The 112,794-nt window shown below is 53.4% G+C and overlaps 1 protein-coding gene and 1 long non-coding RNA gene across 2 annotated transcripts; one reads left to right on the top strand and one right to left on the bottom strand.

Annotated features, from left to right (window-relative positions):
- Nucleotides 1-33,547: 33,547 nt before the first annotated feature.
- On the bottom strand, nt 33,548-93,511 carry LOC101436443 (uncharacterized). Its single transcript, XR_011647513.1, has 8 exons — nt 93,432-93,511; nt 54,208-56,387; nt 40,912-41,136; nt 40,081-40,194; nt 37,663-37,777; nt 37,146-37,344; nt 36,777-36,970; nt 33,548-34,631 (listed from the first exon to the last, which is right to left on the bottom strand). It is a non-coding gene; the product is annotated as an uncharacterized lncRNA (long non-coding RNA).
- Nucleotides 93,512-95,592: 2,081 nt separating this feature from the next.
- On the top strand, nt 95,593-96,566 carry TMEM158 (transmembrane protein 158). Its single transcript, XM_004457618.3, has one exon. It carries the CDS (start codon nt 95,661-95,663, stop codon nt 96,489-96,491), a length of 831 nt encoding a protein of 276 aa, XP_004457675.2. The 5' UTR covers nt 95,593-95,660; the 3' UTR covers nt 96,492-96,566.
- Nucleotides 96,567-112,794: the final 16,228 nt, after the last annotated feature.

The raw sequence follows: 112,794 nt of genomic DNA, 5'->3' as shown, positions 1-112,794 counted from the left end.
GGGGTGTTCTTCCCCGTTGGAGTATTTTTCTTAAACGCAGCCTTGTTTGTTCTTACAGACAAGAAGCTTCCATTGAAAACATCATTTCAGGAAAGCAGCTGTGGCTCACCCGAGAGAGCGTCCGCCTACCACCTGGGAGGTCCAGGGTTCTATCCCGGGGCCTCCTGACCCCCGTGATGAGCTGGCCCACGCGCAGTGCTGATGCGCGCAAGGAGTGCCGTGCCACACAGGGGTGTCCCCCGCGTAGGGGAGCCCCACGCGCAAGGAGTGCGCCCCATAAGGAGAGCCGCCCAGCGTGGAAAAAGTGCAGCCTGCCCAGGAGAGGCACCACACACGGAGAGCTGACACAGTGAGATGATGCCACAAAAAAAGCTGTGCTGCTGACAAGAATGCAAGTGGACACAGAAGAACACACAGAGAAGAGACACAGAGCAGACAACAGGGGGGAATAAATAAAATAAATCTTTAAAAAAAAACACCTCATTTCCGTTTGGAAGTCAGTGTCAGGAACAGAACTGAGCGGGGAGACGCCCCAGCGGACACCACGAGGAGGCCTCTGCTCAGGCGCCCATTGTCCTCCTGGAGCAGCGGGGCCTGGGTGCGGGGGCGAGGACCAGGCCCTGGGAAGGCACGCTGCTCCGCGGGGGTCCAGGAGTCGAGTCAAATGGCCAGAGCGTTGCTAAGGAGACCCGTTCTCTCCAGCCCGTCAGATTCTGAGCCCCACGTGGGGCAGTTTTCATCACTGTGACCACTCTAATTTTGGCATTTTCTTCCACTTAAAAAGTCTCTATAAATACCAAAACATGTAAACACCCCAGGAGCCCTTGAGGCCCTTCCTTGGGGAAAGCTCCTCAGCCCCGTGGGGTCTCCCCTTCCCAGCTGGTCTCCGAGGGCAGGGGGTGGGAAGGGAGGGCCCTGGGGGAGGCAGCCGCGGGGCTGTGGCAACACCTTCAGGCAGGGAGGCCAGAGGAGAACGGGGTCCACAGGAGATCCCTCAGGAGCAGGGGGGCGGGCGGGGCGGGGTGGGTGCCCCTTCCGGCTGAATGAGGGCTTAGGGCCCCCCACCTCACAGCTGCTCTCTGGTGGGTGGGGCTCAGCTTCAGAAACGGAGCGAAGCCCTTGTTTTGCCCACTTCTATGCGCGTACCTTGACTTAGGGACACGAATGAACTGCAAGTGTCACCAGAAAAGCTGTGAAACGGTTGTGCCGCTTAGTTTTGGAAAGTGAGTGCAGTACGTGCTTCACTGATTTCTATGCACGTGTCTCGAATACTTTAAGAGCCAGGAACACATCTGAGGCTGTCAATGCCAGTCAAAGCAGGGAGGCAAAAAAAGAGAGAGAAAGAAAAAGAGGAGAAGAGAGAAGAGGGCAACAGAGGGAAGGGGAGGGAAAAGAAAAATGCAGGGAGGCGGAGATCTGGAAAGTTCAAGCCCCAATCCCAGCGCTGCCTGCATGTTTTAAGCATGACTTCTGGGGCCCCCAGCTGGGTCGCTTGCCTACCGTGTATTGATTGATGAAATGTCCCCAAGGCCCCTTGGTATTCCAGGAAGCCAGATGCCAGGCTTGGGGTGGCACGCTGGCACCTCTGAGCTTCCCTCCACACTCCCAGGGGTCAGTCAGGTCAACCAGAAGGTGAAATATCCACAGAACGGAGTCCCCAGACGAGTACTTTATCATCAGCATCATTACTGCTCTGAAAGTACTTCTGACCCCTGACCCTCCCTCCTCCGCAGTCGATCTATGTCTCAAAGCGTGTAAACTACGTGACCTTGGGCACACTGCCAAACTCCAATTTCCCTATGTGTATAATGGAGAGAGTACTTATTTCCCAGAACTATTGTGAACAAATGAAATAATTCTTGTAAAGCACCTGACTCCATTCCTGGCTTCTCGTGAGTGTAAGTAAGGAAAGTGATGATGATGATGATGAAAAAGAAAAAGGAGCAGATGATGAGCACGCTGAAGAGAATGCTGGGGCAGTTGAAAAGCTGGCATTTGAGGCCCCAGTCTCGGGCAGGTGGGCAGCATTTGCTTCCTCCATCTCTGGCTGGCTCTAGGGTTCCATTGTCCAGCTTTATCATGTGGCAGATTTCAGAGGAACGGGCAAGGACGATGGGCCAAGTGGATCAGAGGTTGACCAAGGCTTGGGTTAGACAACAGAGAATGCGTGTCATAGAGTCTGACCTCATTTTTGATGTTTCACTGCCGATAGCTTTTAAGCCTCACCCTTCCCTCGTTCTTCTACCCCACACCTGGGCAAGCTAAGAAAGCTCCAGGACTCTCTCCTTTGGCACCAGAGGGGAGTTCAAACCAGGCAAGCCCGTGTCCTGGCTTGAGTACACTTACCCCAGCCCAATCCTCTAACTACCATAAAGTCCCCCAGCCAGAGTCCTTTCGTGGCTCTCTCAAGTCAATTTGAACCTTCTTGGGAGATGCTCTGCTCTCCCTAGAAAGCCACATTATGTGAGTAAGAAGTCTATTCATACCCACTTGGTATGTGTGTGTCATCATCAGTCTCCACATCTGAAATAATTTTGGGTGGGGGTCCACCCTGCCTTCAGGGGAACCACAATACTCTATCTGCGAAAATACACAAACTCCACAATGATTACTGAGCTACTGAGTTAATTCACCTGACAAAAACTGTTGGTAGTTTCTTCTCCTCAGCCTCCACTCATTTATGTCAAGAGGGGAACTTTAGCTGGACAGTGGACTCAGTTTCCAGCAAAGGTCATGTCAAAGCTCATTTACTAAATCAAAGACGATTGCAAAGGCTCGTCTGCCCACACCGGGGAAGGAGATCCAACGCCTTGCCTCAATGCAGGCACATCAGCAAAAAAATCAGCCTGTCCCCCAGGAGAGAAAAGCCATTTTCTGGTGAAGCAATCAATGACTCTATGCCAAATGGGTTAGATTCAGATGGGTTTTGTCTCTGCAACTGCTCTTCTTCCTAGGATGCCAGGCAAAACAGTAGCCACTCCTCCACAAAGGAAGGAGAGCTGTCTTTCCAAACCTCCAGCTGACGCTTAACCAGATCCTCAATAGCAAATTTTGAACTCATTAGCCGGCATCTGAAATCCTTCACTATTTGGATCTAGCCCACCTTGCATCTTCATCTCCTTCCGTCTACCTAATAAAATCATATAGAGATAAAGCCCTGGGGACCCCTCGGAGCCAAAAAATAAAATAAAATAAAAAATACCATGTGTTACTTCGTCTTTGAACTCCCTCTTGAGTTTCCTCTTGATATCTTTTGAAATTTGAAATCCCCACCAAGACAGCCAACCCGGATAGCCAATTAAGCCTGTAGTTATTACATTTGATCCCCTACAAAATAAGGCCCACCAGCCCTAAACCCATCCTCATAAGACAGACAAACCCTCATCTAATCAATAGGCATCAAGCTAACTTCCTTTTTATGTCTATAAAAGTCGTTTGCCATCCCTAGAAGCCCACAGCTGCTTCCATTTTGGCATGTTGATGTGGCTTCTTTGCAGCAGCAAAATTTTTGTCTCCTGAATAAAATGCTGTAACCTGCAAACTCGACCCCAGTCTGTCTTTTGATATACCCATCAACCCATCCATCAACCCATCCACCATCCATCCATCCTTATTCATTCATCTGTCAACTATTCATCATCCCTTTCTCCCTTCCTTCATTCATTATGCATCCATCCCTCCCCCATCAACCATCGTTCATCCATCGACCATCCATATATTCATTCTTCATCCATCCATCAGTTCATCCATATGTTATCTATTATCTATCAATCATCCATCCTCGTGTCGACAGTATCCACCTATCATCCCATTTGCTGTGTGCTGGTCTTAGATGACTAAGTGCCCGCCTTTGAGAAGCCCTGCGTCTAGTTATTGGGAGAAGGGAGACAAGATGACAAACCTTTGCCCTGATGACCCTGATGTGTCATTGACTCACAGCCACTCACTGTTCCCTGTGCTTACAAATCTCCATGTCTGCATGCTCAGCTCCTACTCATCCTTTAAAACCCAGCTTATGACATCTGCTTTGTACAGCCTTCCTTCTAGATGCTTTGTTCCCTCATACTCCCAGCACTTCTCTTTTTTTTTGGGGGGGGGGGCGGATTTCGTTGGACCTAAGGTGCCTTAAATCGAATTAATCATAATCCTTGGTTAGTTTTACATTATCATTATTGATCCATGCATGACTCTAGTTTATTTTTTTATTTATGTACTTATTTGTAATATAATAAACTCCTGTAAATCCACCACCCCACCCAAAATTATGTTCCCAGTAACTCCTCCTGATCTCATCCCCCATCTCTCCCTGAGAGGGAACCGTTTGAGTTTATCATTCCTTTGTGTTCTTAAAAAATAGTTGTATCAAATATGTATGCATGTATAGCTGTTTCTGCAAACCTCTGCTCAGCACTTGCGGTATTTGAAAGCCCGTGCCTGTCCTCACTAGCTAGACCACAAGCCCCTTGAGGGCAGGGGCAGGAGTCAGCTCTTTCTCGATTTTGAATGCCCCCTGTCCCACCCGAAGTTCAAGAGTAGGGGGTCAATTCCTGTGGGAGGATGAGAAAGAGAGAAGATGGGGGGAGAAGGGGGGAGGGCCGCCAAAGTGGAAGTGACTGCAGTCTACCTCCCCTCCAGCTCCTCGCCAGCACCCCTTCTGGATGCTTCTTCTGGCTGCCAAAACCACGACCCCTTCAGGGCCATTGACAGTGACCATCAGAGCCTGCAGACCAGGTGACAGCTGCAAGGCCGGCGTCACGTCAGCTTCACAGCACAGGCAACGCTTACCGCGTGCCAGGCTCCGTTCTCTTTCTCTGCAAGGATGTTATCGAATCCTCAACAAAAGCAGCCCAGTTTCTCAGTGGCTGTTATTTTTACAGGTGAGGCACTAATGCCCAGAGAGGTTAAGTAACCTGCCCAAGGTCACAGAATGTGTTAATGGTGGAACAAGGATTTAAACTCAGACAAGGTCTGCTCTGGATCCTGCAGCTTAAACACTGCTCAGAGCTGCCCCTCAGGTGGGAGAGAATAACCTGGAAGAGGATGCCACAAGACGAGACCCAAAGGGAGAGGACAGGGCCCAGGATGGGAGAGACGCCCGGTCTCTGGTCCACACGTGCCTGGGAGCACACACAAGCACACCCAAGCTCAGTGGTGCAGGTCAGGTCTAAGCGTCAGCCCCCGGGGTGGGGCAGGCGGGCGCCGTCTGTAAGCCGTCTCCCTTTTCCAGGGCGTACATTTACTCCCACGAAACCATTCCAGGAAGCAGTGGTTTAACATCGGTTTGAAAATCCCTGGGTGTCTAACCACTGGCTCTTTTCATTTTTTTAAGATTTATGTTATTTATTTCTCTCGGCTTGAAAATCCCTGGGTGTCTAACCACTGGCTCTTTTCATTTTTTTAAGATTTATGTTATTTATTTCTCTCCCCTTCCCCCCGCCGTCTGCTGTCTGTGTCCATTCGCTGTGTGTTCTTCTGCGTCCACTTGCATTATCCGGCAGCACTGGGAAACTGCATCTCTTTTTTGCTGCGTCTGCTCTCCGTGTGTGTGGTGCCACTCCTGGGTGGGCCGTGCTTTTTTCACATGGGGCGGCTCTCCCTGCGGAGCGCACTCCTTGCACGTGGGGCTCCCCTATGTGGGGGATGCCCCTGCATGGCACGGCATTCCTTGCACGAGGCAGCACTGCGCGTGGGCCAGCTCCACACGGGTCAGGAGGCCCTGGGGATTGAACCCTGGACCCTCCATGTGGTAGGCGGACGCCCTATCAGTCGAGCCACGTCCACTTTCCTCTTTGGCTCTTGAGAACCAGCACGAGCAGCTCAGCAGGAGTCGAGCCTGCGGCACTGACCCGGCCCTGCGGTGCCCAGCAGTGTCCTAGGTGCTGACTATCACTCACCCCTGGGACTCCCCCAAGGCCGGCTATTATCATGCCCAGTGCACAGGTGGAGACGCTGAGATTCAGATCAGAGAGGAGTTTTCCTAGGCTCACAAAGCTGGAGGCAAACAGAGCCGAGACTCAGATGTCAGTCTCTAACCTGCACTGTCCAACACAGCAGACAGGAGCCCAGGGGCTACTCAGGAACGGAGATGTGCTGGACGTATAAAATATGCTAGCAGGTTCTGAAGACACAGCACAGGAAAAAATGTAAATAGCTCAGTTATGTATTTTTAGACTGATTATATGTTGAATTGATATTATGGATATACTGGGCTAAAATAAAATAGAACTAATTTCCTGTGCTTCATTTTACTCTCGTTAACACAGCTACTGGAAAATCTAAAGTTCAAGCTTAGCTCACGTTCTAGCTCTGTTGAGCAGCGCTGCGTGGGACTCCTGGCCCAGCGCCCCCTCCCCTGTCTCTGCACACTCACCACTCACCCCACAGAGCCCATCAGGGAAACAGGCACCCCAGACCTGCCCGCAAAGGCCCCTCCTGGGGACCTTCCACCTCTCCACTGCTGGAGGGAAAGCGCAGCTCTGGGTGCCCGCCGCGGGTGCCTCCCTGCCGGGGCAGCGGCCAGGGGGCACCTTGCCACCAGCATAAGGCTCTCGGAGGAGCTCCTCTCAGACGGCTGTCGCCTTGGTGCTGGGACTTCCCTGCCTGTGAATTTGGGCTGAAGGTAAGAGCACTTGCTGGCAACAGCAACCGCTTTTCCCAAGCTGACTTCTTCCTGGATTTTATGGCCAGGATTTTTCCTGACAGCAGTCCCCTGTGACAAGGGGTGCTATGTCCGAGCCCCCACCCCTGCCTGCTACTTACCAAATCTGCACACCTTTGTGCCTGTTTGTGGGTGCGGTACGGGTGGTGGGTGGGGAGTGGCAAACCTTCTTCCAGGTTCCACTCACGTGGTTGACAGGCCACTGGCCTAGAAGAGGGAACGGGGCCCCTGGGGTGACGCCCGCTTCCCAATGCTCAGAAGTCACACTCACTCCCAGCTCCCAGGCATTTGGCCTCTCGAAAGGGTTTTGTTTTTCTGACCAGGTCACCTTACCCTGCCCATCGCACAGGGTCGTTATTCAGATTCTGTGAACAGACACGGCCACAGCCCCCACTGGGCCACCAGGACCCTGCTCCCCGAGGCCAGCAGGCCCAGCCTCCACCACGGCAACCAGCGAGGGGCTGCAAAGGCTCACGGTGAGGCGCGGGTGGGCTCAGCCCTCCTGCTGGTAATTGCTAAATTAGACGGAATAGCGCCTGCTGGATCCAAATTAGGGTTGCTTCTGTAGACACTCTCACTAAGAAGAATTGGGGCTCATGGTAGGGATATGGGTTGGGGGTGGTTAATGACCTGGAAGATTCTAGAACCCATGGTGTGACAGGATGAGGCTTGTGTTGGGAGAAGGGAGGGAGTTAGCTGTGTGACCTGGATACATGGTCATCTCAGTCTCAGCTCCTTCCTCAGTAAAATTTTAAGCCAGGGAGCAGATGTGGCTCGATCATTTGAGCGCCCACCTCCCACATGGGAGGTCCTGGGTTTGGTTCCCGATGCTGCGTGAAAAAATAAAAACAAACAACAAGCAAAACAAATGGAAAAACCAACTCAGGGACCCTGATGTGGTTCAGTGGTTGAGCGCTGGCTTCCCACATACAAGGTCCCGGGTTCAGTCCCCAGCCCCGGTACCTCAAAAAAATTTTTTAAGTCAGTCAAAGCAGGACCTGCAATCTCAGAGCTGCAAGTGGCTGGAAGCACCAATTCAAACCTGTTTGTCATTTGTTACTTCACAGAGCAAGGGACAGAAGAGGCCGTGTCTCAGGCAAGGTACAGTCAGCAGCTTGGTGTCACCAGAGGTCCTGGTTCCTTTCCTGCTGGCTGTTTTGGTTAGTGGCACCTCATGGTCACGAGGTGGCTGCAGCTATCCCAGCTGTCACATCCCACTATTCCTAGCAGATTTGATACTGTTCCTACGTGGAGACTGCCCGTCTCTCCTGCACCATCCTCGAGAGGAGAAAACCTTCCCCAGAGGCTCTTCCCAGTGACTTGGGGGCCACCTCCCCTCACCGCTCATTGGGGGTACTGGGTGACTTGCCCACTCTTGGGCCAGTCACTGGCAAGGGGCACGGGACTGCCCTGATCTGCTTACAACTAATCTGGATTTAACTCTGTTTCACCCTCCCGCAAGTCAGGTGGGGGAAGACGGCAACCTACAAACGAGAGAGCCTGCTGATGGGGAGGATGGGGGTAGATGCGGGGCAGGTGGCCCACGGCGTCTGCTACGGATCTGCTTCCGTTTAAACAAGAAGCAGGACAGGTCTGGCCTGTCCCCACTCTGACCCGTTTCTCTCTTCCTCCTCTGTACCTTGTGCTAAAGGTCCTAGTGACGACTGCAGGGGACATAAGCCAAACCAAACCGGCGCAAGAAATTCTACAAAAGGAATCTGGGGGGCGTGTCACTGGAACTGTGAGGGGGAGATTTGACCCAGCCTCATCCAGGGGTTTAAATGGTGTCATCGAGGAGAGCGGGGTCCCCTGCCCCTGCTGCGCTGGCAGCCTGTGGGCCGGGTTATTTCTCAGGCCAGCCCCGGCTTCCGCTCCACCCGCCAGCAGCGGTGGTCTTTGGCAGCTCGTGGCTTGCCTGACCTCAGAAGCCAGGCTCTGGGAAGATTGTGCTCTAGTTATCCACTGCTGCGTAACAAAACGCCCTAAAGCACGGCAGCAAAAACAGCTCCCCTGGTTGCGCTTATGGGTTCTACGGTCAAGATTGAGGCAGAGCATGGCGGGGGGCTGGCTTCTGGGGTAGGAAGACGTAGTGGCGGGGGCTGGAGCTGTCTGAGTATTTCTTCACCCCACGGCCGGACAAGGGCCCTTCATGCTCTGCCCCACACACCCCTCTCCCCCCTCTGGGTGCCCTGTCCAACACGGTGGCTCAGGGCGCCAAGGCAAGTGTTCCAGGACAAGGCAGAGCTGCGGGACCTCTCAGGCTGGAGCCCCAGGCACCCAACGGCTCTGGGTACGTCCCAGTGAAAGAACTTTTCATTCATTCATCCAACAAACCTTGCAACGACACCTACTACCGGCCAGGAGTAGTAAGCCCTGCTCAGCTGAGGGAAGGCTGGCCGGCCTCTCCGATGGGATGACCTTGGAGCAGTGCTCTGGAAAATTCCCCAGCACGCAAGGCTCGTGGGTATCTGAGAGGTAGAATGAGCAGCGTCTTACTCCTGGTGCAACATGCCCTCCGTGCTGCTCTGCTTTGTTAGCTGTCCTTGGGGCCTTTTCTTTTGTTTTTGGCTCAAATGAACTATCATGAGGAAGAGCTTGGAGTGCAAGGGCAGCCTAGAAATGTAAGAAAGGCACAACGAGGTGTTTGAGATTAGAGCCCCTCAACTTGAGAGTAAGATAGTTAAGCCCCATCATCGTCTGAGGGCTCACCACAGGCAAACTTCTTTTCTTCCCCATTTTTTTCCTAAAGAAGTTGTAGTCTTGCAGAAAAAATCCTGCAGAAAACAGTGAGCTCCCATGTACTTCCTTATTATTTATTAAGATATTTTTATTATTATTACTTCTCTCCCCTTCCCTCCCCCCCTTGCCCGCTCTGTGTGTCCAATTTTTTTTAAATTTCTCTCCCCTTCCCCCGCCCCCCCCACCCCAGTTGTCTGTTCTCTGTGTCCATTCGCTGTGTGTTCTTCTTTGTCCGCTTCTGTTGTTGTCAGCGGCACGGGAATCTGTGTTCCTTTTCGTTGCATCATCTTGCTGCGTCAGCTCTCCGTGTGTGCGGCGCCATTCCTGGGCAGGCTGCACTTTCTTTCGCGCTGGGCGGCTCTCCTTATGGGACGCACTCCTTGTGCGTGGGGGGCTCCCCTACGTGGGGACACCCCTTCATGGCATGGCACTCCTTGCGCACATCAGCACTGCGCATGGGCCAGCTGCACACGGGTCAAGGAGGCCCGGGGTTTGAACCGCAGACCTCCCATGTGGTAGACGGACGCCCTAACCACTGGGCCAAGTCCGCTTCTCTCTGTGTGTCCATTTGCTGTGTGTTCTTAGATGTCTGCTTGCATTATCTGACGGCACTGGGAAACTGTGTCTCTTTTGTTGTTGTTGTTCTTGTTGTGTCATCTTGCTGTGTCAGCTCTCTGTGTGTGCGGTGCCACTCCTGGGCAGGCTGCACTTTTTTCACGTGGGGGCCACTCCTTGTGTGGGGGGCACCCCTACGTGGGATGCCCCTGCATGGCACGGCACTCCTTGTGCACAGGCCAGCTCACCACACAGGTCAGGAGGCCCTGGGGATTGAACCCTGGACCCTCCGTATGGTAGACGGACGCTCTGTCCGTTGAGCCACGTCCGCTTCCCTCTACTACCTTATTATTCCCACCGTGCATTAGTGTGGAGCGCTTGCTGCACTTTATGAAAGGGCATCTTTAAAACTGTACTATCATCTGTGGTCCACGGTCCCTGATTGGAGCTGCTTGCCCCACTCTGGCCTCCCTGAAAGCAAAGGATGTGATCTGGAAGCTGCTGGACAGCAGGGGACTCCCAGCCCCTCTGGAAAGCCCACCCCCTCCCAAATTCTGCAGCCCGCTCCCTTCCCAGATGACCTGGCAAGCACACCCGAGACACCCCAACCCCCACGTCCTGGAGGGGGAGACCAACCATGCTTGAAGGCTCGAGGCTGGGGGACCGTCATCTTACTTGTCTCTGTTAAAGAAAGAAACCCCTTCCCTTTCTAATGGGATCCAGCTGTTTATGGGAAAAACCTATTGCACTTCCCTCCCGTTGGTCTTTTGGTAAGAGGGGTTTGGGTTTTGAGGATATCAAAGCGAGAGGTCTGCCTTGTTGTGGAACATCAGAGACAGAGGGTTTCCGCTTTCTCTCCTTTTTTAAACGCTAAGGAGGACTGACTTCAAGAGAGCCCGGGACCGGCCTCCACGGCCCACGCCGGCTCTCTTGCATGCCCGTGTTGGCGCAGGGAACCCAGCAGGACTGCCCGTCCCCACGCTGGGCTTCGGCCGCCATATTGCACAGCTCCAGGAGCTGCCGTTCCCAGCGTGGCCCGCGATGGGGCAGGACTTTACCTGGCAGGGAGGGGAGGCCCCGTGCTCCACGGGGAGCTTGACACTCCGAAGGCCTGTGCTGCTCAGGAGAAGGAGCTAGTACTGATCCCGCCTCTTAATTGCTTGTGACCTTGACGAGGTCACGGAACCTCTCAGATGTTTCTCAGCTGTCAAACACAGGTTGGACCAGATCGGCCTCTTGTTACGGCACAGGCCAGCGCTGATTGCTTTTTTCTTCAGAGTGACGCGGGCACAGTGAACGGCCACGATGCAAGGGTCCCATGTTGACCAAACGTGACTGGCCCCATAACAAAACACCAAGAACATGTTTCCCTTACAAGCCCAGAGAAGCACGAAGCTTTTCTTCTCCTGGGCAGTAGCCACAGGTGCGCCCATCGCGTTGTCAATAGAGTGGAGTTAGAGCGTGAAAGAGAGTTCTAGAGGAGGACGAAAGATACATTTACAAACGTAGAGGAGGTGACCGGTGTGCTTGCTGGCATCCATTCCCCTTTCTCCAGAGCCAGCTGGGGGTCCTCCTTTGGGGGGTGCTCCCTGGACATGCCCTGGCAGGACAGGCACTCAACACTCCCTGCCTTCAGGAACAAAGGGCCCGGAAGCGCTGGGCGAGGCGCAGCTAACCCTGCTTCCCAGGAAGATGCATCTTGAGCCCAGTGTCACGCACGAGAGCCTGCTAGAAGGCCTCCGCTCCACACTCTCGCCCTAAAACCCTGGTTGCCCCAAAGAGACCCTCCACCCATCCCTCCCGTTTAGACCCGAGCTGCCCTGCCCCGCCCGCCCCGCCGCCAAGATGTTCGGTTTTATCTTCCACTCTGTGAGCTACCTGATGTCCTGCCACCGAGCTGTTACTTTCATTTAAATTAGTCAGTGTCAGATTCTGTTGCTTGCAACCAAAGACTTCTAACTCTTGGGCATTTTTTTCCTCCTCTCCTTCTCTTCCAAACTTCTATCAAAAAGCAAGTGAAGGAAGGAAGGGAGGCAGGGAGGGAGGGAGGGACAGACAGGAGGAATGGACAACATTAGCATTTATTCATTTGTTTTAGGCACAGAGCCCTTTTTCCGTAATTACGTCTGACGTGGACACTCAAAGCAGATGGGCGCTCTGGTCTGATGGAACTGACCGGGCCCCTCTGCCTGAACCCTTCTCCAGCCTGTAGCCCGCTGCTGGCCACGAGCTTCTGACCCGAGAAGTGTGCCCAGGTGTGGAGAGGGTATTTCTGGTGCTGGCATCACACGGGGGGCCCAGCTCCTGCCTCCAGGGAGCTGCTGTCTCGGAAAAATGAACCCTGGCTGCAGCCCCTTCCGCCCAGCCCCGTGCTGCCTGCCCTGGAGGGCGGCCGCCGCGCCGGGCCCGGGCTGCTTCCCGGCTCTGCCCCTGCCTGACTGTGAGTGTGAGGAGGGGCTTCGGGCGTGCTGGGAAGAGCCCCAAGCCAATGCTTCAGTCCTGCTCGGAGCAGGCCGAGCCCGTCCACCAGCCCCGGGCCACTGTATGAGTCAGTCAAAGGGGTGCTGAAGCAAAATATCAGAAATCGGTTGGGTTTATAAAGGGTGTTTTCTCTGGGGTAGGAACTTACAGGTACCAGGCCATAAAGCATAAGTTACTTCCCTCGCCAAAGTCTATTTCCACGTGTTGGGGCAAGATGGCTGCGAGGGCTCAGGCCTCCTGGGTTCCTCCTTCCCAGGCTTGCTTCTTGCTGGGCTCAGGGTTCCTCCCTTCCCGGGGCTGGTTTCTCTTTCCTGTGAGCTCACTACCCGGGGCTCCAGCTTAAGGCTTTAGCATCAGACTCCAACATCAAAACTCCAATATTAAAAACCCCCAGCTTTGTCCTTTGCCATGTCTTTTATTGTTGAGTCCCCACCCACCAAGGGACGGGGACTGAACAATCTACTGACGTGGCCCAATCAAAGCCCTCATCATGACTTAATCACACCCAGGTACAGACCAGTTTACAAACATAACCCAGTATCTATTTTTGGAATTCATAACTATGCCAAACTGCTACCGTCACCTCTTGTCCTTGTCCCGGTGGCTGTGCCATCCCTTAAAGGTAATTGATTCCTAAGACAGAGCCCTTTTCTGGCCTGTTGCCAAGGTATTTGGGCGGGTGACCCTAGATGAGAGGACACAGAAAGAAGGGGGCCTGTAATTCCCGCCAATTCTGTAAATGTTTGCTTGCTGGGAAGATAACAGCAAGGACCCCGGGGTCCCAGAGGTACCCACTTCTGTGGCCTTGGACTGAGAAGCACCCTGAATTCAGGGCTGGCGTCAGGCAGCTCCACAAGCCTGGAGAACACCCGGGAGCCTCCGAACCCCCAGACCACCTTCCTTGGAATCCAGAAAGCTCTGCTGTCAACGCCTCCGTCACACAGAGGAAGTGCAGCTTCCTGGGGAGCCGGGGCTGAGGGCAGAGTGGAGTAAGCGCGGCACTGGCAGGACATCTCCTGGGCTCCAGGCTCAGCGCGGAGCTGGTTCATGCAGCAACCCCGCAAGGGGGCTCCGTGATGAGCTTCGTTTCGCAGACGAGGAAGCTAAGGTTGAGCGAAAAGCCACTGGCTGGATGGCACACCGAAAAGTGGTAGAGCTGAGATTCGAACCCAGGTCTCCCGGGGCCGAACACTGGGATGCACAGCACTCTCCCACCCTGCATGTGCACCCCACCAGCACACCTCACCCCAAACCCTTCTGCTCCCATCAACACAGGCCTTCCCGAAAGCACGGAATAAAAGAACAAGGAGTATGCAAAGGAGAACAGCGTAAAAGTTAAGAATGCCAGCCTGAGACAGCCTGGGCAAACCCCAGCTCCCCAGCTCCCCAGCTGTGCGACCTTGGGCAACTCTCACACCCTCTCTGTGCCTCACTTTCCTCACCTAGAAATAGGAGACAATAATCCCTACCGTGGCAGGCAGGGGGGTGGTCTCCCCCAAATCTCTATGCCCTCACCCCTGATCCCTGGAACCTGTGAATGTGTTATGTCACCTGGCACAGGGGGATTATGTTTGCTAATTAGCTGACCTGAAGGGGGATAATGCTGGATTAAGGAGGTGGGCCCGAAGTAATACCAGGGCCATTCAGAGGGCAAGTGGGGGGCAGAAGGGACAGATTCGGGGGATATGACATGAAAAAGCCTCGCCCGCCTTTGCTGCCCTTGAAGTCTGAGGACGGTGTTGGGGAGCTGAGCCGCCCCCAGTCGCTGAACACGGCAAGCAAAGGGATTTCCCCCAAGGCCCCGGAGGGAGCGCAGAGTCGACCACACCCCGCACAGCCAGCGGGGGCCCACGCAGACTCCTCTGGATCGTAAGATCCTCAGACTTGGAGTTGTCCTGGGTGGTGCTGCAGGGACAGTTGCTGGACACTGTGTGTCCTGCCATGGCCCGCTGGGTGGACTGGGGGAGAGAGTAAACAATGTAAACCACTGTCCATGCAGTGCAGCAGGGCTCCAGGATGTAGTCACCAAATGCAATGAGTGTGCCACGACGATGAAAGAGGGTGTGGATGTGGGAGGAGGGGGGTGAGGGGGGTGGGGGTATATGGGGGCCTCTCATATTTTTTGAATGTAATATTTAAAAAAAAATAAAGAGAGAAAAAAATGAAAACTTAGAAAAAAATTGGCGCTGTGTTGCACCACTGCATTTGTGGTACATCGTTCAGGGCCCTAGAAAACAAATCCGCAGGCCTCGGTGGGTGGTTGTGAGGCTTCCTGGGGTGGTGCCGGACACGGTGCTGGGGTGCTGGCGAGCCCGCCCCCCGCCGCCCACACCCCCGTCACACGCCTTCATGACCTGTCACTGCCTCCTCCCGGTCTCTGTCTCGGCAAGTCTACATTGCACTTGAAGGAGCTCGTACCACGTGAGCGCTCGGATTAGCTCCCTTCGGAGCTCCTAAATGGGGCTAATCAGGGCGGAGGCGAGATCCTGCCCTGGGGGGGCCGGGCAGCGGGGGTGGGGGCTTGAGGGGGGCCTCCACCGCAATTTTCTAATAAGACTTCAGGAGCCTCGAGGGGGCCGGCTCCCAGCGCCCTGCGGCCTCCCAGCCCCTCCAGGACGCCCCGCTTCTCCCCGCAGCGCCCTCAGCACCCCCGCCCCCTGCTCTCTCCTCCTCGGAGATGATCGTTTGTGCTGAGAGGAGGACAGTGCTGACGAGCCAGCCGTGGTCGCACGGCCAGCCCGAGAGCCAGGTCAGCGCACTTCAGGGCGCGGAAGTCCAAGGTCCACGCCGCGGCGCCGGGGAGCTCCGCGGAGTTCTGGCTGGCCTGGGGAAGGTTTACAGGAAAGTGACGAAGCGGCAACTCTAGGGCCACTTGAGGGGGCCCCTGGCAAGGTGTACGCATGGCCACAGGCTCTCGTAACATTTGCCAAGGGTTGATATTTTTGCGTTCTTTTCCTTGAAGGGGATTTTCCAAACCTTGTGGCCCTGAGGTGCCAGGAGGCTTGGTCTGCCTCCAGCCGGCTCCCTGGGCCTAGCCCCAAGGCACTGACCCAGCCGGAGGCGCGGGCCTTTGTTTTCTGCAAAAAGACCTCCAGGGCTTCCTGTGAAGTGGACTTCTCTACAGCGTGTGCAGGCCGTGGAGGTGTCAGGACAGGGAAGGCGGCGCAGCGCTGGCCACCAGGCGTCCTCATCCCGGAACGGCCCTTTGGCCACCAGCCCATCGCGAGGACCTCCACCCCAGGCTCCCACCTCCACTGACTCCCTGGCTTCTTTCCCGGCTCCTTTGCCTCCTTTCTCTTTCCTTCTGCCTCAGGAACACAGCAAACCCCTCCTGCTCCTTCCTCTCGCCCCTTGTCCTTGGGTTCTCATTTTGCCCCCGAGAAGCTTGAGTTCCCCCAGGCCGGCTCTCGTGGGTCTCCGGTACCCGCTGGGAGGAGAGACCACTTCCTCATCAGGACCTGGCACTGTCGGAGAGCACTGGGCTTGTCTTTCCAGGGTTGGGGCAGGCGGTCGCCAAGCGCTGGGGGATTAGAACGCAGTACAGGGGAAGCGGACTTGGCCCAGTGGTTAGGGCGTCCGTCTACCACATGGGAGGTCCACGGTTCAAACCCCGGGCCTCCTTGACCCATGTGCAGCTGGCCCACGTGCAGTGCTGATGCGCGCAAGGAGTGCCCTGCCACGCAGGGGTGTCCCCCGCGTAGGGGAGCCCCACGCGCAAGGAGTGCGCCCCATAAGGAGAGCCGCCCAGTGTGAAAGAAAGTGCAGCCTGCCCGGGAGTGGCGCCGCACACACGGAGAGCTGACGTGGCAAGATGACGCAACAAAAAGAAACACAGTTTCCAGGTGCCGCACAACAAGAATGCAAGGACAGGGAAGAACAGGAAGCAAAAGGACACAGAGATCAGACAACGGGGACAGGGGAGGGGGGGAAGGGAGAGAAATAAATATAGAATAAATAAATCTTAAAAAAATAAAAGAACCCAGTACAGGGGGTCCCTGGGGAGGCCGAGGGGGCTGGGAGAGCAGGGTGGGGGGAAGGTGGAGAACTTTGGAAAAAGAGTGTGTGCTGAGCAGAGGTCCTAGGCCATTTTTCCAGCCCCTGGACTTAGAGCCCGCCGGCTAATGCCAGGGGAGGCACGGGCCCTCCGTGCCCAGCTGGGCCCTCGCAGCCCCCCGCGGCGGTGCCCGTGTTCTTCACTGCGTGTTTTTGTCTGTGCGTCTGTCCCCGCCTCCGTGATCCTGACGTGCTCGACGCTTTTTTCTGCTCCTCCCCCCTTTAGCAGAGCCTGGTCCAAGAAGCATGTCTTGAAATGTTACTTGGGCGATGGTGGTCACACGAGCAGCGCGGAATGAGGTCGTGGTCAAAGTGCCCAGCACGGAGCCCAGCACCGGCTAATGTCCGTGAATGGGTGAATGGACGAATGAATGAAGCAGCCGCTCGGGGATGCGGCGCCTCCCACCCGCCGGAGGAATCTACGCATCACCCCGCTGCTGCTTTCTCTGCTTCTCCAGGACTCTTTTTTTTTTTTTTTAAAGATTTATTTATTTAATTCCCCCCTCCCCCAGTTGTCTGTTCTCTGTGTCTATTTGCTGCGTCTTGTTTCTTTGTCCGCTCCTGTTGTCGTCAGCGGCACGGGAAGTGTGGGCGGCGCCATTCCTGGGCAGGCTGCACTTTCTTTTTCAGGCTGGGCCGCTTTCCTCACGGGCGCACTCCTTGCGTGTGGGGCTCACCCACGCGGGGGACACCCCTGCGTGGCACAGCACTCCTTGCGCGCATCAGCACTGCGCATGGCCAGCTCCACACGGGTCAAGGAGACCCGGGGTTTGAACCGCGGACCTCCCATGTGGTAGACGGACGCCCTAACCACTGGGCCAAAGTCCGTTTCCTCCAGAACTCTTAACAGTTGCGTGACCTAAACTCTCTCTTATTTAATCCTCACCAGAAGTAGATCCTACTTGGAGGTGATGTGGAGAGAGAAGAGAACGTATGCCCAGAGAGGGAAAGGAGACTGTGAGGAGGAGCCCCCCGGGGTGGGGGGACAGCCAGGGTGCCTGGGAAGAGAGAGCTCCTAGGACGGGGGGAGGGGTGGAGCTGAGGGCTCCGAGGAAAAGGAAGACCCGGTGCGGGGAGGGGCGGAGCTCGGACCTGCGGGGTCCTGGGTGACTTGAGGAGAGCCTCGAGGAGGATGTGACACAGGAGCGGGGGCCTCTCGGGAAGCTCGAACGCGACCCGTGGCAGGGCGCGGGGCTGGCTTGGCGGAGGGGCCGGGAGGGCAGGAGCAGGGCGCAAGGAGCTGCGGGGGTGGGGGCGCGCGGAGGGCCTAGCAGGCACAGAGAGGGGGAAGGGGGCGGGGACCACTCCCACCCCCCAAGGCCTCGAGGGCTGAGGAGAGCCTGAGGTGCCGCGTCGCCAACGAGGAGAGGAAGGGGAGCCCACGAACCAGGAAGGAGAACCGAGGAGAGGAAGGAGAGCCGAGGAGAGGAAGGGGAGCCCACGAACCAGGAAGGAGAGCCGCAGGGCAGAGCCACCTGTGGGGGCTCTGGGGGGGTCACCTGGGAATGTTTAGGGCAGAGAAGGAGGAGCCAGTGAAAAGGAAGAACCCGAAGGCGGGACGTGGGGGGCTGAGAGCAGAGCAGCGAGAGGAGAGGAACGAAGGGTCGGGCAGGACGGGGACCCAGCGCGCGCCCCTGCAGGTCTTCTTGCCAGCCGTTCCTCAGCTCCTCGCACCTCCCAGCCTCGCTTGGAATAAGGCCGTGTGGCCTCTGGTCTTTCTCTCTCCTTCCTCCTTCTCCCCTCTCTCCTTTTTCTTCACTCCCCACCCCCCTACCTCCCCCTGGCCCACCCCCCATTCTCCATCTCCTTCCCGCCTCCCTCTCTACTCTGGTCTTCATTATGTAGGTGTGGGAGAAAATTAGGCGCTTACTGAGACACAGAGACTGATTGACCACAGGCAGAAAATGTATTTATCAAGAAGCTCTCCCAACGGAGGGGATCGAAGAACAGACTTCAGCCCCCCACCAGCACGGTCCGGTTCTGAAGAGAGACTTGGGAGGGGGGAACTTCAATTTACACAGAACTTTCCTAGGCGGGGGAATGAGAGTCGGTGGGAGGGGGCTGAGGGTCCACGTGAGGGGCAGGGGCCGACAGGAAGCCCTGGAGGTGAGAACTCTCCCTGATGCTGACTAGAAGACAGTGGGTCCGGGAGTTATGGTTTCCTGGAATGCTGCAGGAGCAGATGCTTCTCTGTTCTGTAGGACTTTTATCTCCCTCTGATTTGTAGGTAGGGAAGGTCTCCATTTCCCTTTACTGCTCTCTCTGAGGTTTCTTTATTTAACCTGTGGGAAAGCGCCAGGGCAGGGAGGCTTATGGGGGATGGGGCTAGCCTTTCCCCAGTGCATATCAGGGGAAACTGAGCTACAGCTTGTTAATTATTGCAAACCTCTAACAGGTCACCTGGGGCCCTCTGACTTGCTTGGTTTTAGACATTTGTTCACTTATCCATCCACATCGAATTCTTAGTCTTTCATGTTTATCTTTTTCCTAGATTCTATAAAACATGGGGACCCCCACGCCCACCCCTGGGGGCTGACCCAGCAACCCCAAATCCTCCCTCCTTAGGAGGGACGGGACTGCAAGCTCTTACAGTTCAATATCCTTAAAAAGGAAAAGCCCTGTCAGAGGAGAAGGGAAACGCGGAGGAAAGGACGGGAGCCCTGTGAAGGAGCCGCGGGGAGAAGATGGAGCCTGAGCTAAAGAGGCTGCGTCCCGCCGAGGCGGAGGGCGGCGGGGAAAGAGGGAGACTGAGCCACAGCTGGGCCCGGCAGAGCGCGGGGCATGGGACCCCGGAGCCCCCTGGGGCAGGAGCAAAGCCAGAGAGACCCCTGAGCCCCCCTGCCCGCCACGAGGCCCCACGCGGAACTCTTCCTGGGGTCAAAGGGCGGCCTGGATACCTCCAAACAGGCCTCCCCATTGGCCCCAGACAAAAGGCCTCATCATTGGCCCCCTGGAGAACAGACAGGTGGGACAGCCAATCAGAATAGCACACAGCTGGCCCTGCCCCCAACATTAGGGGAGGGGCCGTGGGGTAAAGGCTTAATAGAGCAGCCTCTGCCCCACGTGCCCTCTGCCCGGAGGGGCTCGCAGGTGGGGTGTTCTTCGGGTCCTTTCTCCCAGTGAACTCTCTCTATTGGCCTGACCGAACTGGCTTGTTCTTAAATTCTTCCAGGTGACAGCCAAGACCTGGAGGGGACCCCACCCCGTCTGGTCCGGGGACGTCCCCGCAGGCCGCGCTTGCTACCGGCTTTGTGGCCCGGCCTGTGCCCACCGGGCCTTGCTCTTGGGAGGAAAAGCAGATGGTAGGTGATTTTCAGAGGCAAAACGCCTCCAGCTGCCAACGGAAGTGATCCACGACCAGAAAAGCCGCCTACAGCTCGGGAAAGTAACAAAATCCAGGCTGGCGGGAGCCTTGTTAAACTTTGTTCTTGGACTTTGTAATCGGTTGCAAATTCTGCTCAATCAAAAGGTCTTGAGTGGGAGAAAAAAAAGAGTTAGAAAATATGTGAATTTTTAAGGAATATTTTAAATTAAGTGGGCTCTGTATTTAGTCAGTTGACAATGAGTCCCTTTGAATTTTAAGCCTCTCTGATTATTTAGAATTTACTGGGACTTGAAGACCTAATTACAAAAGATCTGTTTCGAAGAGGGTTACATAATAGTGTTCTCAGCTTACATTCCAGTACCTGGTTTGCCTGGAAAATGATTTCGAGTTCCATTTATGCCAAAATGATATAGGTCGTTTCAGAAAATACTGCCTTGCCTGTGTCAGTGCTAGAGCTGGAAATGACTCCTTCGGTCTTACAGTCCATCTCTCCGCCTCTGGAAGAGCTCCAGCATCTGAAGCCAGCGATGGTTTCATTCTCAAGAGCCCGAATTTTGCAGTCTCTGGGTTTAGTGCCTAATTACTACTCCTACCAGGGCATTCTTTCCCAAGAACTTGATTTTCTTCAGCTGCAAATTAAGCATAGGTCTCTCAAAGGGAATAATGAATAACCAGTATGGGTGTTTTGTTTTGTCGAGGTATGGGGGCTGGAGATTGAACCCGGGACCTCCTACTTGGGAAACCAGCACACAACCACTGAGCTACATTGGCTTTCCTGAGTTGGGTTTTTTGTTTTGTTGTTTATTTTTTTGTTTTTTTTTCAGGGGGCACCGGAAGCTGAAACCAGGACCTCCCGTGTGGGAAGCAGGAGCTCAACTGCTTGAGCCACATCCACTCCCAACCAGTTGGTGTTTTAGGTTTCTTTTAAATTTTATTCTTTAGTTCTCTCCCCTTCTCTCCCCCACTTCCCATTGTCTGCTCTCTGTGTCCTTTCGCCGTGTGTTCTTCTGTGTCTGCTTGTATTCTCAGCAGCACTGGGAATCTGTCTCTTTGTAGTGTCATCTTGCTGTGTCAGCTCTCCATGTGTGTGGCACCATTACTGGGTGGGCTGTGCTTTTTTTTTTTTCATGCAGGCTGACTCAATGCGGGGTGCACTCCTTGTGCATGGGGCTCTGCTACGCAGGGGACACCCCTGCATGACATGGCACTCCTTGCGCACAGCACTGCTGCACGTGGGCCAGCTCACTACATGGGTCAGGAGGCCCTGGGTTTGAACCCTGGACCTCCTGTATGGTAGGCAGATGCTCTGTCAGTTGAGCCATGTTTGCTTCCCCCAGTTGGTTTTAAGTCCACATTTCCCCCAAGATCTAAGTCATCTCCGGGTGAGTAGGACATTCACTGCTGCAGCCACAGCCCCCAAAGACCAGCTCCTCTGAAGCTGGCCCCTGCCCACATCCCTCTTGGAGCTTAGCCCAGCTCCCCTCTCCTACCCTGCACACACCTCCTTCCGGGGCTCTCCAAGTATGAAACAACGGAATAAAAACAAGCAGCCAACACGGGCCCCAGGAGCAGCACCAGGCAGCCTGCATTCCAGGCCCTTTGCAACCTCTGTTACAAGCGATCTGCAACAGCCCCTTCTCTCCCTGGGCCTCAGTTTCCCCGCCTGTAGAGATGCCCCACCCGCCTCGCAGGCATTATCAGCGCACTTTGAAATTCGTGTTCTATGTAGTGTCAACTGTGGAGCCACCTGGTCCCTTTCCTCTGACACCCGACATCCAAGTTGCCAGGAAATCTTGTCGGCTTGACCTCCAAAATGTAGCTAGAACACAACCACTAATTTCCCTGACCCACTCTTGGCCCCCAACCCCAGCCTGTTCTCCGTGTATCAGCCAGAGTGGTTGTTTAAAAATATAAATTTAAGCTCCTCTGAGGGCTCCCCAGCTGATGTGGGCAAAGCCAGGCCCCTGGGGGCCTGCCCTCCCGGGCCAACGCCTGCCTCACCCTGCCCCTGGGCTCCAGCCCCCCGAGCAGCATCCATCTTCGCCTTTGCTCTTCGCAGCCTCATAGAGCCGCCCGCCCCTTCCTGCACTCCCACCCTCCCTGAGCTCGCCCTCTCCAGTGTAGTTGTCTCCGCATCAGTGCTGTGCACACTCACCTGTTTGTTGTTTTCTGGCTCCCTGTGGTAGAATGCCAGGCACATAGTAGACACTCAGTAAATACCAGTCAAGGGAAGCAGGTGTGGCTCAATTGATAGAGCATTCACCTACCACATGGGAGGTCCAGGGTTCAAACCCTGGGCCTCCTTGACCCATGTGGAGCTGACCCACGCACACCGCTAATGCGTTGCAAGGAGTGCCCTGCCATGCAGGGGTGTCCCACACGTAGGGGAGCCCCACACTCAAGGGGTGCGCCCCACAGGGAGAGCCACCCTACATGAAAGAAAGTGCAGCCTGCCCAGGAATGGCGCTGCACGCATGGAGAGCTGACACAGCAAAAAGAGACACATATTCCTGGTGCCGCTGACAAGAATACAAGCAGACAGAAGAACACACAGCAAAGGGACACAGAGCAGACGGGGGGGTGGGGAGAGAAATAAATAAAAAATAAATCTTATAAATAAATAAATTCCAGTCAAACGAATGAATGAGTGGGATTGGAGTCTTTTTTGAGAGGTACAGGGGATTGAACCCAGGACCTCAAATGTGGGAAGCAGGTGCTCAACCACTGAGCTACACCCGCTCCCCCTGGATTTTATTCCACTGCTTTGACGTAGGTCTCTGTCCAGATGCAGCGGCTCGTGTGCTGGAAGATGCTGCTGGAAGGTTAAGAGCAGCCGGTGGGGGGGTGCGGTGCACAACTCAATGCACCCCTGATGGGAGTGGTGGATGGTGGTGGGTGGGCCTCTGGAAAACTCCATTGTAAAACGGGCATATAAAAATTAGGCTCGAAGAAGCACAATGTTATTAAAAAGCTAGGGCTGAAATATGCTCGGTGCTAATTTTATTCTTGAAACATTATTCTAAAAATGCAAAGTCTTTAGAATTTCCTATCTCCTTTCACAATGCAATAGCTTTGATGTAACAATTCCTTACAAAAAAAGAAGCCGTGTTGGCGGGGGTGGGGAGCGGGGGGATGGGCTATAGTTCTCGAAAGGAACTTTACTTAGACGTACCTGTAAGTTTTTGGTTTCGACAAGGAGAATGTGTCCATGTGTTTATGTCGCTTAAAATTCATAGTAGAAAACTTTTAAAAATGGTGACTACAAAAGGGCAAGCTGGTGACTGCAGGGCGGAGAGGAGAGCAAGCGGGCTGGGAGCCTTCTGGAGGTGGCCTGGCTCCAGCCGCAGGTGTCACCCCCCCCCCCGTCCCCCCGCAGGTGTGCCAGGAGCTGGAGGAGCAGGGAGCCCCTGTCCACGGGATGCCCTGTGAAGGAGAAGGAATTGGGGCTGAGCCTTGGAGAAGTGTGGGGGACGCAGCCCTGCAAGCAGGGGGGAGGGGGGCGGGCAGGCAGGGCCACCTCCATCAGGGCAGGGGGTGCAGGGGCCCTGGGGGCCGATGGAGAGGGAGCCTCGTGCTGTCCCGGGAGCCGGCTCCAGCCCTGCTGCTCCCTACGTGGCCAGGTCGCCGTGTGTCACCGAGCGCAGGGGCCTGGCCAGGGCGGTGGCCCCAGCGCTGGGCGGAACAGTGCGCCAGCCCCGGAGCCATGGCTGGGTTTTGAGTGGGGACTGGCACCGGGTAGCTGGGATCCAGGGCTGATCCAGAGCCTGCCACCACCCGCCAGCCCCGGTAACCCTTCCCACGGCCTGAACAAAGGACCCAGAGGACCCCCAAAGATTTAGGGGTTCGGTTTGGGCACTCCAAGTCCCGAACGGACGCAGCCACACGAGGCCGAGGGAGAGCGCGGCAGACCCCCGGCCACGGCCTCGGGCACTCTCCGAAGCGCCCGTCCTTGCCCGTCCTCACCCATATGACGGGCCGGAGCCTGGAAGCCCCTCCAGCGGGGCGGGTCAATGGGCGGCACCTCCGCCCACGGCCCGCGGGGAGGTGAGGCCCGGCAGCCCCGCTGTCGGGGGCAGGAAAGCGGGGCCAGGGGCTTCCTGGGCCCTGGCGAGCTAGAGGCACGGAGTCCAGAACAACGCGGAAGAGGAGGTGACCGCCCTTGTGTGGGTGCCTGGCCGCGGCCGGCTGTGCTCAGCCACTGGTGTCTCCACGCCGCTGGCCCCCTTGGCTGCACAGCTCCCCAGGGACAGTGTGAGCAGCCGAGCCCGTCGCCACCCCACGGGGCAGGTGAGCTCTGAGCACCAGGCTCCCCCAGGGAGCTGAGGGGTGATGAGGCGGCTCTGGGCAGGGCCAGCGCCCGCCTTGCCCGGGCCGGTGCATCCTGGGAGCTCTTCCAGGAGAGCCGCCGCTGCTCCCCGTCCTCCTGGGGCTGGGGTCCCAGTGGCTGGCTGGGCCGTGCATCTCTTCCCGCCGAGGGAAGCTGCTCTCTCCCTGGTGCCCTCCCACTGTCCCCAAGGCGGTGGGAAGCAGCTCTCTCACCACCTGATGCCAAGGACCACCGCTGCCTCTGCCTCAACCGGCTCAGCCGGAAGGAGCGAGAGCTGCTCAGAGCAAGACCCCTGGTCGCTGGGCGCTGGCCAGGGGCTGCCACTGCCCCCGCAGGATGGCAGCAGGTTCTGTTCTCACTGTTGCCTCCAAGAAGCCTTCCCAGAGTTCCCTGGCTACGCCATGCTTGCTCCTCTCAAAGCAAGGCCATTCTTCAAGGAAACTGTGCACGTGTCTGTCCCCTTCAGTAGATTTTGGGATTTTTGAGGACAGGACCCTGTCTTTGTCACCTTCGCAGCCCCAGTGTCTTACACAGAGCTCAGCGTGCTTCGGCGCCAGGCCTTCACGCGCTGCAACGGGAGGAGCACGGACTTCGCCAGGGCCAGGGGGTCAGTGATGGGGGAGCCAGCGCTGGAAGCCGGGTCGTGGTGGCAGCCAAAGGCAGGGTGTGTGGCCAGGCTGCCAGGCTGGAGCCCTACCTGCCGGTGCACCAGCTCATGACCCTGGGCCAGCGAGCTAACGCCTCTCGCCTCAGTGTTCTCGTCCCAAGAATGGAAGGGAGAAAAGTAGCTTCCCCTCTGGTAGTCGAGAGGGTGGCCTGAAGTAAAACCAGCAGAGCGTGGAAAACGGCCGCTGGTCCACAGCGAATGTGTCTCCTGGCAGTGTTTACCATAATTTGGGCATGCTAAAGTAAAGAGAAAGTTTAAAAATGGACTCTTTCAAGTGAAATTACGATATATATATAAGCACTGAAAACAGATGGAAGGAGATACTCAAAAATGCCAATAAGGGTTATTTGTGACTGGTGAGTTTGAGGACTTGTGCTTTCTTTTTCAATTTTTCTGCAATTCCCAACTTTTCTACAGAGACTTTATATAAAATGACTTTCGAAGTGAGATATTTTAAAAACTTGTTGAAAACCCATCTGGGATCTTTAATTACCAACCCATCCTGAATACGATTTTGGATTCGAATGAGACGCTCCTGCTGTTTTCAGTGGCCTGGGAATAAAAGGAAGCCTGTGGAGACGTTTCAGCTGGAGCAGGAGGGGCTGCATTTCCCTGGTATTTCGCCTGTACACCCAACTAGAAAATGAGACATCTTGTGTTTTGAGTGAATCTCTCCCGTTAATCATGGGATACTCCGGGTCTATCCGGCAGAGTGATTGGTGTAATTACAGCCTCCATCTCCAAGGACGATGCCAGCAGTTAGGTGTAGTGTGCGCGAAGCAAGCCCGCGTCTCCCTGGAGTTTGTGGAAATGGGATTGCTTCCCCGAGCCGAGGGCGAGGGCTGGGTGGCCCTCAGACTGCAGGTGTGGACGGAAGTGGTGTTGGACTACCCAGAAGATTTCCCAAATATGTGAATAAATGTGGCGTCGGCTGGGATATTAGGAAAGGATTCCTGAAGTCCAGGAATTTCCTTATGGGCAGATTGTCCAAGTCTGACAAGGGATTAACCCAGCTGGCCTCTGGGTCTCTTTTCCTTTCCACGAATCAAAGCAGTTTGTTCCCATCACAGGGCTCTGGTGAGCACAGAAGTACAGCCACTCACTTTGCTCTAAAACGTACAAATTCCAGAGCCCAAAGAGGTGGATGGAGAAATAACCAACAAAACCTGTCCGAGCCCCACCCCTGGGCCACCTGCCCTCTCTCTCCTCTACCCTGGTGAGAAGCTGCAGGCTCCCTGGGGGGTTTGTGCAATACCAAAAAGAAGAAAACCGGCCTGGCTCAGGGAATCCCAGAAAATGAGATCCACCTCCTCAAGGTGTCCACGGGTGTAAGGGGAGTGGGCAGTGCCATGTCTCAAGCCCAGTGCAAAGAAGAAAACTTCACAGAGATCCCTACGGGCATGCCCCTGTCCATAAATAATACAAAATAGAAACACTTCCCCATTTAGCCCGCTCCCCCCTCCCTAACAACCCCTTCCCCTAAGAGAAGGAGCACCTGTCACGACAGGCAGATGACGGGCTGCGCTGCTTCCCTCCGGGGTTTCTTAGCCCTCCTGTTTCTTAACAGGCTGTCCTTGCCCTTGTCCTTCCGGGGCTGGAGCTGGTTGGCACCAGGGCCTGATGGCTGCCCGGGCTTGCCACCCCCTCGCCCCAATTAGTTTCTTCTCTCCCCCAGGGCATCAGTTAGCCCTGGAGCCACTCCCAGATGGAGCCCGCGCCCACCATGACCCTCACGTCCATGCTTGTCCTCTCCTCGGCCAGCACCTCATCTCAAAACAGGACGCGCTTCAAAGCCAGATTAATCGTAGGAAGCCAACGGGGAAAAAAGGCTTTGAACTGGGTCTACCTCTTTGCATCCTAATTCCAAGAGGAAGCGTACAAAGCCCTGAAAAGGAGAGCAAGCAGGAGCTCCAAGCAGAGGCTGCGCCAGCCTTTCGGCTTCAGCACCGCCTCTTTCTAACATGTTTTGTGATGCCCCTTTTCACTATCCTGAATCTAATAATCTACCCATACGCATGATTTTTATAAAAGTTAATATAATGCCTTATATGCAATAAAAAGAAGGAATAATACATCTAGAGTGAATGTGGCTGCTCTAAATGCAGACTGAGAAAGATGAGTTGAATCGACAACTCCAGTACCACGATGGCGTTGTTCCATGTGACGTGACTTTCCAAAATGGCGGACGGCTTGGGAAAGTTCTAAACAAAACTCTATCAGGGAAGCGGACTTGGCCCAGTGGTTAGGGCGTCCGTCTACCACATGGGAGGTCCGCGGTTCAAACCCCAGGCCTCCTCGACCCGTGTGGCGCTGGCCCATGTGCAGTGCTGATGCGTGCAAGGAGTGCTGTGCCACACAGGTGCCACGCATGGTGTGCCCCGTGTAGGGGAGCCCCATGCACAAGGAGTGTGCCCCATAAGGAGAGCTGCCCAACGTGAAAGAAAGTGCAGCCTGCCCAGGAATGGCGCCGCAGACACGGAGAACTGACACAACAAGATGACGCAACAAAAAGAAACACAGATTCCCGGTGCCACTGATAAGGATAGAAGTGGTCACAGAAGAATACACAGCAAATGGACACAGAGAGCAGACAACTGGGGGGGGCGGGGAGGGAGGGGAGAGAAATTTAAAAAAAAAAAAAGGCTATCAGTCAGGGTCCCAGGAGTAGCACAACCAAATAAGACGTTTTGTGGAGGATTCAATGAAGACACTATTTTCAAAGGGGAGGTGGGGGTCAGGAGCTAGAGGGAGGGCGGGAGTGTGGGGCTAGAGTGGCAGGGTGGGGGCGTTACTGAACACTGTTCCTAGAAGTTGCACCTTCCCTGGAGAAGTCCAGAAGGGAGAGAGCATCTTGCCACTTGGAGCCAGGTGTGGGAAAATTGGAGAATGGATGACTGGTGCCATTTTCTATCATTTTCTCTTTGTCCATAACAGGTTTCTAACAGGGCTCTTTTCTCTTCAAAATGTTTGGTGAAAAGAGAGCTTAAATGATTTAAAGCACGCAGGAGGGCGGGGGACGCACTGGAACAGGCTGCCATAAACCGTTCTAGCCTGGAGCCCGTCTGACGTCCCTTCTGCCCACAGGGTCCCTGCTCAGAATCTAATTTCCTCGTGTCCGGCGCGGGAGGGTGGCCTCCCAGCCCCGAGCCTCAGCCAGTTCCCTCCAGCTGTCAGCTCTCAATCTCTTTCTCTAGCCCACAAATTGCCCAAGATGGATTGCCGCAGTTTGAAGTTAGTCCAGGACAAAATGAGTAGAATGTGATTTAGGATGCGGAGGATGAAAGCTTCAGCACAGGGAGGGGAGGAGGGCAAGTCCTTGGGTTTCAGTCCACAGCCCGGGCGCGGGCTCGTCACATCGTCAAGACGGGCTTTGGGGCTCAAAAGGGCCTGACGTCAGCCATGCGGGGGTTTCTTCTCCTCTCTTTGAGCCAGTGCATGCCTTTCCCAGAAAAAGAGACAGCAGTTCCTTCCAGTACCTTCTAAGTGCAGGCCCTGTGCCAAGTGCTGAGGATTCCAAGACAAATGGGGAAAACATCTCTCTCTTCCAGACACTCGGTCTGGTTGGAGGAGACAGACCCGTCGGTGGTGACTGCAAAAAGGGATAAGAGAAGCCGCCCCGGGAGCAGAGAGGAAAGAGCTCTCTGTGCATGCTATTGTGTAAAACAGAAAATTACTTTCTACTTCCCACAAAAGAATATTTTAAAAATCAGCTTGATGTGACACCAAATTATTGGCCTGCCCCAGACACCCTCAAGCCTCAGGCCAGCCTGGACCAGGCTTCCTTGGGGGCAGCTCCTACTCCTTGGTCCTTTCGGTGGTGCTCTGCTCTGGGCCTGGCATCTGGCTGGGCGGGGACTCTGAGAGCGAGGCCCTGGCGCAGCAGGCAGTGGGAAACCGGGCAGCGCGTCCATTGCTTGGCTGAGAGAAGATGCGGAGGGAAATCCAAGTAGACAGTGAGGAGCGACGGAAGCGAGGAGTGAAGTGGGAGGTGGGCAGCTGAGCTCAGGTGCGCGGGGCTTCACCAGGTGACCTAGGACAGGGTCCCTGCAGTCACGGAAGGGACACGCCCTGGGACGTCCTGGGATCACCTGGGGTGAACATCTGCAAGGAGGGTGTATTAGTCAGCCAAAGGGGTGCTGCTGCAAAATACCAGAAATCGGTTGTTTTTTATAAAGGGTATTTGTTTGGGGTAGGAGCTTACAGACACCAGGCCATGAAGTGTAAGTTACTTCCCTCACCAAAGGTATTTTCATGTGTTGGAGCAAGATGGCTGCTGACATCTGTGAGGGTTCAGCCTTCCTGGGTTCCTCCCTTCCAGGGTCTTGCTTCTCTCTGGGCTCAGGTTCCTCTCTTCCCAGGGCTTGCTTCTTCCTGAGCTAAGGGTTCCTCTCTTCCTGGGGCTGGCTTCTCTTTCCTGTGTGCGCTTACTTCCCCGGGCTCCAGCTTAAGGCTTCAGCATCAAACTCCAATATCAAAAACCTTCAATGCCCTAATGATGTGGCCCAATCAAAGCCTTAATCATAACTTAATCAGGGAAGCGGACTTGGCCCAGTGGATGGGGCGTCCGTCTGCCACATGGGAGGTCCAGGGTTCAAAACCTGAGCCTCCTTGACCTGTGTGGAGCTGGCCCACGTGCAGTGCTGATGCGCACAGGAGTGCCGAGCCACGCAGGGGTGTCCCTGCATAGGGGAGCCCCGTGCACAAGGAGCGCGCCCCATAAGGAGAGCTGCCCAGCGCCAAAGAAAGTGCAGCCTGTCCGGGAATGGCGCCACACACAAGGAGAGCTGACACAGCAAGATGATGCAACAAAAAAGAAACTGAAAAGAAGAACAATGGGCTCATGAACATAAGGAAGACTCCTCAGCTTCCTCACATCAGACTTGAAAACTAAAATTAGGTACCATTTTGTTTGCATCCATCAGAATATTTTAAAAGAAAATTCTGGTTTGGTCAAGTTTTAGAAAACTCAGCAGGCTAATAAAAATTAATATAAACCTGGCACTTTGTCAATGTGTATCAAAAGCTTTGTGCATGCCACTGGTCAGTAATGCCACTTTTAGAAGATTGTAGATAAGGATTTATATGCAAGGATGTTTGTCATACATGGAAACAGCAAAATTTGGATGTTACCCAAATGCCCAACAATAGGAAAATTTGTCAGATAATGGGTGCACAACACACACACAGCACATGTACCACACACTATGAGCCTAAGGTGGTTGTTTTATTTTTAATTTATGTATTTTCTCTCTGCCTCTCTTTATACAAATGCAGACAACAAAAGATTGGCAAGAAATACACCCAAATGTAGTGTTCCACAGGATGGTGTTTAGTTTCCTAGCTGCCAAAACAATACCACGCAAGGGGTTGGCTCAAACAATGGGAATTTATTGGCTCATGGAGTTGAGCGTGGGAGAAGTCCAAACCAGGGCGTCATCAAGGCGATGCTTTCCTCCAGAAGACTGTAGCCTCTGGCAAGGCTTAGTCCCTGGCTTTTCTGTCACAGGGCAGTGCATATGGCAGCCTCTCCTGGCTTCTCTTTGTTCTTTCCTGGATTCTGTTGACTTCCAGATTCTGGCTGTTCCTGTGGCTTTCTCTCTCTGTGACCTTCCCTGTAAGGCCTTCAGTAACGGGTTAAGCCCACTCTGAATGAGGTGGGCCACACCTCAACTAAAGTAACCGTCAAAAGGTCCTGTTCTTGGTTGGCTCACACTCATAGGAGTGGATGAGGTTTAAGAACGTGTTTTTCTGGGGTACAGAGCTCCAAGCCACCACAGAGGGTGTATTAGTCAGCCAAAGGGGTGCTGCTGCAAAATACTAGAAGTTGGTTGGTTTTTACATAGGGTATTTATTTGGGGTAGGAACTTACAGATACCAGGACATAAAGTATAAGTTATTTCCCTCACCAAAGTTTATTTGGAGCAAACTGTCTGCCAAGTCTGTGAGGGTTGAGGCTTGCTGGGTTCCTATGTTCTGGGGGCTGGCTTTTCTCTGGCTTCAAAGATCCTTCCTTCCTGGGGCTGGCTTCTCTTTCCTCTGTGAGCTTACTTCCTGGGGCTCCAGTTTAAGGCTTCAGCATCAAACTCCAACATCGAAACTCCAATATCAGAAACCCTCAACTCTGTCCTTTGCCAGGCCTTTTATCTGCGAGTCCCCACCCACCAAAGGGTGGGGACTCAGTGCCATAATGATGTGGCCCAATCAAAGCCCTAGTCATAATACAATCATGCCCAGGTACAGATCAGATTACAAACATAATCCAATATTTCTTTTTGGAATTCATCAATAATATCAAACTGCTACACTCCACCCTCTGAATTCCAAAAAGATACTACAATACTAAAAAAAAAAACAACCTCAAATCAGTAACAATGCAAGTACTAAATCCTATTGTAATCAATTTAAAGAAATAGTTTGTCTTGGGGCAAAGTCCTGTCTGCTATAGACCTCTGAAACTTACAAAACAATTCATCTGCTTCTAACAAATGGACAGAAAAAGGATAAACATTTTCATTACAATAAGGAGAAATTGGGAGGGAAATATGAGTCATGGGTCGTCTACAGTAGACCTTCAGGGAATCCTCTGTTCGATTTCAGTCTGAGAGTCATTCTTAAGATGGTGGTTTCTTCTCCTTGGGACCTTATAGGAACCCACCCTTTCCACAGGCTTGCCCAATGGCCCTTTTCTTGGTTTCACCCTCATCAAGCAACTGGGTGTCAACCAAGCTCCAGACCTCTCCCTCCAAGAGTGTTGGGATGACTGCCACACCTCACCCAATCTTTGGGCTAGAGTCTTAACCCTCCTAGTACAGTGACATGAAGACAACATCTATCCCTAACCTTTGGCAAACAGGCTCAACCCTCTCAGAGCAATGAGTTGACCACCTGGCCTTCCCTAATCCATGGGGGAAAGGTCCACCCCTCTCAGACCAGTGGGGTGCTGACCTTAACTGTCCTAATCCTTGGGGAATGTGGGCCACCTTCTCTGCACCCTGGGGTGGAAAAATTCTCCCAGAATATTGGACAGGAAAACCCACTCTCTTCAACTGCTGGGGCAAGCTCACCCTCTCTGTACACATGGGTGGGGTTCCTCTCTTGGCCCAAGGTGATGTCCTAATTCCAGATCTCAGCTTCCATGGTTTTCCTCTCAAAGTTCTTTCCCCTTCAATCTCTCCTTTCCATGTCCCTTTTATTGCAGGCTGACTGGTTTTGTTCATACAGCTCTCTCAAAAAGTCTGTTGGTTTAGCACGCAGGAAGCAGGGGTCCAAGCCATCAGACAGTAAGACTTTCCACAAGTCTTTCCAACATAACTGCATCTTCAATCCTGATTTACAAGTTCCAGGTTTAGTAAGGTCCTCCAATGGGGCACTTTCATCTGGGAGCCTGATTTCCAGAGGCTTGGAATTTTCAGAATCAGTTTCTACTTTCTTTGTGCCCAACAATTCAGTTCTCAGCTTATCTCGCTCATCTAGCATTTTGCTATAAGCTGCAAGCAAAAGCCAAGCTACATTTTCCACGTTTACTTTGGAAATTTCTTTAGCTAAATGTCCAGGCTCACCATTTTCAAATTCTCCCTCCCATAAAACACCAGGAGTTACTCTTGCTAAGTTCTCTGCAACTTTAAAACACGGATCGCCTTTCCTCCAGTTTCCAATAATAGTTTCATCACTTAATTTTAAGGCATCATAAAAAGTCTCTTTAGCATCCATATTGCTATCAACAGTCTCTTCAACACAATCTAGGCCTTTTCCATCAAGCATCTCACAATTCCTCCAAAAAAATACCCCTCACCCACTTATAAAATCATTCCAGCATTTCAATAATTGCAAAAGCACTTACCCACTCCTTGGTTCCAAATTCTGTATTAGTCAGCCAAAGGGGTGCTGATGCAAAATACCAGAAATTGGTTGGTTTTTATAAAGGGAATTTATTTGGGGTAGGAGCTTACAGATACCAGGACATAAAGCATAAGTTATTTCCCTCACCAAAGTCCATTTGGAGCAAGATGGCTGCCGACATCTGCGAGGGTTCAGGCTTCCTGGGTTCCTATATTCCTGGGGCTTGCTTTTCTCTGGGTTCAAGGTTCCTTTCTTCCTGGGGCTGGCTTCTCTTTCCTCTGCATGCTGACTTCCCAGGGCTCCAGCTTAAGTCTTCAGCATCAAACTCCAACATCAAAACTCCAAGATCAGAAACACTCAACTCTATTCTTTGTAATGCCTTTTATTTTTTTAAAAGATTTATTTATTTATTTATTTCTCTCCCTTCCCCCCCAATCCCGGTTGTCTGTTCTCTGTGTCTGTTTGCTGTGTCTTGTTTCTTTGTCCACTTCGGTTGTTGTCAGCGGCACGGGAATCTGTGTCTCTTTTTGTTGCGTCATCTTGTGTCAGCTCTCCATGTGGGTGGCACCATTCCTGGGCAGGCTGCACTTTCTTTCGCACTGGGCAGCTCTCCTTATGGGGCACACTCCTTGCGCGTGGGGCTCCCCTACGCGGGGGACACCCCTGCATGGCAGGGCACCCCTTGCGCTCATCAGCACTGTGCATGGGCCAGCTCCACACGGGTCAAGGAGGCCCGGGGTTTGAACCGTGGACCTCCCATGTGGTAGACGGAAGCCCTAACCACTGGGCCAAGTCCATTTCCCTGTAATGCCTTTTATATGTGAGTCCCCATCCTTTGGTGGGTGCCCTAATCATAAAACAATCATGCCCAGGTACAGATCAGATTACAAACATAAAGCAACATTTCTTTTTGGAATTCATCAATAATATCAAACTGCTACAGATGGTGTATTAGTCAGGGTTCTCTAGGGAAACAGAATCAACAAGAGATATCTGTCAATAGTATGCGATTTTATCAGAGTCTCTCATGCAGCTGCGGGGATGTACAAGTCCAGGTTCCGCAGGCAGGCTGCAACCAGGGCTCCAACAAAAGTCCAATGAAGGTTCTTGATGAGTTCTGGGAGATGTTGGCTGGCCAAAGACAAGCTAGGAAATTCTCTCTCAATGCTGGAATCACTTCCCCTTTTAAGGCATTCAACTGATTGGGTTAAATGTCACTCTTGCTGATGGCAATCTCCCTGATCAATGTAATTATAACCAGCTATCTATGATTTATCACTGCAGTAAAGTCAATGGTGATTAAAGTCCATAAATGCCCTTGTATTACAGTTAGCCCAGTGCTTTCTTGGCCAAACAACTGGGCCCAATTACTTAGTTCAGTTGACACAATAGCCTAACCATCATAGATGTTATGGTAGGATTATAGGTAATTTTTATTTCCTTAAAATTTTCTACAATGCATTGGTTTTGTTAGAAAAAAAAAGGAGTACTAAAAAATATGTGAAGTTCTCTTGACAAAAATTATTTAATTGTCCTAGTCATGACTTTAGCCCTAACTTCTGCTTTACAAGAAAGAGAAACAAATGACACCAGAAGAAACAATCTCACAAAATCTATAAACTTTTATAATATTCTATAAAATCTAGAACATTCTGTAAAGAGACACTTTTGATCTCCTCCAAAATCATTGTAATGAACAGAAAAAAGCTTAAAACAAAAGAATTTGAAACTAGACTTTAGGGATCAGGTTTTATGCAGATCTTCAAAGAGCAAGGGAGCTTGTTGGGATGGACTGAGTTCTTGATATAACAGTTGAAGATTGGTGGACACAATAAGGGAAGGTTTTAAATGAACCTTAAGAGTAAACAGTCACATGATCAACTTCTGGCATGACAGTGTGAGGTGCTCCATTGACCTCCTTCCCAATGAAACTAGTGAAAAATATTTTTACAAAAATTAAGCATCTGGAAATGGTCCTGCAGGTGAGCTGCAAATGAAAAAGCATCTATTTAAGAAATGGGAATTCAGTAAGAAAGGTAATAACCATTGGGAGTCTGTGGTAGCTCCCCTTCCCCTCTCTACCCCAGACAGCTGCACTCAAGAGCACAGGGCTCCCTCTCCCCGTTTAGTCAGAGGGTCTTCTGGGGAGGAGTTAAGCATTTCCCATCCTGTCCTCAGCTGTCTGTGGCTGAGGGTAAGTCCAGATGAAGAGATGAGGGCTCCCTTTTTGGATCCAGCCCCCATTCATGGAATGGATGTTCTACCTTGGGCATGGCACATGGAGACTACTGGGGTCCCCATATTTCTTCTGCTGGTTCATGAGGTGTTGGTTCCACAGCAAGAAAGGCAAGCCAAGAGGCCCTAAGACCGCCACCCAGATACTCATCTCCTAGAGTGAGGGTGTTACTTAGAGAGAAGTTAGCTCCTAAGCTCCTCTCTAAGGAACCAACCTCATTTGAAACAGAGCATGGAGAAGTTCAAGCCTAAGGATGTTCTCAGGAAAAATAAAGATGTAGTGAAAGACAATTGGAAAGAGATTCATAGATTAAAGATGATTCTGCCTAGACTAACTAGATTCTGTTAGTTTGCAGATGAGAACTGGGGAATAAGAGCTGGCAGGGGCCCTCTTGGAGTCAGAACAAATATTGAACAGGGACCTTAGAAATATTCCTTCAAAGGAGCCACAATTTGAATAGATTAGTTTGCAGAGCAAATTATGTGTAGGGCATTATGAAAATAATAGAGCAATCAGCTAACAATTACAGAGTTTAACAGCTGGGTGTGGCCAGGGAAAAAAGAAAGAGGCAGACCAAAATCACTGTCATCCCAGAGTGACTGTGGACATACCCAAATCTGCACCTCCCTGAGGAGCAACATCAAAGACTTAACACTGTTGGGGGCGAAGGGACTTCACTAAAATAGTCCAGCCAGTCACTAAAAAATAAGCAATCAAATAATAATAACAAGTCCCAAAGGAGGAGGTGTCAGTATTCAGAGTTTACAATTAGTAAATTGTAAATTACAATTACAATTAGTATTCAGAGGAGGTGTCAGTATTCAGAGTTTACAATTAGAGGCATGCTAAGAAACAAGAAAGTGTGACCTATTCATTGGAAAAAAGGAGACAACAAAAACTACCTGTGAGAGCCACCAGATGTCAGATTTCACGGAAAAAGACTTAAATGGCTATTATAAATATGTTCACAAAACTAAAGAAGAGATTGATTAAAGAAGTAAAGTATGATGACATTGTTGCATCAAATAAGAATATCAATAAAGAGATAAAAATTATTTTAGAAAGAAATAACTGGAAATTCTGAAGTTGAAAAGTACAATAAGTGAAATAAAAAATTCACTAGAGGGGCTCAACTGTAGATTTGAACTGGCAGAAAAAAGGATTAGCGAATTTGAGGATAGATAAATATTGCTTACACAATATGAAGAACAGAGGAAAAAAGCAATAAAGAGAAATGTGGGACATGACCAAGTGCACCAATGTATGTATAATTGGAGTGCCAGAAGGAGGAGGGAGAGAGCACGAGAGGAACTGAAAAGAATATTCAAAGAAATAATGTAAGAGTAAATGATCCTTCAATAAACCCTGCTGAGCAATATGTTTTTTTGAGAAAGAGGCTATTTACTTTGATGAAGGCTAGTTGAGTAGTTTATTGTTCAGGAAAATAGATTTTCAGGAAGTTCATGAATTTGTAATTTCATCTTCTTGGGCAGGAACTTCCTGCAGACAGCGGAGGAATAATTTTAACAGAAACAGCCTTAGTGCTTACTGTTATTAAACTGTGGGCCCACAGATGGCTTCCTTCTCAGAGAACATGTGACTTGCCCATGGTGCCTCACGGTCCACCCAGGAACACCCACGTCCACACTGGAACTTGACCCACATCCTCTCGATCCAGGCCCCTCCTTCCCTCCACCACAATGCCTGTCTTCAATACCGTGGGGCTATACTGAAGATACAGGGGGCAAATAGCTTCCCATCTGACACCAAGTCACGACTCTGGTGTTGCGGGAGGGCACAGGGCAGGGCAGAGCCGCAGAAGTGGGGTGTCCTGGCCCTGGAGTACACGAGCCCCAGGAATACCAAGTGAGCAACTCTACCAAGTGTAATACACACCATGGACTCAAAGCCCTTCAATGGAAGCCACTTCCCCAGGGCGGGATGCCCAGGGCACCGGCTGGAGAAGGTTCTGACAGCCTCCCTTCGGGCTGCAAGGGGGGTGGGGGCCATCCAATGAGCGCAGAGAAGCCATGTCCTTGCCATCACTTTTCCTGGTAATCTGATGACTTTGCCAACACTCAAGAAGGGCCCTTTAAAGAAAAGTACCACAATCCAATCAGTTCTGGAAAAAGCTTCAAAATACAGCATAGTTCCTTGTAGAGCCTCCCTAGCTTCCAGAGAGGACCACCTCTCACCCTGTCAGCGCTCCACAAGAAACAGAACAACGCGGCGCTGGGTACAGGACGCGCAGAGGGCAGGGCTTACCGAGTGCTCCCCCGGCAGGCAAGGCCTCGGCCACGGCGTTCCCTTCAGGACGGGCGCTCTTAGCATCTGGGCCACCTTGGAACCTCCCACAGGAAGCAGCGGCTGCTTCAGAGTCCTGCTCGCAGCTCTGATTTAACCCACTGGCTTGCTCCTGGGATCCGGAAAGTTTCCCAGCCCGAAAATGGCTCAGTCCTTTTCCCTACAAGAAAGAACGTTTTCAAAATGATTAATGTGGCAAACAACAGTTGGGAGTTTGTGTGAGAACATCATCACAGCGACTCTTGTGGGAAATCCTGAAAGGAAGGGCATGAGGTCCACCCCCAGGGAACTGTCGGGAAAAATTCACTAAGGCTTGAAGGCTTCGGTCTCCACCCGCGTTCGTCAACGTCCTCCATCTGCCCCCCTCGTCTAGCTGAGGAGAAGTCTGAGGCCAAGGAGCCTGAGCGCTTGGCCCGGGCCCATGGTGGGTCTTGACAGCTTCCATCGTCCTTCCTCTGTGGACACAATATGTACGCACCTCACAAGCGAGGAGTGGGGAGCATCACGTGACGGGTGGCAGATTCCAAGCGAGGGCCGAGCCTAAAACTGGGCCTAAAGTTCCAAACTCCTAATGGGGTGGGAGGGGGAGGAGCCTACGGAGAAAAGACAAAACAAAATGGCGTCACTATGGCTAAGGGATTTCAAAAGGCAGCGAGTGGCTCCTCTTACACGCGTCTGGGCTAGGTGTCACAGATCGCCAGGATGTGCGAAACCAAGAGCAACGATGTTTCGGGGACACCTGGATGCAGGAAACTGCAAGGTAAGGAAATCAGCAAGCTAACCTGCAGGACGTTTGAAAGGCCCCACACATCTGCCCATCGTAACTCTTTACAAAGACTTACAGGATCCTCTTTTTCTTTAACATCCCCTACTTGGAAGCCCCAAGCGGGGACACAGTTTGGGTTGAATGTGTGTCTCCGAAATAAGACCCCACATAGATGCTGCTTCTTGCAGCTCGGCCTGTACTTTCTCAGTCGACACTACTGACCGTCCCACCATAGCAGAAAGGCAAATAGGAAATCTGAGGACATAGCACCCTTGGGGGTGAGGATGGGGGAGCCCAGAGCCCCAAATGTGACCGTTTGACACCCTCTCCAAAGATGAAGGCTGAAGGATTGAAAGCGCGGCCCCTCGCCCTGACGTTAAAGCAGCCGTGCCCCGTCTGCTCCCACACGGCAAGCACTGGGGGCGGGGGAGGGTAAAACTCCTGAGGGGTCCCAGCCCCCGAGATTCTCTTTCAGGGGCTTAAGGCTGGGAAAGCTCCCGGGGGGTTGGAAACCACCGCTCTAGAGCGCTCTCAGTTTTTATAACCCTGTTTTGGTGTTTCTTTCTCCTCCTTCTCCCCCCTTTTTAAAAATTGTCCAAGGAACCTCAGGAGCTGCTGACAGGACATGGGGTTCCTGTCACACCACACAGGGCCTGCCCAGGCCTGGGCGAGGAGAGCAAACTTGAGGGGCCCTGGGACACGGCACACATGTTTTGCCTGCGTTTAGATTGAGGCATGATTGACACACAGTGAAACCAACCCTGTAACTCCATGGCTTCCTGTGGAGTTATTTGCATTTGTGTGACCATCTCCACAATCAAGACTGAGAACATTCCTGTGCCCCTGATAGATCCTCAAAGGACACTTTCTTTTTCAAGAGGTACCAAGGATTGAACCCAGGACCTTGTCTGTGGGAGGCGGGTACTCAACCACTGAGCTACATCGGCTCCCTCAAGGGACAATTTTGAATCCAGTTCTGGTGGCATGATTGGGGATTAGAGACTTCAAACCCTAAACCAGGGGCTCTTAACCTTTTTTGTCCCATGGACCCCCTTGCCAGTCAGGTGAGAACCACAGACCCCTTCCTAAGTCCACACCTGCACCAACACGGCCCCACGAGAATTATGTTGGTGTGAATTTCAATTCAAGCTCCCAGGACCCCTTGTTTTAAGAGCCCCTGCAAACCCTGGAATTCCCTGCCCGTGGAAGTTCAGCTGAGGTGCCTTCTATTTCTGCCCCAGGTAACGGTTCTTATCATGGGAAGCAATTCCTCCCACGACAGCCAGCTCTGCCTCATTAGAGCCTCTGTTGAAAAAGCCGGGTTGCTCACTGTCACTTTCCTAGCTCCTCCCGAGACCAATTTTGGGGCCTGTGCGGTACCCACAGTCAAGGCCTCCTAAGATCGCCAAGGCGACTTCTGATGGGGGCATAAAAGTCACCTGTTCCCCAAAGCACTCGCGAGCGCTCTCCTCCTGCAGCTGCTCCCAGCTCCTGAGAAAGCGTGCGATGGGCTGGGAGGTCCTGGACCTTCTCCCAATCAGGGGCGCAGCGTGCCAGCTGCCAGCTGCGCGGGGCCGCCCCGGCCTGGGCTCTGTGGACAGGCAGCCGTGCGCCGTCAGCAGCAGCAGCAGCTTCGCCAGCGTCTGGCTTCTTGCAAGGGGCAGACGGTCCCTTGGGCTGGAGTGCCTCTCTACCTCCAGGGTAGGTGTTGTGGGACCAGGGTGGGAGGAAGGGAACAAGGACGGTCAACTCCCCTCTCCCCCCTTCCAGACCAGCCCTGCATCGGAATTGAACGGGGCGCCAGGACAGGGAGGGCCCTCGAGCCTTTCCTGCTTCATGGAAAGAGACCTGGGCCCTCTGGGGCCCAAGCCAAATGCCTTGACCCTTCTCCCACCGCACTCATGCCACTTGGACTCTGACCCCAGCCCCCAGGCCAGGGAGGGGCCTTGCCGACCAGCTAAGTGGCAGGAATGCAGTGGACAAGGGACAGAATGTGTGGGGGAGCCTATTTAATAAAACGTCCCCATCTGGGGAGGACTTGCAAGGAGACAGAGAGGGCTGGGGTGGACTTAGGCTAAGTGAGTCATTGAGACCCCAGCTCACAAATGCCCCCTCCTCCACGAAGCCCACCTGAATTCATTCCTCTCATCCAATGCACAGTCTGCTGTGCTCCTGGGGCCCCAGGCCTTGGGGCGACTGCAGTCCAGAAGCTTCCGGGCCTTCAGTAGAAGCTGTGCGGCTGACCTGAAATGAAGAGAATTTGTCTGGGCCCCTCCCCGCCCCCAGCGTTCTTGGTTTTGTGGGGGTCAGTGGGGAACAGGGAGCCGCTGTGGTCCCCTCCCTGGCCCCGAGCGAGGCTGGCCTGGACCTTGGCTGAGTTCCCGGGGCTGCAGCCCGGCGGGCCACACCCGTGACAAGACCTGCAGGTGCCCTGGAGGCACCTGGGCTGCCCGCTGTCTCCGGGAGCCCCCAGCAAACGACTCCGGAAGGCGTCGAGCTCCTTGTCCACGTCGGCCTGGCAGGAAGGAGAGGGGAGCCTCGCAGGGGCCCGGGGGGCTCACCTCCGCGTCTGGGTCAGGCGCTTCCACCCAGGCTAACCCTTCCCGGCCCAGCTCTGTGTGGTCTCGGGCGCAGCAGCCCCGCGTCCGCTGAGCTCCTGCCAGGGCCCCTCCCCCTCCCCTCGGCCCCACCCCCTTCCAGGAAACTTCTCATTTTAGGACAGTTTCGGATTGTTGAGAAAAGGCCAGCGAGACCCCGAATGCCCACCAGTCTCCCCCGAGGCTGATGCCTCACGGAACCATGGGACGTTGGTTGAAACTCGAATCCAGTGCTGGCGTGGCGCTGTTAACACGCTCCGTGCCCTTTGTGGGGCCCCGGGGTCTCGCCCTGATGCCCCTTTCTGAGCCGGGACCCAGGGCCTCTGTGTCCCCAGGCTCCCCTGCTCCACGTTGCTCCTCGTACTTCCTTAGTCTTGGACGCGGAGGCAGATCTGAGGACGGCGTCGCCAGCTCTGACAGCCTAGAAGCTGTGTCTTCCAGCAGAGGGTCTCCCAGCTCCTCACAGCACCGTCTCGGAAGTGCCCTGGCTGGCCTTCAGCTCGGGTCGTGCAGAGTTCCTCTCACTTGCTCTTCATTTCTTTCTCTTGAACTGTCTTCACTGCCTTTCCTTCAGATGTTTTTACAATCACTGTCAATTAGAAGAAACTTCTAAGCGTAAAATCAGTGGGAAAAAAGGACCATGAAGCAAGAGACCAAAACGTTTGGCTACATAAACATTTCTGACTTACATCTGTTAAAATACATATACCGAATTAAAAGATACGTGACAAAGTCAGACGAAATTATTGGTTTAAATGTTATCCGAGTGGATAATGTCTCCAATATATAATTTACCCTTCTAAAATCAGTAAGAAAACACTAACAGTGAAAAAGAGGAGTGGACAAAATGAACAATGCTCACAATCAACAGGACCCAAAGGAAAACATACAAATGATAATGAGCATATGAAAATATATGCAGCCTCACTTTGGGAAAGGCAAATGAAAGCAAAGGCAAGATACCCCTCTTGCCTACACAATTGTCAAAACTTCTTTAAAAATACAGTATCAGTGCTGGCAATGGCTAGGTGAGCTGGACACTTACCTTCTGTTGGAACTATAAACTGCTATAAGCATTCCAGAAAGCAGTGTAGCAACACTTACCAAGATATTCTAAAACGTTCCTATCCTGATACCTACTAGTCCCTGCTGAGACTTTGGTCCCAGGGAAAGTGCAAAGGCTGTTCCCTGGAACGACAGCAAAGCGGGAGGACGCACTGTTCAGCCCCAAGGAAAGGGTTAGTAAATTACACTCATTCATGCAGAAGACACAAAGGCCCGGAAGTACTAAAACTATGTCTCTAAGGAATATTTGATGATATGGGAAAATGTTCACAATAAAATGCTTCTGTGAGAAGGGAATATTAAACTATACATACGGCATGATCCTAAGTTTACAAAACAAAGAAACAAAAACGCCTCTGGGCATGAGTCTGTGCGTAGCTGGAGGAAAAACTGGCGCTGGGCGGATTGCCGCAGGCGTTCGTGTGAGTGAGTCCTGCTCGGCTGAGGGGCTGGCGGCTGGGGCTGTGAGGGGTGGAGAGAAGCTCGACAGGGCCCGGGGCATGGGTGGGCTCCCGGCTCCCCCCTTGGCCCGGGTTTGGAGCCTGACTGAAACGACAGGCGCAGAGCCTGAGGAAGCCGACTCGACTAGACTCTCTGAGGCCCCGGGGCCCAGCACAGCTGCTTGGAGACCTGGCGCGGATGGTGGGTGGGTGCGAGCCCCGACCGCCGCGCCTCCCGAACCCGGCGCCCGCCACCCCGGAGCCGCGCTGCTTGGGGGACCCCCGAGGGCGCCCCTGGGTAAGGAGGCTGGCGTCTGCGCAGTGAAGCGCCTTAGAGCAGACGTCAGCCGGGGTGGGTGGGAGGTCGGGGCGCTGCGGACTGAGGAGGCAGCCTCCGTCTGAATCCGTCACTGGCCGCCGTGGCGCTTCGGTCACGTTCCTTAACGTTTGTGAGACCACTCCCGCCTTCGGCAAAATGACGATAATAATAACACCTAACTGTCAGGGTGAGAGGGCGTACGTGAAGCACACGGCAACGTTCCTGTACGTAAAAGAGGCTCGGCAAAACGTTCCGGGCGATGACGAGCAGCTCTAGGCCGCCGGCCCAGAGCGTACTGAACGGTCCTTCAGACTTTATGAAGGCGGCCCGTGGAGCCCTCCGACCGCAGTTCATTGTTTTTCCACCTAGAGACTGGTTAAAAATAAGTTCTGCCACAGGATCCCATTTTAATGGGTCTCTCTCCTTGGCTGTCCTTTAGACACGCAGTTGCCGGCTGCATTTGCTCTCTCTCTCCATTCTCCCTGCTCCCAGCGATACTCCTCTCCTGTTTGACGTCGGGACTTGATGAAAAGATGTGTTTCCTTTGTGGACCCGAGAATTGTGTTGTTGCAGCAAAAGCTGACAGAATCCTCCTGGGACGTGTTGGCAGCATCTTTATCACCTAGACAGCCCTAAAAGACTGGAGCATGTCTAGCTTTTAATTGCCTTGCCTCCCACATGGAAGCCGTTTGGAGCAGTAGTCTTGGCTGTTTAGTACTTTCTGATCGCGGCTCTACTGATGTCAGCAGCACCACAGCTCCTTGGTGGGACCAAGAGAGAGACTTTATATTTCTTGTCCTTCTCTGAAAGGAATTTCTCAAGACTCTATCACCAAGGAGCTCATCCACTTCATAATTACAAAGGATTATATATATGCACATATAAATCACAAAGAAATACTCAAGCTACAAAAACGAGATCATAAATAAAACAACAGGGAAGGGAGAAAGGATAAGGGAAAGAGTTGATGGGGAGAAAGCAGAGTGATTTAGTGGGATCAATGCCAACACAACCGTAAATAAGAATGGTGTTGGGGGACTATGTATAAAGTAAATCTAAGTACCAGCCGCTGTGTCAGGGTGAAACTAGAATCAAAAGGACTCTGATCAGAGCTGGTACCACCCACACGGGTGTCTGAGGGAGCAGCCATTGGCAGCCACTTTGGCAACCCTGGTGGGGTCAGAAAAAGTCAAACGATCCTTCACACAATTGCGCCACAGGTGTGCCGGCCACGCGAAGGACAGGAAGGGACTCTCTTCATGCCGATCGTACTGGACTTGCCCCTGGGGAGAATAATGTCGGTGCTCGCCTTGGCGAGGTGTGCTTGCTTCTCCTAACTAATGCAACTCGCAAGCGGGGAGATTGGGCTGGGGTCAGAACCCCATCTTCATCTCTACTAAGGGAACAGGGAACTTTAGTTAGCTTCTAGCCCAAGCCTGAGGCGCCCACGTTCACGAGACCCAACAAAAGACTAGGGGTCACAGCCTGTGCCCGTCTGGCCTGCGGTCAGTGGCAGCACCCAGGGAGAAGACCCACGCAGGGCCACCCCAGATAAAGCGCCTAACCCCGCATTTGTAAAAAAGCAGGTAGGTAGCCTACACCGTCCTTTCCCAGCTTCCGCAGAAACGACTGCCTTCTCATCTTCCCTATAGTAATTCTGAAGCCGGATAAGAGGAGTCAGTTGCATAAGGGAAATGGTGGGCAACTTTCTTCTCTTTCATTGTTTTTTAGGACATTGTGCACTCATGATTAAGTTGCTCATATCCCACATCTATCAGCAAGAATCATGGGCCCTTGCGAGGCCTCTCTTTTGTTTTCCTTTTTTCCCTCCAGCCCCATATCAACTCCACATGTGTCCACAGCCTTGACCTACAGGGTAGAAGTAGGAGGCAAACCCCGCCAGAGCACTCTCAGGTGGGACTAAGCCTGGGTTGGCCGTGTGACCCGCGCCTGGTCATGGGGTCACTGCAGCCCTCAGGCCAACTCCTTGGCTCAGGCGTGGCTGTGATGCCAGGCGGCCACTCAGGCCAGGCCCGGGAGTGGAGTCCTGTCCTGAGGGCACCCTAGTCCCTGGTGGTGCCGCTTAGCCGGGCGTGCTGTTAACATCTGTTGCCACGACAACTCTTGCTTACCAGGTATCACGGGTTGATCAGTGTCCCCCAAACGCTGGTCAGAGCTCAGCAGGTGCCCTGACTTGGAGTGGAGTCTTTGCAGGTGTCATTAGTTAGATGATGTCAGCCCTAAACCCAACAGGACTGCTGTCCTTTCACCGGACATGGACGCACGGACGTGGAGACGCGGAGACCGCACCCGGAGAAGGCAGCCGTGCGGAGGCAAGGCCGACCTTGGGGCTGTGTTGCCACAGACCAGGAAGACCGGGGGCCACCAGAAGATGGGAGACACAGGGCGGGCCCAGCCGGACGTCAGACTTCCGGGAAAGAATGCATCTTTGTTGTTTGAAGCCTCTCGCTTTAGCAGCCCCAGGAAACTAACGCACAGGGCTACCTGAGAACAAGGGACTGGGCGGCTTCAGGCCGAGGGAAGAGCTCACCAAACCCAGCCCCAGGTTTCTCTCTCTGGCAGCCGGTGGCTCTTCGACAAGGAGATTAGTCAGCTGTCCTTTTTTTGCCTCTTCTCTCCCTCGATCACACCCCTGACTTTGCGCTTCCCTGTCAGCCTTTGGCAGGAGAGAGCGGTGGCTCTCCAGGCAGCCATCTGCTACTTCCAGATGTCCTTGTAAAGGTGTCGCTGGGGGAGACGCTGGCTCTGCACGTGGACTCCTTTGACCTAGTGCTGCTCAGTGCGGGGTCCCAGACCAGAATGCAGAGTCTCGGGCCCCTCCAGACCTCCTGCATGGGCAGCTCTCTGGGGGAATGGGGCAGGCATCTGGACTCCAACCGCCCCTCACCAACCTCGAAGCCTGAGATTCACTCCTCAGTCCAAGTCCTGCCTCCCGCCTCGGCGCAGGGGCTGACGCGAGGCTAGAAGGCCCGAGAGGCTCCGCGTGCTGATTGGGGGCGGCGCGCAGGGTGGAGGGCAACTGGCTTTGGAATCGGGCTGGATCTCACGCCTGTCTCCTCCACTTGCACCGTGACCGTGAGTTGGCCGTGAGTTAACCTCTCCCGCCGCGGACGCCTCACCGATGCCATGGAGATAATCGTAACCACTTCACAGAATCAGCGTGAGGATGAGGTGGGGTATGAACAAGCTAGGTCTTTGCTGCATGGTAGGAGCTCAGCACAGCCAGGGCAATGGTCATTATCACCATCATCACTGCTCGTGGTGACTTGGGTGTGTCACCACGCCTGCTAGGGCTCTGGCTTCCTGTCCCTTTTGAACACCACTGGTTATTGGGGAATAACCAGCCTTATGATTCCACCTAAACAGGGTAGGACCCAGAAAACTCAGCTCCCCCACCTCCTCTGCTGCCGGGACGCAGGCAGGGGACCTAGAGGATACATGCAGAATCGTCCACAAAGCGTCTGCTTCCAGGGTCAGCGGCAGGTGCAAGGTCACTTCCCGGCAAAGAAACAACATTAGGAGGGTGGAGAGGGTCTTCCAATGCCAGTGACAGCGTCCTCGCGCGTCAGCTCTGCAGTGTGATTCCGGGTACTGTTTCCAGAAGCTTGTTCTTGAGTGTGATTCCCCAGCCCTCCTAACACTTCTGTGAGATGTGTTAATGTGCTTTTAATAAATTCCTGTCCTACCTAATTAACCTGGGTCAACTTCTCACCGTCAGATACCTGGCAGATACCGAAACTGGGACCAGAAGTAGTTGCCAGCTACAGAACCTTGGTGAGGAACGTGCGACCGGTTATGTTAGAGGTTCCAGCTAGCATTAAAGAATGGACCGTGCAGTCCATGGCATGGGTCTTGAGACAGTGAAGGAAGCTGTTTCCTGGATGAAGAGACAGTTGGAAAATAAGGACCAGGCTGAGCTGAGGGGTGATGTTAGTGGGCACCCTTGGGCACGAGCGTCCAAGACAGAGGGCATGGACAGTGGGAGCCGAGCACAGAAGGGGCAGATGAAGCCGCTACAGCTATGCCCTTCTCCTTCAGCACAGGGATTTCTCTGGGCATGGAAATCAGATGTCAAGTAGGATGAACAACTTGCTCCCATATTTGACCTCCTCCTGCCCTTGGAATAGGTAGAAAATGACGTTTTGCTATGAACAAGTGACTTGGCTTCAGATGCTTTAATCATTTTGGTCTTCAAGACAGGTGAGGAGTGGTGCCTTGGCTCTGTGGCTATTTGGGAAGTTTCTGGCAATTCCAACAGTTTGATAACAGACCTGAGGCCCAAAGGAAGCCCAGCATGAGCCCGCCCACTGCCGGCTCAGCCCACACAGCTGCAAGTCCCTGGAGCAGCGGGCTGAGCTCATGCAACCCATCTGTGCCACCTTCCCGCGGAGCAGGTATTTTTAACTGCGTGGAACCCCCGCGTAGTCCCTGGGCGACCTAAGTGAGGGTCTATGAATCACCTGCAAAACTGGCAAGATGTGTCAAAGGGCCTCCTCATTATATGCTGGGACTATGTTTTTGAAAGACTCGGGGTTGGAAGGAAAAAGCAGGTTTCTTGGTTACGACTTGTGCTCTGCAACATACTGAGCCTAAAACCCAGGAGCTGGAGAGAGCTGGCTAAGGTAGCGCCACTGGGGAGGCAGGCAGAGCCCAGGACGAGTGGAAGGCAGAAGGCAGAGCAGCTTCATGGCGCTTCCCCAGGCGCAATGCAGAGTCCTCAAAGTGCAGGGGATACCCCGCCATGATGACAGTACATTGCAGGGAGGTGGAAGGAGAGCCGCACAGGCTGCCATTTCTGGGCAAAAGACAATTGTTCTCGTTCTAGTTTTTCTCTTCACTAACTGCATTTCCTTGAGCCAGTTACCCTCTCTTTCCACCTGCTTTCCCTTGCCCGTAAAGCTGAGAGGACTACGTAGCTTGCAGGGCCTCTGGGGAGTCACATGAGGGACTGTGGCAAAGAGCTTTCTACACTGTAATGTGCTGGTCAGATCAGCAGGTGTTTGCTGAAGGCTAAAAGAGGAAACTCCAAGCCTCCAGGATTTCCCCTCCCATCTAAGCAGGGTTCCGGGTCCTAACAAAATAGGCCCGGCAAGCTCCCACAGTGCCCTGGGAAAGGCACTGCTTCCTAGTAAACAAGTTAAGTAGTAAACAAGTAAACAAGTCATCACTTCTGTCGCCGTGCCACTTCGTTCTCGTAAGTTTCTCTATGGAAGAGTCTTTTAGGGGAGAGTTTAATTGATACCGTTTGTGTGTGCAGCTGATTGCTCAGTGGGATGGGTCGGAGGTGCTGTATGTTTTAATTGTGGAAAAGATGACTGCTGAGCCTGTTCTGCTGTCACGATCTGCCTCTGTGACGACACGACTGTAAATACATTGTGACCCAGCAAAGCCCGATGCCAGTCCGTGTCTGCAACAAAGAGGAAGCTGGAAAACTGCTCGAGCATGCTTTGGTTTACACTTCTCCAAGACAACCATTCAGGGAGAGGTTTTTTGCCTCTTTTGTGCATAGTCAGCAAATGAAAATGTGTTCGCATTCTCCCGTTCTAACACACCAGAATAAGCGACTGTAGCAGTTTGATATAATTGATAAATTCCAAAAAGAAATACTGGATTATGTTTGTAATCTGATCTGTACCTGGGCATGACTGCATTATGATTAGGGCGTTGCGTTCCCGCCCCTTGGTGGGTGGAGACTCGCAGATAAAAGGCATGGCGAAGGGCAGAATTGGGGATTTCTGATGTTAGAGCTTGAGGCTGAAGACCCAGGAAGTCAGCACCCAGAGGAAAGAGAAGCCAGCCCCAGGAAGGAAGGAACCTTGAACCCAGAGAAGGGCAAGCCCCAGGAACATAGGAACCTAGGAAGCCTGAACCCTCGCAGATGTCAGCAGCCATCTTGCTCCAAATAGACTTTGGTGAGGGAAGTAACTTATGCTTTATGGCCTGGTATCTGTAAGCGCCTTCCCTGAATAAATGCCCTGTATAATGCCCAGGAGATTTCTGGTATTTTGCATCAGCATCCCTTTGGCTAATTAATACAGCGAGTCAAGCCTTTCTTTCGATGAGCTCTCAAAGAAAGACCTTTGTTTCACTGGCAAGTGTATTTTCAGCCTCTTCGTAGGCGTCTGACCTCAAGCAAGGAGCAGTGGGCAGGGTCTAAATGCTCGGCAGCATACGGGTTCTTGATTTACAAAGCACTAGGATAAGAATACTGGTCTTGGCGTTGAAGGTCCCTGGCCAAGTTATTTAACTCCTGGGGAACTTTGTTTCTTTATTTTGAAAGTGGGAATTCATAACATGGTTATGAGGATGAGAAGAAAACATAGTTGAGGGCTGCCAGTACATTACCAAACACAGAGAACAGATTATAAAGATGCATTTGTGGAAAGTTAGAGTTAAAGAAACCTTAGAAATACTGTAGCTGGTCTCCAGAAACTTCCCTGCCCCCACCAATGAGCCTCTCAGCTCACAGTACTCATCCCCTTAGACTGTAAGAAGTCTGGAAGCTTCCATGCCTGGGCCCTGGAGCCCAGCTACCATGCTATGAGAAGTCCAGCCCACACGGAAAAGCCCTTATGGGCACTCCATTCGACAGGCCCAGCTGAGCGCCCAGCCAACAGCCGGAATCAACCGCCAGCCTCGAGAGTGCGCCATCTTGGCTGGCCAGCCCGGCGGCACCTGGCCACGACTCCTGCCCCAGACAACATCTGATGGCAACTGTGTGAGAGCCCAGGTAGGAACCGCGGGAGCCCAGGGCAACCCACGGGCTACTGAGCAATGATCGTTGTTTTAGCCACTAGGTTTTAAAATGGTGTGTTAGCAGCAATAAAAATCCAGACCAGAGATCTCCTATTTCGGTGGTTATTAAAATCTGGGGGACAGGGACTCTTCTGAAAATAATGATGGCATTACTACCTTCTAGGCCTTAAGCTAACTGCTTTACTTCAGTAAATAAGATTAAATAAGGATTCCCTATTTGACCCTCATAATGACCCCTTGAGGAGGGTATGTTATTATCAACCCATTTTACATATGAGGAAACAGAGGTTTGGAAAGATTTGTCCAAGGAAAGCTTAAGGCCCCTCTCCCCAGCAAAATGTCCTCCACCACCAGCGCTGCTGAATCTGTGACATTTCTCTCTTTGAGAAGTCCTGATAAACCTGACTCCTGGACTGGACATTAGCCAATGAGCAGTAAAGAAGTGCAGTGACTTCCCTAAGACCATTGCCTTAGTTCACAGGAAACCATTCTCATGAGAGTAAGCAAAAGCCCGGGCCAGCTAACAGCTGCAGAGCCTCCCAAAGTAAATGGGCAACTCAAGCCAAAACATGTGTTTCTTCTACGTGGCTGTTCCCAAACAGCAGTGTGTGTGTGGGGGGGGCGGGAGGACAGTGGGGGACATGGTTGGGTCCCTGGGGTAGAGGCCCAGTTGTTGCCCCCCAGTCAGGACCAGGCGCGGGCACTCTTTCTAAGGCAGAAAAAAAGAACACCAGAGTGGAGCCCAGAGAGAAGAGAATGGAAAACAATATAGTTTCCTGCTCTTGTGTTAAGCAATTCTGGGACTAGGCAAAAATAACTCAGCTCCTTGCTCCCAAGAAACAGTTGTTCCTGGAAGACGTGCTCGTGAACAACTGAAATATCTTGTTTGTAAAGGCTAAAGACTTCAAATCCCTTGCCTTGCTGTGCCCACCGATCCAAAGCTATCATGTCATAAACTCTGCCCAACTCCAACCAGTTAACTGCCTGGCAAGGCCACCTTAAAATCACCACCCCATGCGTATGCATGCCCTTCCCAATTTCCCCATGGTGCTAGATCGTGCTCTCCTTTCCTGCAGTAAGTCTAACAAACTTAGCTTTGTTTGCTCAATGGGTTCTCCTGGTGGGTTGGGGAGGATGGTGGTCGACAGAGGGAAGGAAGCAATACTTGGCAGGGTCCTCATCTCAGGTGTCCCCAGGACTTGGGGCTACACTTGTCCTTTCCTGGACATGACTGGCTGTCTGTGGGTGGTCTGGGCACCCCCTCCCCCAACTCACAACTTATGTGGGTTTTTTTGTGTTTCCTTAATATATTAAACCCTACTATGTATTAAAGAGCATTGAATAGTCTCCCAAGGATTTCACTGGGGGGCGGGGGAGAAGGACAGAGTGGTTTTTTTGGATAATTCATTTGAGAAATTAATAAAATTCCCAATCAGACAACTTTGTTTTTTCTCCTCAGAGTTTCTCTCCCTTGCCAGCCATTTCCTCACCTCGCCTCTTCTTTTTCTTGTCCACTACACAACCTCTGAAAATTCCTTGTTTTTTTTTTTTTGTTTTTTTTTTACTAGAAGTCTATCTGTCCTCCTCAGTCCTCCTCAGTTTGGGGGTAAAAAGAAAAACCCAAATCTTGATAATTTGCAAAAGAATGGCAACTTCCCATTCCTCCCCAAGGGCAGGATGGTGTTTCATCCTTTAGGCTCCCCTGCCCTAGGCGTTTATCATCAAAACATGGGCCCTGTAAGAGCAAGTCTTCCTAAGGGTAAGAAGACAAAGACTCCTTCATCTGTGGCATTGCACTCAGCCAGCGGCATACACTAAGGCCACTACATAATTACAGAGGCTTACAACTTAGCACTCACTTCAACAACTGACAACCTGGACTCTTTGGGGGCCAAGGCGAGGACTGCATATCCAGGGCCCAGTTTGGTGTACGGGATGGAGTAGGTGTTCAGGAGATGTTGGCTGAATGAGTAAATGATTGAATGAATGAAATATAGACAGGGAAACTGAGATCCAGCTTGGAGAGGTGACTCAATCACAATTAGCTCAGTTTGCTCTTGCAAAGAGAAGACTCAAACCTGTTCTCAATTTCTCATTCCAGAAGTTTTTTATTAAGATCTTGCTTTCCTCAAGATTAAGATTAGGCATTATTAATAAAGAAAGAACTGCAAGCACCCACATAACAGAGTATTTTATCCCCTTGCTTACCATGTGCTAGCTCATTCAATAGATGTTGAGGACATGTTGTGTATGGTACTGTGAGAGATATGATAACTTGAAAGGGGAAATCTATTCTCTATATAACACGATTTTTAAAAATGGATTTGTGGTAGCAAATGATAATTATCTCCCCCCAAATTAAAAAAAAAAAGCATAAAAGATAGAATCCTAGTAACAAAGGGTGTCAAGGAATAAATGATGCCAGAAAACCTGGAACACAAGAAGCTGCTGCAGAGAAAATAAAACTCAAGTTTGAATTTCCTGGCAACCAAAGAAAGGGGGAAACATAGATCACATTGTGCCTACTTGACTAATAATAGAAAAGACAGGAGTAGGCAAGCTCTCTTAGTCCAGAGAGGAATTCGTTCTGAGAGTATCCACATAAGGACACTGAATATCAGAATGGACAGTGCACTAGTCAGCCAAAGGGGTGCTGATGCAAAATACCAGAAATTGGTTGGTTTTTATAAAGGGTATTTATTTGGAGTAGGAGCTTACAGATACTAGGCCATTAAGCATAAGTTACTTCCCTCACCAAAGTCTATTTTCACGTGTTGGAGCAAGATGGCTGCCGACGTCTGCCAGGGTTCAGGCTTCCTGGGTTCCTCTGGGTTCAGTGCCTCTGTTCCCTCCACAAGCTCAGCTGTAGACTATGAGGCTCTCTAGGCTTTGCCTCTCTCCACAAGGTCCACTGTAGACTATCTGGTGAATGGCTCTGTCTCTTTCCCCGGGGCTCCAGTTTCAGCATCAAACTCCAACATTAAAACTCAAACATTAAGAACCCTCAACTCTGTCCTTTGCCATGCCTTTTAACCCTCAACTCTGTCCTTTGCCAATGCCCTAATGATGTGGCCCAATTGAAGTCCTAATCAGGCGGTGGACTTGGCCCAGTGGTTAGGGCATCCATCTACCACATGGGAGGTCCGTGGTTCAAACTCCAGGCCTCCTTGACCCATATGGAGCTGGCCCATGCACAGTGCTGATGCACTCAAGGAGTGCCCTGCGACACAGGGGTGTCCCCCACATAGGGGAGCCCCACGTGCAAGGAGTGCGCCCCGTAAGGAGAGCCGCCCAGCGTGAAAGAAAGTGCAGCCTGCCCAGGAATGGTGCCGCACACACGGAGAGCTGACACAACAAGATGACACAACAACAACAAAAAGAAACACAGATTCCCATGCCGCTGACAACAAACAGAAGCGGACAAAGAAGACGCAGCAAATAGACACAGAGAACAGACAACTGGGGTGGGAGGGGGGGAGGGGAGAGAAATAAATAAATAAATAAATAAATAAATAAATAAATAAATCTTTAAAAAAAATAAAAAATAAAAAATAAAGTCCTAATCATAACTCAATCAGGCCAAGGTTCAGATCCGATTACAAACATAATCCAATATCTATTTTTGGAATTCATAACCATATCAAACTGCTACAGACAGTGTCTTCAGTAATAATTTTGACTAAAGCACTGAGCTGTTTCTCCCAGGTCCTTTAACATTTCAGCCCTCAAGAAAAACCAAAGGGTCTTTGCGTACAAGTTGGAGACCAGAACATGTGCGTACTTCTCCACTTCCCTTAAGGTCTCACTGAAAAGTAAGATCAATATATGTGTATGTCTGTGCATATGTGTGTTTAAGAGATGAAATTCCAAAAGCTCTACAAAGCAAGAACCCATAGCAAGGAAAATTCTGAAAAATCAAAAGCAGATGAATCTAGGTTGACTTGGCAAAGTGAAAGAGGATCACAGAAGCTTTCTCCCTTAAGTCCTAAGGAAATCGCAAAAACAGTGAAACTGACCAAATAAACAAACCAGCAAAAGTTACCAGTAGCAGCCAAACAAGGGCACAATCTAATTATATAAAAACTCAAGACAAAGGGAGAAACAGAACACAGATGATGAAGTACAGCATGTCTCCCACACATGGCTCTGATGAGTCAAGAGAATCCTGAGAATTCTACTCATAACCCCAAAAGGAGGGAAGTGACATTTCTTTTCCTTCTTCTATTTGGGTGGGTGGGGGTGAAAGAGTAGTGGCAATAGCCACTGAGAAGAGAAAGGTAAAACTGGGGAGATAATTTCTCAGATACAAGTAAGAGCTTCAGGACTCAATCATGAATTAGGAGAACAAACCTCCCCTGCTCCAGGCTCTGAGGTCACAGAAAAGTGCATACAACAAGAAATACTTGTAGAAAAATGTTCACAGATTATAGAGTGTGTGCAAATGGCTGTCCATGTTCAACGTGACCAAATCAACAGGAATAGCACGGTAAATGTGAACACGTACTACAAGGAGGAAAAGAGCTAAGCACACAAATGTCAGGTGAAGATCATACACTGAAAGAAAACACAACTCAAAGAACAAGAAATTCCTCATGAAAGGTTCTTCTAACGAGACCATGAATTCAATGACACAAGAACTGAAAGGTGAAGGGATACATCAACATGCGGAAATTATATAGCTCTTTCAGACTAAGAAGGCAAACTGAGGGCCAAAACAATACCAATAAAGAATTAAAAAATACTAGAAGCAGTAAGAAACAGAAAATAGAAGGTTCAAAACCAGATTGCTATCATAAAAGAACTTCTAATCATCATAGTAATGCAAAGGAAAAATAAGAAGGTATTAACGCAATTAGAGAGAAGATAATAAATATTTTGTGCAAAGATAAGTCAAAATAGAGAAAATTATAATGCCCGAGTAAGAAAAGCCAACTATCTGAACATGCTGAAATCTTCTAAGAAATACCTTAACATGCTAAATATGCATGCGCACACACATTCACATATATAAACACCCCTTAGAGCAAAGAAATAGTCTGCGAGAAAGCAAGAGAGCTACCTGTGATTCATAAAAGCAGCAGGAACACCAGCCTTTGAAGACAAGCACCAAAAGGAACTTCACAAGCTGAGATCATCTTCAGAGAAGAGTGGCCTGGACGTCCCTTCCAGAGAAGCATGTCGCGGTCTTGGGACATGCGTTAGGGATGGGACAGGGGACCAGGCCTTAGACTTGGGCAGTAATGTAAGTCAGAGTGGCAAAACTTTGCATAAATCCAGGACTTAGAAAGGGATACGCCCTGAAAAAAGAGTGAAGGAGAAGAAATCCTGACCAGCAGAGGCTGACTGCAAGCATCTCAATTCTGGTGGAGGAGAAAGATACAATAAAGCTTCCTCTGAGATTTCAAGGTTACTAGTCATCCCTCATATAGATTTGAGGCCTGAATGTACATTAAATACCAAAAAACCCTAACTTGAGAATTTTAAATTCAGAGTGGATCCATGTCTGGAGAACCCAAAGCTTCTAACACAGGTAAACATGTACTTTCAACCTAGACCTTATAAAAAAACTCCTTCAGGTTCATGTATGAATGATATACTTCAATACATTGTTTTTAAAATGAAAAAAACAAAAACAAAAACACAAAAAAACAACCAGAAAAAAAAACAACTCCTTCAGGGAAAGTCCCATCATATATAAGCTCACAATATGTAATCAGAAAATATCCAAATAAGCTAACCACCAAGAGAGAGGTGAGAGTTGGCAGAAAAATAGAGTTTTAAAAGGATTAAATGTTGGAATTATCAAATATTAAATATTATTTTAATATGATTAAGTAAATAACAGAGAGAATTTAGAAGTGAATAAGAAGCAAAGACTATTAAAAGGAGCAGACATATTACAAAAGAACCAAACAAAACTTCTAGAAATAAAGAATAAAATAATACAAAATTAAAATATTATTAAGAGTTGAAAAGCAAAATACACACAGATGAAGAGAGAATCAGTGAACTCAAATATCGATCTGAAGAAATTATACATAATGCAGTTCAGGCAAAAATATGAAAAACTCTAGTTAAGAAAAACAGAGAATGGAGTGAGAAATCTGGCATAGATTTAATCAGCATTCTAAGATAGATAATAGAGAGAATGGGGGAGGGAGTAAAAGCAATATTTAAAGAGATAATAGCTGCATATTCTGCAGAATTGGGTAAAAATAGAAATCCCTATGTTTAGAAAGTCCAAAAAACCCCAACTAGGAAGTGGATGTGGCTCAAGTGATTCCATCTACCACACAGGAGGACCCAGGTTCAATGCCTGGGGCCTCCTGGTAAAGTCGTGCCCACACAGTGAGTCAGTGCCCATGTGGTGAGCCAAGTGCCCACACAGTGAGCCAGTGCCCGCGCGGCGAGCCATGCAGCAAGATGATGATGCAACAAAAAGAGAGTCAAAGTTAGATGCAACAGAAACCAGGAACTGAGGTGGCACAAGTGACAGGGAACCTCTCTCCACATCAAATGTCCCCAGGATCGAATCCCAGTGAATCCTAGAGGAGAAAACAGAAAAGGAGACAAAAAGAGATATAGAGACAAAAGATTACACAGCAAATGGACACAGACAGCAAAAATAGCAGGGCAGGGAGGAGTGGGAGTGGGGGAAAAAAAAATGTCCAAACAGGATAAATCACATAAAGGCCATACCTGGGTATATCATAGTGACACTATAGAACATCAAAGACAATGAGATAATCTAAAAGATGTCTGAAAGAAAAGATGGATTATCCACAAAGGAACAAATTTCGATCAACATCCACCCTCTCAGCAGCAAACATGGAAGCCAAGAGAGTGGTATTATGTTTTCAAAGCATTGGAAGAAAAGCTTTCAAAACTATATTTCTAGAATGAGTGAGATAAAGATATCTCTGGTAATGAAAACTTTGAGAGAACTTATCAGCAACAAATCCTCACTAAAGAAAGTTCTAAAGAAGTTCTTCAGGAAGAAGGGGTATACCCCAGAATGAAAATCTGAAATGAGAGAAGGAATTGACTGAGAGGGGCAAGCACTTTTCCCACCCCACTGTGTCCTCCCTGATTCCTACTGCTTCCTTCTCCTCTGAAGTAGAATGCCCTTGACTTTCTTGCCCACACGGAAAGTACAACAGAAACAAGGAGCAGGTGTAACTCCGTGGTTGAGTGTCCACTTCGCATGTACGAGGTGCAGGGTTCAATCCTCCGTATCTCCTGAAAAAAAGAAAAAGAAATATGTGCTCATCTTCCATGAATACCTCCCCGTCTCCCCACCTCGAACCACAGCCTCTTTCCAGTGAGCACCCACGGACCTTTCCACAAACTGTCAGAACATTCTCCTTCACTCGCTCATCTGCGTGTCTCCTTCTACACTGAGTTCTAGATTTAAGGTTTGCTCTCCATAGCCTCAGCGTCCAATTTCAGTGTTCACAATGGCTATTTCTTAGTCATGGAATTTTCACATAAATTAGCTTATTATTTAGAGAAAGAAAAAAATCGTGAAGTATTTTGAAAATGCAACAGAGAGAAAGATAGTACCAAATATTATGGGTAAAAGCAGCCCTTCCCGTGGGACCCCCAGAGAAGTTCCCAGCTTGGAATTAGGAACTGTAACTTGGGTCCAGACCCCGGGGCCATCGTCAGGACCATTCACTAAAGAACAGTGGGCCACTCAGGCCTCTAGCTCCTCTCCCCTGTTCCCTCCTCCTGAAAATGGAGAGTATGGCGGTCATGAATAAAACCTCTGACGAGAGCGGGGTGCCTTCCTGGGCTGGGCTCTGGGCCAGGCTGCAGGGGCCTGAGGGCCTGGCAAAGCTGAACAGAGTCGGAAGTCGTGGACGTGCAGTGAGCCTGAGCAGAGGTGGAGAAGGGGGAGGGAAGAACGCTCGCTCCTCGCAGGGTGGAACCCGGGGACCGTCCTCCCCTAGGCGCGTGGAAGCACCCTGTGTGCTGGCTTCCTCACGCCCTGGCTACTTTGGAGGAGGGCAGCTCAGCAGCCCCCACGCGGCCTCAGCCGGGCACCCGGGGGCACGAGCGCCCCTCCACGTGCTGCCCACACCGGGGCACAGGGAGAAGCCGAGGGCGAGGGCACGCGGCCCCTTCCTCCTGGGTCGACTGTAGAGCTGGGGGGCTCTGGTCCAAGCCCAGGGCGGGCTGGGCGGGATAGGAAAACTAAAATCGCTCTCACTGAGGAAAAATAAACAACGTGGCATTTCTAATGCCGACAGACGACGGGGCGCGGCTCGCTTGCTCTCCAGGGAGGACGGAACTGTCTTCGCAGAACAGAAAGGCGGGGAGCGATGGGCGCATGGGCGCGCTGGCCGGCCCCGCCTGCGCCGCGGGGGCTGCGGACGAGGGCAGAGACGGGGGCCTCCGAGGGGGACGCCCCAGGAGCCCGGGGACCCAGGAACTGTCAGGACAGGTCACCGCCGAGGAAGGAAACGGCCCGGGAGCGCGGTGCCGCACGCAGCTCTCCATCTCACACCTTCCAGTGGCCCAGTTTTGTTTTGATCGGATGTATACGTCTTTTGCTAATAACACAACCATAATGACTAGGTGAAGTGTTTAAAACCAAAAATAAAAGGCATCCTCGTTAACTGGGAACTGTTACATTGGTGGTAGTGCTTCCACGCAGTGGCCCACGGAGCAACATCGAGACAGAGGAGGGAACACGCGGAAGGGAAAGAGATCCAAGTTGTTCAGGTGAAAAAATAAAACCAAGTTGAACAGTGCGGATGGTTTTGTTGTTGTTGTTTTTTAATTTTTTAAAAAATTAAAGTGAATAGATCACAAGGACATTGTGAATGTTTTGATGCCACTTGTGCTTTTAAAAATCTCTACAGATGTAGCTCAAGTGGTTGAGCACCTGCTTCCCATGGACGAGGTCCTGGGTTCGATCCCCAGTGCCTCCTAAAAACAAAACAAACAAATGAAAAACACACAACTCTCATTGACGAGCAATGCGAGGAGGTAGCTCAGTGGCTGAGCACCTGTTTCCCATGTATGAAGTCCTGGGTTCAGTTCCTGGTACCTCCTAAAAAAACAACAACCTCTCTCTGGTCATTTTTGTTCTAACAGGTGGCAGAGTCTTTGCTTTGAAGCATAAAGAAGAAATGCGTTCGTTTCCACAGCTCTTGAAGTCTAGGATCTGACCTGTAGCTTCAGCCACAGCTCAACCCACGGGGCTCAAACGGTTCAAACAGCTACAGGCTCACGTCCTCCTGGCTGAGCCACCCCAGACAACAGGCAGCTCCTTGTCTCCCCAGGTGTCCCCCCAGACTGCCCTGCCCTGGCCTGGGGTGGAGACGACCGGCTCTGGGGAGAGGGGCAGAGCTCTTCTGGGCAGGCTGGGACATGTCCTTGTTTGGGGGAGCAGGCTCGGGCCCCCTCGCAGCCTCCCAGGCTGCCTGAAGCTACGAGCTGGGGGTCCTCGAGGCAAGCTGCTCTGTCTCCAGAAGGGGGGATGTGTTCTGGATGGGTCACCTCAGTTAACGTCCACCAGGGACACCCACGTGGCATCGTCCTTTCGCACTGGAGAAAGCTCCGGAAGGAAGCACCTGAGGAGCAGGTGCACTTTCTGAACAGCTTACGTGAACCCAAGGGTGAGTGGTCCTTGCTTCCCCGGACGACGTCTCGAGGGCCCGAGCCGTAACACGCCCCCTTAGCCGAAGCGCAGATGGCGAGACCCCACCCCGCGGGCGTGCGCAGGCGGGGGCCGGGGCTGCCGAGAGCACCCGCGGGTCCACGCAGTGCTCGGGCTGGGGGACAGGCCCGTTGGCTCTCCTCCCGCCACGCTGAGGAGGGCCTCACCTGGGGCTGCAGCCCAGAACTCTCCCTGCGGCTCTCCGCTCTTCTATTTTTTTGAATTAATTTTGAGGTATAATTTTACGTAAAATGAAATGTCGGGTTTTAAGTGTGTAGACGGATGGGCTTCGACAAATGTGTCCACCCGTATACCACCGCCCCAACGAGAGGGAGCGCCTCCAGCACCCACCCCCTGCTGGCCACCCCACCGCCGGCCCCGGGACACTGCGGGAAGCAGAGCCGAGTGGAGTCTTCCTTAGGACGTCCCACCCCTCTGTGTCACCGGCAGCCCTTCCTGGACGGCATGTCCCACGGGCCTCTGCAGGACCCGGCGGCTCGCCTCTCCTGGCCCACCTCCCGCCTGTGTTGGCCACTCTTGGGGTGGAAGTGGTCACCCCCAAAACCTCCAAGGCCACAGGTCCTTGTCAAGTGACCCAGAGGGATTCACCCCAATTCTAAATGACGACGTAAATTTCCAGAAGCTTTGATGGTCTTGCTCAGGCCACGTGCCCACCGGCTCTGACCGGAGGAGCAAGGTCAGAGCGGACACCCGAGGTCATAGGCTCCACCTCGGTGGAGGGGTGGGTGCAGCTCTCAGAGGAGGGGAGGACTGGGCATGTACCCCAAAGGAGCCCACTACAAAGTGACAGTCGCTATGCTGTGGGTATCTGGCTGACCGGGGCCCTGCTGGAAAGCCAATTAGAAGCTGAAGTCGCCAAGCACGGGGATGGAAAGAGGGGCGGTGCCGAAAAGAAAGAGCCCGGCACGTGCCCTTGGCGGAGGAGGGCCTTTTCATCTGGGCAGGGGGAGGAAACCACCAGCTGTTGGCTCTGTGCTCGACGTACGCTGACCCGTGGGTCTCGTCCCGGGCACGTGAGGCGCGGCACCCCCCTGCCCACAGTGGTTCATTGCTAGAGAATAGGCCGAGGGGTCCCCGAGCCATCCCCAGGCCTTGCTCAGAAAAGCTCCAGGAATTCCATGATTCTCCCTCAGCATTTCCGGAAGACAGCAAGGACACGGGGGTCCCACAACTGCCTCCGCAGCGGAAGCCCCTGCACGGCTGGACTGACCCTGAGCCCTGCAGCCGCCCGCTGGGCCCACCACAGGACGTACCCCAAGAACAGGACAGCCGACCTGTGGAATCGTCGCTGCACGGGCTGGAGGCTGAGGGGGCCAGCCGGAAGCGGCGCAGGGGGGCTCAGCCTCGCTGGCACGGGCCGTTCCAGCGGGCAGCAGGCGGGCAGCCACCACCCTGAGACCCTCGGGCATGTGGCCAAAGGCCGTTCCTTCTATAGGAGGGCGCACAGACGCCTTCCCGCCTGCTTCTCTAGGCCAGCGGGCATCTTGTCCAGTCCCTACGCTGCCACTTACTGTTGGCATAACCCAGAATGAGCGGCTTAACGCCTCTGGGCCTCGGGTTCCCCATCTGTAAAACGGAGCTCATTGGTTGTGAAGATTAAATAAATGTATGCAAAGGGCTAGCTATGGTGTCCACACAGAGCAGGTACTCGGTGAAGGTTCACGACAGCCACAACCAAAACCCTGCTCCCCAAACGTACAAATGAGGAGGGAGGGGGCGTCCACCGCCATGCGGGAGGGCTGCAAACGATAGTGCAGCTGCTCGAGCTGCTATGCCACCGTTAAAGAGAAAAGGTGATGAAAACTATTCAGCAACTTGGAGAAGTGATTAGAAGACTGAAAACAGGATCCAAACTCAGATTCAGCCCTGCAGAGGAAAATGCTCTAAATGGCATTAGCGGTGTACGAGGGCGTGGGCTTTGGGATGGCTTACAAGCTTTCTGTAAGGGGATTAGCATTTTTATAGATAACCTGCATTTCCCCGGACCTCACCAGACCATAACGGGCTGTGGTGGGTCACAGCAGCAGTCAGCAGCAGCACTGGCTTTGCGACCGACTGCAGGTGGCTGGCCAGAGAGCCACATGGTGGCGGCTGAGGAGCCGAGGGCTGCAGTCGTAAAATCCGCCACGGAAACCAACGAAGCAGCAGCACACGGGCTTGATGTTCGCCACCCCAGCCCTGGAGACTCCAGTTTGCCTGTGGGTTAATGTTTCTAAAAATTGAGAAGCCACTAGCACGTAGCCAAGTATAATGAACTTGGGCGCTCGGCTTGATGGGTTTCGACAATTGTCCACATCCCTAAACAAGATCTAGAGAGTTTTCGTCAACGAGATGGTGCCGCTCCCCTCCCCGTTGCTTTCCCTCCCGCTCCCCCCAGCCACACTCTGATTTCTGCCACCGCAGCTTCATTTTCACCTGTTCTTGGACGGCAGAGGATGGAGATGGACTCTGTGCCCGGCCTCTTTCGCTCGGGATCGTGTCTGTGAAAGTCACCCATGTTCTCGCACGTACCGTCGGTTCATCTTTAAATTGCCGAACGATTTCACTCGTTGGATAATTTATTTAACTGCTCTCTTATTGATGGATGTTTGGGGGCTTTTTCAGCTTGGGGCTATTATGAATAAAATTGCTTGGAAACATTCACGTACAAATCATTTCATGGGCATATGTTTTCATTTCTCTTGGGTAAATATCTAAGAGCGGAATCACTGCATTCTAGGGTAGATGGATCTCTGTTTAACTTTATAAGAAACTGCCAAGCAGTTTGCTGAGGAGGTTATAGCGTTTTGCCTTCCCCCAGCAGCTGTTCCCCGTCTCCGCCAACATATGGTGCTGGTAAGCATCCTGCTAGCCGCCCTCGTGGCAGGCGATGGTATTTCGTCGTGGTTTTCAGGTGCATTTCCTTGATGGCTAAAATTGTTGTCTTGTTTGAAGAGCTTAGTGGCCCTTCGTAGAGTTTCCTTTGTTAAGTGTCCCCAGAGTTATTTAGTGATTTTCACACTAGCTTCATCCTTAAAATAAAGTATATATGAAGAGCCTCCGTGGGCTGGCATCTGGCTTCCGTATCAAGATCATTTCATTGTCATCCAGTTACTGCTGAATGCAGAAATCCCCTTGCCTGGAATCTGATTTCCCAAGCCTAGGACGGGGTGCTCTTTCCTGGCCCTCTGAGCGCCCTGCCTCCAGCCCCCTCTTCCTCTGCCTTGAGGCGCTGCTGTTCTCGGCTTCTGCTTGCGTCAGGCTCCAAGCCCCTCGTCGCCTTGCCCCTCACAGTGAGCGTGCCTGTTGCCTGGTTACCACCTCCCGGCCCACCTCCGCTGGCCCAGGCCTGCTCACCTCCCAGCTGCCCGCCCCCGAGGGGGCACTATGGGGGCTGCTCTGGGAAGTCTGCGGGTGCAGCGATGTTGAGCCGACACCCATTAATAGCAGCTGCTAAAGAGACAGGGCGAGCCGGTTGTTTGGCTGTCAGGTTTGTTTTTTTCTGAGCTAAGTACTGTGCTGGTACATTTTTCCCAAATGGAAAAAAGAAAAATAAAACTATTCGTCACTCTCTGAGAAAGGAAAATGCTGGCAGCGTGAGTAGACCGAACTGCCTTCTTCTCTGTCTTGTCTCCACGTCCTACTGCCACTTTCCCCGGTGCTTTTCCTCTGCATTATTTCTTTTTTAAAATCAATATTTGAGTCATGGGAGAACCTCAGGGATGGGACTAGAGCTGGGGTCTCTCTGGATCTCTCTCACCGAGCGAGGTTAATGGCACAACCTCCCACTTGGTGGTTCACCGGCAAATGGATAGAAAGAGGCCACTGACCAGGGCTTGTCCTGCCATGGACCCAGGAGCCCAGCATGTCCGGGCTGGAAAGACAATGGATCCAGCTAGAAGAATGCCCAGGACCACAGCCATGGGGGTTGTGTGGCACCTTCGCTTTGTCTCCAGGATGCACATAAATGTTGGGGGGTGGTGCAACCTGAGCTTAGACTTAGCATGTCGTGAACTGACCGGGCTCTGGGCTCGCTCGTAATCTCCTCCACCCCGTTCTCACCTCCGTAAGATGGGCCTAACGATGCCTGCCTTGCCCATTAATTCATTCCACAAACAGATATTGAGCTAAACAGGGGGCAGGTCACTGGCCTCTGCTGAGAACCTAGGGAGATAACGTATATGAGAAGCCTTTATAAGCCACGAAATGCTGAGCAAACGGATGGTGTTATGGTAGCCAGCCACCAAAGAGCTTTCCGGCATGCCTCCCCTCCTGGTATTCATGCCCTTGTGTAATCCAGTCCACTCTAAGTCAGGGCTTGCCCTCTGACCAACGGATATGGCAGGAACAGAAGGGGTGACTCCTGAGGCTAGGCGTGGAAGCTGCCTTGTTCTCTTGGATCCCTCACTGGTAAAAAGACAATCACCATGTCGTGGGGTCACAGCAATCCTGTGAAGAGGAGCTGAGCCCTCCCACCAACAGCCAAAACCAATGGCTACGATCAAGCCTTCGGACTACCACACCCCAGCCAACAACTAGTGTTTCAGTTTGCTAGGGGCTGCCACTGCAAAATACTAGAAATGGGCTGGCTTTTAAAATGGGATAAAAGGGAACTTTGAAAATGTCCAAATCAGGGCATCATGAGAGATGCCACGTCACCAAGTTCGGTTGCTAGCAAACCTGGACGTGGCCAGGCAACATGGCGGCCAACCTCTGCCCCCTCCTCCAGGTTCATTTTCTCCCCGAGCCCGGCTGTGGGCCATCAGGCATATGGCTCCTCTCTTGGCCTTTGGGACCCTCTCTCTCTCTCAGCCTGTGGGCAGCAGGCGATCCTGGAGTCCTCTCTCACCTGGCAGGGTAAAATGGCTGCTCTTGTTCTCTGTATGTGCCTCTGTCTTCAGTCCTCAGTTTACGTAAGACTCCAGTCAAAGGATTAGGACCCAGGTTCCACAATCTAGTCAAAGGTCCTTGATGGAAGCTAACTAATCAAAAGTGATCTAATCAAAAGTTCCTTTAATTGCATCTAACCCAAAGGTCCCACATACACTAGGCTTACACACACAGGAATGGGTTAGCTTAAGAACATAATCTTCTAGGGTCCACAAAAGACTCAGGCCAAGACAATGTGACTGCAATGTCATGGGACCCTTGAGTGAGACCCATCTGACCAAGTGGCTCTCCAGTTCCTGATTCACAAAAACAGAGAGATATTCTTGGGGAAAAAATGCTTTTCAGATGTGGGAGCTGGGATCATAATTTTAAGGGTTTCCATCCTGGTTCAGCTGCTTGCTCATTGTTAATTGTGTGGCCCTAAGTAAATTATTTCACCTCTCTGAGTCTCCATTTTCCCAGATGAAAAACGGAGTAACAACAGCTACTTCAACTGGGTTCTTGATCGTTGAACTTGAGGGCTAAACTGAAATATATATATTATACCACGTAGTACTTGGAACATAAGAGGTGTTGAATAAATAATATCTGCTATTATTGACAATAAAGTGTTTCATCTTTCTATAGGGCAGGGTAGAATAAATAAAGGTTAATTTTAGTAGCGTCTATGCAATTCTATAATGAGCCAGATTCACTTCCAAAGAGCCTTGGAGTGAGACCTCTTCACTGCCAATAGTGTGATTCCTTCTTCTATTAAGCTACTAATGGAGGTGTCATCCAGGTCAAGCACTGAGCCACAGCCAGAGGAGTTACCTGGAGACTGCTAATATTCAGATTCCCAGGCTCCTCCAATGGAGACTCTGATTTGGTATAGGTGGGATGGGGCCCAGGGATCTGCATTTTAACAAACTCCCCCATCATCCTGGTGTAGGTAGCCTGTGGCTCACCCACTCAATAAAACTGCATTAGGGGTTGTATTCCATTCCCAGTGCAGTGGCTCAACGCCCAGCCTTGCCCACTCCTGGTACCACAGTCTCAGGCCAGGTTATAGAGCTGCAGGGTTTTCACTTTTTTGCAAGCTACCTGCATTACAAGGAACAGAAAACTAACCAGATCAGCTTCATCAAAAACAGAAAATTATCACTGCGATACATGACAAATTCCAGAAGTGAAAGGTGAACCCGGAAGGGGCAGGAGTTGGAAGTAGAATGGGAGCTCATCAGGGCTTCATCTCTTGTCCCTTCCTTCTCCTGAGCAGGGCTCCTAGATTAGGTTCCCCGAGAGCACAGCCTGAATGTCACATGGGAAATGCTTCCAAGTACACTGCCAGGCAAGCTGCCCAGAGGTCACAAACCAGAAGGCTCCAGAACCAAAATAAGATGCTCAAGTTGGACAATCGATTTAAAACATGCAACAAGAAAAAGAAAGATGAGGGAGGTTAATCCATTTAGGATAGGGCACGAGTGGGCAGAAGGACCCGCTGCCCGCATTCTGGCTCACCCAGGGCCCCTCTTCCCTGCTCTCTGCTACATCAACCTCCCCCGCTGACGCTGTGACCACGGGGATCAGAGCTGAGGTTTGTGCAAGGGGGCGTGAGGGGGCGTGCAAGGAGATACATGGACAGGAGATGCCCAGGGCCAGATGATGCACACTTGCTCAGTCAGAAAGACCCCAAGGCAAGTGTGCCTGGCTACCACTGTGGCTCACCAATTACCTGCCCAGCAACTATGGGCTTCACTTGCTTTCCTCGGGCAGAGGGATACGGAGCCAGAATGGGCATCACCTGGGGGTGGACGCGGAGCCTGAGCACCTCGTGTGCTCGTGTGTGTTTCTTTAGCACATCATGACTGTTTGGTGTTTGGTGTGTACTAATTGTATTATGCACATTTCACGTCTGCTTGTTCTCCACCCCTTTCTCTCATGTTTGGGCACACCTGCCCGTGGCGCCTCACAGGTTACCTTACCACCCGTGCTTAACTCAGCTTCTGAGTCCCACCCACTTCTTGTTCTCTGTGGCTGAACCGCACATCCTCAAAGCACACAGCAGATACACATGGCACCTAGGAATGGGGGCACGGGATTCGGTGGGGGACAGCTCTCAGCAGAGGGCCGTTGGCTGGGAAAGGAGGCCGCCGGAGGCAGTTGGCAGCCAATTCAGAGCAGTCAGGGTGGAACGCCCCAGCCCAGTGAAGGGCGCTGGCCCGGCAGTGCCGGCGCCTACCACAGCAGGCGCTCCCTGTCCTTTCTCCCTAAAGCTCAACTCTCTCTGCTCCTCAGGCCTGAGACGGGACATGGCCGGTGCAGGGCTGCCCTGGCGCAATCCCAGGCCTCTTGCTCACTCTGTAGACTGCCCCACAGGGCGCCACAGAGGTGGAGGAGGATGGGAAGGGTGACAACCCCACACGCCCCAGAGCTGTGTGCTGTGGCCGCCGCCCGGGCCCCCCAGGCGCTGGGCCTACCTGCAGGGACCGGCTAGCATCTTCCAGATGCACTTTGGAGCGCGCCTCTGAGCGGAGCTAAGATCGACAGCGTGCTTCCGATCAACGGTCCTGGTCCCCTCAGCTGTGGCTGCCGCAGTCGTAGCTCATCGCACTACCACAGCGTCACCTCTGTGAGTCTGAAAGGGGGGAGCGCTCCGAAAGGAGGGGCCCCACGGTGCTCCGCGGCTCAGCGGCTGGTGGGGTCTCCTGCAGAAGCCAGGTGCACGGGTGGGCTTGGAACCCCTCTCCAATTTTCTGGAGCTGCCTTCAGTTAAGAGGACGGTTGGCACAGAATGCTCTGGCTGTTCATTGAAAGGTGGGGTGCCTGCCTCCCTTCTGCTTGTTGACTCCTGGCTCAGCGTCCCTCGTGAACTGGAATGGAAGATGACCTTCTGTGACCTCGCTCCTCACTGCCTGGAGGGCTTTGGGGTTCCTGGGGACGCGAGCCTGGGCACGAGCTCCGGGGGCTGCGCCTCACCCAGCTCAGGGGCTGGCATCGCCCCCATCCAGGACTCAGTGCCCCCGGCCCTTCTCCCTGAGGATCCCAACCGAGGCACCTCCCGCCTCCTCCGTTCCCTCTTGGAGAAGCTGCCACTCCTTTCTCTCCTGTTCATTGTCATCCCAAAGCATTTAGCTACATGCATAGCTCTGGGTAAGAGCAAAAAACTCCAAGGTCAAGGACAGAAAGAGACATGGAGAAGCTGGGTGGCAGGCTTGTCGGGCTTCTCCCCATCGCAGAGGCAACATGGGCTCCCCTTCACATCCGCCCCTGCCAGCTGCCCCCACGCGCGACACCCTCCCGGGCACGAGTCTAATGCACAGGGTCCTGTCCATGCTGTGACAACCCATGACGACTCCACAGAACAATCAGCAGGACATTGGGAGAACTGTGCCCCCCACGCCACTGCCACCCCCACTGCCAGCGTCTCAAGGTGACTAGGAAGGGATTGACATGTCACTTATTTTTGCAGAGCAAACATAGGGGACTATGGTGGAGGCAAGTGGCAGATTTTATTTACCAAAAATGGCCTACAGGGGAAGCAGCTGTGGCTCAATCAGCTGCGCTCCCACCTACCATATGGGAGGCCCTGGGTTCGTGTCCTGGGAGTCTCCTTGTGAAGGCAGGCTCGCCCACAAGTGCCACGGGGAGTTGCCTCAGCAAGGTGACGCAACAAAAAGGGAGACAAGAAGAGCACACAGTGAATGGACACAGAAAGCAGACAACAAGCAAGCCACAAGGCAGGGGGGGAATAAATAAAAATAAATACAAACACAGAAGAACGCACAGCAGATGGACACAGAGAGCAGAGAGCAAGCCAAAAAAAGCCGCGAGGGGGTAGGGAAATGGCCTACACGCTCTTCCAGAACCTTGCCACCCCCCAGCAAGGCGTGGAATCTGCTTCCCCTAGCTTGAACTGCAAAGGCCCTTGAGACTGCCCCGATGGAGAGAATGGGGCCAAGGTGGCACAACGTGACCACCGAGGCTGGGTTTAAAAGGCCCCTGCCTGGCTTCCCCTCAAGGATGTCACCCTCGGAACCCAGCCGCCATGTCACAAGGACGCCGGCCACCTACAGAGGCCCCATGCGGGGGCTCTGCGCAACAGCCCGGCCAGCATCCACTGCCAGACACGTGAGTGGAAATACCCTCAGGTAGCTCTGGTCCCCGCCTTCAGTTCTTCCAGCCGGGGCTCCAGGCAGTGTGAGCAGAACAAATTGCCCTCACTACCCCCTGTTCAAACTCCTGACCACACAGGACCTGTGAGCATCATAATAAATAGTTGTTCTATGTTCCTACATATTGGGATATTTTGTTATGCAGCAATAGCTAACTGAACAAGGCATACAAGTTATTTTACTGAAGTTCCAGTAAATTTAAACAAAGCACTGGAATGATGATGCTTACAAAGCATGAGCACACCGCCTCCTCTGTACCCCCCACCTTCACAGTCGGGGGCCAGAGGGATGTCACATTTAAAGGATCATGGCGCAGAGAAGAACCCCAATCCGTGTTCTCTCCAAAGATTTAAGGGAATCCAAATTCAGGTCACATCCACACATTGACACCTCACGTGTTCTCCTGTTCTCTAGGACCCTAAAACTCCTAAAACTGCTTCACGCGTCTCCCCTCTGCTGTCTCCTTCCACCATGAACTGTTCTCTTCAGTGTGGTTCCACACAGCACGCTCCTCCCGTAAGCGCTAAGCTCGGCGCCTGGAGTTCTTGTCACCCCGTGATTGCCTTTCTTTTGAGTCTCAGACCAGTCTGTTTTCTTCCAATTTTTAAAAGCTGGAGAAGGAAAAGAAAGTGACATAAGGAGAAACAAAATCTGGATAGCCTTCTGTGTACAAGAGAAATTGAATTTGTAATTAAAAAAAAAAAAACTTATCACAAAGAAAACTCCAGGCTCACTGGTGAGTCCCATCAAAAATTTAAGGAAGGAATAATGCTGATTTTACATAAACTCTTTCAAAAAGTAGAGGAGGAGGGACTACTTCCCAACTCATTTTATGAGGCTACCATAATATAAAAAGGTCAGACCAATATCCCTTATGAATCTAGAAACAAATATCCTTACAAAATACATTAGTAAATATGAAAGGACAACACACCGTGGCCAAGGGAGGCTTATCCCAAGAGCGCAAGATGTGTTTCACATGCAGAAAAGCCATCAGTATGTGTGTTAGTCATCGGTGGCTGCACACAGGACAGCGGCCCCAGCGTGGCCTCCTAGAGCAGCACGCAATGGTCACCTCGCCCCTTCTGTGGGTGCAGCCTAACCGCGCTGGGGGACAGCCTCCCCGAGCCTGCGGTCGAGGCATCAGCTGGGTGCTGGCCTCCTCTGAGGGCTCCCTGGGGACCCTGTTCCCAAATGGCTCACGTGCTTGGGCTGCTGGGCAGAGGGCCTCGGCTCCTCCAGGGCTGTTGACCACAGCTGCCTCGGTCCCCGTGGTGGCCCCCAGCATGGCAGCCGAGCTCCACGGCACGGGGGAAGGCGGAGGCCACCCGGGTGGAGCCCACAGGCTTTGTAAAATGCCACCGCGTTGGATTCGTTTCAGTGAGTCGGTAAGTCCAGGCCACACTCAAGGAGGGGGGATTTCACAAAAGCTTGGGTACCAGGAGGGGGTCCCTGGGAGCCATTCAGAGCCCGTGCCCCACAAGGCAATCTGCCCCGTTGACAGAATAAAGGAGAGGAACTACACGATCATCTTGTTGATGAAGAAACAGCATTGGACAAAACTGAACACCCATTCATGATAGGAAAGTAGGAAGGGAGGTGGGGAGGGGGAGAGGAAGGGAGGAAGGGAGAAAAAGAGGGAGGGAGGGAGGTTGTTTCAGCAAACGATGGCCAGAAGGGAACTTCTTCAACCTGACAAAGCGCATCTATGGAAAACCCAAATATAGTGTCATATTTAATAAGGAAAGAATGAGTGCTTTCCACCCAAGATAAGGAATAACAAATAACACAAGGCTCTTTGCTCTCCCACTGCTATTTGCCACTGTCCTAGAGGTCCTAGCAAGAAAATAAAACAAGGAAAACAAGGTCAAAGTCATTGAAATTGAACAGAAAGATGTAACACTGTCTCTATTTGAAGATGGCATGATTTTATACATAGAAAACCCTAAGAAATCTCTTAAAAATAACTATAACTAATAGATGAATCTAGCAAATTCATAGAATACAAGATCATTATACAAAAATCAGTTTTATTTATATATTGTATTAGTCAGCCAAAAGAGGTGCTGATGCAAAATACCAGAAATCTGTTGGCTTTTATAAAGAGTATTTATTTGGGGTAGGAGCTTACAGATACCAGGCCGTAAAGCATAAGTTACTTCCCTCACCAAAGTCTGTTGCCGCGTGTTGGGGTCAGATGGCTGCTGACGTCTGCCAGGGCTCAGGTTTCCTGGCTTCCTCTCTTCCCAGGGCTTGGTTCTCTCTGAGTTAGTGCCCTGCTGTCCCCAGAAGGCCAGCTGTAGACCATCAGGCAACCGGCTCGGTCTGTCTGCCCAGGGCCTCTGCCATGTCTAAGGGGCCATCTCTATTCCTCCGTGTTCTTCTCCTGTGTGTTCACTTCCTGGGCTCCAGTTCAAAAAACTCCAACTAACTCTTCTGCCATGTTGTTTTCTCTCCTACTGACATGACCCGATCAAAGCCCTAATCATAATTAATCACACCCAGAGGAAAAGACCAGTTTACAAACATAATCCAATATTTCTTCTTGGAATTCATCAATAATATCAAACTGCTATGTATACACTGTCACAATTTGAAAATATTTTTAAATTTAAAATCTACCATTTATAATAGCATCAAGTAACATAATCTATTTAGGAATGAATTTAATGTTAGATGTGCAAGACCTACACTGAAAACTAAACTACAAAACATATCTAGTGCAAATTAAAGATGAATGGACTAGGGAAGTGGACTTGGCCCAGTGGTTAGGGCGTCCGTCTACCACATGGGAGGTCCGCGGTTCAAACCCCGGGCCTCCTTGACCCGTGTGCAGCTGGCCCTTGCGCAGTGCTGATGCGCGCAATGAGTGCTGTGACACGCAGGAGTGTCCCCCACATAGGGGAGCCCCACACGCAAGGAGTGCACCCCATAAGGAGAGCCGCCCAGCGCAAAATAAAGTGCAGCCTGCCCAGGAATGGTGCCGCACACACGGAGAGCTGACACAACAAGTTGACGCAATGAAAAGAAACACAGATTCCCGTGCCACTGACAACAACAGAAGCGGACAAAGAAGACGCAGCAAATAGACACAGAGAACAGACAACTGGGGGGAGGGGAGGATAAAAAAAAAGATGAATGGACTAAAGGGGGAAAATAACTACATGAGTTTTTTGTTTTTGTTTTTTTAAAGATTTATTTATTTATTTAATCCCCCCCGGTTGTCTGTTCTTGGTGTCTATTTGCTGCGTCTTGTTTCTTTGTCCGCTTCTGTTGTCGTCAGCGGCACGGGAAGTGTGGGCGGTGCCATTCCTGGGCAGGCTGCTCTTTCTTTTCACGCTGGGCGGCTTTCCTCACGGGCGCACTCCTTGCGCGTGGGGCTCCCCCACGCGGGGGACACCCCTGCGTGGCACGGCACTCCTTGCGCGCATCAGCACTGCGCATGGCCAGCTCCACACGGGTCAAGGAGGCCCGGGGTTTGAACCGCGGACCTCCCATATGAACTACATGAGTTTTGCAGTAAAGGCAGAAAAAGTCATTTCATAAATTTCAAATCCTACGTGTGATTAAATATCTATTTTAGAAAACAGGAGTAAAAGGGAGCCCCTTAAGTAGAGCTGTCAAAAATACGCAGTAAATGTTCAGTTTTCCTTGGCTGCGTGACAAACGACGCCTGCACATGGTAGGTCAAAGCCAGGGCGATTTCCATTTCACGGGGTTGGGTGGGCAAAGCCCACCAAGGCGCTGGCAGGGGCTGCTCAGCTGCATTCAGACAGGGGCTGCACGGGGCGCAAGGTCCGAGGGCTCCGCTCACGTCGGGCTGCCCGACCCCTCCCTGGGCATCTCTCCAGCGGCCTCCGGCGCAGCCCGGGCGGCCTCGCAGCCTGATGCCACCCTCCACGGGCCGGGCCTGCCACGGGCCCAGCGTCCCTGCCACCCCAGCACGCCCCAGCCCGCCCAGATTCAAGGCAAGGGGAAAGCGAACCCCACCTCTGGACGGGGGCGAATGGGCAGAGCCGGCGTCCACGGCTCCAGCCCTGAAGGCCGCCTCCCGGGAGAGCGCCGACGGCGTCGCCCCTGCCGTCCGATTCCCGCCCCGGTGGAGACGGGGGACTGAGCCCCTCGGCCCTGCCCCTCGTCGCTGCCTTTCCCGCAGGCAGGGCACCCCCCTCCCGTCTGCTCGCTGTGAACCCGCGTGGCATCGGCTTGACAGAAAGGCGCCCGCCCTCCAGCGTCCTCCCGCAGGGCCCCGGGTCCCCCCGGCTCCGCCTCCCCTCAGCGCCTCGTTATCCTTGTTCTTCCCAGAGGGAAAGCGAGAACCTGGGTGGGCGGCAAGGAGGCGGCGTCCCCTGCCGCCACCCCCCTCCCCGGGACCAGGGAAGTGGGCTCTGCTGTCCCCAAGTCAGCGCCCTGGAGGAGCTGGGCGTGACACCTGGGGCCTGGCCCCGCAGCCCTGAAGCTGGCACGCCCCGCAGACCTGGACTTCCCCTGGCTTCTCCAGCCACCGCTTTCCCCTCCATTCCACCCGGATCCCTCCCAGCCCTTCACAACCCTGCAGCGAAACGCCATCGCGCTTTTTTTTTTGCAAGATTTATTTTGTATTTATTTCTTTCCTCTCCCCCCCCCCCCCCGATTGTCTGCTCTCTGTGTCCATTCGCTGTGTGTTCTTCTGTGTCCACTTGCGTTCTTGTCAGCGGCACAGGGGAATCTGTGTCTCTTTTTGTTGCGTCATCTTGTGTCAGCTCTCTGTGTGTGCGGCGCCATTCCTGGGCAGACTGCACTTTCTCCTGTGCTGGGCAGCTCTCCTTACGGGTGCACTCCTTGTGCATGAGACTCCCCTACGCGGGGGACACCCCTGCGTGGCAGGGCACTCCTTGCGCGCATCAGCACTGTGCATGGGCCAGCTGCACACGGGTCAAGGAGGCCCGGGGTGGAACCGCGGACCTCCCATGTGGTAGGTGGACGCCCTATCCACTGGGCCAAGTCCGCTTCCCGTTATTGAGCTCTTATGCTACCCTGTAAACCAAAAGCCCTGTTCTGACTGATACGCTGGATCCCATGGCATGAACCCCCTAACGAGCAGGGTGTCTGCGAGGACCAAAGGCCTTTCTTTTACGTGGGAAAGAACACAGTCTGCCCAGGAAGCCGTGACTCAAAACCCTCTCGCGGCCTCAGCAGGGCTTTCCAGCCCCCTCCGGGCTCTTCTTCCTTTCCAGGTGGTCCAGGGGGAGCAGCAGAGCCTCCCGGGATTTCCTGGAATTTGGAGCCCAGACAATGCCTCGCCAGGCTTTATTCCCAGCGTTCTGGAGAAAGGTACAATTAGCGCGTCACTCAGAGCAGGATGAAAGGAAGAGGGTGCATGTGACTCCTGCCTGCCCACAGCATTGCAGCAGACGCCAGAGACTGGCAGCACGTCCCCCTTTCATATATTTTACTGAAGAGAACTTGCGTGTTTGCCCTGGCCCTCATCCCTTCCTCTTTGAGAAGAGAGAAATAATACAGCATTTGAGAGCTAAGGAGGTGTCTGAGATCATATGCACAACCAATTGATAAATGAGTCAGTGGAGGCCCAGAGAAGTCGAGTGATTCACCTGAGGTCACACAGCTCCTGTGTGGTTTTTCTCTCTCCATGTTTATCCCGTTTATAAAGGACTCCGGTAAGAGAATCAGGATCCACCCAGAAGTAATGTAATCAAAAGGTCCCGCTCACAATAGGTTCACCCCCACAGGCATGGAGAGCTATAAGGACATGATTTTCTAGGTCCCATCCAGCATCAAACTGTCACAGATACCAAAACAAAATTGAAGTTTGGTTAAAAATGCAGAAAGAAGGGAAGCGGACGTGGCTCAACAGATAGAGCATCCGTCTACCATATGGAGGGTCCGAGGTTTGATCCCCAGGGCCTCCTGACCGTGTGGAGCTGGCCCACACACAGTGCTGCCACACACAAGGAGTGCCGTGCCACGCAGGGGCGCCCCCGCGTAGGGGAGCCCCAGGTGCAAGGAGTGCACCCTGCAAGGAGCACCGCCCCGCGTGAAAAAAGTACAGCCTGCCTGGGATTGGCGCCGCACACACGGAGAGCTGACGCAGCAAGATGACGCAACAAAAAAGAGACACAGTTTCCCAGTGCCGCCGGATAATGCAAGCGGACACAACACACAGTGAATGGACAGAGAGAGCAGACAACGGGGGCGATGGGGAGAGAAATAAATACAATAAATCTTAAAAAAAAAAAATGTAGAAAGAAATGATCCGGCAATCCTGCTACTGTGAATATATTCAGAAGAACTGAAAGTGGGGATATGAACAGCTATTTGCACACCGATGTTTTAGCTGCATTATTCACAATTGCTAAAAGATGGAAACGGCCTCAGTGTCTGTCAATTGATGAATGGATACAAGGTGTGATATATACGTACAATGGAATACTATTCAGCTGTAAGAAGAAATCAACGGGGGAAGCACCTGACAACATGGAGGAACCTTGAGGATATTATGTTGAGGGAAATAAGCCAGATACAAAAGGACGAATACCCTATGGTCCCATCACTATGAACTAGATACGATAAAGTTTATGGAGTCGGACTATGAAGTGTAGGCTGGTGGGAGACAAAATGTGTGTTGAAAGGGGAAGCTGATGCTGGATGTATGGAGAAGGCTTAGTAAGATCAGTTGTAAACATATGGTAATGGATGGAGTTGATGGTAGCACAGTGTAATGAGTGTAACACACTTGATTTATGGGTGTGAGTGTGGCTGAAACAAGTGTCTAGGGAGGTTACTGTTAGCTGGAGGACAGCTGGAGGATAATACAGGGAATGGGGAACAGTGATTTTAGTGGTAGATGAGGGCTGGGGTTAATAAAATAAATACAGGAATGTTCTTCTACTACAAGTTGTTAACAGTGTGGTGATACTTGGGGAAAATAATGTAATTTATAGACTATAGTTAACAATATTGTAACGTTTTTCTAGCAAAAGCAAAGAAGGTGATATATTAATGTTAAAGGTTAAAAAGTTGGGGGTTTGGTTCATGAGATATGAATATGATTAAGCACCTTTTCCTTTTCTTCATTTTTTTCATTAGTAAGGAGAACTCTGTCATTTGACTAATCTGTGCTCATCTGTGTATCTTTCTGAACATTAGAGGAACAACTGAGTTTGCTGTTGGAATTAGATGAGATAAAAGTGTCTGAAAAAGAACTTTTTAGGACTAATGCTTTCATAACTTGTTGAGTTACTTGAGACTTGTTGAGTCTGTATTTTATTTTTCTAATTTGAAATAAAGTTTAAAAAATGAGGAAGGAGTAAAATGAATGTCTTCAACAATGTGACTGTTAAATGGACACAATACTACCCTGAATGTCACATATAAGGTACCTGTGACTCAAATGAAGGAATCAGATATTCTTGTAGACTATAAAAGCTCTGAGATGAACAACTATAGGCTCAAGGATATTTTTTAGGGACATAATCCAGCTAATACTGGACACTAGCCCAAAGCCTGCCATTTGGATGGGTTCAAATTTCCCTTCACCTTATAGTGTGGAATATGAAAGGGTGACCTTGAGTTTCCTACGAAACTACCTTCATCCTTGATCCAACTTGCCCTGATTCCATCAAAATCCAAGAAAATAGAGAGTCTGGAGATGTCGTCATTGAAATTTCCAGCTGTGGGGAAGGTTTTCTTCTCTTCTCAATTTTACAAAATCCTGGATTCTGGCTTGACTCCATTACATTTCTTTGTGTTATTAGAAGAGGACTCTTATTTTTAAGAAAATGCCCTCTGCTTCCAATTTGTGAGCCCTGAGCAGGCCAGCACGGAATTCTCACCTTTGTATTTAAGCAGCCCTAGACCTGGACCTAAACGGCTCTCACACCTTCACGTCCCAAGAACTTATTTTCATGGTCATGGCCCCTTGTGGTCCTAGAGAAATTTCCAGAAAAGAGAAGCCCATCTGGCTCAAAGTATATTTAATAAAGTCATTTGTTACTTCTCTGGCTAAGGCCAAATGGGCACATTTTAACCAAGTATATAGTCCCAAACTCTCGATGGCAACTTTTGATGATGATGATGATGATGATGATGATGATGATGATGGCGCCATTTGATTGAATATTTAAGATGTGTTCAGTACTAGGCTGCGTGGTTTAAAGGCTTTATTTCCTTTAATACTCCCAGAAAAGCTGTGCATTTGAAATCATTACCATCCTCCATTTTATAGATAAAATAAGCAGAGGCTTGCGGTTTTTAAGGCACTTGCCCAAGGTCACAGTTCTCTTCCTTTTTAACCCACGGCTCCTCCTCGCCTCCACACCACCACAAGGCTCTCCAGCCCAGCGGGGCCTGGCTGTCAGCAGAGGGGACTGGAGAGCGACATTTGCCCCCATCTCGGCAGCAAGGGCCTCATTTGCTTCCTCCACGAGGACAGCACCGCCGTGGCCTCCCCGTCACTAGACCTTCTCTAGGAAGATGACATAACCCTTTGACATTTCCTCGGAAGCAGGCAAAGCTGATCTATGTTGCTGCAAGTCAGGAGAGGGTTATCTCTGGGGAGGTAGGGAAGGAAAGAGGCAAGAAGGGACTTCTGGCAGCCCCTCTCTCTCTATCTGGGCACTGGTTCCTTGGGTGTGTTCAGTTGTGAATGTGTTTGCTCCAACCAAATGTTTCAAAAATCACATCAGCTGGGTAAGTCGGGGTGCCCTGGAATGTGTTCTTCTGGGAAACAGAGATGCTTTGCTTCGACCTCGCCAGAGCACATGCCCTGCCCACTGGGTGCCCTCAGACCCCCATCAGGCCTCTCTTGGGTCCAGGCCAATCATGGGCTCCCAGGAGGTCCTCCAAGCTCCCACCTGGCCCTCGTGCCAATCCCTCTTGCCCCGCGCAGGCAGTGCTCACTCTAGCTCTCCCATGGCGCCCATCCCGGCCAGCTCCTCCACCACCAAGGACTAGATGAACGCCCTCTCCCCGAGGATCACAGAGCAGGCCTCCCGCCCGCACCAGGAGAGCTGGTCCCAGGCGCAGCAGATGAGGCAGGAGCTCCGGCTAGAGCCTGGGAGCTTTCTGCTGCAGGCGGCTCCTGCCCTCTCAGGAAGGCATGGCTCGGTCCCATGGACAAGACCACCTTCCTTCCCTGGCCAGTGCCAGATGTCCGGGAGTCCCTCTCCTGCCAGGAAACCCTGCCTTGGAAGCACCGGGGGCTGCCCAGAGGCAAGCCGTGGTCCCCGTGGCTTTGTCTGCTTCCTCCGGGGACCCGGATCTCAGGAGCTCCCCATGCTGCCTTGACAGGAAGGCCACCTGATACCTCCAAGCTCCTGCTCCCACCCTCTGCGCCCCACCCAGTCCCGCGCGCAGGCCCCATCGCCGTGGGCCGCTGGCGGGTCTTGCTGAGGTCAGCCCCTCGTGCCCTCAGCTCACACGGCAGAAACGGAGGGCGGGTGCAAATCGCAGCCAAGACGCAGCGTGCCAGCAGAGGCAGAGGGCACGGCCTCTAACCGGAGGAAATGCTTGCCCCCCCCCCGGCCGGGCTGCTGGAAAACGCCAGCTCAGCCCCTGGGGGAGGACGGGCCCTGCCCCAGCCCCACAAGAACCAGAACTCGGGCCGTGCCCAGAAAAGCGGCCAGTCTCCCAAGCACCACGGGGGTCTTGGCGTTCTCCCATGGCTGCCCCAAGGCCTGAGTTCAGCTCCCCAAACGCCCCCCGCAGCTCCCCACCCCAGGCCCTGCCCCTCCCTGGGGAAATGCCTACCCAGGGTGGGCTCCGTCCCATGAGGGCTGACCCGTCTCCTGCCCGCCCTCCATCCCCCCCTGCTCCCCACCCGGGCAGTGGCCCCTTCCCTGCCCCCTCCCCTCCCCCAGCACCAGCCCCCCCAGCTCACGTCCTCCAGAGCGGAGCGAGAAGCAAGGCCAAGTGCAGGCCACCTGGGCTCCACCCAGCACAGAAGCACCGGGCCGGGCCTTCTGGAAGAGGGAGGGGAAGGGAAGTGCACGCACAACCAACCAGGGAGGAGACACCAGGGCGCCTTCTGTCTCCTCCTGGGGCCACAACAGCAACGCCCTGCGGTCAGAGCACAAACACGGGCGGTAGAACGACAGCGTCTTAGAAGTGGGGAGAAGCAGGGGGCGCAGGAGACGGAGGGCGGGCCCCCCCACCAGCACCCCGGGACGGACTTCAACCCACGCCCACTCCCACACACTCCCCACTCCCCCCACACACGCACATCCACTCCCACACAGGCACATCCACACACGCACTCACACACTTGCACACTCACACACATTCACACTCATGTACACTTGCATCCACTTGCACACAGGCACACACTCACACTCATTCACACTCACTCTCACACCCACTCGGGCGCACGTGCACACATTCACACTTGCGTGCTCACATTCACGCACCCACTGTGCACACACATTCACGCTCAGTCTCACATTCACACCCACTCCCACACACATTCACACACATATTCAGCCAGTCACACCAGCACGCTCACACATCCACACTCGCACACACCCACTCACATTCACACCCTTGCACCCACTTGCACACTCACTCTCACATGCACTCACACTGGTGCACTCACACCCACTAGTGCACACTCACGTTCACAGTCTCATATTCACACCCACTCACACTCATTCACATACAGCTACATGCTCAGTCACACACTCACACTCGCACACTCATTCACACACGCTCACACTTGCACACACACTCCATGGGCACCTCCACTCTTAACCCACACAGAATATTCTACTCAACCTGTCTTTGCCGCATTCTTCTGGGCCCCAGAACACAGAAAGCATGGAATAATTCCTTTTATCATGGTAATTTATTGCCACCATCAGCCTCTCAGCACTGTTCATAAAATTACCCTTTTAGGAATTGCTCCCGAGGGAACCAGCCAGGGTGGGGGTGGAGGGGGGCAGCCTCGTGCAGTGCCTGCTCTGGTCTTTCCTGCCAGAAGAGATAAGGTGACCCCAACAAACCCGTCCCATCCTCCCTGGCCTCACTCCAGCTTTCTGCGACATGCGGGCCCTATGGCTGGCCGAGGGATCTGGCGCCAGGCGGCCCTGGTTTTTGGCTTGCCAGCAGCGTGGCGGTGGGCAGGTGGCACCCGGGGCCTCTGTTCCCTCCTGGGTAAGGGGCAATCACTCAGGGACTGCTGTGGGGGCAGAGCGGTCACCACGCAGCCGGCCGGGCATTAGCCCTGGCTGTGGCCCTCTTTTTAAATGGCAGCTGTGAAGCAGCGTGGAAACCGACAGCTCTGGGCCCAGGGCTCCCCGCCGGCACTTCCTAGCTGCGTTCCGGGGGGGACCTACCCTCCCTGCACTGGACGCCCCCTCCTGCAAAGGTGCTGAAGTGGTGAGGGCCGAGGACAGCCTGTGCACAGCGGGCACGGGGCCCCCCCAGCCTGAGTCCCACCTGCGGGGGCCAGGCTTCTAGCCGCCACCAGGGCCTGTGCTGATGCAAAGGGGTGCTGATGAAAAATGCCAGAAATTGGTTGGTTTTTTAAAGGGTATTTATTTGGGGTAGGAGCTTACAGAGACCAGGCCATAAAGTGTAAGTTACTTCCCTCACCAAGGTCTATTTGGAGTAAGATGGCTGCTGACGTCTGCGAGGGTTCAGGCTTCCTGGGTTCCCATGTTCCTGGGGCTTGCTTTTCTCTGAGTTCAAGGCTCCTTCCTGGGGCTGGCTTCTTTCCTCTGGGTGCTGACTTCCTGGGTCTTCAGCATCAAACTCTAACATCAGCAATCCCCAACTCTGTCCCTTGCCATGCCTTTTATCTGTCCCCACCCCTTGGTGAGTGGAGACGCAACGCCCTAATTATAACTCAGTCATGCCCAGGTACAGACCAGATTACAAGCATAATCCAATATTTCTTTTTGGAATTCATCAATTATATCAAACTGCTACAGGCTGTAATCGTGCAAGCGTGGGGCGCCCGGATTCCCGCCCAGGCTGGGTCTACACTGAGGCACCCCGGGCTCCGTGGCGGCTCGGGCTGAGCCCCCTCTCTTGCTGGCCTCCACCCCTGCCGCCCCTACCTCCTATTGCCCTCCCGGGGGAACACATCCTTAATCAAATACTTGCATTAAATAAAATCCTTGCTTCTGGAGAATAAGGCAGCGTGAGATGGTCTGTACCTTGAATGCGGCCTCTTGGGGGCCCCCCAGCTCCCCACACTAGATATGCCCCAAATAGAGCCCAGTGTCCTGTCCTCCCGCCCCAGCCTTCCCGTGGCCCCATCTCAGCTCCAAGTCCCAAGCCCGCCAATCACGCCCGACGCCATCAGCGCAGTCCCACACAGGACCGACCTCGGGGCCCTACTCTACCAGGCCCCTCAAGAATGTCCCCCAGTATTGCTGCCTGCTTGCCTCTCCCACACTGCCCACCCGGGCCCGCGCCACCCACGCCCCTCTGCAGTGCCGCAGCTTCCTGAGACCTCTCCTCTCGCCCCTGTCCTGCTTGGGCCCGGGCTTCTAGGACAACGCCCCAGCAGCCCCGCGAGTTGGCTCCTTACCCCACCAGCCCCCTCTCCCCTCACTTCCCCTCCCGCTCCCGGCGGCTCTGGTGCCGTCCCCTCCAAACTCAGCTCGGGCGCCACCGCCTCCAGGAAGCTTCCCGTGGCCCCCGCTGCCACTGTGGCCTTTCGAAGCTCTTGGGAACCCCACCTCTGCACCTGTTTGCATCCCACGGCACCTGAGTCCCTTGAGGGCGGCGGACCGCTCTCGCTGTTGTAAAAGGCAAAGCCGAGTGGAGGTCACAGACCTCGGGGGCATTTTATTCAGGACGCCAGAGCCTGGCCGTGGCAGAGGAAGCCAGGAGGGAAATAGCCGCAGGCTTCTAGGGCTGGTGAATGACTCTTTTGTTTTGCTTCTTATTTTTTATTTTTTTTAAATGTTACATTAAAAAAATATGAGGTCCCCATAACCCCCCACCCCCCTCACCCCACTCCTCTCACGTCAACACCCTCTTTCATCATCGTGGCACATTCATTGCATTTGTAAAATACATCTTGGAGCCCTGCTGCACCAGGTGTATAATAGTTTACCCTGTAGTTCACACTCTCCCCCAGTACCTTCAGTGGGTTATGGCAGGATATATAATGTCCAGCATCTGTCCCTGCAATATCATCTAGGACAACTCCAAGTCCCGAAAGTGCCCTCATATCACATCAGTATGGCAACCTCTTATGTTCTGTTTTTTAATTTTTTTCTCTTTATTTTTTTTTAAATATTACATTTAAAAAATATGAGGTCCCCATATACCCCCACCCCCCTCACCCCACTCCTCCCACATCCACACCCTCTTCCATCATCGTGGCACATTCATTGCATTTGGCGAATACATTCTGGAGCCCTGCTGCATCGCATGGATTATAATTTACATTGTAGTTCACACTCTCCCCCAGTCCACCCAGTGGGCCATGGCAGGACACACAATGTCCAGCAACTGTCCCTGCAGCACCACCCAGGACAACTCCAAGTTCTGAAAATGCCCCCACATCCTATCTCTTCTTCCCTCTTCCTACCAAATGATTTTTATAGACACAAAAAGGAAGCTGGGGGGAAGTGGACTTGGCCCAGTGGTTAGGGCGTCCGTCTACCACATGGGAGGTCCGCACTTCAAACCCCAGGCCTCCTTGACCCGTGTGGAGCTGGCCCACGCGCAGTGCTGATGCGCGCAAGGAGTGCCCTGCCATGCAGGGGTGTCCCCCGCGTAGGGGAGCCCCACGCACAAGGAGTGGGCCCTGTAAGGAGAGCCACCCTGCATGAAAAAAGTGCAGCCTGCCCAGGAATGGCACTGCACACACGGAGAGCTGACACAGCAAGATGACGCAACAAAAAAAGAAAACACAGGTTCCTGGTGCCGCTGATAAGGATAGAAGCAGTCACAGAAGAACACACAGCAAATGGACACAGAGAGCAGACAATGGGGGGGGAGAAATAAAAAATAAATAAATCTTAAAAAAAAAAAAAGGTAGCTGGCGGGACTCGGTTGCCTAAGGGCTTGTCCATCCTGTAGGGGTGGCTCTAGGGCGGGTGGGCTTTCTTTTTACTGGGTCAAAAGTAATAAACTAGGGGCTTGATTGGCTACCTGGGTCAGCGCCTTGGGGGTGGATTTCAAATTTCAAAAGATAAAGAGGAGGCTCAGGAGGGCACGGGGTTTTTGGCTCTGACGGGTCCCCAGAGCTTTCTCTATACACTTCTATCACTGTCTCCACGACCATGCCAGGTGCACAGCAGCCACTCAGTAAGTGTCAGCTGAGCGAACGACATGTCAGACTGCCATGCAGGGGGGGTTAAGAAGCCTTTGCGCCCCTCACCTGCCCCTGTGGCCCCCACACCTGGAAGTGCGCTTTGCCAGTTTGTTGTACTCGCCTGCTCCTAAGAGACACATCTAAGCAGCTGCGAGCCCGGGCAGGATCCCGTGGGTGTTTGCAGGTGACCCGCCTGAAACTGCACGTCACCGGCCTCTGCGTGCGGACTCCCGGCCCCCGCTACCTGATTGTCGTGCTGACCCCGCGTCATTGAGACGCAGAGGGTCATTCCCTCCCCCGTGGGCCTTTACCACGCTTCCTGCTCACCCCGGGTCTCAGGACTGGCAGTGACGCCCAGAGGGTGGGGTCAGAGGTCTCTGGGGGTGAGGGGGTGCTCAATGGGGAGCAGAAACGGGCCAGGAATGGGGTGCAGGCTTTGCCTGTGTAGCTCGAGGCCCTGGCCCCCGCTGCGAGGAGCCCCACACGTGTGAACGAACAGGTGGAGTGCCGAGGTGCTGGCGAGGCCTCCGGGTCGGCAGTCCCCAAAGCCTTGAGCTGGGGGGGGCTTTGGGGTGCGTGGGGAGGGGTGGCAGCCTTTGGGAAAACCCAAAGCATAGCCAGCAGAAATCGGGGCTAGAGGCAGCCCGAGGAAATGGGAGCGCCCCACAGATGCCAAGACACTGGGAAGGGTGTCGGCGTGCCCATCACCCACGGGATGGGCTTTCGAGGCCCTTTTAATAAGGTACAAAGGGACCCGCTGGCACCAGCTCACGGAAACGCCCAGTCCTGGGTTGATGTCCAGTTACAGAAAATTTCCCAAGTTGTGGATTCCCATTTGGCTGACGGTGCTCACCTCCCACCCTGCCGCCTACCGGCATTCCCCGTAACCTCTGACCCCTCTGGGACCACCCAACCTCTCCCATCACTCCGATCGTCCAGGGGTCAGGCAGAGAACCGGGGTGGGGGCTGCAGGCTGGAGCCCCACATGCAGGCCCACAGAGCACACTTGCTCCCTGCCCAGATGGGCACAGTCACGTTTTAGCGAGCGGCGCCCGCGCGGCACGACAGCCTCCGAGGGTTTGCTGCGCTCTGCGTATCGAGCGCCTGAACTTCCGGCGGCTCCTCACCTGGTTTCACCAGCCTATGCGGTGCCAGGCGGGCGCACGCACGACGCTCAGATGGTCACCAAGAGCCCAAACACCCCTGACCTCCGCTTTTGTTTTCTGTCTGGCATCCGGGGAAAGCATCGAGCAAAGCAGCCACCGCGGGGTAGCACTGCTGGGGTCCCAGAAGTGGCCCTCGAAGGCAGCGCGCTCTGGAGTCGTCCTGAATATGCAGCAAACCTCACAGAAAGTGTTCTCCGCTCCCTGTGGTTCCAAACACCAGGACTCCTGCACAAAAGCTGCACAAAAGCCACCTTGAGCCTGTTTGCCAACGTGGATGCCAGGGTCCTACGTCCAGAGATTCTGGCCCCTTGTATCCTGATGAGCCCCTGGCAGCTACAGGTAGAGGAAGCGCCCGGGTGGTTCTGGGATGAAACCCTCCGGCTCAGTGAAGGATCCACACTCAGCACCCGACGTCAGTGGGCAGAGCACCTCGGAAAACAAGGTGCAATGATGCAACAACTTATACTAAAGTTTCAGACAGCGCTTTCTCTTATGGTAGCATTTTAACAGTCCACCTGTTTGAGACATAACTATTTGTTCTCTTCCTGAAGGGTCTTTGGTGGAAGGAAAGTTTACCTGCCCTCCCCACCCTCGGCCACTGGGGCCCCTGATGTGCAGTTGCATCACCTCATTCATCTTAGCTAGGACAATTAACAGCGAAGCCCGCCTGGAGGGTTTCCATCTGAACCCTGCCCGGCAGGGGGGGGGGGGGGGCCGGCGCTAAAGGAAGCCCCAGGACTTAGACGACTCGTTGTTCCAGTAGACAACGAGCAGAAGGTGCGATCTGTGCTTTGTCTAAGGCTGCCGGGCCTCCTCACCACTGCCACGGGGCTTTCAGCGGCTGGATGAGAAGGTCACTGAGAAGGTTACTCTCCCTGCTGCAGCTCAGCCCGGTTTAATTAACACCTGCCCTTCCATCCCAGACGTCCCTTTCAACTGGCTGCTCTCTCCCCAGGGCTCCTTTTACACCTGTCTTAGCAATTCCGGGAGCAAGGCTTTGAAGCGCCTTTTCAAAACCCCTCGTTAATGATCTGCTAATTATTGTGGTGACTTTTCAATGAGGTGTGACAGGCTCAGCTGGCTTGTCAGCCAAGAGAACCCCAGGGTGCCACTGGAAGAGGGGTGCAGCCAGGGGGGCAGGGAAACAACTCTGGGCTTGGGACTGCCCTGATGGAAAGGGGCAGCCCCGTCAGGCCAGAGAAGAGAGCCACGCTCAGGCCAGGCCACCGAGAGCCCCTGCGGGAGCTGAGCGCGCTCTGAAGTCCTGCCACCAGGTGTGGGAAATGACTTAACCAGATCCCAATCCCCGCCAGCACCCGAGCCGGCGACCCCAAGCCCCACGGCCGGCTCCTGGCTCTGGGAAGGAGCCACACATGCTCCTAGGAAGGTTACTGTGTCCTCAGCACCCCCAGCCGAGCCCCTGCCTTCAGCTTCGCCACGCACAGCCGTGTCCTGGAGAGCCACGGTCCACGCCACCGCCAGGCCCGCGCGGAGCTGCCACCGCGCTCCCCGTGCTCCCGCCTTCACCCCCACTGCACAGCCCGCGGGGTCCGCTGGAAGCCGTGGGCCACCCACCTCCACGCCTGCGCTCCCCAAAACCCTGCTTCCACTTGGCGAAGTAAAACGAGTGCCGGAGCGGCCCAGGACAGGGCGCGGGATCTCTGGCTGTCTGCACCCCTCCAGACGAAAGCGGCTTCGAAGCGCACCGAAGCGTTGTCCCCGGCCCAAGCTCTGCCAACAGCTCCGCTGTTCCTCTCTGCCCGCGCCGAAAGACCACCCTACCGGGGGAGGGAGGGGGAGTGCCAGCCCCGGTCACCAACTTGGCCGTGGGTTCGCACAGAGCAGAGAGCACCGTCAATGAGACACACAGCCCGGGATGGAGACGGGCATGCTCAAGTTCAAAACCTGCCCCGATAATGACCAGGCCGAGGCTGGAACCAGGTCCCCTGGGGCTTGTTCACCAGAGCCCACCATGATCTGAGGGGTCTTCACCCCAGCAGAGGGCCGTGGGGACAGGACCAGCCACGCCCACTGTGCCTCGGCCACCAGCACGCCCTTGCGCAATGATAGCTGAAAACACGTGGGCAGCTGGGCTGACTGGTCTACCTCTCGGATCTGCTCCTGGGGCCCCTGAAGAATGAGGAAGGGGCGTAGAGGGGCTTCCCGGTCAAGACCAAAGCCTGTTCAAGGGCAAAGGTGTGCAGAGTGACAACCTGAGGGGTGGCGGTCTCAGGGCGGGACAGGCAGTTGTCACATGTATTGGGTAGCAAGTGTCAGAGACCCAACTCAAGCCGATTCAGGGGAGACTGTTTCCTCCAGCTCACATCTGGTAAGAAAGAGGGTGGCTCGGGCTTCAAGTCTGGCTGGTTCTAGGGTCGCAGGTGATGACGCTGGGCCTTTCTGTCCCTCAGCTCCTGCTCTTGCCTGCTTTCTTCCTGTTGAAAACGGCTCTGTGTGCAGGGGGAGGAGGAAGGGGCGGGGGATGTGTAGGAGCAGGGGCTGGGGAAGAGAGCTGCAGACGGAGCAGTCCCACTGCATCCCCGCTGGTGATTCCAGAGAAAGCAGCCTTCTCTCTTCCAGCTCCATGTACCAAATCCCACTGGGATCGGCTGTCTCCAGTCCCATGCTTGTTCCCTGGATGAATCACTGTGGCTAAGTGTTTGGGGCACCATGACCGGCCAGGCCTGAGTCACATGTCTGCCACTGAAACCAGGGGACAGGCTACTCGAATTGGTAGCCACACCAGCAGCACGTAGAATCAGTGAGCAGTGGACACCCAGGAGAAAGGGATGCCGTTTGCAGACAAAACGGAGAAGGGTGTAGGACAGGTGCAAAAACAGGCATACCCCAACTGCACCCTTTTGTACCCTGGCAGCTACTGTTGAGCATCACAACATTTTCCCCTGAGCCCAGATCTAGCTTCCAAATCCTGCTCAATGCACCACTCAGGCAACCACCTGGAGTCAATGCAATTTTAGAGCTTAAAACAAGATGCCAGATCCTTGACGAGTAAGAGCGTAAAGGAGACCAGATTTACGGAAGGAGTAGGGAGCACGTGGCAGCGTGGGTAGTTCGAGATAAGGTGTTTTCTTCCCATGACAATCACCCAGAAGTGAGTTGTGAGTGGGCAGCTCTGGGGACCTCTGGCCTTCCCCTGTCTGGGTTTCCACAGGTGTTTGACTTCAGGATGGTCCCGATTGCTCCCAGTTGTGCCCTTCATCTCTTGGTCAACAACCAGCCACACTGGGACCGAGGGCACAGCTGCAGGGGAGCCCTGGATTCTTCTGCAGAGAGGCTCAGGCCCCTATCTCCAAAGCACATCGGGCAGGCGAACCCAGACACGTCAAGACAGAGACCGTCCTCCGTTACCAGCCCGGCTGGCAAGGCCAGGGCACAGTGGGCGCTGGGTGGTCCTGGTGCACAGCTGCAAGCAGGCAGCCAGTGGGGAGTCCCATACCTGCGATGACCTGCGAGAGTGCAGACAGCAGCCAGGTACCAGGGAGCAGGGGCCAGGAGTGGACCAAAGGGACGGAGGAGCAGGCAGAAGGAGGAGAGACGTGACGTGAGCCTGTGAAAGGATGCAGTGTCGAGCCAGGCCGATCCACCAGAGAAGGACGGGGAGCAAGGAGAGGGCCCTAAATCCAGGTGGCCAGAGGCACATGTCACCAGCTTCTGGATCAGCTAAAAAGTCACCAACTCTTGGGCCAGGTCCCACTGGGGACACAGCTAGTTTATTTATTCACAGGTTTATGTAACAAACACTTGTCGGCCACTTAGTATGTGCCAGTACTTGACAAATATTAGCTCATTAAATCTTCACAACAAACCTACGACAGGTGTGCCCGTCAGCCCTGTTGTATGGCTGAAAAAGCCAAGGCTCAGAGCGGTAAGTGCTGTGCCCAAGGCGGCACAGCTCATGGGCATCCCGACATCCTTCCAGCCCTGGCCTCATTGGCCCAGCACCTGGGGGGAGCAGGCAGGCAGGCTCCGCCCACGTTACCCAGAAGCCTCTGGGGTCTGCAGCCAGAAGGGCCCTGCAACCAGGGTCTCCACTGCGCGGCCCGGCGTGCCCTGGACGCCGGTGGTCCCGTGGGGACCGCAGGCTGCGGTTCCTGCCTCTTCATGTGGTCTTCCCGGTCCAGCCTGGGCTTCCAGGCCACCACCCAGGCCCTGCGCAGAGCTGGAAGGCGCCAGGCCCAGCGGCATGGGAATGAGAGCTGGAGGTGTGCAGGCTCCCCCGCCCGGCAATCAATCCGCCGCCCTGGAACCGAGTTGGAAGTGCGATTCCGGCAATTAGAAAGCCCAGCACTTTCCTCTTCTCCCTAAATAAATTAGAAGGGCTCTTGGCTCTCCCTTTGCGTTTAAAGTGCTGCTGTAAAGCCTTAGACGCCGTGCCAGAGGCCCAGTTGGCCCAGGGGCTTGGCTTCCAGCTCCGGTTCTGCATCCGAGCAGAATGGGATCCGCGGCCAGGGCAGGCCCCTCTCCAGGCCTCGGTTTCCCCATCTATAAAATGAGAAGCTTGGACTAGGCGGCCTCTGGGATCCCTTCCAGCTCTCACCACCACTAGATTTCAGGTTTACCTGATTGCCAGGAAGGGCTCCACATAAACAGAATTTTTGCTTCTTTTAAGCTGGGAACTGCCTCTGTTATCTATTATTTTATAGAACGATGAAACCCTGCAGGTGAAAATACACCAATTTCCTAGCAGAGTGGGACAGGGGAGGAGTCACGTACCCATGTGCCAAAAACGTACGTGCTTTCCAGAACACGAGGTGCTGGCCACGCTCGCTGACACCCTGCGCGGGCACGGAACCGACTGCTCTCCAACAACCATCTCACCTACGCCTCTCCAGTGTCGCTACTGTGCCCTTTGCACAGACAAGAAAACCAAGACAGGAGCACATCCGAGCCAGGGCTTCCCAGCCCCAAAAGCAGGGCTTATAGGCACGACTCTCTCCAACTCCAAAATCCAGGAACCTCAGTGGAAACAGGGAATGAATGAGCAGGAGGTGACCTCAACACAAAGGCACCAGGCCGGCTGCCCACGGGGCCGGGCATGTCTGGGCAGGGCACAGATGCTTCCGGCGCGTGGATAGCCGGCAGATACAGAGAGGACTGTGCTTAACAGGCCTCAGCACCCTTAATGAATGCACCCCAAGGCGCCCGGCTCTTGCCAAATGGCCTCTTGCTTCCCGCCTCTCTTCACTACCTCTGTAAATGGAATGCCAATTATTTCACACGAAGGGACTCTTTGGGGCAGTTTAGAAACATCACGAAATAAATATTTATGGCCCTTGGTGGTGGTTAATGGGGAGCATTCCGCTGCCGTGGCTCCCGTGACCCGGCTGCCTCCCAGGTGTGCTACATCAAGACGCTCAGAATTCACAATTATAAATGCTAAATGACATTTTAATTTTTTATAGGAAGGTGTGGGCAAGAATTGCAAAACATCACTTGTCTCGAGGGTTGTCTTACCAAAGAAATGACTTTAGTAGCACACAAAGAAAGAGGAATGTACATTACCAAATTACAAAAATAAAAGCATCGACTCAGGTAGGTCCAGCTGACAGACACCCTAGAAACAAGCATTTCAGCAGCAGTCGTCCACAGAGCCCCCTCTGCAGCCCCTAAAGTGTGCTTTCATCGATATTCCACGTTCTCTCTCTCTCCAAAACCTCTCCATGTACTTGCACACACGTTCTCTCGAAATCCATCAGTGTCATACCCGGAGGCTCGCAGGGACATTGGGAGCTCCAGGCTGGCTGAGTGGTCCCTGCCGGGTCCCAGGCCCCGGCCAGCACTGACCAAGCACCTGCCCTGTGCCGAGCCCTGGAGGCGGAGCGATGGGCAGAGTCCGGGCGCAGCAAGGAGCCCCGAGGGGAGGAGGCCGGGCTGGACGCAGGGCAACCACGGTCCAGGGTGCTGGGAGAGGCTGAGGCCGGCTTCAGCCTCAAGCATTTCACTGGTGGTGGAATTTATGAGTTGGAGACAGAGTGCAGGGGAGGAGGGTTGCAGAGGTGTGGCGACCTGGCCCCTCCTCGGCCAGGCCACCCTGCACCTGCTTCGTCATCACAAAACAGGACAGTAACTGCCAGTCCCCAGCGTCGTCAGTGGTGGTGGGCTCAGGGATGGGGAGGCCGTTTAACAGGGCTGTGACTGAGCCCAAGGTTGTCAGACAAGGTTTGAGTCTTGGTTCCACCCCTGTCTGTGTACAGTGGCCTAACCCCTTCAAGCCTCAGTTTACCTAATCTGTAAAATGACTGTACTAGTCAGCCAAAAGGGGTGCTGATGCAAAGACCAGCACTCTGTTGGCTTTTATAAAGGGTATTTATTTGGGGTAGACGCTTACAGTTACTAGGCCCTAAAGAGTCCAACTCAAGGTACCGTAAGAGGTGCTTTCTCGCCCAAAGTCATTGGCCATGTGTTGGAGAAAGAAGGCAAGTGATGTCTGCGAGGGTTCAGCCTTCCTGCTTCCTTTTAGGGCTCCGTGGTCCCAGCTTCTCCTAGTCTCAGCGGGAGGCTGGGGTAAGGCTGGTCTCTCTCTCCGGGGCTCATTTCCTTCGAGGCCCAGCTGCTCTGTTCTCTCCACAAGGTCCACTTAGACCACCAGGCTCGTCTCTCTAGCCCGGGCCTCTGCCGTGTCTAATGAGCTGTCTCATGTCCTCTGTGTTCTCTGTGTTTACTTTCTGGGGCTCCAGCATCAAAAACCTCAACCCCCTCCTCTGCTGTGTCTCTCGGCCAGTCCCTGCCCACCAAGGGGATAGGGATGCAACGTCCCACTGATGTGGCCTAATCAAAGCCTTAAGCATAATTTAATCAAGAAAAAGTGAAACCTCGGAATCTAATACAATCTAATATGCCCAGAGGAACGGACCAGTTTACAAACCTAATCCAACATCTACTTTTGGAATTCATAAACAATACCAAACTGCCTTTCTGTGGTCATCCCTTTCTCGTGGGACCGCGATGAGGACACATTTTGAGGGACCAGCACAATGAACACGGAGACGGCTTCAGCTGTGACGGTGCCAACACCAGGCTGAGCCCAGAAGAGCCGCGCGCTCTGCAGGCATTTCTGCCCCTTCAAATTCTTTACGCATGTGCCAGGTAGGTCCCATTTTCCTCTTGCTTCTCTCAGCTGCTCTCTCTCTCCGTAACAGCAGAGGCTCCTTATTTCCTCAGAGTCTTTGCTGAAATCTCACCAGTCACCCAGCACGATGTTTATTTTTTATTTTTTTATTTACTTCTCTCCCTCCCCCCTCCCACCTGGGTCTGCTCTCTGTGTCCATTCGCTGTGTGTTCTTCTGTGTCCACTTGTATTCTTGTCAGCAGCACCGGGAATCTGTCTCTTTTTGTTGCGTCATCTTGCTGCGTCAGCTCTCCGTGTGTGCAGCGCCACTCCTGGGCGGGCTCAGCTTTTTTCATGTGGCGCAGCTCTCCTTGCGGGGTGCACTCCTTGCACATGGGCCTCCCCTACGCGGGGGACACCCCTGCATGGCACGGCACTCCTTGCGCACATCAGCACTGCCCGTGGGCCAGCTCCACACGGGTCAGGAGGCCTGGGTTTGAACCCTGGACCTCCCATGTGGTAGACGGACGCTCTATCAGGTGAGCCAAATCGGCTTCCCCAGCATGATGTTTAAAGTCCGAGCGAAGCCCCCTGCTCCCCACGCAGGCAGGGTATCCTCGTGCAATTCAAGCCCCCGACAGAACCAAATCTAAGCAACAGCTTAGGCTGGCAACAGGAGCTTGTTTGAAGCGGCCCTCGATTAATTGCCAAATAAACTACGTGGTCTGCAATTCCTACCAGAATTCTGTGGAGGCTCAGACCACAGTGGCCACGAAGGGTCAGTGCCCACAGCCTGGACATCTGACGGAGACTCTGGGGGTGGGGCGATCCCTCAGCTGTGTGGAAGGGAAAGGCCAGGAGAGGCTTTCGGGTCTGGTCGGCCAAGCCCTTGGGGCCTCTGGCTCCCCCCAGCCCTGGCTGCCGAGGCCCAGCTCCTGAGCTGCTCCCACAGCCCCCCAGCTGTGGGACAGGGTGCCTCAGGGAGGCCGGCGTGAAACGCTTTCTTGCCCCCATTTCCTAGCTGCCCCCAGCACAGTCCTCAGCCTCCACCAGTGAGAATGACAGAGTTGAGGCACTGAGTTCCAACCCCCTTTTTCTGTCTTTATGGATCTTCTGTGGTTCTTGCTTGTTTCTCAGTCTTCAAAGTGTGGTAATAATTTCTTAATTCCATCTACATAATAAGAGAGGGCTAATGAATTATTGTACCCATGGCACTCTTGCAGTTGTTGAATGAAAGGAATTCAAATAACCCAAAGGGATATGGTGTTTTTTTTTAGTTATTACTTCAATAGACAGTATAAAGAAAAATCAGCTAATACTGATAAGGGATATAGGCAGTGAAGAGAATGAAATGACTGTGCATCAATACTAATTATTTTCTTTGAGGTCCGCAATTATTGTTTTCTGGCAACACAGTCCATGTGGAAAAACTCACCGTCCTTGTTTTAAGAACAAAACAGAGACATGTCAAAGTCTTCCATTCATTTGATAAAAACCACAGGAGCTGGGGGGATGGCTGGGGTCGCACGTGCCTTTCTTCCTTAAAACTGATAGAAGGAAACTCGGCTCATCTGGAACATTCTTCCCACAATTCGGCCCGTGGCCGCTCACGCTCCTCGGGGCTGCCGGGCGTCGGGGAGCGACATCATCTCCGCCCTCCGCGGCGAGGCAAGGCGAGGGCAGGCGGGCGCGTCGGTCCTGCCGCCGGGGGACTGGGGCGGCTCCGTCCCCCCCACCCCGAGCTGCTGCCTGCTGGGCAAGCGCCCCGACCGAGCCCACTCGCTCCTTGTCAAGTGTTTATCGAGCCCTCCTGTGTGCCCTGTACCGTTTCACTCAACGAAACAGATAAAGTCTCTGCTCTCAGGGAGCAGACATTCTGCTAAAGGGAGAGAGGGGGCCAGCAAGTAAGAAAAGCCTGCGGAACGTCAGCCGGCGACACGCCCCGGATGGAGAGGGATGGGCGGTGGGGACCAGCTGCTGCGTGGAGGGTGGCGGGAGAGGCCTGTCCAAGCAGGGGACATCCGAGCAGACACCTGAAGAATCAAGGGAGTGGGAAGAGCGTCCCAGGCAGAGGAGGGGGCCTGGGCAAAGGTTGGGGATGCTCAAGGGACAGCAAGGAAGCCGCGTGCCGGGACAGAGCCCGAGAGCGAAGAGGGGTGGGAGAGCAGGACCCGAGAGGAGGCTGGGGGCGACAGCCCAGGAGTGGGGCGCTGCCAGAGCGCAGGCAGGCGCGGAGCCGGACTCACGTGCTGCGCCGAGGCTTTCAGGTAAGACCCTGATTTCTACTCTTTTTCAGAAGGAATACTTGCAAACTCTCGAGAATATGAAAAATGCAGAAAAGAATCAGGATGAAGATGCGAGAAAGTAAAGATATCAGGCAGCTGGTTTTAGAGCGGTTTCCTCCCATTTCCCAACCTTCACATAATGCTATTGTAGTTTATAAGACGCACATCTCAAATAGGAAACTTGGGGGACTGGACGCAGCTCAAGTGGTTGAGAGCCTGCTTCCCACGTACGAGGTCCTGGGTTTGATCCCCGGTACCTCTTCAAAACAAACAACAAACAGGAAAAAACCAACTCTCAGTAGGGAGCGGATGTAGCTCAGTGGTTGAGTGCCTGCTTCTCTTATACAAGGTCCTGGGTTCAATCGCTGGTACCTCGATAACAACAACAAAGGCAACTCAACTGAAAGTTTATTTCCTCAAAATGAAGTAGAATTGGGTCATATACTCCTTTAACTTATACACAGACTTTGGAACCCATCCCCCCCCACACACACACACCTCACTGCCTAAGAAGAGGCGCCGCTGTCACCCTGAAAGACAAACGTCTGAACAGGGAGCCTGGCCTGGCACTCGTTGCTGTGGGCCTCAGTTTCTCCTTGTAAAACAGGCATCAGTGAAGGAGAGATAACGAGTGTAAAGTGGCACAGGAAAAGGACTAAATAAGTGGCAGCTAACCCGAACTGTTAATAAACAAAGTCGTGCAATCAACAAACACTGACCCTGCGCCAGTCACTCTTCCGGGTGCTGCTATCACACCAGGACGTAGGACAGAAACGAACTTACCCGTTATCTTCTCTTCCTAAATTCCAACTGTCCAAAAACAGCAGATCGATCTGGAAAGAGGAGGAACTTATTATCCCCATGAACCAGGCCAGGGGGCCGAGTCTCTGGCCCTGCTACAAAAGTCAGCAGGCTTGAGGCTGCTGGGATGCAGCTGCAGGTGCGCAGCCGCTCACGGGCCCCGGGGCTCCCCACGCAGACCCTGTCTTCTCCTCCCTTCTTTGTCTTTGTTCCTGCTGCAAAGCAGGACTGGCAAGTTCCAGGGAAGCACAAGAAACCCCACTTCTGGCTGAAACCTTGGAGTGTCACCCACCGTCCAGGACAGTGGCCTGCTCCAAACGCAGCCCCTGAGGACGCGGCTTTCTCAGCCCTCGGGATCACCGGCACCTGAACTTGGGCCTTTGACAGCCACAAGGCTTAGACTAAACCAACTGCTGAGCCACAGCAGGCAGCAGATTCTGCTCCTAGCATGGCAGGCTGGAAAGAGAAGTAACTCTTAATCAAAATGCCAGAATTCACGGTGTCCTCTCTGATCCTACAGGACGGGAAAGCCGTGGCAGGTAGGAAAGCCAGGAGGCCCGAGCAGGAGGAGACTCCCATCCTCTCCCCGGGCGGTTAACCCTTTATGCAGGAACCAAGGGCCATTCTGGACAGCCAGCTTAGGCTGGACTCTCAACAACCACAGCACAGCGGTCACCTCACCAGCACCAGGGCTGACCGACAGACACTGGGCTGTGTGCGTTTATTATCACATCACCCGTGCCAGGAGGTTTCACTGACCCTGCCAAGTCAGAATAAATTACTTGCCCAGCTGGAAAGGAGCCAGGGCTGGTTGGGACCTCTATTTGGAGGCTTTTACAACTTCCTCGACCATTTTTCACATATTGTTAGAAAACAATGGACAAAAGCTCCCAGAAATGCAATCAGCTGGGATGCCTAACAAGGTAGCTCTGTCCTGACCCCTCACCAAATCCAGCAGGTTTGGGCCATTTTATTGACAGCTTGGCTCAGCTCCCTCGCCGCTCCCCTCTCTCTGAAATACCTGGTGTTCCCCGAAGACAAAGGACTCAAGTGGCAGGGTCCTTCCCTTACAGAGGGGTCCATGAATAACTCCCCCCAAGGGTAAGAGGCCACATTACCAGGAAAGTGTGCCTTCCACGGAGATCCTCCTTGGCACAGTGCCTGGAGAGCCATCCACCCACTTTCATGCCCCAGCAGGAACGAGGCGGCCCTTAACCCTGGTTCTACAGGCAGACCCTCCCCGGCGCTCCCTCTACCCTCCAGCACAGGGCCTCCGACCCGGTTTCCTGGAAGGCCAAGTCCCAGCCGGGACACTCGCAGCCACGCGGCGCCAGCTCCCGGGCTCCAATCCCCGCCAGCCACTCTGCACCCCACACTCCAGAGAGCTCCTGGAATTTTCCCCAGCATGTGCTTGCTGGGAGAGAGACCCAGTGCTATCCAGGTTGGAGATGCTAAAAGACACCCAGGGAGGCAGAAAGGGCCAGTGGCCCCGAATTCGAGTTCTGGGTCGTGGGGCGGCCTTGAAAGACCTTTCCCCCTCTTTCGGCCTCAGTTTCCCCTTCTGTAAAACGAGGGGGGACCAATGAACAAGTGCGACACGGCAGGCCCCCCGCAGGCGTGGCAAAGGGACGGCCTCGGGCCCGTCGCGCCCGCGAGTCTCTCCGAGGACTCGCCCAGGGCCCTCCTCCTCCGGATACGGCCTCGGGTGCTAGAGCCGCAGCCCCGGGACGCCCGCCGCGGGCTTCCCGCACCCCAGGGCCCCGCGGCTCTCTGCACCCGCCCGCACCCCGCCCCGGCGATCCTCCGCACCCGCTCGCGGGCCCCCGCGGCCGGGGCGGAGTCGCCCCCACCCCGCGCCGGGCCCCGCGTCCCGCCGACCCGCCCCGGCGCGCGGCCGCCCGCCCTCCCGCGAGCCTCCAGCCCCGGCGAGAGGAGGGCGGGGCGGGGCGGGGCCCGCGGGAGGCGGAGCCGAGCCGGGGACTCCGCTGGCGGCCGCCGCCGGGCCCCGCACAGCAGCCGCGCCGTGCCAGGGCCGCGGGCGCGGCGGGGAAGCCCAGACGCAGCGCGGCCCGGGAGGGCCCCTGCGCCCAGCGCGCCGCGGCCGCCGCCTCCGCGCCGCCCACGCGGGCTGCCCGCCGCGCCCTCCCCCGGCCCCCGCGCGCCATGCAGCCGCCGGCGGCCCCGCGCGCGTAGGTGCCCCCGCCGCAGGCCATGCTGCCCCTGCTCGCCGCGCTGCTGGCCGCCGCCTGCCCGCTGCCGCCGGGCCTGCTCGGGGCGCCCCCCAACGCCTCGGCCAACGCGTCGGGCCCGGGCGAGGCGGCCGCCCCGCGCCTGCTGGCCCCCGCGCCGCCCGAGCGCCCGGGCGCCGAGGAGGCGGCGGCGCCGTGCAACATCAGCGTGCAGCGGCAGATGCTGAGCTCGCTGCTCGTGCGCTGGGGCCGCCCGCGGGGCCTCCAGTGCGACCTGCTGCTCTTCTCCACCAACGCGCACGGCCGCGCCCTCTTCGCCGCCGCCTTCCACCGCGTCGGGCCGCCGCTGCTCATCGAGCACCTGGGGCTGGCGGCGGGCGGCGCGCAGCAGGACCTGCGCCTCTGCGTGGGCTGCGGCTGGGTGCGCGGCCGCCTCCGGCCCGCGGGCGCCGCCGCCGCCGCCGCCGCCGGGGCGCCCTCCGCGCTGCCCGCCTACCCCGCCGCCGAGCCGCCCGCGCCGCCGTGGCTGCAGGCCGAGCCGCTGCACTTCTGCTGCCTGGACTTCAGCCTGGAGGAGCTGCAGGGCGAGCCGGGCTGGCGGCTGAACCGCAAGCCCATCGAGTCCACGCTGGTCGCCTGCTTCATGACCCTGGTCATCGTCGTGTGGAGCGTGGCCGCCCTCATCTGGCCGGTGCCCATCATCGCGGGCTTCCTGCCCAACGGCATGGAGCAGCGCCGGACCAACGCCGCCGCCGCCGCCGCGGGGCCCGCGGGGACCGCCACCGCCGCCGCCGCCGCCGCCGCCGCGGCCGCCGCCGCCGCCGCCGTCACCTCGGGCGCCGCGGCCGAGTGACCCGCGCGCCCCCGCCGCGGCCGGCCCGCCGGAGCCGCGGCCGCCGTGCTTCGCGTAGTGCCCGTCCGCCCTGCTTCCGGGGAGGGGGCCGCGCGGGAGCCCCCGCGCGCGGGGACAGCCGGGCGCGGCCGCGCTCCTCGCGGCGGGGAGAGGCCCGGGGCGGGGCGGGCGCCGCCGCCGGGAGCCAGAGCAGGGATGGGCCCTTTCCCCCGGTTGCGCCCCTCCCCACCTCCCCTCCCCGCACCCACGTGCCCTATGTTCCTGGCAGAAAACGACCAAATCCTGTGTATTCGTTTTATATATTTAATAACTGTTTTAAATGAAAGTTTTAGGAAAAACAAAAAACAAAAAAAAAGATCCAGTGGCTCTTGCTGTAGTGAGAAGAGTTATTTGTATCTGAACAAAGTTGTATTTGAAGTTTCTGGTTTTCTTTTTTAAATTTATTTTAAGAAGCGGGGGGGGGATGGGCGGGATTGAACACCTGGGGTCTATGACTGCTGCCGGAAGTGAACTTCCTGACGCTTTTCCAGTGACGTGGCCTGGTGGGCATTTCTTCTTGTACTTCTGTGGTTTTTTGGCTTTTAATACAGACATTTTCCTCCAGAGATGTGTACGTAGCTTTTTCTTTATTTGCTTTAGGCAAAGGAATCCAAGAATTTTAAGATGCCCCTCTGCAAGGAAAGGGAGAAAATCTCCAAAAAAAATTAGAGAAAAGCTAGTTCTGTCTTCCTACCTCCCTGGGGGAGGGGGAGTTGGAAAGCCCCCTCGTAATTTGCCCTGTGGCGGTGGTTTTGCCTCTGGCCACACAGTCCCCAGCACTCGCCATCACAGTGACACGTGGATTTATCTTCCTACTCGCTGCTCTGCGCTCTGCAGATGACACAGGAAAGTGGCAAAGGGGTAAAAACTGATAGTTCCTCCGGACCTGGTGTCTTTCATGGAAGTGACTAGTTTTAAAGGCATACTGATTTCATTTTCAAGTGCATAAACTTTAGCAGATGAGCACACTTTCAAAAGTTAGTTTCAGAACCTAAGGTATTATTTTTTGCACTCCTAAAATTTTCTTTTTTACCTGAACACTTGGAGAATAAATAATGGTCGCAAGGCTTTTCTCAGCCTTCGGTTCTGTGTTACAGCCTCTGTGGGGAAATAGTTTCACCTTCTCCCTGGTTGTCAGAAGTGCTTAAGGTGACTTAATAGAAAGCAATTGTCAAAGCCTTTTAGAAGGGTTGTTGAAACTGCTTTTCCTTGATCCGTCTCCTGCTCGCTCGAGATTGTGCTAGAACAGCAGCTCTCACGTGTGGCGCCTGGGCCAGCAGCGCCAGCAGCTCCCGGGAGCTTGCTAGAGATGCGCATTCTTGGGCCCCGCCGGGATCTGAGTCAGAAACCCTAAGAAGTAGAAGGAAAAGCAATAACAGGAGAGGAGAAAAAAAGAATTGAAAACAGGAGCTTGAAGAACAGAAAGATTATCCGTGCCTCCTCATCCCACCTACACAGAAACTACTAGACACAGCGGCTCCACACCAAGGCACGCTGAGCAATTGGGTGGAGAGCCCTGGTCACACCCGAGCCTGGGGACCAGCGGAGCGCCCCTGGGAGCAGGAAATGGGAGAGAGGCCACCGCGTGAGTGCATCGGGGACAACCCCGAGAGCAGACTGCGCTAGCTTCCCGCCTGCAGGAGCCATGGCCGGGGACAGGCTCCGTCATCCCTGCCCTGAGCTGGCCCTGAGTGGCTCCAGCCACTGCCCTCCCAGCTGCATCTCACCTGTCTGAGCGGCACACCTGGGGCAGGTGCAGTTTTCTGTTCCTGCTTCCCCTCCCACCTCCCAGGTCCACTCAAGTGCGTCGACCCCGAGGCCAGAGCTCACGGAGGACGCTGCTTCAGAGCACGTCTTCTGGCTTGTGCTGGAACACAGATCATAGATAAAAGCCTATCTCTCTCTCAACTGGAAGTACTAGAAAATGTTAATACACAGAAAAGGGAGAGGAGCCCTCACGTTTTGGTGCATATATTCCCAGTCTTTTACCTGTGAATATGTGTACGTGTATCCATGAGTAATTGTTTATATAAAAAATGAACTTGTGCTGTGCATAACTGCTTTTAAAACTTTTATTTCCCTATCATACAAGTGTTACATTAGAGAAAAATTACTAAATACCCTTCATAAAATAAACGAATCAATAGCAGCAGCGCTCCCAGCACCCACAGGTGACAATGGCTAATATCACCTCTGAATATTCAAATGCATGGCTTCGCAGCAGCAGGCACCAGCTCCCCGCAGCCCGGCCTTGCACTCGGGCTGCCTCCCCACGGAAGGTAGCAGGGGACTTCTCGAAGTGGCCCCTGTATAAACGCCCTATCCCCGACACATGGGTGGGAGATCAGCTTTACAGGATGCTGAAACCTGTCGCAGAGCTGGCAGCCCAGTGGAGAGGGAGGCTCTGCTGTGGCTCCCATCCCAAGTTCATCATCTCTAGACACATCAAAGCCAGAGCAAACCTTCCGCTCCTCTTTCAGACCGAGGCCACTCTGGCACCTGGAGTGGCAGATGAGGCCGAGGGGGCAGGGGCCACCGCCGCAGGTCGTTCCCCCCGACCTAACCACAGAGCTCCCGTGTGTGGTCTGCGCTTGTCTGATGTCTTCAGCACCAAAATGAATTCCAAGATCCAATGAGCAGGAAGGACATTGCTCCTGCGTAGTGCTGCCCCCTAAAGCTGTGGCAATTCCTCGTGGCCCGGGGGGCAGCTGCAGTGGGCGAGTGGCTCTCTGCTGCCAGGGGCAGGTGCTGAGGACAGAACCCCAGAGGGGAAGGGAAGGAGACGGGGCCCAAGGGGGGGGGGTCACCTGAGGGCAGAACATCAACAGGTCCAATTTTATTCAGCATCGCACACAAAAGCACGGGATGTGTTAGGACCTTCTAAAGAGGCCCTTGTGTTGGACTGGTTTTCCTAGACACAGGGCTAGACGCAGGGCCTGAGATGCAGATTCTCGTAGGATTCATTCCTTGAGGGGGCACTCTCGGCAGGAGGGGGCAGATGTGGGCAGGGCAGGTGTGGGGTGGGCTCAGGGGACAGTCTCAGCCTGACCCCAGGTGAGCTCAGGGCAGGTGTGGGGTGGGCACGGGGGGCAGCCTCAGCCTGACCCCTGGGGTGCTCTGGAGCACACGCCGAGGGCTGTCTTCTGTCTCTGTTTCCCGCAGGGAAGGAGGCGCCGCACGCGGGGTCTGGGCTGGGCACCCACAGCCGTCCACAGACTTAGTGGCACCAGGAGTGCACAGAGGCCACAAAGCTCAAAAGCCTCGGCCAAGTTCAAACGCCTCATCTGGCCCACGCGCTGCCCGCCGGGCCTTTGTTGGTGCCAGGGGAGGTCTGGCTGGCCGGTTTGACTCTGTCCTGCCCCTGGGCTCACTGAGCGGCAGCAGCCGAGTTCAGAATCCCCCTGCCCTTGCCTCTGCTTTCTAAGCGCTGCCTTCCCCGTGTTTGCATGCCAGGGAAGTCCCACAGTATTCGGGGGTTTGCTGAGGCCAGCAGCGGACCGGAACAGGGCACCGCTGGGGGTCCCCGGGCCACCTCCACGAGCTGTTGGAGCGTGGGAAAGCGCTCCCCCCCAGCCCTGGTGCGCTCCTCTGGCCCCTCGCTGCCCACAGGCCTCTGTGCCCGCCTTCCCTCCCACCCCAGGTCCAGCGCGTGACTCCAAATGAACAGCCCCAGAGTATTTCTTCACCAGGCAGAGGCCAAGGCCACTCGTTCTTCTGGACGACTGAAAGGGGGAAAAATGGCAGGAAAAGAGGGCTTTTAAGAAAAGAGGATGGTTTTTGCCACTGGATTGTCTACGTTGACTGTTTGTGTGGCTCTAATGAGCTATAAAATTACTGGTTTTTGCATACCTCTTTTCAAGTGACCAGTGCGGTGAAATATTTTTCTCAAGCCAATGAGGCAAACAAGAAATGAGAAATTTTGCACATTTAAAAAATGGTGTATTTGATTTTGTAGGTTACCGTTGGATAGAATACTCCAGGGTGGGGTCTACAGACAATTAGGAGGTAGAGAAATTAGTATAGATTGTATATTAGTCAGCCAATGGTTGCTGATGCAAAATACCAGAAATTGGTTGGTTTTTATAAAGGGTATTTATTTGGGGTAGGAGCTCACAGATACCAGGCCATGAGGCATAAGTTACTTCCCTCACCAAAGTCTATTTCCACGTGTTGGAGCAAGATGGCTGCCGACATCTGCGAGGGTTCAGGCTCCCTGGGTTCTTCTCTTCCAGGGTCTTGCTTCTCTCTGGGTTCAGGGTTCCTCTCTTCTCAGGGCTTGCTTCTCTCTGGGTTCAGGGTTCCTCTCTTCCTGGGCCTGGCTTCTCTTTCCTGTGTGAGCTGACTTCCCCGGGCTCCAGCTTAAGGCTTCAGCATCAAACTCCAACATCAAAACTCCATCATCAAATATCCCAGCTCTGCCATGCCTTTTACCTGTGAGTTCCCACCCACTAACGGGTGGGGACTCATCCTCCTAATGACGTGGCCCAATCAAAGCCCTCATCATAACTTAATCACACCCAGGTACAGACCAGATTACAAACATAATCCAATATCTACTTTTGGAATTCATAACCATATCAAACTGCTACAGATTAGGTACCTACTTTGTGCCAGAAACTTGACATTCTAAATATAAACAATGTAATCTTATGAGCTAGGTAATATTTTCACCATTATTTGGCCTTATTTTCTGCCTTTTTTCCCCACCATTTTAATGATTCATGAACAGACTAGGGCTCAAGGAGGTTAAATACCGTACCCTAAGCTCACACAGCTGGGATGAGAGAGTTGTCACGAGCCCATTCCTTTTCTGCTAATCCACACAATCTCCCAAAGGTTCCCAGAAAGGGTTGTGTCATCTTGGCAACTTAGGAGAAAGTTCTTTAAAAAAAAAAAAAAGCATGAAATCATCTGACCCTCAGCCTTTTCTCCTCCTGCCCCCAGCCCCGTCCCTACACCCCTCCCCACGTATACTCGCTAGGCATATTTTCACTCATGGTAACCACAAGTACATTTTAAACATGTTTTTGCAAAATCGTCTCATTTTCTCTCAGAATTTTTGGCGCCTAGTTAAAAATACATGTCCCACAAGGACGAGGCCATTGTTACACCTGCCACGTAAGATTCTGAGTTTAGACGCTGGACTTGGGGGCCGGGGAGCTGGCTGCAGAGAACTTGTCGCCTCTGGGGAATTGCAAGTTCAGGTGCAACCTCCCCGCTGGGGGAGAGGTCACCAATGCCACGGGAGGTCAAAGGTGGGTGCAGCACCCAAACTCTCCCAGGGGCGGGGCTCCCCTGTCCCAGACCACTTGTTGCCAGGCACCCTAGAGTTTGCTCCCATCTCCCTACTGAGCCCATGTAGATTCAAGGCAAGACGCCTCTGTCTTCCCCAGGAGTCAGCAAACTTCTTCTGTAGAGGGCCAGGTAGTAAATATTTTCAGCGTTATGGGTTGTACAGTCTCCATCCTGACACTCAGCTCTGCCATTCTAGCACACAAGCGGCCAAGGGCAAGATGTGACTAGTGAGCATGGCTGCGCTCCACTCAAACTTTACTTAAGGACACGGAAATTTGAGCATCACATAAAGTTCACAAGTCACGAGCTAGTCTTCTTTTAATTTTTTCACCCATTAAGAATGTAAAAACAATTCTCATCTCCCAGATTGGACAAAAAACAGGCCTGTGACCACTTGTGGCACTGTGCCAACCCCTGATCTACACCATCTCCAAGGTTCGGACAATTGAAGAATTGCGTCCCAGGCAAAGAGCTGGCAGCAGTGTGGGAGGTACTGCTTGCCGACAGAATTAGATAAGCAATGAAAGACCTCGGGAACCTCTTCTGATCCCTCCCTGCCTCTTGGCTTCCTGAAATGTTCATCTCAGGGACGAGCTCCCCAAAGCAACCTACAGATTCAAGGGCAATCCTTTTTTGCAGAAATGGAAAAGCCAATCCCCAAATTCACATGGAATTATAAGGGACCCTGAATAGCCAAATGAACATTCAGAAAGAAAAACTAAGTTGGAAAACTCACACTACCCAATTTCAAAACTTATTCCAAAGCTACAGTAATCAAAACCATGTGGTTCTAGCATCAGGATAGACTTATAGATCAATGGAGTAGAATTGAGAGTCCAGAAATAAACCAAAACATATATGGCTCATTGACTTTCAACAAGGGTGCCAGTATTCAATGGGGAAAGATGCTTTCCTCAACACTGATGTTGGGACAATGGGACATTCACAGGCCAAAGTGCAAAGGTGGACCCCTACCTCACTCCAGATGCAAAAAGTAGCTCAAATGGCCCAATGAGGAAAAACCCATGGAACAGCACAAAACAAGCAGTAAACCCTAAGTAAAACCACAGACTATAGTTAGTAGTAAAATTATAAAACTGTGCTTTCATCAAGTGTAACAAATGTACCACTCCAATGCAAGGTGTTAATAACAGGGTGGTATATGAGAACTTGTATTTTATGCATAATTGTTCTGTAAAAAAAAAAAAAAAAAGTGATCAATGGCTGACCTAGATACAAGAGCCAAAACTTTTAGAAGAAACATAGGAGTAAATCTTCATGACCTTAGATTTGGCAATAGAATCTTAAATTTGACACCAGAAACATGAACAGCAAAGGAAAAGTTTTTCATCGACATGAACTCTTTTGTGCATCAAAGCTCATTATCAATGAAGTGAAAAGACAATCTACAAGAATAGGAGAAAATAGTTTCAAGACATGTATTGGATAAGTGTTTAATATACAGAACATATAAAGAACTTTTTATAATGCAGCAACAAAAATTTGAACAACCCAATTAAAAAATGGGTAAGGGACTTTGGACCTTCTCCAAAGAAGATATACAAATGACCAATAAACTCATGAAAATTCTCAATTCTCAACATCGTTAGCCATTAGGGAAATGCAAACTAAAATAACAATAGGTGAGGTTCACTTCACACCTAAAGGATGGCTATTATTAAAAAGCAGAAAATAACAAGTGTTGGAGGAGATGTGGAGAAACTGGAATTCTAGTGCATTGTTGGTGGGAATGTAAAATGATGCAGCCACTGTGGAAAGCAATATGGCAGTTTCTCAAAAAGTTAGAGAATTGCCATTTGACGCAGCAATCCCACTTGTACATACATACACAAAGAGAGGAAAAGAGGGTTGTAAACATAATTGTACACCAATGTTTATAGCAGCATCATTCACAACAGCCAAAAGATGAAAACAACCCAAGTGCCCTTTGACAGAGGAATGGGTAGACAAAATGTGGTACATACCCATATTTCTTACTGGCGATAAGAAATACTGAGATTATACAGCATGCTGCTACATGAAAGAAGCTTGAAGATGTTATGCTCAGTGAAATAAACAAGACAGAAGGACAAAAACTGTGTATCACTTATAAAAGATAGATGGAAATAGCAAATTCAGAGATTGAAAACAAATTAGAGAATTAGTGGGGAAGGGGGAGATGGGGGGAGGAAGAAGGGGCAGTGTTTATAAAAAAATTCTTTTAAGAGAAAAGACATTTGTGGTATAAATGAGGAAATTTGAGTATTGATTGAGTATCAAATGCTATTAATGGATAATAATTAAGTTAAAAGTGAAATGGTTAATTGTAGGTTATGTGAATTTTACCTAAAAAAATTCAAGGTGACAGAGCCTCTAACATTGTCTTAATGTGGTGGAGATTTCCCGCACGTGTTCAGAAGCCGTGTGTCCTTTCCTGCCGGCCTGTGTGGTAGCACAGCGGTGACAACCACATCTCGGCCCACTTCTCCGCCGGCAGGCACCAGGTCTCGTCCAAGTGCACGGAGGGAAGTCCGCTGGGGCAGTGGACAATGCAGGATGGAGGTGGGACCCAGCGACCAGGCACACCGGTAAGCGAGGTAATTCTCCCAGGCTTCCACCAAAGCCTGCCTGCACACAATGGGGAACGCCCTGCACCCTGAGAACCCAGAGGTATTTCCGAATACCGCCTCTTGCTAGAGGAAACTATTTTCTGAAATATCATATTTTATTTTAAAAATCCAGGCAAAGGTGTTTGGGGTTTTTTGGGGGGTGGGGGTGTTTGTTTTTGTTTGTGTGTTTGTTTTTTGCTATGCCATGGCTCTGTTGGTTTGAATACAGTTTAATTATTTAAATTGCTTGTCAAAGAGTCAAAACCCACTTCCCTCCTGGCACGCCACCAGGCACCCCGGGGGCTACTGCCCAGTCCCTGACAAGGGTCAGAAGGGAAGGGTCTGAGATTTATTTCTTCGGAGATTAACTTTTTTTCCCCATAATGCTCCCGTTGGTTTCCAAATGTTTCCCACCATTCCGGCTCTCTGAGCCCAACGTTTAAGTTTGACATTGTTCTTGTCAGAGATCTCCATTCCCTACATTTTCTATATCACATGGAAAGGACAAATGTCCACCAGAGGGCCATCAGCTCCCCGTGGGTGAGATGAACTCAGCCGATAGAGCAGAGACGCTCCCAACTAATGGCCACGGTGCCAGCTCGGACCTTCCACGCTTCTCCATCCTGAGAAAGCGTCAGACCCTGGGGTCGGATTTAAAGGACAGAGGAAGTCAAACCAATTTAAAAAAGAAAAACTGGTCAAGAAACTTGAGAGACTTCTCTCAAAAGAAGATACATGAATGATAAAGAATCGTGTGAAAAATACTGAGCATAATTAATCACGAGGGAAGGGCAACTTAAAACCACTATGAGAAACGGCTCCCCATCCATTAGCATAACTAAAATTAAAAAGACTGATAACATCAAATGGGAATGGAGGGCATATGGGAACCTCATATTTTTTGAACGTAACATTTGAAAAAAAATAAAGAGAAAAAAGTATAATTAAATTAAAAATAAATAAATAAATTTCTAAAATGTTGGTGCGGATGTTGGAGCAACCCAAACTCAAACATTTGCTGGTGGGAGTGTAAAATTATAGGAGAGTTTTGAAAACACAGGGCAGGGCTTGGGGCCGCTGGCTCTGCCGCTGCCCTGGGGGGGGGCCTGCTTGCCCCCAGGCCTGGGCCTGCTGGCGGGCGGGGAGTGGGCTCTTCTCATCCAGCAGTCCCTCTTTCTCCCTGGGCAAGGCGGCCAGCAGATGGGGTCCCCCAGGAAAGGCCTCACCCGCCCAGGAACGCCCCAGGACCAACTCGCCCAGCTCCCGGAATCCCTTCTCCATATGGACGAGGACCAGCCTGGCCGCTGGGTTCCAAAGAGCCAGCGTTCCGTGGACTGACGGTGCCCCTGCCAGGAGCCCCCACCTCGCCCTCGGCCGGAGGGGAGGGCAGTAGCCCGGCGCCGGGAGCCTCTGACCCCAGCCCACCACCTACTTGGACCAAAGCCAGAGCCCCAGCAGGTCTGGCGTCCCAGCTCGGGGGGTGGCTGCAGCCCGGGGGGACATCAGGCAGCAAGGGGGCAGGGGGAGGGGTGCTGCCTGTCCAGGTCAAGTTCAGGTACTGCCCCTGCCACCTGCTGGCTTCTTCCTGAGCCTCCTTTCCCTTCACTGTAAAATGGGAATACCAACAGTGTCTCCTTAACAGGCCTTGGGAAGACTTTTAATGATCACATACCCAAGGGTTTACTTCCTCCCCACAGCCTTTCAGGGACACAGATCCCACCTGGAGTCCTGGCTCTGCCACTTGCCACCCTGAGCTAAATACGTAACCTTAGTTTTCTTGTCTATAAAATGGGTGTAAAGATGCCTATCGTTGTAGGGCTGTTGGGAGGAAGCGAGAGAACGTGTGCAAAGAACCAGGCGCATGTAGACGCTTAACAGTCTTCCTGGTGTTACCGCTCCAGGGAGCGGCCGTCCCCTCCAGCCGCTGCGGACCGGCCATCTCACCCCACGCTCAGAAAATACTTGTTGATGGGAAGCGGATGTGGCCCAACAGATAGAGCATCCGCTTACCGTAGAGGAGGTCCAAGGGTTCAGCACCCAGGGCCTCCCTGCCCGTGTGGTGAGCTGGCCCGTGTGCACTGCTGCTGCGTGCAAGGAGTGCCCTGCCACGCAGGGATGGCCCTGCGTAAGGGTGCCCCCTGTGCAAGGACAGCCGCCGTGTGACACCACAGCCCGCCCAGGAGTGGTACCACATACCCGGAGAGCTGATGCAGCAAGATGACCCAACAAAAAGAGACACAGATCCCCAGTGCCGCCTGATGAGAATACAAGCAGACACAGAAGAACACACAGCAAATGGACACAGAGAGCAGACAACTGGGGGGGGCGGGTAGGCAAATAAATAAATAAACCTTAAAAAAAAGAGAGTGCTTGTTGAGCACGTGCCTGTGCCAGGCAGGTGCGTGGTGAACCTGGGCATAGAGTGGAGAAGAGCAGCCCTGGCCTGTCCTCGTGGCGCACAGCCTGTCCTGGGCACCTCCCAGGATCGAAATATCAGAGCCAGTCGTGGATCGAAATGTAAGTGAAACCCTTTCTACGACTCGCTGCTCTCAGGAGCGTGACCCAACTGCGCAGTGCTGTCGGGGGCCCGGGCAGCCCTCGGTGGAAAACACCCCCCTTCCAGGATTGTCAACGCCAGCGGCCACCTTCTCTGCTCAACGGGGCCAGCCTGTAAAGGAAAGGCTTACCAGCCGCGCACGGGCCCTAAAACGTGGCTCTGGGCCCTGCCCAGCCCCCCAAGGCTCCCCTGCTCTCAGCCTGCAGAAGGGGCTGTGCAGCAGATCAGGCGGCGCTGGGCTTCCTGTCCGCTGGCCACCAGCACTGCCAGCCGGGGCTGCGCAAGGAGTGCCAAGGGCCCCTCTGCTCCCACTGGGACACAGGCCGGGGTTCCAGCGTGCCGGGCCCATCGGGGGCAAGCTCCCTATCCCACCTGGGCAGGCCTGGACATAAGAGGAGGCCGGCGGCCTTTCCTGTTTCCACCACTTCCCTCCTCTTTCCTCTGCGTCGTGCAGAAAGTGAAGGACAAAACCATTCCCTGCTCCCCCAGCCTCGGGGAGCGTGGCTCTGTCCTCCTTTCGTTCCAGCGGGTGTTGGGGGGCTGGGGGGAGCCGTCGGGCTGGGATGGCATTCGTTATCAGGCGCGGACGCGGGCAGAACATACAAGATTCAGCCTTGACATTTTACACAAGAAACAAATTCCTGCTCAGTCATGGCTGGGCTCAGAGAAAGCGAGACTTCCAGGCCCCGCGTGGGATGGAAAGTCTTTCCGACCCCGGCGTGGGTGAGCAGCAGGGGCGCTGCCCGGTCCAGGGCTGATGTGGCGTAACGAGCCCTGGGCAAGGTTGGCACACTCTCCGAGCCTCAGTTTCCTATAAAATGGGGACATCGAACTCCTGCTTGCAGGGCTTGTGACAGCTTTTTGAGGGCCCCAGAAAAGATTTCACTCTTGGCGCTATCCGTTCCTGGAGCTATGGGTCCCCGGGATTGGGCTGGAGTCCGTTGGATTGGATGGCGAGGTGTGACCCAGGGTGGGTCTTGGTCCTCTGGCTGGGGTCCTTTAGAGCCGGAGGACCGAAAGCAGGACAGAGAGAAGACATGGCAGGGACAGAGAACCCCCGAGAGGCCGGAAGGGACGCGTCCCCAGGAGAGGGGAGGGACGAGCCACAGGCCCGATGGTCCACAGCTGAGCTCAGGCAGGAAGTTACCTGGGGGAGGAGGCAGAGCCGCATGGAGCCCTGGACATGGCAGGAGTCCAGGATTGCCAGCAGCGACCTTGACCAGAGAGCGTCTCTCAGGATGCCTTAACTGGACATGCCCACAGCCTCAGACCCCAAGCTTGTAACCTCGTAAATTCCCATTGTAAAAATCAACCCATGTCTGGGGTACTGCTCCCCGCAGCTTGTAGCGGACTAAGACAGGGTGTTGGCGCCTTCGGACTTACCCTCGCTGTGCTGGACGGGGAGGGGTGACGGCACTGCGCCCCGGGGGTGTGCCATCGCAGGCCGCCGGCTTCCGTGGATGCTACTAGAGCCCCGCTCTGTTCTGAGAACCCGGAGGTCGACTGAGGGGGGCTCGGCGGTGCCCACAAGCATGCCCTCCGCAGCCCGTCTCCATGCCCATCGGCCGTCACAGCCGCATCCACCTTGTGACTTCGCCCGTGGGTGAAGGCCTGCTGGCCCCCGGGACAGTCCTCTGGCCATGACCGAGGCCTGATCCCACAGCCCCCTGGCCTCAGGCGCAGGGGCGCTGAGGGGCTGAGTGGGGGGCCCGGGGGCCACGCGCTGCTGGACGCCCGCCTCACTTGCTCCCGCCTGTCGTACCTCACTTCCCTCTCCCCAGCTGGGGATGGCCCCCAAATGAACTTCTCCCAACCTCCAGGATCTTCTTTTGGGGGAACCTGGACTCAGACAAGGCACACTCTCACCCTTCACAGAGAACCCAGGCAGGGAGGTGCTTCCGCCCCTTTCGCAGGTCAGGGGCTTCCGGTAACTTCTCTAAGGTCCCGCCTGGACAGGCCAAGACCTGAACCCTGCCTTCCGGCCCCAGTGCCCCAGCCCAGCTCTTGACTGTGATAAATCAGCAAATGGCATGCCCGCAGGGCTCGCCAGGGAAGCCGGAGGCCCGGGCACATCTCCACCCGCTCCTGCTCCCCAAGCCCACCCCTCCTCCCCCACCCCCCTCCCCACAGGCCAGTGGGAGACACCCCCAGAGCCCAGGCTCAGGCTGGCTTCAGCAGGTGACGCCTGCCAGGAGGCTCAGGCCCCTTGCAGAGACTGTGGCTGAGGAAGCCGAGCGCCAGTCTTCGGTCCCCCGTCCCCTGCCCCCTGCCCCCTGCCCCCTGCCCCTGCCCCTGGCCCCCCGCCCCCTGCCCTCCTGCCCCCTGCCCTCCTGCCTCCTGCCCCCCGCCCCCCCACCCCTGCTCCCTGCTCCCCTCCCCCCGCCCCCCTGCCCCCTGCCCCTGGCCCCCACACCCTGCCCTCCTGCCCCCTGCCCTCCTGCCTCCTGCCCCCCGCCCCCCACCCCTGCTCCCTGCTCCCCTCCCCCCGCCCCCCTGCCCCCTGCCCCTGGCCCCCCGCCCCCTGCCCTCCTGCCCCCTGCCCTCCTGCCTCCTGCCCCCCGCCCCCTGCCCCCTGCTCCCTGCTCCCCTCCCCCCACCCCCCTGCCCTCTGCCGCCTGCCCCCTGCCCCTGGCCCCCTGCCCTCCTGCCCCCTGCCCTCTGCCCCCTGCCCCCTGCCCCTGGCCCCCCTGCCCCCTGCCCTCCTGCCCCCTGCCCTCCTGCCTCCTGCCCCCCGCCCCCTGCTCCCTGCTCCCCTCCCCCCTCCCCCCTGCCCCCTGCCCCCTGCCCCCTGCCCCCTGTCCCCCACCCCTGTCCCCTGCCCCCTGCCCCCCACCCCTGCCCCCTGCCCTCTGCAGATGCTGGCACCCTGCCAGGCAGAGCTTGAATTAGGAGGTTTCTCAGAGCCCCCAGAATTTGTGGGCTGTCACTTCGCTTCCACAGCCGTCAGCAGTGGGAGAACAGAGCGTGCTTCCCCCTAAAGCTGTCAGGGAATGGAGGGTTCTAGAAGCCCGCTCCTTCGTCACGGAGGGCAGCAAAGCCAGCCCCACCTCCCGCCACCTTGCCAGGCGGGCTGGCCTGCGTGGTGGGCACAGGCCTGTCCCGTCCCCACCTCCCCTTCTCCTTGGCCGTGGGTGTGGCCAGTCAGGCGCACAGGACGGCCGTGCCAGCCGAGCTGCCCGCCGTTCCGGCCTCCGGCCTCCCCTGGGAGGGAGCGGCGGGGTCCACTCTCTTCTCTCGGAGGCGTTTCCAGCCCCTGCAGCAGCTCCTTGGGAACTGGCATGAGTGGCCCCAGGAAATGTAAACTGACCGGCCAGGGTCTGCCTGGGCTCCATCTCTGTTTTCCTTCTCGCTGTTAAAGTTCTGACTCCAGGCTGATATGTCACGGGAAATAATTCTGGCTTTTTTTTTTTTTTTCCTAATAAACTATAAAAACCAGCTCCAAGTTCCTGAGTACACCCACAGACTCTCTCTCGCTCTCTTTTTTAAATTATTGTAACATTTTAAAGTGTATCCCCAGCTGGCTTAGGTCAGGTTCCCCAGAAGCAGGCATTGAGACGAGCTCTCAGCAGCCAGGGCATCTGTCTCCAGCAAAGTCCCACGAAGGGGCGCCCTTTGTCCTGTAAACTGCCTCAGTCCAGAGGATTCAAGATGGCTTAACAAAATTGTGTACCTTACAGAATAAAAACGACGACTCGTGGGAGTCACGCCAATGGAGAAACATAGATTTAAAAGTAAATAAATCTGGAAGGAAGCTTAGCATATGAAAATGTTTCCAGATAAGGGACACAAAATTGGCACCGAGGCTCCCAGCAGCCAAAGCCAAGAGGAAAAAATGAATGCAAGATTTTTGACCACTGTGAGGTTTAGAGGTCTTGCTGATCCCAGGGTTAAGAATTTCCTACATATACCAACTCCTTCATAGGAGCGTCTGGATCAACAAAGTCCAATAGAAATGCAACGTGCGCCACACGAAGGTAATTTTCAATTTCCTAGTAGCCATATTAAAAAAATAAAAGAAAATCTCCGTCTTGAAATAGCTCACAATGGTGGGATATGTCAAAGGGAATAAAAGTCAACTGAAAGTTCCCAATGGCCAATGCTAGAACAATTTGAACAAAATCAGTAAAGCAGTATTTGATTGTAACTCAAAGAATAAAATATCCATGAGTCTAGACTAATATAACTAGATGATTGGAGAAATAACTAAATGGGGAGAAGAGACAAATTCCTCATGCAGAAGAATTCTGAGTGGTTTATTTGAAACTCCACCTCCAGAACGTGACGCCTCACGCCCCCTTCCTTAGGGGTGGACATGGTAGTGGACGGCCAAAGAGCACAGCGTGGCCAAGTGGGGCTCGCGGTCAGCATCAGCGTTGCTAGGTCATGTCGTTGGCCGTGCTCGTGGCAGGACGTGATGAGGAGGGCCCTGGACCATGGTGGTCTTTCTCCCCAAACCCAACGATGCAGTCTGATGGCGAGAAACACGCACGACAAATCCCAATGGAGGGCCATTTTAGAAACGCCACCGGTGCTCCTTAAATCTGTCAAGCTCATGGAAAACGAGGAAAGTCTGAGAAACTGTCTCAGTCCAGAAAAGCCTAATAAGGAGATAAGACCGCTCAACACAATGTGGTGTCCTGGACGGGGATCCTGGAAGAGAAAAGAACATTGGGTGAAAAGCAAGGAACACCGGATGAAGGATGGACCTCAGGCAGTAGTGATCTATCAGTGTTGCCTCATTAAGGGTGCCAGATGTGCCACACTCGTGGTGAGATGTTGGTAATTCAGCAAACTGCTGTGGGATATGTGCAGACCCTCTAGTGTCTTCTCAACTTTTCTGCATCTAAAACTATTCTAAAATACAGATGTTAGTTTTTAAAAAGAAGTGGATGAAATGAATTTTTATTATATATTTTATTGAACCCAATATACCATCATTACCATATGTAATCAATATAAAATATTTATTAACAAAATATCTTTCATTCTTTTTTCATACCCAGTCTTAGAAATCTAGGTGTAGCTGCACTCATATCTCAATTTGGATGCTAAACTTTCGTTGGAAATATTCATCTGTATTCAAGTTTCACAAAGTTTATCATTGAAAAAGTAGGTTCACATACCCGAGTTGTTCCAAACATACTTAAAAGTTTTCCAATAGCTGAATCTAACATCAGTTTTAAATGTACATCAATTAAAATTCAAATTAAAACTCTGTTCCTCCATCACACCAGCTCAATAGCCACCTGGGGCCAGTGGTGGCCGTGACTGGACAACGTCGGTCTGAAGAGCTAACATGATATGTCCTGGCTTTTCTGGGTTAGTCCTGATTCCAAGAATTCCTGCACCTTATGTTTGCTGGGCCCTGTCAGGCTGTTCTGGATGTCTGTTGTTATCATATATGCCAAGTGACTGGGGAGTTGGGGAGACGGTGGGGTGGGCACGGACCTTCCTAAACCAGACCCCCCAGTCCTAGCTCTCCCCTCAGGCAACTCGTTCTGCCATGCCTTGCTTTCCCTCACTCCAAGGAAGCTTGGCAATGCCTTCTCCTGCCCTCCGTGGGGCCACACCAGAACGGTGAGCCTGGCAGCTGTCCCCGGAGGCAAGTGGGCATGATGTACCCAGAGTCATAAATAGCGTCATAACCTTTGACCCAAGAGCTTCCTGTGCATGAGTTGGACCCAAGGAACTAGGGAGGCACACGGGTTCAGGAGGAGGCAAGTCAGGGCAGGGGTGGCTCAAGGGGAAACACGTTGGGTATAAACTAACGTCCGACAGTGGCGTTCAGGTTGGAGAAGCAAAG

The sequence above is a fragment of the Dasypus novemcinctus genome, chromosome 26 (assembly GCF_030445035.2).
Source record: "Dasypus novemcinctus isolate mDasNov1 chromosome 26, mDasNov1.1.hap2, whole genome shotgun sequence".
NCBI classification, from domain to species: Eukaryota; Metazoa; Chordata; class Mammalia; order Cingulata; family Dasypodidae; genus Dasypus; species Dasypus novemcinctus.
This window is presented reverse-complemented; position numbering and strand designations above follow the sequence as displayed.

Bases quoted from the DNA above. Each gene is read 5' to 3' on its own strand.
- TMEM158 (XM_004457618.3), top strand. From the start codon at position 95,661: ATGCTGCCCCTGCTCGCCGCGCTGCTGGCCGCCGCCTGCCCGCTGCCG.